This window comes from Ranitomeya imitator, chromosome 2 (genome assembly GCF_032444005.1).
Source record: "Ranitomeya imitator isolate aRanImi1 chromosome 2, aRanImi1.pri, whole genome shotgun sequence".
NCBI lineage: Eukaryota > Metazoa > Chordata > Amphibia > Anura > Dendrobatidae > Ranitomeya > Ranitomeya imitator.
In genome coordinates, this window is record NC_091283.1 from 168,620,640 (window position 1) to 168,742,088 (window position 121,449).

Below are 121,449 nucleotides of genomic sequence, written 5' to 3' on the forward strand. Positions count from 1 at the left end.
CCTACCCCCTTCTGTATAATGACTATAGCGCCTATCACAATCCCTGCCCCTTTCGTATAATGTATATAGCTCCTCCCATAATCCATGCCGTATAATGAATAGAGCTCCTCCCACAATCCCTGCCCCTTCTGTATAATGACCATAGCTCCTCCCACAATCCCTGCTGTAATGACTATAGCTCCTCCCACAATCCATGCCCTCTTGTATAATGAGCATAGCTCCTCCCGCAATCCCTACCCCCTTCTGTATAATGACTATAGCTCCTATCACAATCCCTGCCCCTTTCGTATAATGTATATAGCTCCTCCCATAATCCATGCCGTATAATGAATAGAGCTCCTCCCACAATCCCTGCCCCTTCTGTATAATGACCATAGCTCCTCCCACAATCCCTGCTGTAATGACTATAGCTCCTCCCACAATCCCTGCCGCATAACTAGCTCCTCCCACAATCCCTGCCCCTTCCGTATAACTATAGCTCCTCCCACAATCCCTGCCCTTCCAGTATCATGACTATAGCTCCTCCCACAATCCCTGCCCCTTCTGTATAATCATGACAATTTAAAGAGAACCTGTCACCCCAAAAATCGTATATTATTATTTATATAGCACCATTGATTCCATGGTGATGTACATGAGAAGGGGTTACATACAAATTACAGATATCACTTACAGTAAACAAACTAACAATGACGGACTGATACAGAGGGGCGAGGACCCTGCCCTTGCGGGCTTACATTCTACAGTATATGAGCTGTGGGCACCAGCATCAGGGGATCATCTACAGCATTCTGTAATACATTCTGTAATGCTGTAGATAAGCCCCCGATGTATCCTGAAAGATGAGAAAAACAGGTTATATTATACTCACCCAGGGGCGGTCCCGCTGCGGTCTGGTCCAATGGGCATCACGGTCCGGGGCCTCCCATCTTCTTACGATGACGTCCTCTTCCTGCCGCGGCTCTGGCGCAGACGTACTGTTTGCCCTGTTGAGGGCAGAGCAAAGTACTGCAGTGCGCAGGCGCCGGGAAAGGTCAGAGAGGCCCAGCGCCTGCGCACTGCAGTACTTTGCTCTGCCCTCAACAGGGCACATAAAGTATGCCTGCGCCGGAGCCGCGGCAGGAAGAAAAGAAGAGGACGTCATGGTATGAAGATAGGAGGCGCCGGACCTGGTCGCCCATCAGACCGGACCGCCCCTGGATGAGTATAATATAACCGCTTTTCCTCATCTTTCAGGATACATCGGGGGCTTATCTTCAGCATTACAGAATGCATTACAGAATGCTGTAGATAAGCCCCTGATGCCGGTGGCCACAGCTCATATACGATTTTGGGGGTGACAGATTCCCTTTAAGTCTTTTCCAAATTTTGACTTTTTGTGAAATTTTGTTTTACTTTGTTACCTCTTTGCTTCTTAACATGTGTTTTTTTCTCCTGCACCCGATGCCGGTGTTCTGGCAGATTCTGAGGATAGAATAAAGGTACAGATCGTCACAAGAAAAGACTGGCGAACAAGATCCCCAACAGGTGAAGGATCCTGACCGCGCACGTTTCCTTACCTCACTGCTGTGTACACTAGACCGCTCTCATTCTGGACAGGAAGGCGCAATAAATCTGGAACAGGTTTCATATTAATCTCCCTTTAAACGGGATCGATCACCGGATTTCACAATACAAACTGCATAGATTAATAAATATCTTGGACCTGCTGAGACCGGTGTACTTACAGCCATTTTTACATGTATTTTAAAGTATCCGCCATGAAAATTTTGCTGACATATTAAATTAGCTCTAGCAGAATTCAAGGAATGCTCGTATTAATATTGGGGTTATACTGCAGAGCCATCCTGACATGGATTATCAAAGTAAACACACCAGCCTCATCAGCTGTACACGCTTCACATTGCAAAATCTGGTGAAAGACTGCATTACGTGATTGACATTTCTCCATGTGACAAGTCTATGGGTAAGTTTGACTAAGCAAAATGTTGATCCATGGGTACGGCAGCCATGAGGCGGCACAAGGAAGAGAAATGCAAGAATCTATTATCCCATCTGCGCCATTTACGGATTGTTTCATTTTTGCCCCCTCTTCCACTGTTTGAGGCCCCAAGAGCCCCAGGCTGCCCTTACCTTGTACAGAGATCTCTCCGCCTTGTCCCCTGCGGGTGAAAACAGAACCAATTAATCCGAATCATCGAAATGCATCCAAACGTGTGACCACCAATCCACCACCAGAAAGACCCCTGAATCCCCAGTAAGTATTCGCCCGAGTCAGACACAGTGTGGGCACCACCACCTAGAGCAATCCTAGGAGCAGAAATCCTGCCTAATTAGTCATAGTCCCCCACATTCTCATACACAGCTGTGCAGGGGTCCTAACAGCGCAGGGGTCCTAACAGTACAGGGGGTCCTAACAGTGCAGCGTTCCTAACGGCGCAGGGGTCCTAACGGTGCAGGAGTCCTAGCGGTGCAGGTCCTAACAGTGCAGGTCCTAACAGTGCAGGGGTCCTAACAGCCCAGGGGTCCTAACAGTACAGGGGGTCCTAACAGCGCAGCGTTCCTAACGGCGCAGGGGTCCTAGCGGTGCAGGAGTCCTAGCGGTGCAGGTCCTAACAGTGCAGGGGTCCTAACAACCCAGGGGTCCTAAAAGCGCAGGGGTCCTAACAGCACGGGGTCCTAACAGCGCGGGGTCCTAACAGCGCAGGGGTCCTAACAGCGCAGGGGTCCTAACAGCGCAGGGGTCCTTACAGCACAGGGTCCTAACAGTGCAGCGGTTCTTACAGTGCAGGGGTCCTTACAGTGCAGGGGTCCTAACAGCACAGGGGTCCTAACAGCGCGGGGTCCTAACAGCGCAGGGGTCCTAACAGCGCAGGGGTCCTAACAGCACAGGGTCCTAACAGTGCAGCGGTTCTTACAGTGCAGGGGTCCTTACAGTGCAGGGGTCCTAACAGCACAGGGGTCCTAACAGCGCGGGGTCCTAACAGCGCAGGGGTCCTAACAGCACAGGGTCCTAACAGTGCAGCGGTTCTTACAGTGCAGGGGTCCTTACAGCGCAGGGGTCCTTACAGCACAGGGTCCTAACAGTGCAGCGGTTCTTACAGTGCAGGGGTCCTTACAGCGCAGGGGTCCTAACAGCACAGGGGTCCTAACAGCGCGGGGTCCTAACAGCGCGGGGTCCTAACAGAGCAGGAGTCCTAACAGCGCAGGGGTCCTAACAGCGCAGGGGTCCTAACAGTGCAGGGGTCCTAACAGTGCAGGGTCCCCTCTTTGGATGCAGCTTCCTATAATGGGTCCCCAGAGCTGATGATACGGATTGCGTTTCCCATTAGGTCTGGTCTGCCCGTGCTCGGCCACCGCGCACAACCTACCTTTTCCCTCTGGCATCTTGCCCCAGTGGCTGGGTGGTTTGTACGATGGAGTGTGAGGGTCTCTGTGCTCTGAACACGCAGGTCCTGGCACCACCCACATTTATTCCCTGAAAGCCCCCACAGTGCCGGACAGAAGGGGCAGATTCCAGAACTGGGCAGAGATTCTGCATATTCAGGGAGAGATGTGCTGACCCAGGCACAGAGAGGACCCATCCCCTGCACCCACTGTCACCCCTCTCACTGCATTAACCCCAACATGGCCAAATACGGCTACTTCCCACTGGTAGGGAGAGTTTCTGTATTGTTGTTTTTGCCTTTTTTAATCAGACTATCTTTTCAATGGCTAACACAAAAAGGGCCGATATCACATTCCAGAGATTTCTGATGCAGTTTCCATTAAACTTTAAGGCTATGTGCACATGTTGCGGATTAGGTTTAGGAATTTCTGGTGTGGATTCTGCCTCTCCTGGCAGAAAACGCAGCTGCGGATCTGTCGCTTTTTTGTGCGTTTTTGCTGCGGATTTTTTTCGGATTTACTGCGTTTTTTACCCCTGCGGATTTCTATAATGGAATGGGTACAAAAACGCTGCAGATCCGCAAAAAAGTGACATGCTACTTCTTTTAAACCGCAGCGTTTCCGCACTGGATTTTCCGCAACGTGTGCACAGCTTTTTTTTTTTCATTGATTTACATTGTACTGTAAATCAATTTCGGATCTGCAGCGTTTCTGCACCGCAAAAAAACGCTGCGGATCCGCAGAGAATCTGCAACGTGTGCACATAGCCTTAAGAATTTGATCTCGGATTGGGCAAAAAAATAATATAAAATGTTTGTACCTATAGGCCTCCAGCATAGACACAAGACTTCCCCTACCCCCGCGTCAGCTTATTACCAGATTGTGAATGTCTGCATCCTCATGATGACAACACTTCCATTCTGCGCTCTAACGCTTCTGTGTTATCAGAGGGACATGCTGGGAATTGCAATCACATGTATCAGTGCAGTTTAGACCTCAGGAAAAAGTCGCGGTCACGGCTCCGATTTGTAACAAATGGCGTTACTCGCTCAGGAGACCCAATAGCTTAATGGCTGCCCGAAACAGGAACACATCATCAGGTCTCCATGTTGCCAACATAAGACCAAAATTTGATGCCACTAAGAGGAATCACAATCTATGTTGTCATAGGGCATCAAGAGCAGAGGTGCAGATAAAGGCCTCAAATTTAAAAAAAAAAACAGGCAAACAAGTGAGCAATGACATACAGTTAGGTCCAGAAATATTTGGACAGTAACAAGTTTTGGCATTTTAGCTGTTTACCAAAACATATTCAAGATACAGTTATATAATCAATCTGGGCTTATAGGGCAGACCCTCGGCTTTAATTTCAGGGTATTCACATCATAATTGTAGCAAGGGTTTAGGAATTACAGATCCTTAATATGTAGTGTCTCTTTTTTAAGGGACCGAGAGTAATTTTCCTCACTAGTCCTTCATCAATTAAGCAGGAAACAGGTCTGGAGCCGATTCCAGGTGTAGCATTTGTATTTGGAAGCTGTTGTTGTGAACCCACAACATGCAACCAAAGGAGCACTCAATGGAAGTGAAAAACACCATTATTAGGCAGAAAAAAAAATAAGAATACGTTCATCAGAGAGATAGCGGAAATATTAGGAGTGGCCAAATCAACAGTTTGGTACATTCTGCAAAAAAAAAAAAGTGCACTGGTGAGCGCGGGAACTCAAAAAGGCCTGGACGTCAATGGAAGACAACAGTGGTAGATGATTGCAGAATCCTTTCCAATGTGAAGAAAAACTTCTTCACAACATCCACCCAAGTGCAGAACACTCTCCAGGAAGTCGCTGTTTCGGTATCTAAATTTACCATAAGGAGAAGACTTCATGAGAATAAATACAGAGGGTTCACCACAAGGTGCAAACCATTAATCATCCTTAAAAATAGAAAGGCCAGATTAGACTTTGCCAAGAAACATCTAAAGAAATCGCCCGGTTCTGGAAAAGCAAAGCTAAGATCAACTTGTATCAGAATCATGGGAAGAAGAAAATATGGAGGTTTGGAACGGCGTTTGATCCACAGCACAGCCTCTGTGACACATGGTGGAGGTGGGGTGATGGCACCGGCCTGTATGGCTTCCAATGGCACTGGGTCACTAGTGTTTATTGATGACAGAATCAGCCGGATGAATCCTGTGTGTACAGGGAGATACTTCAGATTCAAACTCATGTTCTCCTTCACCAAACCCAGACTCCTCCATCAGACGTCAGATAAAGTGCGATCCATCATTGCACAGAACACGTCTCATCCAGAGTCCAGTGGTGGCGGCTTTACACCACTCCATCCGACGCTCAGCATTGTGCTTGGTGATGTAAGGCTGAATGAAGCTTCTCGGCCACGAAGCTAATGGCGGAGGTGCAGCGTTTGTACCAGAGGAGGTCTGGACTCTGTAGTTATGGAGTCAGCAGAGCATTGGTGACTTTTCTGCCGTTGGCTCCTCAGCACTCAGTTCCCCGCTCTGTAACATTACGGGGTCTCCACTTTGTGGCGTCCACTAATGGGGGAACATTTAGGAGGAAAAAATGCCATGAACTGACTCGTTACATGGGTGGCTCCTATTACAGGACCGCGCTGGTATCAGACCTCTTTACCGTTTTTTCATAAGTTAGTACATCCAGACAGCCTGGCGGGGGCCAGAGGTTATACATGGGGGGCAGGAGGATGGGTTAGGGGGGACGGATGTTACACACTGACGGTAACTCAAATTCAGTGCCTAATCATACAGTATGCGAATATGTTCATCCATACAGTACAGATATATTTACTTACCCATCTTGGTGCTGGTGCCAGGTCTCCAGATTTCCTGGAATGATCCTATAGACACCAATAAACATAAAACGCTCCTTCCTTTGGTCTACAGTAATAACACACAGTCATAAAACCTAGCAATGGAGACTGTAGTAAACAGGGTCATGCAGAAGTCAGGCCATTCCAGGAGCCCGGCCTTAAACATGCATGTTCTGGGGTTACTTATTGACTCGTATGATCATATATATTAATCCCAATATTTCCAAAATTTCAGTGGTCCAATGTATGGGTGGAAGGACCTTGAACAGTGATAGTAGACATTTCACATTGCCCTTTTATTTGGGGACGCTCCGTGCCCAGGGCCAGGGGTGTGACTGTGACCGCATTTCAATAAGCTTTATTTATCTCTAGAGAACACTTACCGCTTTCCGCTACTGTAGAAATCATTGGACCTGCCAAATTCAAGGTAAATGGCTTTTGTAAGGGGCATCCGAGTATCATGACCTCGATTAGGAAGTCTGCATTTCAGGGTCACATGACAGTCTTTGATAATGCAGCACTATAATGATAATCAATGGAAAGGTGGGTGTGAATGACGCCGTATCCAGGTAGATGTCACCTGTGGACTTCAGTCAGTTACCTGGACGCCCGCACCAGCCCCTATTAATGATTAATGCAGAGGTTGGGAGCATCCTCAAGAGTGGAGGGAGATCGCTGGATCCGGGAAGGAGGCGGATGTCTCAGGAAATGGGGAGAGGCCGCCCAGAAAAGATGGATGGCTCAGAAGAATAACAGGAACGACGGGAGCACACCATGGTGAAGGGGGCTAACTGTTCCATGGACGGGGGGAGCTTCCCCCTATCATCTGAGTTTTTCCAAGGTAGTATGGTGCTCAGACATAAGCTACAGTACACAGGCTGATGCTGAACAGCTCACACCCCTCCTATAAGCTGCACTAGGCCTATACATTGGGCGAGCATGGTCATAGTCTGACACGTCTTGGGTAGCGATGGTTGAACATGTGGTCATTGCTGAGTGGGCAGACTTTCCTCTATTGTCATCGTCTAGCTTTAATGTGTCATCTGGTGGGACCCCTTTCCCACACTCTCAGGAGAGTGCCCCCTGTTTATTCGCCATCTACCCTTCTGTGCTTTCACCTTTATAGTGATAAAGAAGGACCTGTGGATATTCATCATTCCCGTGCTGGTCGGGTGTGTGCAGCTGGCGTTATTTCTGGAGGAGATGGGGTTCTTCCTGCGGAACGTTCGGAGCACGCGCAGAACCTGCCTATACCTATGGATTCTGGGGGTGTATCCGGTGAGAATCAAGGGCTGTGCAAAGAGTTAACATGCATATAGATATATACAGTAGGGAAAAAAGTATTTAGTCAGCCACCAATTGTGCAAGTTCTCCCACTTGCAAAGATGAGAGAGGCCTGTAATTGACATCATACACTGTGTGCAGAATTATTAGGCAAGTTGTATTTTAGAGGATTATTTTTATTATTGATCAACATCTATGTTCTAAATCAACCCAAAAGACTCATAAATATCAAAGCTTAATATTTTTGGAAGTTGGAGTGGTTTTTTTTTTTAGATTTGGCTATTTTAGGAGGATATCTGTTTGTGCAGGTAACTATTACTGTGCAGAATTATTAGGCAACTTAATAAAAACTAAATATATTCCCATCTCACTTGTTTATTTTCACCAGGTAAACCAATATCACTGCACAAAATTTAGAAAAAAACATTTCTGACATGCAAAAACAAAGCCCCAAAAAATGAGTGACCAATATAGCCACCTTTCTTTATGATGACACTGAACAGCCTTCCATCCATAGATTCTGTCAGTAGCTTGATCTGTTTACGATCAACATTGCGTGCAGCAGCCACCACAGCCTCCCAGACATTGTACCGAGAGGTGGACTGTTTTCCCTCCCTGTAGATCTCACATTTTATGAGGGACCACAGGTTCTCTATGGGGTTCAGATCAGGTGAACAAGGGGGCCATGTCATTATTTTTTCTTCTTTGAGACCTTTACTGGCCAGCCACGCTATGGAGTAGTTGGAGGCATGTGATGGAGCATTGTCCTGCATGAAAATCATGTTTTTCTTGAACGATACGGACTTCTTCCTGTATCACTGCTTGAAGAAGTCTTCCAGAAACTGGCAGTAGGTCTGGGAGTTGAGCTTCACTCCATCCTCAAACCGAAAAGTTCCCATAAGTTCATCTTTGATGATGCCAGCCCATACCAGTACCCCACCTCCACCTTACTGGCGTCTCAGTCGGAGTGGAGCTCTCTGCCCTTTACTGATCCAGCCTCTGGCCCATCCATCTGGCCCATCAAGAGTCACTCTCATTTCATCAGTCCATAAAACCTTTGAAAAGTCAGTCTTAAGATATTTCTTGGTCCAGTCTTGACATTTTATTTTACGTTTCTTGTTCAAAGGTGGTCGTTTTTCAGCCTTCCTTACCTTGGCCATGTCCCTGAGTATCGCACACCTTGTGCTTTTTGTTACTCCAGTAACGTTGCAGCTCTGAAATATGGCAAAACTGGTGGCAAAAGGCATCTTGGCAGCTTCACGCTTGATTTTCCTCAATTCATATTTTGCGCCTTTTTTGCCCAACACGCTTCTTGCGACCCTGTTGGCTATTTGCCATGAAACGCTTGATTGTTCGGTGATTGCGCTTCAATTTCAAGACTGCTGCATCCCTCTGCAAAACCTCTCACAATTTTGGCCTTTTCAGAGCCCGTCAAATCTCTCTTCTGACCCATTTTGCCAAAGGAAAAGTTGCCTAATAATTAAGCACACCTTATATGATGTCATTAGACAACACCCCTCCTCATTACAGAGATGCACATCACCTGATTTACTTAATTGGTAGTTGGCTCTCAAGCCTGAACAGCTTGGAGTAGGACAACATGTATAAAAAGTATCATGTGATCAAAATACAAATTGCCTAATAATTCTGCACACAGTGTAGGTAGACCACAACTATGAGAGTCAAAATGAGAAAACAAATCCAGAAAATCACTGTGTCTGATTTGGCAAGATTTATTCTGCAAATTATGGTGGAAAAGAAGTATTTGGTCATTAACAAAAGTCCAATATTTTGTTATATATCCTTTGTTGGCAATGATAGATGTCAAACGTTTTCTGTAAGTCTTCGCAAGGTTGGCACACACTGCTGGTGGTACGTTGGCCCATTCCTCCATGCAGATCTCCTCTAGAGCACTGATGTTTTGGGCCTGTCGTTGGGCAACATGAACTTTCAACTCCCTCCAAAGGTTTTCTATAGTTTGAGATCTGGTGACTGGCTAGGCCACTCCAGGACCTTCATATGCTTCTTACAAAGCCACTCCTTTGTTGCCCTGGTGGTGCGCTTGGGATTATTATCATGCTGAAAGACCCAACCACGTTTCATCTTCAATGCCCTTGCTGATGGAAGGAGGTTTGCATGCAAGATCTCACGATACATGGCCCCATTCATTCTTTCATGTACACGGATCAGTCGTCCTGGTCCCTTTACAGAGAAACAGCCCCAAAGCATGATGTTGCCACCCTCATGCTTCACAGTAGGTATGGTGTTCTTTGGATGCAACTCAGCATTGTCTCCTTCAAATACAAGTTTTGTTTCTACCAAACAGTTCTACTTTGGTTTCCTCAGACCATATGACATTCTCCCAATACTCTTCTGGATAATCCAAATGCTCTCTAGCACACTTCAGACGGGTCCGGACATGTACTGCCTTAAGCAGCGGTACCCGTCTGGCACTGCAGGATCTGAGTCCCTGGTAGCGTATTGTGTTACTGATGATAGCATTTGTTACGGTGGTCCCATCTCTATACAGGTCATTCGCTAGGTCCCCCCGTGTGGTTCTAGGATTTTTGCTCACCGTTCCTGTGATCATTTTGACCCCACGGGGTGAGATCTTGCTTGGAGCCCCAGATCGAGGGAGATTATCAGTGGTCTTGTATGTCTTCCATTTTCTTATTATTGCTCCCACCGTTGATTTCATCACACCAAGCTGTTTGCCTATTGCAGATTCAGTCTTCCCAGCCTGGGGCAGGGCTACAATTTTGTTTCTGGTGTCCTCCGACAGCTCTTTGGTCTTCACCACAGTGGAGTTTGGAGTGTGATTGTTTGACGTTGTGGACAGTTGTCTTTTTACTGGTAAGTTCAAACAGGTGTCATTACCACAGGTAATGAGTGGAGGACAGAGGAGCCTCTTAAAGAAGTTACAGGTCTGTGAGAGACAGAAATCTTGCATGTTTTTAGGTGACCAAATACTTATTTTCCTCCATAATTTGCAAAATAAATCTTGCCAAGTCAGACAAGGTGATTTTCTGGATTTTAATTTTAAGTGTGAGAACTTGCACACTTGGTGGCTGAATAAATACTTTTCTCCCCACTGTAGATGTGTATGCTCTGGGAGAAGAGGGGTTAATGTATCCTCATCACAACAAAATATAATCAGGCGATGCTCCCTGTAGACAATTTGCAAGACGACATTCGAAATGTCAAGTCAATTGGAGACGCTGGGGCCGTTTTGGTAAATTATGAGTTAACAGCTCCTTTATTTCTCCTTGGCCAGGTAATCTGTATCGCCTCCATTATAGGAATGTACATTCCTCGCTCATCCTCCATCTGTAACTTCGTGGCTTCCATGTAAGTTGTGATTTACTCTGAACACATCTGTCTACATTCCACAGGAGCAGCGCCCCCCAGAGGTGTCTTACAGTGGAACTAGGCTGGGTGCATATTTGGGGGCTTTGTATAATTTCCCCAGTGCCAAAGACACAGATAAATCCCACTCACACACAATGCCATTGCTCCGGCTATGGATGATCACTGCTGCGACCATCACACCCCTGCTGCCAGTCTGACTTATGGACGTGGCGTCATCACTGCTCCTGTCTGTTTGCAGATATCACTCCATAACACTCTGGAAATTCTTGGACCTGATAACAGATTTCTTTGGTGGCAAAGCAAGAATGTTAGAAGAACTAGGGGGTCAGACTGTCGCCCCCAACCCGCCCCCGTGCTGCTGTTGCTGCTGTTTCCCCAACATTGTGGTGAACAGGTGGGTACATTAGAATGATGCCCTGCGTGTGGTGTGGGCATCGGGAGAAAAAAAAACGCACGTTCATATTGTTTTGCAGCAAAACATAAATGGAGGAGGTGGGCTATAGCATCCGCAGGGAGTCAGATTAAAGGGCAAAACACAGGGTGATGTCGAGAGTCTGGTTTTGTAAAAACCATGAAAAAGCTTTTTTAGAAAAGCTTATGAAAAAAAAAAAAAATGATATAACACGTACCCATTATAGTCTATAGTTCTTTTCACACACCTGGAACATCGGTCTACAAAAAAAGAAGGCGACATGTCAGAGTTAACGCCGATTCGCCACCCATGAATGGGTCCATGACATAATTGACAGCACATAGCTCCCATCATTATAAACAAGGATGTGTGAATTAGGCCTAACTAAGGTTGATACTTCCCATGATATTAGTACACAACAGTCCAGCATGTCTTGCTCCCTGTCTCAGGAGTAACCTGCGGTGGATGAATATTGCCGTGTACCAGCTGTCAGTGGTGCGGACCCTTCTGTTCTTCATGGGCCTCATTCTCTGGACCGATGAGAAGTATGACTATGGGGATGTGAGTATGAACACATGGACGGCTTTGCTCTATTATCATTAACATAGCGCCTCTAGTGGCCACATGACTAACTGACACACACAGAACCAGTCTTATGCTCCGTCCCTCCATTCTTACACTCCGAAAAAAGGATTTCACATCTGCTTTTTATACAAAATCTATTTTATACTTACTGATTCATTCAATACGGATGACACAAGCCCTAGATCTGCATGCGACGGCTGTACTTCTAGATGGCAAAAGGCATTTCTTTAGGTCTATTCTATGACTTCCAGGTGGACTACACCAACCCCAACTCCTACATCAACATCATCATCAGCCTGTCTACGTTCCTCTCTTTCTACGGCTACCTGCTGTTCTACAAAGCCACAAAGAAAGCATTGGAGGGTTACAGTCCGAGATCCAAGTTCATCTGCATCACCCTGGTGCTGGTCTTGTGTGGGCTGCAGAACGGCATCCTAGAGACCATGTCAGCCCTGGGAGCCATTCCTTGTGTCCCGCCCTTCACGGTGGAGACGCGCTCTCAGAGTAAGTGACTTCACATGATCCATTGCCTACATAGAAGGGTACATGTTATAGCCGGACATTATGCCGTCATCAGAGATTTAATATCTACACAGAGCCATGATGTGGCCATATGGTGACATCACAGCTTGGAGAACTTTCAAAGTTAGATTGAGCAAAAGCTGCCACCAGATTTCACAATACATACATTATTAGATATCGTAGACCTGATGAGGCCAGTGTACTCATTGTGAAAATCTGTATCCGAAATGCGATATAATTCCAATATTAAAATGAGTCCAGAGTGAGAGGGTAGCCATGGTGTATTCCGCATTTGTCGATTCAACCTGACAGCTGCAGCTTGTACTGAGCAGTGTGCGATCTCAGCTACAGCAGGGAGGAGGAACACTGATGAGCTGTCAATTAAACTAAGTGGGAGTTAGATGAGTTGTAACGATCATAAAGTGTTATACAGCCATTCTGGCATGGAATATCAAAGTAAGCACACCAGCCTCATCAGATCTACAGCTTGTATTGTGAGGTCTGATTGCAGATCCCCTTGAAAGGGTGTTTCATTATTACCATTTATCACCCTTCTGGTGTTCGATAAAATCTCTCCAGATTAGGTGGTGGTGAGATAACTATCCAGTTGGAAAAATGTCTACTTGTAGGTGGAAAATCTTAAAGGGACAGTTGAAAGTGCAGACAGCGTGTTATGGAGCAGAAGGTCTGAGCAGGTGATGTAGACGTTTGTGGAAAAGGTCCACTATAGCTTGTATTTTATCCACCTAGATATCTGTTTCTACGCTCAGGGGTCCAATTTGCATCCGAATTCTGCAGCATAGTAAATCTTCCCAATTTTTCCCCTCCGCAGCAATCTACAATTATTCCGTAACAATGGAGATGTTTTTCATCAGCCTCTTTGCCCGTTATTGTTTCCGGAGGGTGGAGCCATGCTCGGACGACGACTCTATCAGCCGGCAGGAGATGCATAATAAATCCTCTCAGACCACCCTGACGGATCTGTACAGCCTCTCAGAGGAGGATTTGAGGGGCACCAACGCTGGTTACATGAGTGAGGGAGACGAGACCCTCTGCCACATCGAGCATGCGCCACTTGACAAGTACGACTTCCTGCAGAACAACGTGGTCCTACCCAGACAAACTATGGCCAAACCTCAGTCCCGAGGCATAGAAATGGGAAACATGACTCCTACAGATGCCTATGAAGCAGCAAAACCACAAGCACCAGCCAAGGGGGGACTACAAGTACAAGCACAGATAAACTATATTGGCATCAATGATGCAACAGTAGTCTGAAAGCTAATCCCATGGAAATAGATGGCACTCCAGAGAGACAAAGTTGGTTGGTGGCCAAAGCTTTAAATACGTTTGTGAAACATCCCGGAGAAGATATCTGGCTGTCACATATTGCACTCCCCTCTCCGCCCTTTATACCCACACTCCATGCAGATGGATAAAACCTTGTTTATTTGTTGCAATAAAATTGTAATAAATAAAAGTTTTTCATTAAAAAAAAAAAAAAAAAAAAAAAAAGTTTAACAAATCATCAACTTAAAACATAAGATTTTTAAATATTAGAGGGCTGCTCCGCCACGCTCAATTCTGCATCTGTAGGAGAGCGGCGCTGGTAACTGTCGACAGGTGCCTGCCAGGACATGTGCAACAGTCCTGTCCATTAAAGTCGTGTGCACCTACCCAGCAGCCCTGTACATGTCCTACCAGGCACCTGTGGACCGGATGTCATCAGAGCCATTCGCCTCCTGACACAGAAGTGGACGAGTCGCAGGCAGCAGCCGCTAAATAACCAATCAAGAGGAAATGGATAGTTTCTGGATAGCGGCCCCCTCACTAACACCTGACGCATCATCTTCACTGTTTGTCGTGGTTGAAGGGGTGGTCACGGGTGAAAGTGGCCTTTCTTTTGCTAGGAGATTGTTCTTCTTTAAAAAGCAGGCCTCCTGATAGGGCGGACGAATAGGGGGCTGGTTTGGAGGCACATAGCTGTACTCTTTACCATTTTCCAACTGTAGGAGAAAAGACCAGAAGTATTTATTTCTGAAGCCTCCATGCACAGCAAGGCCTCCTGGGGTTGAGTCACCTTACCCTGATGCCTCCACGCACAGCAAGGCCTCCTGGGGTGGAGTCACCTTACCCTGATGCCTCCACGCACAGCAAGGCCTCCTGGGGTTGAGTCACCTTACCCTGATGCCTCCATGCACAGCAAGGCCTCCTGGGGTTGAGTCACCTTACCCTGATGCCTCCACGCACAGCAAGGCCTCCTGGGGTGGAGTCACCTTACCCTGATGCCTCCACGCACAGCAAGGCCTCCTGGGGTGGAGTCACCTTACCCTGATGCCTCCACGCACAGCAAGGCCTCCTGGGGTTGAGTGGCCTTACCTGTAGAGGGTATGTCTTGTCGGAGTCGTATGCACTTAAGTCTCCACAGGCCAGAAATGGAACTATCACGCGGTTTGGACCCTCAAGCTGGTTAAAGTCCACATCTAAAAAGAGGTAAAAAGTATTAATTATTCAGTCTCATGTTCCTATATAAAGGTCCCAAAATCCAGACATCTGTGTATTTGGCACTCACTATAGCAGTGGTCCAGCAGGGGATTTGACATGTTGGGTACATATCCCACTGGCGGGCTGTATCCCTGACATACAACGAACGCCTCTGTACAGGAGAAAAATGAATTACTAACATGCAGTGAAATAACCATTCTGTCTGCTCCGTACATCTCGTAGGATATAGGTGTGTAAAGAAAAGGTGTGTAGAGAAAAGGCCTGGCACGAGGTCACCCAATATTAACTCCAGATTGCCTCTTCTATATAAAATAGGATTATCTATATTTAAAAGGGTTGTCCACTACTTCTCTATCTGAATGTTTGCCCCCGTAAAACTAAAAACACATACTCACGTCCCACACAATTCCAACGGTGTCAGCACTCGCGTTCCCGGGGTTCGTGTGCGGTTGTGATGACACATGAGCCCGGCGCCCAGTCAGCGCTGGCGTTGCTGTCCCTTCTTTTGGACGTGTTAGTTATCAAGAGGAGGTCCGGGCTGTGGCTGGCTCTCACTTACTCTATTACTTATACGCTAGAAGGCAGGGACAGTGACGCTAGTTCTGATTAGCTGCAAAGCTCACGTATCATCACAACAGCACATAAGCCCTGGGAGCGCGAGTGCCGACACCACTGGAACAGCGCAAACATGGGAGGCAAGTATAAAGGTACCGTCACATTAAGCGACGCTGCAGCAATATAGACAACGATGCCGATCACTGCAGCGTCACTGTTTGGTCGCTGGAGAGCTGTCACACCAGACAGCTCTCCAGCGACCAACGATGCCGAAGTCCCCGGGTAACCAGAGTAAATATCGGGTTACTAAGCGCAGGGCCGCGCTTAGTAACCCGATGTTTACCTGGATTACCATTGTAAATGTAAAAAAAAAAACAAAAAAAAACACTACATACTTACATTCCGGTGTCTGGTCACGTCTCTCGCCTTCAGCTTCCCGCACTGACTGTGAGCGGCGCGCCGGCCGGCCGTAAAGCAGAGCGTTGACGTCACCGCTGTGCTCTGCTTTACGGCAGGCCGGCGCTCACAGTCAGTGCAGGAAGCTGACGGCGAGGGACGTGACCAGACAACGGAATGTAAGTATGTAGTGTTTTTTTTTTTTTACATTTACAATGGTAACCAGGGTAAACATCGGGTTACTAAGCGTGGCCCTGCGCATAGTAACCCGATATTTACCCTGGTTACCAGTGAAGACATCGCTGAATCGGTGTCACACACACCGATTCAGCGATGTCAGCGGGAGATCAGCGACCAAAATAAAGTTCTGATCATTCCCCAGCGACCAACGATCTCCCAGCAGGGGCCTGATCGTTGGTCGCTGTCACGCATAACAATTTCGGTAACGATATCGTTGCTACGTCACAAAAAGCAACGATATCGTTAACGATATCGTTATGTGTGACGGTACCTTAAGTGGTTTTATTTTCATGGGGCACGCATTCAGATCGAGGAGGGGTTATCCTAGTAGCAGACAATCCCTTTAATGCTGCCATATTATGCACTGTACCCGATACAATTGATTTAGGGCAGGGATCAGCATCCTACAGCTGCTGTGAAACTGGGCTCACAAAATGTAATGACAGCGGTCTGCTAGTCTGTGTCTGGCAGAAAATGCTGGGATTTGTAGTTTGATGCCGCTGGGGTGCTGATCCTGATATTGGGAATGATATCATTGGTCAGCTCTGAGCTTCCCTGTACAGATATATTATGAAGGAGGAATTATGGCATTTGGGGGTGATCCCATTCTGAGATTCTAGGATTTCAGTACACTTGCTTCACCTATACTGGAGTTCCGGCTGCTCCGAGGCTTGGCACATGTGACTTCTCGGAAAAAGATCTTGAGCTGGGAATACAGGAGTGTGACATCTTTTCCACGAAAAATCTAAAAATAGATAATTTAAAAAAATCAGAAATGTTCTCATCTTCAGAACATATGGCCAGGAAAGGAAGAGAGGTGGCAATCAGCAGCTCACCCACCTTAGCCACAAATGTGCCCCCTGCTCTCAGCACATGAGTTGTGATGTTCAAAGCCTGCAAGGAAATTGGATACAGCATTACTACAGCTTGTGAACAGAAACCATAATCCGCCCATTATTCTGTACACCAGACGTGCCACTCAGGATTCTGGAAGAGCTGGGTGACCGTCCTTGTGGAAATTGTAATGGGACAGATGCACCATAGAATCCTTCTATCACGGTTTCTATTGCTATCGGTTTCTCCATAGGTGCAGTCCTAATATTTTTCCTACATCCATCACAGATTTTTTGCTGTTGTAGCGGTGTAGAAATGCTAGTACCCATCTTCTCTCACGAGGTATGGGGTCCAGCTTCTGGAAGGACACTCACCGCCAGGAGAAGCTGAGCCTGAATGTACTCATCAATATCGTGCAGTCCAGTAACTACAAGCCAGAGAAAAAGGCATTGCATGAAATGGCATCCTAACAAACCCAGAGAACATATGGTGCAAAGCTGGGAGAGATATCCGATATTACCATCTGGAGCCCCGTCACACACCACAAGATCCGCAGGCTGACCCTCAAAGTGTTGGATGATCTCATGAGCGGTGGAGACCTGAAAATAGGAAACCAGAACAAGTTACAATTCCTGTCCAGACGATGGTGACGATTTCTTCCAAGCACAAATCACCTTGGTAATATCTCCTTGTATCTGGATGACTCCGGGTAGAGGCGCCATCGCCTGAAGATCCACTGCTACAATCTTCACCTCTGTAGTCTCATTGCTGGACCTGAGGAGACAGGAGGGGAGACACTGATTATGTGCTGCAGCTCCCGCACCCCTCATGGGGCTTCAGATTTGGCATAGAAAACACCATTCACCTGAGCTTCCTGCTAAGAACCTGGCTCCAGCTCCCGGGGGCCGCACACAGGTCCACCGCTCTCTGTACTCCTGGGGGAGGAACACAAGAGCTGCTGTTTTATCTGTTACAGGATCTGTGCACACACTAAGTATTTGGTGCAGACATTTCTGCATCTCTTAACATGCAGAGGAAAAAATGCATGTTTTTGGTGCAGACTTTTCCCCGCTCATTGGTACAAGGGAAATCTGAAGCAAAAAAGCTGAAAGAATGGACATCCAGAAAATGTATATCTTCACCAAATCTGCAGGTCACAAATAAGCACCGTGTGCATGAGACTTCAGGATTCTCATTCACTTTGCTGGAACCAGGAAACCCTTCAGGTTTTGTGACACGCGTTTCGCGTGTGCTTCTTCCTGGGGGTCACGCGCGTCGGGGCTGTAAGGTTCAGCGTGCCATTTGGCCGAGCACTTTGGAAGTGACATGGAGCAGGTAATATGTACAGGGCTTGGGGCGTTTTGCAATTTACTCGCTTTGTGATTATAGCAACAATGTGAAGCACGGAGTGTGTGGGTTCTGATAGATCCATAGTTTAGGGGCTTGGTCAAGTCTTAACATTGCATTTATAGGATTGCATTAAATTAGATGTATCCTTCAACACCCTGACACATGCTTTTCTAATTCCTGCCTTAAAATATAGCATGTCCTGCTCTTGCTGACCTTAGTTATACTTGTTTGGATTTGAGGCACCTTTTTAAATATTATGTTTATATGTATTTTTAATATTGGTAATAAAGATACTGAGTTTTAATATTTTTTTCTGTGACACTCCTTTAATTCTTTGTAGATCGGTCCTTAGACACTCACAGAATTCTCAGAAGTGACAAGCATCTGTCCGAGAACACCGGAGTATGGATTTAGGAGTAAGACTATAGCTTTTTATTTACTCTGTACTCCACGCCTGACTCCAGCACTATGAAGACTTTTGAGTAGAGAAGACCGACATCCCCGGCTCCTCTTCTGATTAGCCAGCCTTGCCTTTCGTGCGCTACATCGCAACGCTGACGTCACTCCAGGCCGACAAATCAAAAGAGTGGGGTGTGGGGAAGGGAAGAGAGGCGTGGGGAAGGGAAGAGAGGCGTGGGGGGAGGAGGAAGGCGTCAAGGGGGGGGGGGGAAGGCATGAAGAAGGCGTGAAGGGGGGGAGGAAGGGGGGGAGGAAGGCGTCAAGGGGGGGGAGGAAGGCGTCAAGGGGGGGGAGGAAGGCGTCAAGGGGGGGGAGGAAGGCGTCAAGGGGGGAGGAAGGCGTCAAGGGGGGGAGGAAGGCGTCAAGGGGGGAGGAAGGCGTCAAGGGGGGGAGGAAGGCGTGAGGGAGGGAGGAAGGCGTGAGGGGGGGGAGGAAGGCGTGAGGGGGGGGAGGAAGGCGTGAGGGGGGGGAGGAAGGCGTCAAGGGGGGGAGGAAGGCGTCAAGGGGGGGAGGAAGGCGTCAAGGGGGGAGGAAGGCGTCAAGGGGGGGAGGAAGGCGTCAAGGGGGGGAGGAAGGCGTGAGGGGGGGATGAAGGTGTGAGGGGGGGGAGGAAGGCGTGAGGGGGGGGAGGAAGGTGTGAGGGGGGGATGAAGGTGTGGGGAGGGGGGGGATGAAGGTGTGGGGAGGGGGGAGGAAGGTGTGTGGGGGGGGGCGCTGGATACCTTGGAAGAGCCGATACTCCTCGTCCAGCTGCAGCAGCTTGAATGCACTGCGCGCTCTCCAGCCTTCCTCCTTGGCCAACCGGTAGTAGATGTCCCTCTTGTCCTTTGAGGAGCGCCCCATGATGTTCCTCCTAAAAGGGAAAACCCACTGTAAATCCCTGCACCCGGCGCCGGCCCTGCTATAGGGGCAGCTCACAGGACTCGGGGGTTGTGGGGGGAAACTACTAAACGAATGATCCGACTTCCCCCGTGATGGCACCAGACGGACGTATAATAAAGGCTCTCCTCCAGGTCAGGGGGCTCTGGGTTTACAGAGAAAGGACAATCGGACCATGAAGTTCTTCATCCTCCGAATAACGCTGAGGGGACACTTCCTCTACATCTCTGCTTGCTGTCTATGAATGGAGGAGACGAGGCCATGCCCTGTGCACACTGACGGCGGCCGCTCCGGCTCATCCCGTGCGGTACCGCACACTCACCGTTACCGGCGCCGCTCAGGGCGATCTCAGTCTCCGCAAAAATGTCCGCTCGCCAGTAAGGATTGGAAGCGGTCACATAAAAAAAGTTCTCCCAAGCTTTATTAAACTGACAGAGGCGGAACCGCTGTGTCGCAGGCCATCGAGGTGACGAAGGCGGAAGTTCAGTTGCCATGGAGACGTTCATCTAGCTTTATTTACACGGACAGAGGCGGACGTCGTCACCATGGCGGACCTAGGCCGGCAGTTACAGGAGTACGTAGCGCAGAATAAGGCCGGGAGCAGCGGCGGTTCTGCGGCCTCCTCCCCCGCGGAGCGCCAGAGCTCGGAGCCGGGATGGCGGGCCTGGTTCTCTCCTCCCAGCAGCGGCCTCTCGTGGTCATGGAGTCCTATGGACCCGGATCCTTTCCTGCCCGGGATGTCCGGGACGCAGAGGCTGATGGCGGCCGGTGTGTGCGCGGGCATGGCCGCTCTGTGCTTCGGCCTGGCCGGACTCTATGTGCCGCTGTTGCTGCTCCGGGCTCGGAAGTTCGCGATGCTCTGGTCTATGGGCTCGCTGCTGGGCCTGTGTGCCGCCGGCCTCCTGCGGGGCCCCAGCCGCATGCTCCGGGAGCCCGACCCGTGGGCCTTCTTCTACCTGGCCGCCCTGGGGGGCACGCTGTACGCCGCGCTAGGCTTCCGGAGCACCCCGCTCACATTACTGGGGGCCGCCGCGCAGATCGTCACTGGCGCCGCGCTGCTGCTGGGCATGTTACCGGGCGGCGCCGCGGGGAGGCGCTACATCAGCGGGCTGTGCGGGAGTCTGATGCGGAGAGGGGTCTCCAAAGCCCTGCCCGTGTAATGACTGTGGCCCCCGCTGTGGAGCTGAAGACCAGGGACACACAAGGCCTAATGGGAGTTGTAGTATTGGAATAACTTGAGACACCGCTTGGGAAACTACTCAGAGCTCGGTCCCGTTAGTCTGAGTGATCGGGACTGTGGCCCCTGTGATGCTGAAGGCTCCTCTATGGGTTTCTGACTGTGGCCCCTGTGATGCTGAGGGCTCCTATCAGGGCCCTGGACTGTGGCCCCTCTGAAAATGAGGGCTCCTATCTGGGTTTCTAACTGTGGCCTGTGATGCTGAGGGCTCTTATCAGGGCCCTGGATTGTGGCCCCTGTGATGCTGAGGGCTCCTATCAGGGCCCTGGACTGTGGCTTCTCCCTACAGCTTTATATGGAACAATCAGACACTTGGTGCCTGGCTGTGGCCGCTGTGACTCTGCTGCTTATATTAAGCATACCATACACTATAGGGAGGCGGACACCAGACTCTTATCTCCCCTGAGAACAAAGGATCAGACCTGATGAAATCCAACATGTCTGACCCTTTTCCTCCAGCTGCTGGCAGGACACCCATGTACATGTTAGATGGTCGGCCAATCGTACTGACATCGGTGGTTGTGTTGAACATTTATTTAAGGTGTTAGGCCTCAAGGACCAATCACAGCTTTGAGAAGGGGTGACCTTTACAGGGTTAATGCTGCTCTCCTGGAGAGATGAGGGGGCCGGTGACATCCCGTCACTCACACCTGCAGGGACACATGTGACGCACTGTACGTCCCACACAGGTGTACAGCAGATGTGATGATGCTGGCCCCTATCAGAACTGGATACAGAAGTGAGGGACCAGCACTAACCCTTTATGAGCCACGTTTTCAGGTCTGTTATCAATACTGGGGGCCGTGCCAAAAGGAAAATACGCTATATGTGCAGCTGATCTAACTTATTCAGGCATTTCCAAGTATAACGGTCTGTTGAGGATATTCACATTCCCCCTTCTTATCTTTACCAGGATTCAGATATTGCAAAACTGCACCCTCTGAATCAGCCGGAAAATAGAATATGAAGGGAACCTGGCAGCCTGTTCATGCTGCCCCATCAATGTGTAGACAAGCTCACTCATTGCAGGAAGTGACCTGGCACGGGGGGAAGAGGCGCCAGGCAGCTGCCCCAACTTCTCACCTGACTGACATTTCTCCCCTATACATACTGAGAACCCTGTTAAAGAGAAGCTATCAGCAGGATTGAGCCCTATAAAGACATGGCTATAATGGCACTGCGATGGTGATTAATCTGATACCTGATGTGAAGCGATCCACTCGGTGGCTGATGAATACTCGCCTTATGACGTTTGCAGGGAATGACGTGTGCTCTGAACTGAGACGAAATCTCGATCTGCGCCGCCTCTGGCGCTATTTCATTGCGGGACGCGAGCTCACGCTGTGTATGCACACAATGATAGCAGCGGCACGGAATTTTAAAAAGGAAGCAGGTCACTGAATCAGAAGACCCTGCATCGAAGCACACAAGACATCACTTTCTGAGAACTTCATAAGGTGAGTATTCATCAGGCGCTCAGCAGATCCCTAACACGCACCAGGTATCATATTAATCAGTATCAGTGCCATTATGGCTGTGCCTTTAGTTTATAGGCCTAAATCCTGCCGACACGTTCAAACTGAGGTGGGGAGAAGCCAGAAGGGATCTGCTCAGGACACCTCCCCGTGCCCAGGCTTCTCTCTCACCAGAGGATACATGACTTTGTGAAATGAAGGAGTCTACTAGATTTCATGTTGCCCATGTCTTGGGCAGAAGGAAACCGCTAATGGTCTTTTTGAAGGGGGTTGGTCACCTTTAGCACTTTATTTTTTTTTTTAAGCAGATTCCTGGGGGACTGGGATGGGCAGATGTTGACCCCACACTGTGATGATCCTACACCATATTGGTACTGGAGAATACAAGAAGTGGTGCTGCACCTTTATTAGTAAAACATGGAAATGAGATTGGCGAGACTGGTGGACTTTCATACGCTGGTCCTGACCAACATGTTGGAGAACTGTTCAAGGAACGTCTACTTGTGATGTTGGATCTCGCTCTTAACCCACTGCCTGCCAGTATCGTCTGTTCCTAAGGACGGAGCTTGTTCTTAATACACAACTTGCAATGCACGCGCTGGCTCTGCGGCCTTTCCTGTGCAGCTCGGCCCCATGTTGAACCTCCTTTATCTTCTCTCCGTTGTAGGGAGACATATTATTATACATAGGGGATATGTTTTCTGACACGAGGGTTTCCTAGATTAACTGATTTTTCTAATTAACTGCCGTTTTATAATTCCAGAATGTTGAGATTTTCCTACAAGATGAAATAAATGTTACACCCTGGTATCTTGTGCTTTGTGCTTAAGTTTATAATGGCGTCACAGTTTTTAGGAGCGCAATTCTGATAAATCTAGGAAATCTGTAGCCGAATAAATGGAGCAATGTGTTGCAGAACTACAGCAGAAAGATTTCCGCAAGAAACGAAAGTTGCACTGCTGGGAATATGCTGGTGCCATGGCGGCACGGAGGTCTTCACACACAGATTTTCTCTGACCACAGGGTTTCCTATTCTGACGTAACTGTACAATCGGCGGATGCATGTGTATGGAGCAGGCTCATACAGCCGCATCTGACTGTCGGCAGCAACCAAGGCTTGCTTCGCTCCTGCTGTTTTAACCCTTTAGATGCCGCTGCCAGTCTGTGGCCGCAGCATTTAGGCTATGTGCACACTTTGCAGATTCCACTGCGGATTTTTCCGCAGCGGAATTGCAAAATCCGCAGTGAAAACCCATCGCGGTTTTTACTGCGTTTTCTTCTGCGGATTTTCAACTGCAGTTTTCTATTGGAGCAGCTGAAAATCCGCAGAAAAGAAGTGACATGCTGCGGAATGTAATCCGCAGCGTTTCCGCGCGGATTTTTCTGCAGCATGTGCACAGCGTTTTTTGTTTCCCATAGGTTTACATTGAAATGTAAACTCATGGGAAACTGCTGCGGATCCGCAGCAAAATCCGCAAAGTGTGAATATAGCCTTAAAGAGCTAGATTGCTGCTGAGCGCGTACACCGACTCGCACTCGCTACCCCAACACACAAGTGGTGGGAGCCAGGGAGCTGCTGAGGGCCCCCTCACTGCCATTTGGGGCCTTATATTGGAGATGATCAATTTCTAAGAAGACTAAAAAATAATAAAAACAGAAATGTTCCCATAGATAAAAACCATAAATGTTAAAATCGCCCTCTTCCCAGTTCAGAAGTAAAAGTAAACCTATTTGGTTTTGTCCATAGAAGTCCTGAGTTATTAAAGTATACAAATTTAATTTGTACATTAAATGCCAAAAAGAAAAACTTGAGCTCCAGAATTGTTCTTTTGGGTCATTGCACCTCACCCTCTTTACCCCCTAAAAAAAAGAGGAAATGCAATTAAGAAATTATCAAAACGGTACCAATAAAAATGAGCGCTTCCCCCGCATCAAACAGGTCCTCACCAGCGCCATCCGCCTGTGAAGAAGAGTCACAGATCCTGGCGACACAAAACACATTTTTGTTATTTATTTTCAGCTCCCAATTTTTAACTGAAAGCCGTGACCTGCTGGGTTGCTATGGTAACAGCCCCCTCTTCATGTCTACCATTTGTGATACATGGCGGTGAGTCTCATCAGCGTCTGGTCATTACTCAGCCAGGACGGCTAACATGGCTGCCACTGACCATGGATACTGTCCGGGATTACAACTCAGCCCCATTTATGGGATGGGAGCTGCAATACCGGACACAACACCTGGTCAGGGGTGGCGCTATTGCTGTAAGAAAGCCACCATGTTTTTCTTAGCCTCTTTCATATCATCTTGGCTGCTACTGGGGTGGAGTTTAGGTGCAGATGTCTGTGGTTGGAGTCACCTGCGCTGCTCACTGTGAGGACTCTGCGCTACATGGACACTGGGGCAGAAAATACCTCATGAGGCGATTGCTGAGGTAAATTCAGGACAGCCTATCATGTGCCTGCTTTTATCTCCATCCTGTGCTGTATGGATGAAAGACAGCTGCTGGTTGGTTGGAGTGATCTGGTCTCCGGGCGTGTCCTCCGCATCAGCCGTTGCCGGAGATCGCAGTGCAGGAGCAGGTAGACATGTCTGACACAGGCCGAGGTCTAGAGGGCCCGATACTACACAGTGCACAGCCCAGGGTGACCAGGCAGGGCGGTCAGACGGTGTCACACAGGGTAGGATTAGGTACACGGCTCAGCACACAGGATAGGATTAGGTACACGGCTCAGCAGACAGTATCACACAGGATAGAATTAGATACACGGCTCAGCAGACAGTATCACATAGGATTAGATACACGGCTGAGCAGACAGTATCACACAGGATAGAATTAGATACACCGCTCAGCAGTCAGTATCACACAGGATAGAATTAGATACACAGCTCAGCAGTCAGTATCACACAGGATAGGATTAGATACACGGCTGAGCAGACAGTATCACACAGGATAGAATTAGATACACGGCTCAGCAGACAGTATCACACAGGATAGGATTAGATACATGGCTCAGCAGTCAGTATCACACAGGATAGGATTAGATACACGGCTCAGCAGACAGTATCACACAGGATAGGATTAGATACATGGCTCAGCAGACAGCATCACAGGATTGGATACACATCTCAGCAGACAGTATCACACAGGATAAGATTGGATACACATCTCAGCAGACAGTATCACACAGGATAGGAATTAGATACACAGCACAGCAGACAGTATCACACAGGATAAGATTGGATACACATCTCAGCAGACAGTATCACAGGATAGGATTAGATACACGGCACAGCACACAGTATCATACAGGATAGGATTAGGTACATGGCTCAGCACACAGTATCACACAGGATAAGATTAGATACACGGCTCAGCAGACAGCATCACATAGGATTGGATACACATCTCAGCAGACAGTATCACAGGATAGGATTAGATACACGGCACAGCACACAGTATCATACAGGATAGGATTAGGTACATGGCTCAGCACACAGTATACAGGATAGGATTAGGTACATGGCTCAGCAGACAGTATCACACAGGATAGGATTAGGTACACATCTCAGCAGACAGTATCACACAGGATAGGATTAGATACACGGCTCAGCACACAGTATCATACAGGATAGGATTAGATACACGGCTCAGCAGACAGTATCACACAGGATAGGATTAGATACATGGCTCAGCAGACAGTATCACACAGGATAAGATTGGATACACATCTAAGCAGACAGTATCACAGGATAGGATTAGGTACACGGCTCAGCAGACAGTATCACACAGGATAGGAATTAGATACACAGCTCAGCAGACAGTATCACACAGGATAAGATTGGATACACATCTCAGCACACAGTATCACACAGGAGAGGATTAGATACACGGCTCAGCAGACAATATCACACAGGATAGGATTAGATACATGGCTCAGCAGTCAGTATCACACAGGATAGGATTAGATACACATCTCAGCAGACAGCATCACACAGGATAGGATTAGATACATGGCTCAGTAGATCGTATCAAACAGGATACATCTTGTATTTTTAATAATAATTTTATTGCTATAGCGCCAACATCTTCAGCAGCACTTTACAATAATCGGGGTCATCACACACAATATCAGACATTACAGAGTAACACATAGCTCACCAGTTACAGAAGGAGTGAGGACCTGGAGACAGATGAGGAAGAGGAGCAGAGTCTGAGGAAAGTTTAGAAAGAGGGAACAGGTAGTGTTAGATTAGTGAGGTGATAGGCCTGTCCAAAGAGATGTGTTTTTACAGCACGCTTAAAAATGCGGGCTCTAGGTATAAGTTGGATCATCCGGGGTAGTGCATTGCAGAACACTGGGGCAGCAAGGGTGAAGTCTTAGAGACCGAGGTGCGAGGTTTGGATTATGGAGGTTGTTAGTCTTAGATCAGTTGCAAACCAGAGAGCACGGTACGATCATAGACTGAGGTGAGGGAGGAGAAGTAGGGCCGTGCGGAACTGTGGAGCACTTTGTGGATGAGAGATGTTTGTATTGTATTCTGTAGGGGATGGGTAACCAGTGTAATGACTGGCACAGGGTGGAGGCATTGGTGTAGCAGCTGGATATAAATATGACCCTGGCTGCCGCATTCAGGACAGAGTCGAAAGGAGAAAGTTTGGTTAGAAGGAGACTGATCAGTAGAGAGTTGCAGTAATCCAGACGAGAATGAATAAGAGCGACAGTAACATTGAAAACTTGATAAATTGTTGGATTCTGGAGATGGTTTTAAGATGCAGGTGACATGAGTGAGTGACTGGAAGTAGGGAATAAAGGAGAGTTATGTGTCACATATGACCCCAAGACAGCGAGCTTGATGCTGGAGAGTTATGGTAAGACCAAACAAGGCAACTACAATATTGGGCATAGGTAAGTTAGTGGCGGGAGGAAACACAAGGAGTTCAGTTTTTGACAGATTCAGGTTTAGAGGGACGACATGATGTTAGAGACAGCGGACAGACAATCCCTGGTATCTTGTAGTAATGCATGGACATTAGTGATCAGTGAATATACTCGTTACTCGAGATTTCTCGAGCACGCTCGGGGATCCTCCGAGTATTTTTTAGTTCTCGGAGATTTAGTTTTTCTTGCCGCAGCTGAATGAATCTCGAGTAACGAGTATATTCGCTCATCACTATTGGAGATGTCAGTAGACGATGTGTATAATTGGGTGTCATCGGCAGATGGTCGTGAAGACTGAATCTGTTGAGCTGTGTATTCCTGAGCTGTTCTGTTTCTCATGTAGTGACATGGAAACGCTGTTGAGCCAGACTGCAGACATGTTGGGAGAAGGTATGTACAGTATACACTGGATCTGTAGGAGGTGAGGAGCCCTTGTATATCACCTTCTTATTACACCACAGGACGGATGGACCCAAAGATGGACGAAGTCCTGAAGAAGATCACCATGGTCCAGAAAGGTAACAAGGATGATGGAGATGTCGCCCCTTCAGGGAAATGTAGTATTACAGGGCGTCCATTCTCCATGCTATTGTATTATAGTCACTAATAACAGCATTTCCAATGTGTAGTAGAGGTTGTTGTTTAGGTGATTCTCATATATCTGTAAAGTGGTCATGAAGGTGGAGTATCACATTAACATTAATTACATTACAGCAGATGACTTCTATCCATTGCCAGCTGATATGAGCTGGGACCCTTATTCTGACATTGAAATAATAATAATAATCTTTATTTTTATATAGCGCTAACATATTCTGCAGCGCTTTACATTTTGTACACATTTTCATCACTGTCCCCGATGGGGCTCACAATCTAAATTCCCTATCAGTATGTCTTTGGAATGTGGGAGGAAACCAGAGTACCCAGAGGAAACCCACACAAACACGGAGAGAACATACAAACTCTTTGCAGATGTTGTCCTTGGTGGGGTTTGAACCCAGGACTCCAGCGCTGCAAGGCTGCAGTGCTAACCACTGCGCCACCGTGCTGCCCACGAAATCACTTTTGTAAGATTTGGTTTGGACTTGTACGAACGTTTCCCTACAATTGAGTAATTCTCAATCTGTCACATCCTGAAATGTAAGACGGCATTAAAAACTGGCAGCTGATGGCGGCTCTATACCTGTGCAGATCGGGAACAAAGCGAGGCCGAGAAGCAGGAATTAGACAAGGAGATAGAAGCAGAAGAGCGGGAACTACAGAAACGTGAGCAGCTATCATTCACTGCGCTAGTCCTGTCCAGTGTATATGGCGATGTGCAATATACGGTCGTGTTTATGTTTCAGTACATGCAGAAAAAATGGCCCTGAAAGAAACACTCGTGAAAAAGCAAGGTGAGCAGGAGGTTACAAAACATTAGACTGCACTTCTAATGCAGATGTAAAGCAACAAATGTTCAGAAAAGAAACACTATGTGCGAATTATGGAATTATGTGGGCACCCTGTTAGGGTATTATCAAGCACTCAATAGTGTGATATCATTTGGGTAAATTATGGTCATAAAGTTAGGGATGCTATAGGTTGTTATTATTTGTGCACTCTTAGGTAGGAAAATTGGCCACCATATACAGTAGGTGTATAATATTTTGCCACTGTATGGTTGTATAATTGGCCATGCTGTAGGAAGATATTTTTGGGGTACCGATGGATGATATTACTTGGTACACTATGGTAGTATAATTGGGCACACTATAAGTTGATATTACTTGGTACACTATGGTAGTATAATTGGGCACATGACAGGATGATATTATGTGGTACACTATAGTAGCATAATTGGGCACACTATAGGATGATATTATTTGGTACACTATAGTAGCATAATTGGGCACACTATAGGATGATATTACTTGGTACACTATGGTGGTATAATTGGGCACTCTAGGATATTACTTGGTACACTATAGTAGCATAATTGGGCACTCTATAGGATGATATTACTTGGTACACTATGGTAGCATAATTGGACACTCTATAGGATGATATTACTTGGTACACTATGGTAGTATAATTGGGCACACTATAGGTTGGTATTATTTTGGCACGGTATGGTGGTATACTTGGGCACTCTATAGGTTGGATTATTTGGGCATGGTATTGTGGTATATAGTATGACTAGCTATTGAACCCGTTCTACGCCCGGGTGGCGAGCATTTATATTGGTATATGGTCTCCATCATGTGCTGCTGCCATCCTGCGCCCGTTCTGTCATGCGCTGCTGCCATCCTGCGCCAGTTCTGTCATGTGCTGCTGCCATCCTGCGCCCGTTCTGTCATGTGCTGCTCCCATCCTGCGCCCCCGTTCTGTCATGCGCTGCTGCCATCCTGCGCCCGTTCTGTCATGTGCTGCTCCCATCCTGCGCCCGTTATGTCATGCGCTGCTGCCATCCTGCGCCCGTTCTGTCATGCGCTGCTGCCATCCTGCGCCCGTTCTGTCATGTGCTGCTGCCATCCTGCGCCCGTTCTGTCATGCGCTGCTGCCATCCTGCGCCCGTTCTGTCATGCGCTGCTGCCATCCTGCGCCCGTTCTGTCATGCGCTGCTGCCATCCTGCGCCCGTTCTGTCATGTGCTGCTCCCATCCTGCGCCCGTTCTGTCATGTGCTGCTCCCATCCTGCGCCCCCGTTCTGTCATGCGCTGCTGCCATCCTGCGCCCGTTCTGTCATGTGCTGCTGCCATCCTGCGCCCGTTCTGTCATGCGCTGCTGCCATCCTGCGCCCGTTCTGTCATGTGCTGCTCCCATCCTGCGCCCCCGTTCTGTCATGCGCTGCTGCCATCCTGCGCCCGTTCTGTCATGTGCTGCTGCCATCCTGCGCCCGTTCTGTCATGTGCTGCTCCCATCCTGCGCCCGTTCTGTCATGTGCTGCTGCCATCCTGCGCCCGTTCTGTCATGCGCTGCTGCCATCCTGCGCCCGTTCTGTCATGTGCTGCTGCCATCCTGCGCCCGTTCTGTCATGTGCTGCTCCCATCCTGCGCCACTATTGTATTATATGCCCCCGTATGCTGCTGCCATATAAAAAAAAAAAAATACCATACTCACCTATCGTCCGGCTCCACTGCAGGTGTGTCTTCAAGAAAATGGCACCGGAAAGCGCGGACTGCGCAGGCGCCGATTCCGGCACCAGGAGGAGAAAGAGAATGGCGGCGGAAATGCCGTAAGTAACAAATGGCTGTGGCATGAAGTGCCACAGCCTCATGGCACAGCAATTTGTTACTTACGCCAGTTCCGGCGCCATTGTCTTGCTTTTCCTGGTGCCGGAATCGGCGCCTGCGCAGTACGCGCTTTCCGGCGCCATTTTATTGAAGACACTGCAGTGTGTCTTCAATAAAATGGCGCCGGAAAGCGCGTACTGCGCAGGCGCCGATTCCGGCACCAGGAGGAGAAAGAGAATGGCGGCGGAAATGCCGTGAGTAACAAATGGCTGTGGCATGAAGTGCCACAGCCTCATGGCACAGCAATTTGTTACTAACGCCAGTTCCGGCGCCATTGTCTTGCTTTTCCTGGTGCCGGAATCGGCGCCTGCGCAGTACGCGCTTTCCGGCGCCATTTTATTGAAGACACTGCAGTGTGTCTTCAATAAAATGGCGCCGGAAAGCGCGTACTGCGCAGGCGCCGAGTGTCTTCAATAAAATGGCGCCGGAAAGCGCGTACTGCGCAGGCGCCGATTCCGGCACCAGGAGGAGAAAGACAATGGCGCCGGAACTGGCGTAAGTAAAAACTTTCTGTGCCGGGCGCACATACGGCGCCCCCGTGCTCCCGACCCCCTGCTCTCGGCGGCATCTCCCCGTACTCCCGACCCCCTGCTCTCGGCGGCATCTCCCCGTGCTCTCGACCCCCTGCTCTCGGCGGCATCTATAATGTAACGCTGGGAGCGTCGCGCCTGCGCAGTCTATTAAGGCTTCGGACAGAGTGACGCTCCCAGCGTTATATTATAGATATTAGTTGGTACACTATGGTGATATAAATCGGTACACTATAGGTTGGTATTATTTGGGCATGGTAACCCTGCATGTAACCCCTTTTCTCATGTACAGCACCGTGGAATTAATGGTGCTAAATATGATAGTATAATAGGGCACACTATAGGTTGGTATTATTTGGGCACAGTATGATGGTATAATTGGGCACTCTACACTGGTATTATTTGGGTACTATATGGCGATAAGGCTGACCTTCACACTACTTTTCTTGGGGCTTCTACAAATATTATTTAGTCTTAGCTTACATTATGATCCTTTATCTCATAAAATGTAACAAAATGTCTGTATTTTCTGTTAGAAACCATCCAACTTCTAAAGCTAAAACGTGACAATCAGTTAAAGAAAGAAAAGAAGTAAGTGGACGCCATGTTAGTGTGCTCAGCAATACCTTCCAATTCACTGACAGGAAGCAGAGTGAACACTGATTATACAGTTAGGGCCAGAAATATTTGGACAGTGACACAAGTTTTGTTATTTTAGCTGTTTACAAAAACATGTTCAGAAATACAATTATATATATAATATGGGCTGAAAGTGCACACTCCCAGCTGCAATATGATAGTTTCCACATCCAAATCGGAGAAAGGGTTTAGGAATCATAGCTCTGTAATGCATAGCGTCCTCTTTTTCAAGGGACCAAAAGTAATTGGACAATGGACTCTAAGGGCTGCAATTAACTCTGAAGGCGTCTCCCTCGTTAACCTGTAATCAATGAAGTAGTTAAAAGGTCAGGGATGGATTCCAGGTGTGTGGTTTTGCATTTGGAAGCTGTTGCTGTGAGCAGACAACATGCGGTCAAAGGAACTCTCAATTGAGGTGAAGCAGAACATCCTGAGGCTGAAAAAAAAGAAAAAATCCATCAGAGAGATAGCAGACATGCTTGGAGTAGCAAAATCAACAGTTGGGTACATTCTGAGAAAAAAGGAATTGACTGGTGAGCTTGGGAACTCAAAAAGGCCTGGGCGTCCACGGATGACAACAGTGGTGGATGATCGCCGCATACTTAATTTGGTGAAGAAGAACCCGTTCACAACATCAACTGAAGTCCAGAACACTCTCAGTGAAGTAGGTGTATCTGTCTCTAAGTCAACAGTAAAGAGAAGACTCCATGACAGTAAATACAAAGGGTTCACATCTAGATGCAAACCATTCATCAATAACAAAAATAGACAGGCCAGAGTTAAATTTGCAGAAAAACACCTCAAGAAGCCAGCTCAGTTCTGGAAAAGTATTCTATGGACAGATGAGACAAAGATCAACCTGTACCAGAATGATGGGAAGAAAAAAGTTTGGAGAAGAAAGGGAACGGCACATGATCCAAGGCACACCACATCCTCTGTAAAACATGGTGGAGGCAACGTGATGGCATGGGCATGCATGGCTTTCAATGGCACTGGGTCACTTGTGTTTATTGATGACATAAGAGCACACAAGAGTAGCCGGATGAATTCTGAAGTGTACCGGGATATACTTTCAGCCCAGATTCAGCCAAATGCTGCAAAGTTGATTGGACGGCGCTTCATAGTACAGATGGACAATGACCCCAAGCATACAGCCAAAGCTACCCAGGAGTTCGAGTGCCAAAAAGTGGAACATTCTGCAATGGCCAAGTCAATCTCCAGATCTAAACCCAATTGAGCATGCATTTCACTTGCTCAAATCCAGACTTAAGACGGAAAGACCCACAAACAAGCAAGACCTGAAGGCTGCGGCTGTAAAGGCCTGGCAAAGCATTAAGAAGGAGGAAACCCAGCGTTTGGTGATGTCCATGGGTTCCAGACTTAAGGCAGTGATTGCCTCCAAAGGATTTGCAACAAAATATTGAAAATAAAAATATTTTGTTTGGGTTATGTTTATTTGTCCAATTACTTTTGACCTCCTAAAATGTGGAGTGTTTGTAAAGAAATGTGTACAATTCCTACATTTTCTATCAGATATTTTTGTTCAACCCTTCAAATTAAACGTTACAATCTGCACTTGAATTCTGTTGTAGAGGTTTCATTTCAAATCCAATGTGGTGGCATGCAGAGCCCAACTCGCGAAAATTGTGTCACTGTCCAAATATTTCTGGCCCTAACTGTATGATTGATCGTGTGATACATAGGAAGGATTGAACAGACCCTTTTAGATTTCTAACTTGTTCTGCAAAGTTGAACCTAAATTTTAAATACTTAAATTGCAATCTCCCACCTCTCTCGTGCACTCACAGGGTCCCGAGAAGCTGAGATATGAGGGGCTGTTTGTTGGGATTCTTATATTTGCCTGTGACACAGAAGTAGCATTGTGATCACAGGGGGACTTATTGACACAAAATATCAGACCTACAGTATAATACATAATGAAAGCAATCCAGCACACCTTACATTACCAGGAATATCACCATCTGGGATTATACCGGTCATGGATATGGACCACCTCCTGCAGAGAGAAGACTGAGTATGTGTCAGCACTGAAGGACTTGAGGGGGGTTACAAAAACGATACCCCATAGTTTAAACCTGGGCTAAAATATAGCACCTGTAGTGACATAAAGACTGAACTACTACTCACGGTGCTGGCACTAAACAATCCACTCCCCAGTAGAGAAGAACAGGCCTGAAGTGTGCCAGCTCCATCATCTTACTATTTGCCTTACATTGGTGCAGAATGCAAGAGCAAGCAGAGGAGAGCAAAAAGAGGATTGATGATCTGACCACCAAAATTAAAGAAGAGAAACAAAAGCAGAGAAAACAGAGGTGAGGGAATAAAGTGCTGGATTCAGCCGATGAATCACCATAGTTTTAGGATTCACATTTATACTGCTTTCCACATGGACCTCAGATCTGCATGTAAAAAAATCTTAGTATTGACTAGTCTGGCCAAATTCATGGACCAAACTGGTGCATGTAAATAGTAGGCAGCTCCTGCACCCATTCACTATGTGGACAGCCACAAGGAACTGCACACGGATGTGATCAGGCCACAAAGTTCCGCGCACTTCTGAACTTAGCCTTCTAATGATTCTTTTTCTATACTGATATAGGATTGAATTTCAGGAGCAAATGGAAGATCTAATGAAACAGCACAAGGCGCTGGCAAAGTTTTATGTAAGTAGATGACGGGGCCAAGGGAATCATGTGGCTAAAACTATGGTGCCACATTCTAATGTTATATTACAGGTCCGATAGTTTCCGAATGAAGTCCAGTATATATACATTTGCATAGTGAAATAGTGTATCGCTATATAATAATAATAATCTCTTTATTTATATAACGCCAACATATTCCACAGTGCTTTACAGTTTTTGCACACATTATCATCATAGTAGTCATAGCCATGAGAAGTCATTGTGTCTCCACACATTGGTATTCTGGATCTTAGAGAGGGATTTGTTTCTAAATATTGGCTCTTCCTACAGTCACCGATGACATACACCACCTTGTGAATCCACGACCTGCCCATTCACTGAATTATATGCGTTGTTTGTAGGATGCAAAAAGACTCGGAGCAGAGACCGATGAAATGAAACAGCAGAAAAATCAGCTTCTGCTAGAAGGTAAGAGATCGCCGACTTACCAGGGAAAAATAGAGCCCCTTATCTCAACCGGCCTCACTTCTGTACTGCTGGATATATAAGCTTTCATTTGTTATCATAGAAAAGGAGAAGTCAGCCGAGCTCAAGAAACTCGAAGAAACTGAGGTCAAACTGAGAGAGGAAGGTGTCCTGACTGCAGAAAATCTCTTCCTGCGCAGCGAGCCAGCGACGTGCGCAGTGTGAGACATGTAGCGCACCCTCAGGGGACTTCTTGCTCTAAATAACTCTATACAGTATATAAGTGTGTATTAGAGTTAGAGACAATCCGGGAGAATCAAATCTAATGTTTTGCATATTTAAAAGGACTCTGTCACCTGAATTTGGAGGGAACAATTTTCAGCCATAGGGGCGGGGTTTTCGGGTGTTTGATTCACCCTTTCCTTACCCGCTGGCTGCATGCTGGTTGCAATATTGGATTGAAGTTCATTCTCTGTCCTCCATAGTACACGGCCAGCGGGTAAGGAAAGGGTGAATCAAACACCCGAAAACCCTGCCTCTATGGCTGAAAATTGTTCCCTCCAAATTCAGATGACAGAGTCCCTTTAAATTATGGCAGAGGCCATAGCAGTGTCACTGCACATGGTGGGTTCCTAGAACTCTGAAAGCCTAAAAGAATGGCATAACTTAGCGAGCTTGTAATATCCAGCACTGTCTCTTCTTGCATCTCTTATGGCCTTACAGAAAGCTATTTGAAGAGGAAAACAACCGTGCCAAGGTCATGATAGAAGAGGAAACTGGCCGACAAACAGAAGTACTGAACAAATATAACAGGTCAGTATGAAACTCACAGAATGAGGCGATAACACATTTTTTCCAAGACAAATCTGCAAAAACAAATGTGTTATATCCTCATTGTCTCTCCTGAGCTGTTAGGTCATATTCGCACCCCCATGATTAAAAGTTGTTGAATACAGTACATCTATATTGCTATTCGACAGTCTCTTTGTGTAAATGGACTTTAATTTGTCACCAGATTATCACCAGAGGACTAGTTAACATGCTTTTAGGTAGTCTACCCATGACCCCACTGCTGATTGTCAGCTTTCTTCCTAAGCATAGAGTACACAGAACGCTGTCAATCAGTGCTATGGGCAGGGTTATACAGAGCTCAGCAGCAGGGAAAGCTGTTTTTAATCAAAACTGCAAGAAGCAGTGCAGTAAGGTAAGTGATATATTGCTGGAATCAAGGTCTCTGCCGCTACATCATGCTGCTCTTAAATGGTGTGGAAAATACCTGGAGACAGATTTCCTTTAATGCCAAATACATCTGTTAATCTTTTTTTTGCTCCAGTCACATCCAGAGCTGCATTCACAAGTTAGGGGAAGCTAATTGCAGACAGTCCATCTAATGTATTCAGTATATAATATACAGGTGCTTCTCACAAAATTAGAATATCATCAAAAACTTAATTTTTTTCAGTTCTTCAGTACAAAAAGTGAAACTCATATATTATATAGAGTTATTACAAACAGGGTGATCTATTTCAGGTGTTTATTTCTGTTAATGTTGATGATTATGGCTTACAGCCAATGAAAACCCAAAAGTCATTATCTCAGTAAATTAGAATACTGTATACCACCAGCTTGAAAAATGACTTTAACCCCTCTGTGACCTTAGACGTACTATCCCGTCGAGGTGCCCTGGGCTTATCTGACCCTGGACGGGATAGTACGTCATAGCGATCGGCAGCGCTCATGGGGGGAGCGCCGCCGATCGCGGCCGGGTGTCAGCTGCTTATCGCAGCTGACATCCGGCACTATGTGCCAGGAGCGGTCACGGACCGCCCCCGGCACATTAACCCCTGGCACACCGCGATCAAACATGATCGCGATGTGCCGGCGGTGCAGGGAAGCACCGCGCAGGGAGGGGGCTCCCTGCAGGCTTCCCTGAGCCCCCCGCAGCAACGCGGTCTTACCTCCCTCCCTGCCTGCTCGAGCCCGGATCCAAGATGGCCGCGGATCCGGGTCCTGCAGGGAGGGAGGTGGCTTCACAGAGCCTGCTCAGAGCAGGCACTGTGAAGCAGCCTGCACTGCTCTCAGATCGGTGATCTGACAGAGTGCTGTGCAAACTGTTAGATCGCCGATCTGTGATGTCCCCCCCTGGGACAAAGTAAAAAAGTTAAAAAAAATATTCCAAAATGATGAAAAAAAAAAATATATTATTCCCATAAATACATTTCTTCAGCTAAATAAAAAAAAAACCCAATAAAAGTACACATATTTAGTATCGCCGCGTCCGTAACGACCCGACCTATAAAACTGGCCCATTAGTTAACCCCTTCAGTAAACACCGTAAGAAAAAAAAAAAAAAAAAACGAGGCAAAAAACAACGCTTTATTATCATACCACCGAACAAAAAGTGGAATAACACGCGATCAAAAGGACAGATATAAATAACCATGGTACCGCTGAATACGTCATATTGTCCCGCAAAAAACGAGCCGCCATACAGCATCATCAGCAAAAAAATAAAAAAGTTATAGTCCTGAGAATAAAGCGATGCAAAAATAATTATTTTTTCTGTAAAATAGTTTTTATCGTATAAAAGCGCCAAACCATAAAAAAATGATATAAATGAGGTATCGCTGTAATCGTACTGACCCGAAGAATAAAACTGATTTATCAATTTTACCAAACGCGGAACGGTATAAACGCCTCCCCCAATAGAAATTCATGAATAGCTGGTTTTTGTTCATTCTTCCTCACAAAAATCGAAATAAAAAGCGATCAAAAAATGTCACGTGCCCGAAAATGTTTTCAATAAAAACGTCAACTCATCCCGCAAAAAACAAGACCTCACATGACTCTGTGAACCAAAATATGGAAAAATTATAGCTCTCAAAATGTGGTAATGCAAAAAATATTTTTTGCAATAAAAAGCGTCTTTCAGTGTGTGACGGCTGCCAATCATAAAAATCCGCTAAAAAACTCGCTATAAAAGTAAATCAAACCCCCCTTCATCACCCCCTTAGTTAGGGAAAAATAAAAAAAAATGTATTTATTTCCATTTTCCCATTAGGGCTAGGGTTAGGGCCAGGGTTAGGATTAGGGCTAGGGTTAGGGCTAGGGTTAGGGTTAGGGCTAGGGTTAGGGTTAGAGTTAGGGCTAGGATTAGGGTTAGGGCTAGGGTTAGGGCTAGGGTTGGGGCTACAGTTAGGGTTAGGGCTAGGGTTAGGGCTAGAGTTAGGGCTAGGATTAGGGCTAGGGTTAGGGCTAGGGTTAGGGTTAGGGTTGGGGCTACAGTTAGGGTTGGGGCTAAAGTTAGGGTTAGGGTTTAGATTACATTTACAGTTGGGAATAGGGTTGGGATTAGGGTTAGGGGTGTGTCAGGGTTAGAGGTGTGGTTAGGGTTACCGTTGGAATTAGGGTTAGGGGTGTGTTTGGATTAGGGTTTCAGTTATAATTGGGGGGTTTCCACTGTTTCGGCACATCAGGGGCTCTCCAAACACGACATGGCGTCCGATCTCAATTCCAGCCAATTCTGCGTTGAAAAAGTAAAACAGTGCTCCTTCCCTTCCGAGCTCTCCTGTGTGCCCAAACGGGTTTACCCTCACATATGGGGTATCAGCGTACTCAGGACAAATTGGACAACAACTTTTGTGGACCAATTTCTCCTGTTACCCTTGGGAAAATACAAAACTGGGGGCTAAAAAATAATTTTTGTGGGAAAACAAAAAGATTTTTTATTTTCACGGCTCTGCGTTATAAACTGTAGTGAAACACTTGGGGGTTCAAAGTTCTCACAACACATCTAGATAAGTTCATTGAGGGGTCTAGTTTCCAATATGGGGTCACTTGTGGGGGGTTTCTACTGTTTAGGTACATTAGGGGCTCTGCAAACGCAATGTGACGCCAGCAGACCAATCCATCTAAGTCTGCATTCCAAATGATGCTCCTTCCCTTCCGAGCCCTCCCATGCGCCCAAACGGTGGTTCCCCCCCACATATCGGGTATCAGCGTACTCAGGACAAATTGGACAACAACATTTAGGGTCCAATTTCTCCTGCTAACCTTGGAAAAATACAAAACTGGGGGCTAAAATATAATTTTTGTGGAAAAAAAAATATTTTTTATTTGCACGGCTCTGCGTTATAAACTGTAGTGAAATACTTGGGGGTTCAAAGCTCTCACAACACATCAAGATGAGTTCCTTAGGGGGTCTACTTTCCAAAATGGTGTCACTTGTGGGGGGTTTCTACTGTTTAGGTACATTAGGGGCTCTGCAAACGCAATGTGACGCCTGCAGACCATTCCATCTAAGTCTGCATTCCAAATGGCGCTCCTTCCCTTCCGAGCCCTCCCATGCGCCCAAACGGTGGTTCCCCCCCCCACATATGGGGTATCAGCGTACTCAGGAAAAATTGGACAACAACTTTTGGGGTCCAATTTCTCCTGTTACCCTAGGGAAAATACAAAACTGGGGGCTAAAAAATAATTTTTGTGGGAAAAAAATTTTGTTTTATTTTTACGGCTCTGCATTATAAACTTCTGTGAAGCCCTTGGTGGGTCAAAGTGCTCACCACACATCCAGATAAGTTCCTTAGGGGGTCTACTTTCCAACATGGTGTCACTTGTGGGGGGTTTCAATGTTTAGGCACATCAGTGGCTCTCCAAACGCAACATGGCGTCCCATCTCAATTCCTGTCAATTTTGCATTGAAAAGTCAAACGGCGCTCCTTCCCTTCCGAGCTCTCCCATGCGCCCAAACAGTGGTTTACTGCCACATATGGGGTATCAGCATACTCAGGACAACTTGGACAACAACTTTTGAGGTCCAATTTCTTCTCTTACCCTTGGAAAAATAAAAAATTGGGGGCAAAAATATAATTTTTGTGAAAAAATATGATTTTTTATTTTTACGGTTCTGCATTATAAACTTCTGTGAAGCACTTGGTGGGTCAAAGTGCTCACCACACCTCTAGATAAGTTCCTTAGGGGGTCTACTTTCCAAAATGGTGTCACTTGTGGGGGGCACATCAGTGGCTCTCCAAACGCAACATGGCGTCCCATCTCAATTCCTGTCAATTTTGCATTGAAAAGTCAAACGGCGCTCCTTCCCTTCCGAGCTCTCCCATGCACCCAAACAGTGGTTTACTGCCACATATGGGGTATCAGCGTACTTTTGGGGTCCATTTTCTCCTGTTACCCTTGGTAAAATAAAACAAATTGGAGCTGAAGTAAATTTTTTGTGTAAAAAAAGTTAAATGTTCATTTTTATTTAAACATTCCAAAAATTCCTATTAAACACCTGAAGGGTTAATAAACTTCTTGAATATGGTTTTGAGCACCTTGAGGGGTGCAGTTTTTAGAATGGTATCACACTTGGGTATTTTCTATCATATAGACCCCTCAAAATGACTTCAAATGAGATGTGGTCCCTAAAAAAAAATGGTGTTGTAAAAATGAGAAATTGCTGGTCAACTTTTAACTCTTATAACTCCATAACAAAAAAAAAATTTGGTTCCAAAATTATGCTGATGTAAAGGAGACATGTGGGAAATGTTACTTATTAAGTATTTTGTGTGACATATCTCTGTGATTTAATTGCATAAAAATTCAAAGTTTGAAAATTGCGAAATTTTCAAAATTTTCGCCAAATTTCCGTTTTTTTCACAAATAAACGCAGGTACTATCAAAGAAATTTTACCACTATCATGAAGTACAATATGTCACGAGAAAACAATGTCAGAATCACCAGGATCCGTTGAAGCGTTCCAGAGTTATAACCTCATAAAGGGACAGTGGTCAGAATTGTAAAAATTGGCCTGGTCATTGACGTGCAAACCACCCTTGGGGGTAAAGGGGTTAAAATCCGAAATGTTGGCCTACTGAAATGTATATTCAGTAAATGCACTCAATACTTGGTCGGGGCTCTTTTTGCATCAATTACTGCATCAACGTGGCGTGGCATGGAGGCGATCAGCCTGTGGCACTGCTGAGGTGTTATGGAAGCCCAGGTTGCTTTGATAGCAGCCTTCACCTCGTCTGCATTGTTGGGTCTGGTGTCTCATCTTCCTCTTGACAATACTCCATAGATTCTCTATGGGGTTAAGGTCAGGCGAGTTTGCTGCCAATCAAGCACAGTAATACTGTTGTTTGTAAACCAGATATTGGTACTTTTGGCAGTGTGGACAGGTGCCAAGTCCTGCTGGAGAATTACATTTCCATCTCCAAACAGCTTGTCAGCAGAGGGAAGCATGAAGTGCTCTAAAATTTCCTGGTAAACGGCTGCGCTGACTTTGGTTCTGATAAAACACAGTGGACCTACACCAGCAGATGACATGGCTCCCAAACCATCACTGATTGTGGAAACTTCACACTAGACCTCAAGCAGCTTGGATTGTGGCCTCTCCACTCTTCCTCCAGACTCTGGGACCTTGATTTCCAAATGAAATTTCAAAATTTACTTTCATCTGACAACACCTTGGACCACTGAGCAACAGTCCAGTTCTTTTTCTCCTTGGCTCAGGTAAGACGCTTCTGGCGTTGTCTATTGGTCATGAGTGGCTTGACACAAGGAATGTGACACTTGTAGACCATTGAGTGGTGGATCTTGAAGCAATGACTCCAGCAGCAGTCCACTCCTTGTGAATCTCCCCTAAATTTTTGAATGGCCTTTTCTTTACAATCCTTTCAAGGCTGCGGTTATCCCAGTGCTTGTGCACTTTTTTCTACCACACTTTTTCCTTCCACTCAACTTCCCATTAATATGCTTGGATACAGCACTCTGTGACCAACCAGCTTCTTTAGCAATGACCTTTAGTAGCTTACCCTCCTTGTGGATTGTGTCAGTGACTGCGTTCTGGACATCTGTCAAGTCAGCAGTCTTCCCCATGATTGTGGAGCTACTGAAACAGACTACAGGACCTTTTTTAAACGCTTAAAAAGCCTTTGCGGGTGTTTTTTGTTAATTATTCTAATTTACTGAGATAATGTCTTTTGGGTTTTCATTGGCTGTAAGCCATAATCATCAACATTAACGGAAATAGACACTTGAAATAGATCACTCTGTGTGTAATGACTCTATATAATATGAGTTTCACTTTTTGTATTGAAGAACTGAAATAAACTTTTTGATGATATTTTAATTTTGTGAGAAGCATCTGTATGAGAAAAAAAATGAAGTTTCTCTTTGCTTGTCTTAATCTTGTCCTGTCTGTTTTGGGGAGACAGGCTGAAATCATGGCTGGAAGATGCAGAGAGGAAGCTGCCTAAGGTGTCGCAGGCCCTGGCGGAGAAGCCCCAACCCGAGCTCAGCCATTCGGCCCCCCAGCCCAGCAGTATCCTGTTCTCATTTACCAGATAGGCTCCAGAGCACAACACGCAGGTCTCCTCTTCTTCCCAGGGGTTATTTCTGCTTTGCATAGTAATTATTCTGTAGTCTGTCCAAAGTATTATTAAATAAAGTTTTCTCCATTGTATTAATTGCCTGTATTTATTACAATCTGTGCTCACAGAGCAGTGAAATTAGTCAGATGCCAAAAGAGATACCAGGCTGTCACCTGTTTTTTTTTTTTTACCAATCGATGCCACACTTGGATCTGGTTTTTCGCACAATAATGAGGCTTTGCCACGTCCCCATCTGAAGTTGACAGTAGATCAGATGAAGCAGCCAGGGGGGATAAATAAGGGAATTTTGCTTAGTTGTCACAATTCAGGTGTACAGGGAAGTGTGTCATCTGACCCCTGTGACCAGCCTATAAAAAGAGGAAAGACGTACTGTACGTGGGATGGGTTTTCCTGCCCCAGACTGGCACTTTGGCCGCACTAGGATACAGCTGAACGCAGGAGGTCCAGTATTATAGGAGCTATTCTGAAATATTAGTCTGCATGATCACCCATAGGGAAACTATTTGGTGACAGTTCTCTTTACATTCATGCTGAAGTCGAAGCGGATGAGCAAATGACAGGCTTTTAGTAGGACACACACCCACCAACAACTCGTAAGAGGAACACGGACAAAGCATTTCCTTTCATTTTTGCTGCTGAGTTGGTTTCACTTTTATACAAAGAAGATTTCCAGGAGACCTGACGGACATGGATTACCACAAGCCAGGTAATCCTGCACATGGCTCTGTTTTCTGGGTACATCACTCATAGGACTCTGCTGGAAATTCATTGTCGACAAGGATCCAACCGCACGCATCAATGTCCACATCATGACTCCTATGTGGACGCATTGACATCATCTATAAGGCTGCTTTCACACATCAGGTTTTTTGCCGTCAGGTACAATCCGGTGAATTTAGAAAAAAAACGGATTGGGCAAAAGTTGCCGCTGGATCCCTTTTTTTTTCATAGACTTGTATTAACGACGGATGGCCGCACGTTTCATCCGTTTTTCGCCAGATCCGTCAAAAATTGGTTTTCCGGCGGACGTAGAAGAGTAGAAAACGGACATTTTTGTGTCTGTCGAAAAAAAACGGACAGCGACGGATCCGTCGTTTGCTAAAATGGAACCCTATGGCACCGGAATAGTCAAATAACGGAATCCAGCAACGGATTCCGTTTTTTTTTAACTGAGCATGCTCCGATTTTTTTGGGATCCAAATAGCTGGATCAGCTAGTCGGATCCGTCCAAGAAACGGATCCGTTGCATCAGTTTTTCACAATCTGCGACGGATACGTTTTTTTCAACATTCGACGAATTGTGACTGATGCCAAAAACTGATGTGTGAAAGCAGCCTATGACTGATGTGCCTAAGAGCAGTCCGGGCAATGGCGTCATTGGGACATTGCAGCTGGGGATTAGTTGTAAAGGCTTTCCACCTAGCGACTATGGCGCACGTACACTATTCGGGCATCATGTGGGCAAGCTGCGACTCCACTGACCATATTCTTTATTATATCCTTCCTCCTGCAGTGAGATGTGGCCCGGTGGAGGATGATGAGATGGAAGATCACAGAGAGGTCAGGAATATAGCAGAGGAACACGATGACCCCACGGAGAATATTCCCTCTATTGGGCCATTACTTTCTTGTGAACCCTTTTCCACTAAAAGTCTGCAGATTTCTATTGATCGTAATTCTACCGCAAGTCTGCAGATTTCTTGCTCTGTCCCTCCCACAGCAACGGCAGGTAAGAATAATAGTGTCCCAAAAGGGGCAATTTACAGGGATGACCCACCCTGAATATTCACCGATTTATAAATTGGGGGTGGGGTGTTAATAAAAAGTTTTTGTTATTGTCAGTTTTAATAATTCTACTTACCTCCCATTGCTATGGAATTGAATGCAATCTGTTGCTCCCTTTTATCCACCATTTCAGATTGGGCTCAACAACGTGCCCCTTGGCTGAGCGTCATCTTATAGACACATTCACAAGTTCATTTTCTTCTCAGATTGTCGCTGGTCTCCGGACGTAATTTCTACCTTTCACAAGCTTCCCGCTTTGAATGAAGACATAGTTGCCACACTTAACTCTTTGCTCAGTTTATCAATGGTAGGTGCCCCCTGTATCCTCCCGTCAGTGGCACAATGCATGCTTATATATGGCAATCAGGACAGCTTTTTTGATACTGTGTTCTTTGTAATTAATGGCATCCATCTTTTCCCAGCCATGAACATTACATACTCCCAATCCCCTAGTGTCGTCCTGCAGCTCATATTGGGGCTGTAGCCTTATGGGCTGGCAAGTAGCAGTCTGTGCTCATGGGCGCTCCCGGTCTTCTTGCATTACATACATGACATGGTGTCTCAGTGGTAAGCATTCCTTTGCTCGGCCCTGACCAGCTTGTCTTTTTACTTTTGTACACTTTCCATGTGTGCACTATGGCTGTGACTTGCTGTAGCACAACGGTTTAGTGCCGTCACTTTGAAGTCTATGGTATCTTGCAACTAAGGACAGAAAATCCAGCACATTTAGAAACATTAGCAGTATGGCACAGGGCAACAGCACAGATCATTAGATACGATATCGTGATACAGTACCAGAATCTCACGTCACCGTGTATCATCTGGCCGCTAAACTAGAAGGGCTGCTAGTACTACAGAACTTTGTGTGCCGCCACACAGTCCTGGAGCACACGCTTTAGGCCGGGGTCACACTAGTGTATGGCATCAGATGTGATATGCTAGCGACCCTCGGCTCATGTGAAAGTGATCTGATTGTCAGTGCTCCGATTGTCTCACATGAAACAATCGCAGCACAGGTGTGGAGGAGACAAAGTCATTTCCCCATCTCCACTGCTGCTGGTGTCTGCTGTAATCACACTGCACTCATATGACATCCGAGTGCAGTGTATTGATGAGTGTGATCTGATTCTTGGATGCAATCCCAGTAAGCTGAATTAGCATGAGAAAATAATCGCAGATCTGAGCTCCCACATAGTATAACACTGGGCCGAGTTCTAGGTGCTGTTTTAGCATTCGGCCGTATTATACACTTGTGTGACTCCGGCTAGGTTCACATTGCGTTAGGGCAATCCGTTAAGCGCATAGCACTAGCGGATTGCGCTAACGCAAGGTTTATTTTGGTGCCGCGTTCGCCGTCCCCGCTAGCGCAGATCCCCGATCTGCGCTAGCGAGGGACGCACCTCGGACGCTGCAAGCAGCGTCCGAGGTCCGTCACAAAAGAACGGCACATCGCTAGCGCGTGCTGAAAATGGCATGCGCTAGCGATGCGCTACAGGCAGAAATCACATTGCTGTCAATGGGTGCGCTAACGGACCCGTTGCACGGCGTTAATTGCGACATTTTCGCCGTGCACCGCAGTTAGCGTTAACCCATTAACGCAATGTGAACCTAGCCTTAGTGTTTGCATCACGCCTATAAATGCGACTCCGGGGACATAGCTCACTTTACAGAACATATTGCTGCAGTTTTCATGGCGCAGAATCAGTATCTGAGCTTATCACATTTGCCCACAGCCAAGACAACCTCTAAACGTGAAGGATTTCTTAATGGATTTTCAGGATCATCCAGATAATTACAAACAACTGCGGACACTGGCGCAAAAGCTGAAGTCTCTGGGACGAGAAGACGTGGTCAAGGCCATGCACAACGAGGGAGCCGTTCTGCGCTGGCTGGGTGAGATCTGCCACAAACAGCCCATTCTCTACAGGGGTCAATATAGCAATGTACCATTCACTGACATGTAACAATATGGCAGCCATGTCTCATTTGTAACATTGACATCCAGCTCTCATGATAAAATATCCATAGTATTGTAAGTCCACAGGGGTGCATGAGATAGGAGCTGTTTGTAGGCTCTCACACTGTAGGGAGCATTTAGCTGTCCTTGTGATGGGACCATTGTGAAAGAAAACCAGTCATACCTGAATGGTGAGATTTTCCCTGGACGCTAGATACAAATCAGCTTGATAATTGGCAGGTTGGCAAATTGTGTATGTGAAAAAAATAATGGACTATAATGTAGGCAGATCAGAAGGAATGTCATGGTCAGGTGAAGCTTATGGCACCAATTAGGCATTTTGCTCCCATTACCCTACGGTGAGCCTGGGCAGTAACAGTCCAGGAACAGCGGTGGGCTCAGCCATGTACAAATGTCTGTGCAAAGGTAATGAAAAGTGGCATGCAATTTACGTATATAAAATCCTTTATTCCAAATCATGGATTATAATGGAGGCAGATCAGGAGGAATGCGTCTGGCCACTACGTGTGCATCGGTGTACAGCTCATGTATTGTCAGTCTGCAGGTCCGCTGTTACCAGAGGAGCATCTTGTGAGAGACATCGTCCCTTCCTTGTGGGTGCCACTTACAGTAAAGCTCAGCCTCTCTCATCCGAAAGGTAAGGCTCCGACACCAGCTTCTATTCATGTGTCCTCAGGCCTCTCACATGTGGAGAGAACCGAGATCCTAGAACCTACGAGTTATCTCACAGGGCAGTCTCTTTCATGGAGACATCTTTTCATGCCTGTTTGTAACGATCAGCGCCAATCTGGAGGTATTGCTGTTCCTGTCTTTCTACACCGGTGTATGTATGTATATATATATATATATATATGTATGTAGATGGCTGGTAGAGGTGACTATAAGTTGTCAAAACACAACTGCATATCCTCCAGTAAGCTACTGCCCCACCACCAGGGAAGCCCAGGTGACACATTCCTACCCCATGTTCCCTTCAGCTCCAACCTACATCTCGGATATGGAGTCTGCAGAATACACTATCCCCACGTAATCATATGTTCCTACCACAGGATATGACTGGAAATGGCTCGCAAATCAACTGTCTATCCCTTCTCATTTTATTGACCTATGGGAGCAACAAGGTGGACTGCCAGCTGAAAACGTCCTGAAGACCTGGCAGGTACAAGATGTACATATGGTGACCATGTCTTATCCCCTCCTCAAGCTGAATAATCTGAGACTTGGGGTCCTGGAGGCGACAACTCCGATCACCCCATCAGAGGATATGGGGTCATGTGATGATGTGACCACCATCAATAAGTCTGTATTCAGATAATTTCGTGCGGGATGGGGTTGCAGTTTTTAAGCCAAAACCAAATGTGGATCCAGCAGGAAGACGTTTACATCCTTTCTTCATATTCCTATTGAATCCACTTCTGTCTCTGCCATAAAAACTGCAATACTTTCCAAAAATCAGTGTGTGAAACCACCGTAATCAGCTACGAGCTGCAGCAATACAGGGTCCTGGGCATGATACACCAGCTAATGAATCCTTAGCCTGCCCCATGGACCGCCATCACCTCCTTAATAGCACTGGTGAAACTACTACTCCCATCATCATATTGGGAGTTGGTGTCTTGTAGATCACTGGAGCGGTGCAGAATCAGCACCTTTGTGTAATGGCAGCCTTTCTTCCACAGGTGACGGTGAGTGAGGCCACGGTGGGACGACTCTTTGATCTGCTGATTGAGCACCGGGAGGATCTGGCAGCGATGCTATGATGTGCGGGGCATTGCCCTCTGTGCAGCAGAATGTCCTCTAATTATAATAAAAGAAATTATGTTAAAGTTATGGAGGAGCAGCTTTATTGAGGAACACATTGATGAGAAAAGTAGCAGAATGTGGCACACGCAGGTCCGTGGTCGGCCATCTTAGCCCTGACGAGTTTCTGTGCTTGGTTAGGTTCTACAGTCCATACTGGAGCGGGATCCTCTGGATGGTGAGGGCAGGCCGTGTGTACAGATTACACACAGATCCTCTCCAACACTACAGGCCAGTGAAGAAGCCATTCTGAGAAGGGTCAGTCCTATCTGTCCGACTTGATTTAACCCCTTTCCCAGGGACAGGGGTTGTGGAGTATTTTGGAGGGTAACGTATGAACAGACGATCTTCCTCCCTTTTGATCCAGCGGAGCAGCTTGGTTATGACATTTATTGCACCCACCTTAGTCACTAAAGAGCTGAACGCCGTGTAGAGCTCAAACTTACTGGTGACCTGCGGAGGGGACGACAAAAGGAACCCAATTATGTCCTGCATTGCATCTGGAGCACACGCATCGCCCCTGAGCACACGCATCGCCCCTGAGCACAGATACCTAGTCAGACATGGAATAAAGGCCACTGCCATACTATATAATGATGGGACATTCTTGCTGTTGATGTTTTTGGTTTTCTATCTCGAACACAGTCCAATACCTTATGGCCATAAACAGTTTTTTATCCACAGAGTTAGTCAATTTTCAGATTCTTAACCCCTTAACCACCGGGCCATTTTTCGCTCCCCTTCTTCCCAGAGCCATAACTTTTTTTATTTTTCCGTCAATATGGCCATATGAGTCCTTGTTTTTTGGGGGGACGAGTTGTACTTTTGAACGACACCATTGATTTTATCATATAGTGTACTGGAAACGGAAAAAAATTCCATGTGCGGTTAAATTACAAAAAAAAAGTACAATTCCACAATTGCTTTTTTTTTTTTTTTTACCATGTTCACTAAATGCTAAAACTAACCGTCCATTATGATTCTCCGAGTCATTACGAGTTCACAGACATGTTTGCTAATTTTTTTCTCGGTACGCCATTTACTGTTCGGATTATTTTTATATTTTGATAGATTTGGTATCTTTGCATTCAGAACCGTCCAATTTGTATTTTTTATATATTTTTTAATGTTTTATTTTGAATGGGCAAATGGAGGGCGATTTGAACTTTTATATTCTTTCATACTTTTTTTTTTTTTTACCTGCTTCAATAGTCTTCTTAGGAGACTTGAAGCTGCGATCTTCTGATGGCTAGTGCTACGCAGAGCAGAGCTTCAGCCCTGCTATGTGTAGCAAATATCATCATCCGCTATGAAGGCCGGCCACTGGAGAAGCGCTCGTAGCAGATTGGCAGTGACAACCGCAGGGGTCTCCTGCAGACCTCCTGTTGTCATGTCGACCCATCAACGCACTGCGATCATGTGACAGGGGCGCCGATGGGCGGGGTTAGTGACGCGCTTCCAGTGCGATCATGTTAAATGTCAAACTCTGACAGTGGCATTTAACAAGTTAACATCCGCGGATGAATGACAATTCCACCCACGGCTATTAGGGGCACATATCAGTTGATCAGATCAGCCGTCATGTGCTGGAAAAGATGTGGGTTCAGCGCAGGAGTGCTGAATTTCAGTAGCCAATCCATTTATTCCCAGGAAAAATAAGCCACCGCCCAAACTTTGGTCATCAGCTAGCGTATGTCCGGCTTCCGTGTGCTACTGTCATATAAGAATGCAATCAGTATGGTCTATATTACAGGAGACAGAAGAGCTACATGCCACTCAGGACAACTGTCCAATGCTTTACACAGCCTCAGGGTTGGGACAGATTATACTGTGACATCTCCAGTAACGTCTAGGAATCCCGCAGGTGCACAACCCTACATCCTAAGCACAGACATATAGTATCACCCAGGCTAGCAGCGTCTCCTTCTCTGCCACATGGTAAATGAGCCGTAAGGGTCTGGCTGAGCTGTGGATGCGGCAGTGCAGGTACCGGTACAGATCAAAGAGCCGCTGTCTTTCCTCCTCACTGGTGTACGGGCCGTCGGGTTCAGGGCTGCAGAGTGACAGATGACAGATGTTACATCATAACATGGAGTTATTCCAGTGATGATATTAAAATCAATGCTAAATCTTAGGTAAATATGAGCACATGGGTGTACATCTATGATTTCATGGCCTGCAGGGCAAAATTATGCATCTGAGCTCTGATGCGCTGTGTGCAACTTTCTATTACAGTGCGACCCTTTCCAATTGTCAGAAAGCTGCAGGACGGCAACATTTCCAAATTTTGGTTTGTCACCTTCTGATAATGCTAATCTGTATGTTGCACATAATGTTATTTTACAAATTTACATCTATATCCTTACAAAAAGTACCTGGTAAATTGTGGAAGCTGTTGGTAGGTTTCAGGGATGTCAAGGGGCTTGTACACAAAATGTAAGAGCTCTGGGACCCCTACAAGAGAGGCACTATATGAGCGGCAGCGGAGGGCCCCAGCCAATGTCTGCAGAGAGTTCTGTGCTTCCATGGCCTCCTGGATCTTTCTCTTACAGCCAGACACTGCGTAGAAAGACTCTTTATCCGTGGATAGGAGCACCAAACACACTGTGCAGTTGGGGTCCAAATATGAGATGTAAGCATAAAAATAGCCATCGGGGTTAAAGCGTGGAAGGCAAATAGGAGTCCAGATCTCACCTGCCTGAAAGGCAGAAGAGGCTCCGATAAGGTTCAGCAGCAGCTGGAGGTCTGCAGGGTCCAGACGGCAATCCTCAATCACTGCCCGCTCCTGCACCACAGTCACAAGCTGCTGCTCTGCCACTAAGATGGAGAACACTAAATTGGGAGTGATGGCTTTAGTTAGAATGGAGCTCAGGGAGTCCCGCAGCGGGCTTGGCAAGGCCACGCACCGTACTGCCCCAAGGAGGAAGCCAGGGTCAGTATCCAGCAAGTCCAATAGGCTATCCAGGATCTTTTCAGAGCCGGTGAGAAGACGCCGCAAATCGTAATTCTTCTTGCGCTCAAATATTCGAGCCACACTTGCCTGTGTGAGCATGCTGATTATCTGGTAGTAAACGTACTGCAGCTCCTTTCTCAGCTGCTCCTCTGACTGAGGGGCCCGCGACACAGACACTAACACCAAGGGGCCCTGCTGCAGGAACACCACTTTCTGCTTGTCTGTGAAAAAAAACAGAGCAACAATCAGCATTGCAGCTTCACAAATACCCTCCCAATAGCCACCATTACATAACAATAGCCATCAGACCCCAAAACCAGACATTACTTTACCAAACAAGGCAAGTCTTTGTTGTCCGACCACCACAACCCCTTTGTATACCAGACCAATGCCCAAACACCATAACCTCCCTATCCAACATCACTGAAGGAGAACTTGCTCATCTTCTCTCCAAATCACACCTCACCACTTGTGCACGTGACCCCATCCCATCCCACCTCCTTCCCAACCTCACCACCACACTAATCCCATCCCTAACCCATCTCTTCAACCTATCACTAACTTAAGATACCGTCCCCTCTGCATTCAAACATGCAACAGTCACACCTATCCTCAAAAAGCGCTCTCTTGACCCGAGCGCTATGTCTAGCTATCGCCCTATATCTTTGCTCCCAAACTCCTTGAGCAGCACGTCCATGCTGAACTTTCCTCTCACTCTGCATCTAATTCACTCAACAACCTACAATCTGGCTTCTGTCCCCACCATTCCACTGAGACTGCCCTGACCAAACTTTCTAACGACTCACAGCCAAAGCTAACTAACAATTCTCTATACTCCTCCTTCTTGACCTGTCCTCTGCCTTCGACACAGTTGACCACTGCCTCCTACTACAGATCCTCTCTTCCTTTGGTGTAAAAAATCTCACCCTATCCTGGATCTCTTCATACCTTTCCAACCGCACATTTAGCGTTTTCTACTCCCATACTACCTCTTCATCTCGCCCTCTCTCTGTTGGTGTCCCTCAAGGCTCTGTCCTTGGACCCTTACTCTTCTCAATCTATACATTTAGCCTGGGACAACTCAAAGTCCAATGGCTTCCAGTACCATCTATATGCTGATGACACTCAGATCTACCTCTCTGGTCCAAACGTCACCTCTCTCCTGTCCAGAATCCCGGAGTGTCTATCAGCCATATCCTCGTTCATCTCCTCTCGCTTCCTCAAGCTCAATGTGGGCAAATCTGAAATAATTATCTTTCCTTCATCTCACATATCTTCCCTACCTGATCTATCACAATCTATCCACCACATTTGGATCCTTCAGACGGAACCTGAAAACCCATCTCTTCAAAAAAGCTTACAACCTGTAATGACCACGCGGCCACCTCAACACCTACTGCAACCCCGACCTACTGTCTCCTTCCCCATAATCCTGTAGAATTTAAGCCCACAAGGGCAGGGTCCTCTCCCCTCTGTACCAGTCTGCCACTGTTAGTTTTGTTTACTGTGATATTTGTATTTTGATTTAACCCCATCTAGTGTACCATGGAATTAATGTGCTATATAAATAATAATAATAACAACTTTACATCATAGATCACATAAAACTGTCACGTACCAGAATGGATGGAGCGGATGGCGTTATTTCCACTCTGAACAAAACTGACCAGCGCCATCATTACTCCCATGGTGGAGGACAGGGCCTCCTCATTGCCATAGCGGGAGTAAATCGGCTTTCCTGCCTCGCTCAGGACAAACACGTGCTTCCGTTTTGTGCGCCAACTCTCTGCGGTCACGTCCTCCTCTCGCTGAACAGGGGTAGTAGGTGGAGACGCATCTGACGTCACTCCTGCCACCACTGAGGAGACACCAGGAAAATCCCCAGAGTCATCCAACACATTATCTGTTAGTCCCTTGTGCTCATCATCATGGTCACCAGCATCTGTAGATTGTCCAGGGTCGGCAACCACAAGATCACTTAGTTTGGTCTCATCCGCAGAAGCCTCTGTATTGTTATACTTGAGGCTCTTTTTGTGTGTCTGCCCAGTGTCATTGCATTCTGTTGATTCTTTGCATGACGGTTCTTCACCAATAGTTTGCAGGGCCTGTGGTGGCTGGCTGCCGTCATATACCATGCCACCATTCTCGCCTTCTACATCTTCTGCAGCCGACATACAGCCTTGCTGTAAACAGTCACGTATATCTAATCCCCCCACCTCATTTACAGTAGCAGTGTCATGGTCCACCACATTCAAGGTTTCTGGTACTTCCATTAAGCCCATGGAAACTTGTCCTGTCTCTTCTGCAGTTCCCCTGGTGCTGTCCTCCAGAGAACCCTCAGAGCATTGTGTATCGGTGACATCCATGCCCTCCTGTAAGGGACCACGGTGGGGATCGTCTCTGGGAAAATGTGACAGAACAGATGCATCATGAGGACATCCCTCATCTGAGCTCTTTGGCCGTGTGTCCAAGGGCTGGACATCGAGTGGTGACGGTAAAGTTTGAGGGTCATCGCTGGTCTCATTTTCTGTTTGATCCAGGAGATCTGTGGGAGAAAAAAAAAACTTGGTTAATTACAATTGGCCCAGACCAAACTATATGAAACCAGAAGAATACAGGCCCTTAGTAGCAGGGAGCCAGGATCTAGAGGGAAGAAGTGGGACATACATATCTGCATGCGATTTCCCATCCAGAGGAGGTTAAGACTCTGGTCATATCAGCGTAAGAGGCTCTGACCGGTAGGGTCACGTGACTTTTTCTTAGCCGAATTTAGCACAAGTCCGCTTCAAAACTGCCTGTAAAAAGCACTCAGAAACTGTTCCAAAAAATCCTATTCATTTATATGTAAAGACATCTTGCTGTTCACACGTTTCTTAGCATCCTTTAACCGGCACAGGTTTCCAAAAACGCCAAGCGGTTAAAATGATTCATCTGACCATTCTTCAGGCATCTTCCACTTGGAAGAAGCTTTATACTTTACAATTGAAAGGAATGGGAAGGCAAAAAAGAACACCCAGAAGACTCCAGGACGACTTTTGAAGTGAACTTTGAGCGTCTCCGAGAACAAAATGCTTGTGGTTTACTCACTGCCTAACAGACTACAATAATCACCTACAATCTGCCCCACAAAAAAACACTTACAAAGCTCAACAGGTAACGAAGAGAAAAAAAAATGCACAAAAAGATGCTTCAAGAAAGAAAAGAATTGTGAAAATGCCGGCGTTTCTGTATCAGCTTCCGTCTGAAAACCTTGTCTGCTTTGCTTGCCTGAAAAGAATGTCATGTGAACACAGCCTTAGAAAGCTCAGCTGCGGACTCTGATGCTTTCCATAGAGAAGATATCACTGCATGCAGCAGTACGTTCCTGTCAAGTGAAACCGAATACAATCAGGTCAACGGGGTCCTCCGTATACCGCGGGTCCGTATACCGTGGGTCCGAGATGGATCAGTTACAGTATTTCGGCTTCAGGAAACCACTATGCAGACATGAACAGCGCATAGGACAAAGTATTAGAAAGCTGCAGTCCGTCTACAGCCCAGTGGTCAGCACCAATGTCTAAACCTTCCGTCTACTAAGGAAATATTGGGAAATATTCTGTTTTAGAGAAGTTCCTCCACAGCAGTGCAAATGTGTTTGGCCTTGGAATCCTGTCCCTGCACAGAGGGTGGTGTGACCTCTGATGAGCCCTGGCCTCCAGTCCAGGCGGTGCTCTGTGTTCCCACCCTCTCCTACTTATTGGGGGTCTGCTCTGTACTCTTGGTGCCAGGCCTGCTCTCGGCGTTTTCAGTACTTTATCTATTTTCAGCCTCAAAAAAATTAAAGACTATGAAGAGTCTAACAGAATAAGGGTCTCATTCAGATGTCAGTGACATCCGCAATGCCCGGACTGGCTGTGGCTCTCCTGGACGCAGTATGACGGCTTCGTGTCTTGCTATGAGGTGGTCATGCTCAGGTTGGGAGATCGTGCAATAGTGATCCGAGCTCAGACAGATTTGCATGAATGATATTCATGAGTCTTACTCGGACGCTGCAGAGTCACAGGACTTATGTCATAATGAGGTGGCAGATGAATGGAAGCAGGGCCCCTATTATGGTTGGCAGATGCCCCTCGCCATGCGATCTTGGGGAACTGATGGGTTGTCATGGCTGTGCCTAATGAAGGCCCCTGTAAATGCCATCTTTGGCAATCAATGAAACAATGGCAGGTTCAAGTCCCTTTAAGGAGTCTAAAGAATAAAGCAAATACACTGAATACGATTTGTTAAAAATATGAGAAAATATTAAAAAAAAAAAAAATTAAATCACCCTTCCAAACATATTTGGAATTGCCATGACTGTAAAATTTTGATCAATCAAGATATAAAATTATTTTAACCATATGTTAAATGCAGAGAAATAGTTGAAACGCAAGAATGGATTTTATTCGATCACTGCACTCCCCACAAAAAAACAGCTTTAAAAAGATCAAAACGGCGCATTTACGCCAAAATGGTATTAATAAAAGTGTAAGCTCAGGTAGTAAGAAACAATTTCACACAGCTCCATTGGTGGAAAAATACAAGCCATTATGGGTTATAATTAGGGGCACCTGGATGGCTGTGACTAGCACCAGGCCACATGTTAACTGGTCAGTCAGCTGGGGGAGCTGAGCAGAGCGGATTTGTGTTGGAGCTGACGAGACAAGCCAGAATCTCGATGAGAAGAGTCTCCGCAGGCCGTGTACACCAAGCTTTGAGTATCACTGCTCACGATGGACGACAGCTGTTTTGTGTGACCAGATTGGAATTATCTCAGCCGTGTGTGAGAAGCCAGGGTCTGTAGGTTTATTTATTGTTTGGACAAGGCTAGAGTTTTTATGCTGCCAGGTCATTTTTACTGCATAATGAATGCAACAAAACCCACAAACCAATGCCAGAATTGTGCGTGTGTGAGGGGTTTGCATCATTTTACTGAACTTGGGAATTTTTGTCCTCCCTCTCATAGTACATTACTTAAGAAAGTGAAACTTCAACTTGTTCCACAAAAAAGAAGCCCTCCTACGGCTATCTTGGGGGACAGATTAAAAAAAAAGACAACTTCTGGCTTGAGAAAAAAGTTAAGAAAAAAAGTGAAAGCAGGGGGCTAATATTCTGCTGCAGGAGGTGAATCTGGTGACCCCTACAGACCTAAGACACCACTGGTTTCTGTCTATTTGGGGGGGTTCTCCTTACATTCACTCCAGTAATGTCCTACAATCCGCCCCTGAACACGGGGACACGTCCTACAATCCGCCCCTGAACACGGGGACACGTCCTACAATCCGCCCCTGAACACGGGGACACGTCCTACAATCCGCCCCTGAACACGGGGACACGTCCTACAATCCGCCCCTGAACACGGGGACACGTCCTACAATCCGCCCCTGAACACGGGGACATGTACGACATAAACACAGGATGACCTGACGAACAGTACTGTGGCAAGAAGGAGCCGACTAGATCCCGGCGGCAGCTCTGCTTAGAACGTGCACAGTTTTTACTACATTTCACCCCATCCCTCCCTGTGAGCCCAATGATGTGACCCTCTCATTACTCACCAGTCTCCAGATCCCCTTTTTCTCGTTGGGCCGTATTAGGTGCTTCTTCGGCCATCACCCCCACATCCCTGCCGGCACCTTACAATGGAGACATACAGACATAGGCTCAGTCACTGTAGAGGAACGATGCACGCACGCTTTACCACTGTCTACTACACTTCTGCTTGCCGTAGTCAGGTAAAACCACAATTGTATGCAACACAGCAGCCGTCTCCTTGTTCTGTGCAAACTGGATCAGGAAACATGGACCCCCCATTATCAGCCGATGGTCAGCCCCTGGAGTCTGGGGAATACCTCCCAATACTGGCTGCTGATGGTGGAGTTGTCTGGCCTGCAATCAGCTAGAAAGAAGGAGTAGATATAGTGGCTAGATTGTGAAAATGCACTAACATCTGCACTTTACGGCAACTGGTACAAACTGCTGTAAAATCAGCAGAGCCTGCAGTCACAGAGGGAGAGCCCTGCAGAAAAAACGGAATTCAGAAAGTTTATGACCCAAAACAAATCACTTCTCCCAATCTACTATATAATTGTCTAAGGGTCACTTTCGTCCTTCTGTCTGTCCTTCTGTCTGTCGCGGATATTCATTGGTCGCTGCCTCTGTCTGTCATGGAATCCAAGTCGCTGATTGGTCTCGCCAGCTGCCTGTCATGGCTGCCGCGACCAATCAGCGACGGCCACAGTCCGATTAGTCCCTCCCCTGCAGTCAGAGCCCGGCGCCCGCCCTATACTCCCCGCAGTCATCGCTCACACAGGGTTAATGCCAGCGATAACGGACCGCGTTATGCCGCGGGTAACTCACTCCGTTACCGCCGCTATTAACCCTGCGTGACCAAGTTTTTACTATTGATGCTGCCTATGCAGGGTCAATAGTAAAAACATCTAATGTTAAAAAAAAATAAAAAATCATTATGTACTCCCCTTTCGCGATGCTCCGGTGACCGCTCCATGCAAGCGGCAGGTTCCGGTGGCATGGACGGTATGGGAGAAGGACCTGCCATGACGTCACGGTCATGTGACCGCGACATCATCACAGGCCCTGCGCGCCAACGACCTGAGAGGACGTCACGGTCATGTGACTGCGACGTCATCACAGGTCCTGTGACCGAACTACAAGGGGCCCTCGGAAGGTGAGTATATGTTTATTTTTTAACCTGTGACATATGTGGCTGGGCAATATACTACGTGGCTGGGCAATATACTACGTGGACATGCATATTCTAGAATACCTGCTGCGTTAGAATCGGGCCACCATCTAGTACAAATATATTAGGAAAAAGACAAAGAGGTTTGTTCTTGAGTGCTGTGAAGGAAACCCGGTTCCTCCCACGTCACCAATCCGTGACGTAACTACAGAGGCACAGCTCTCCGGTGCCCCCTTTGTCTCTCAGGTCGATAAGGGAACTGCACCTAGAGCAAATGGCCGCAGGGGAGACTGCCCTGTTACCCAAGCTGGGTACTCTAAGATTCGCAATCAGAGTAAAAGGATCAGCCCAAAATTAATTTATGATTTAATTGCCTTAAGGGTGCACTAGGTAATTACAAGTAATATACAGACAAAATATATCAAGAATTACAGTCAGAGTAAAATATAACAATCATAAGACAAGGCTTAAAGGTATACAGCTGGAGGTCAATTTACCAGGTTGAAGGTCGCTTGTGGAAGCCGGGGGGCTCAGCGTTACGCAGGTCCAAGACTTAGTTGCCGGGCAGCCCCCAGAAAGCGTGTGCTTGCTCCCCTCTGGCTGGCATACCCTGTTCCTTAGTTTATCATCTTCTGTGGAGTGAGTCCTACTCTCCAAGTGTCCTCAGCTCTTAAACCTTCCATGCCCCCCTCCCCCTCCCTGTAACTGGGTGGGCTAGCAATCTCCACCCCTCAGCTTAACTGCAAAATCTGTGCCCAATATCTAATATCTATATATATAATTGTCTAAGGGTTTTTCCGTCTGTCTGTCTTTCTGTCTGTCTGTCTGTCCTGGAAATCCCGCGTCTCTGATTGGTCGAGGCCGCGAATTCTGGAATCATCATTGTCCATATACTACGGGGACATGCATAGTCTAGAATACCCGATGCGTTAGAATCGGGCCACAATCTAGTATGGAATAACTGCTCTGAGGGTGGTCGGATCAGCACACGGGCGGTACCAGTGCACAAGGTTGGTTCTGTCGGTCGCCCAGGGACCAAACCCGGACCCATTCGGTCGCTGTGGGAGGCTGATCTCCATATCTCAGGTTTGAGAACTCCCACGGACTCGGGAATTGCACTGACAGATGCACAATCTCTTTAGGGTGAGGGGGATATTTTTAATGAGCCTGTACCTCGGATGATGTGTCCATAATTCACGATTCCATGTTGGAGACGGTTCGACTGGGAGGCCACAATAGACGTATATCCTGTGGCCACTTGACATGAGTGCTTTAATTAAGCCCCCAAGCACCTCCTAGTCCGTCCCCTGCTGGTGTGGCTTCCTCATTGGCTTTGAAGTACCTTCTGCCTGCTACACTGAGCTGGACTTAATTACCATGCTAAAAGGAACTTTATTCATGAGAATAGGTGGGGGCCAGGAGCACTCATCTCTGCAGAGACAAAATGGAGTCACGCCAATCTCTGTTAGTATGCCCGTCCAAGATGGTGGCGGCTCCCTCATCACAAGCGCATCCGCTCCTCTGCTTCCATGGGCAGTGCGATTTTGATGTCTGACAGCTTGGAGCTGCCACTGCCTGATCCGTGCTCTCTCCCATGCTGTGCGCACAGACAGCTTTGCCTTGGCAGCATTGGGTTTATGACCTATAGCAAAAAGATTGCCTAAAACGGCCACCTCTGACTGACAGCCTGCAAAGGCCGACGATCAACAAGGCAGCGAGCAGTACACTATACAATTACAAATCACTCCTTTCTTGACATCGGAGAGGATTTTTCATAAGGGATATGTTGCTTGTTTTCTTTTTTGCAATTTTACCCCTTTAAAAAGATGACACTCCCTTTAATACAAACTGTAGCTGCCCTAGTGCCAACTTGTTCAGCACAGATACAGAACCATGCAGTGCCTTAGTCCTGTGACTGGGTACTTGTAACACAGAACACATGACAGCACGCACTTCTGATTTATGACGGCCGCATACAAGGGTCACATGAACCCTGGCACTTGCTCCAAGGCACAAAATCCCATCCCTGTGAGGCACCGCAGACATTTCACAGCAAACAGTCCCCAGGTTGGACCAGCTCATGACTCATGGCGGCAAATAATTATATCAGCAGCACAAACACCCAGCAAATCCCGCAAAACACAAAGATCTCAATGTCTGCACCCCGGGCCCCGGCCACCTCCTCCATGATAGTCCTGGGTGTCCTCAGCAGCTGATGCACAGCTTTCTGTACCCCGGCTATCACCGAGACCCTCAGCACTTAGGGCAGGAGGTCCCCATGTTATGCCGCGCCGGCCATTCCCCTGTGGCCGCTCTGATCAGGCAGCATGGGGGAGTCCTACTATACCAAGCCTCAGGATGGGCCCCGCACCTGGGTCTGAGTCTCCTGCAGTTCACACACGACGGCAGAATGCGTCTCTTATAACTGAATAGGATTATTTCTGCAAGCCCCAATAAAATGAAGATCACTATCAGGGGAACGTCTCAGTAAAATCTGCCGTATGTGAACAAGTCTTTAGGCTGCAGCTTTCCCCATGATGTACACTGCAGCTCTGCTAGACTGCCCTTTACTGCCACAATCCAGGAAGTCAGTGCAGATAGCTACTGATCACTACACACTGACACCAGTCTACCTCCCAAATGGCTGATAACAGAGAACAATAGATTACAGTCAAAAGCACAGTGCTCAGGCTTAAGGTACCGTCACATTTAGCGACGCTGCAGCGATATAGACAACGATCCGATCGCTGCAGCGTTGCTGTTTAGATCACTAGGTTCAGATTGCGTTAGTGCAATCCGTTTAGCGCCTAGCGCTAGTGGATTGCGCTAAGGCAATGTGTTGTAAAGGGGTCGCGTTAAACGTCCCCGCTCTCGCAGTTCTCTGATCTGCGAGAGTGGGGAACGGACCGCGGGCGCGCCTCAGACGCTGCAAGCAGCGTGCGCGGCGCGCCACAAGACAACGGCACATAGCTAGCGCGTGCCGAAAATGGCACGCGCTAGTGATGCGCGTCCCCATTGCTGTTAATGGGCGCGCTAACGGACGCGTTGCACTGCGTTAGTTTCGCCGTACAACGCTGTCCGTTAGCGCGATCCCACCCATTAACGCAATGGGAACCTAGCCAGAGACGTCAAACACGGCAACAGCTGAACGATGCAGGAGCGATCCAGTGACGTAACGGCGACTCACTTATTGTTCTCGCTGGTTGTTCGCTCCATGAAAAACCATTGCAGGCATCGTTGCTTTTGCTGTCAAACATGACGAATCACGCCGACCTGACGACCAAATAAAGTTCCGGACTTTCAGCGACGACCAGCGATGTCACAGCAGGATCCTGATCGCTGCTGCGTGTCAAACACAACGAGATCGCTATCCAGGACGCTGCAACGTCACGGATCGTTGTCGTTCTCGTTGCAAAGTTGCTTAATGTGAAGGTACCTTTAGACTAGGGCTACATGGCAGCCTGTGGCCACTGACATGCAATCACAAGGACACATTTATACAAAGATGATACTTTAGGGATTTGCATTTTGAGACCTTTTTTGGTCTTTATACAGTACAGACCAAAAGTTTGGACACGCTTTCTCATTTAAAGATTTTTCTGTATTTTCATGACTATGAAAATTGTAAATTCCCACTGAAGGCATCAAAACTATGAATGAACACATGTCGAATTATATACTTAACAAAAAAGTGTGAAACAACTGAAATTATGTCTTATATTGTAGGTTCTTTAAAGTATGTAAGTAAGGTGTGAATGTACAATTTTCATAGTCATGAAAATACAGAAAAATCTTTAAAATGAGAAGGTGTGTCCAAACTTTTGGTCTGTACTGTACATCCTGCAGATCGGTGGGGTACTGAGACCCCCCAACCTCCAGAGAAGTGAAGGAGAGTCTAGGTGACCGGGGACCACTGATCGGCAGGACATCTCATGGCCCACATTACAAGGCAGTTTTCTGTAACTTCCCATTACGATTTGTTTTGATTACATCTGTTTGCTGTCAGTGACCAGGAACATTTGTGTTTCCATCAAACACCAGATATGTTCAGAGCTGAGCATTTACTACACTGGTAATTTGTTACAATGTATCAGTGCAGGGGTGACACGTATCAGGAGAGCGAGGACTTGTGCAGCAGCTGAAGTGTCCAGAAATAAGGGTATGTTCCCATGGTCAGTAAACGCTGCTGGTTGGACGCCGAGTACATCCGCACCATCCAACCCACAGCAGACAGATGTTACAGCACAGTGGAGGGGATTTCAAGAAACCCCACCTCCACTATGAGTGTATGTGCACCAGCGGCTTCCCTGCGGAGACGGACATGCGGCGTGCCTTGCCAGACGGCAGCATGTCTATTTATCTCATGGAGAAGCTCAGTCTCCACAAGATAAATGTCCCCGTACAATGTATTGGGTGCGGTGATTCCGTACGGATCAATGAACACATATGGGATCACCTGCAATCAAAAGCCGGCAGCAGTTTGGACGGAGCGGACGTGCTCCCGATCACTGACCGTGGGAACATAGCCTAAGGGTATGTGCACATGTTGCGGATTAGCCTTAGGAATTTCTGGTGCGGACTCTGCCTCTCCTGGCAGAAAACGCACCTGCGGTTCCGCAACGTTTTTTGTGCGGTTGCGCAGAGTTTTTTGTGCGTTTTTGCTGCAGTTTTTACCACTGCGGTTTTCTATAATTTAATGGGTACAAAAACGCTGCAGATTCACAAAAAAGAAGTGACATGCTACTTCTTTTAAACCGCAGCGTTTCCGCAGCGGATCTTCCGCAAAGTGTGCACAGCATTTTTTTTTCTCATTGATTTACATTGTACTGTGAATCAATTGCGGATCTGCAGCATTTCTGCACCTCAAAAACCGCTGCGGATCCGCAGAGAATCCGTAACGTGTGCACATACCCTCAGAGCTCTGCATGTAAACATGTTACCGCTCACTGACAGCAAGCAGAATACAAAACCAATAAGGACACAAATCAGCTTCATCTCCATGGCCTGAGAGCTGTGACTGTCTATGACCTGCACACACTGCAGTGTTACACTAAATACCATCCCCCTGCACGTACACTACATGTACTGACACTATACAGGGGCTCTCCGCTCCACACTCCCCAATATACCGGCCATGGGGCTCCGCACTCCACTGTATCCCCCAATATACCGACCATGGGGGCTCCACACACTCCTGTATCTCATCAATAAACTGGCCATGGGGCTCCGTGCTCCCCTGTATCCCCCCAATATACCGACCATGGAGGCTCCGCACACCCCTGTATCTCCCCAATAAACCGGCCATGGGGCTCTGTGCTCCCCTGTATCCCCCCAATATACCGACCATTGGGCTCCGTGCTCCCCTGTATCCCCCCCCCCCAATATACCAACCATGGGGCTCCATGCTCCCCTGTATCCCCCAATATACCGGCCATGGGGCTCCATGCTCCCCTGTATCCCCCCCAATATACCAACCATGGGGCTCCATGCTCCCCTGTATCCCCCCCAATATACCAACAATGGGGCTCCGTGCTCCCCTGTATCCCCCCCCCAATATACCGGCCATGGGGCTCCGTACTCCCCTGTATCCCCCCAATATACCGGCCATGGGGCTCTGTGCTCCCCTGTATCCCCCCCAATATACCGGCCATGGGGCTCCGTGCTCCCCTGTATCCCCCAATATACCGGCCATGGGGCTCCGTGCTCCCCTGTATCCCCCCAATATACCGGCCATGGGGCTCCGTGCTCCCCTGTATCCCCCCAATATACCGGCCATGGGGCTCCGTGCTCCCCTGTATCCCCCCCCCCCAATATACCAACCATGGGGGCTCCGTGCTCCCCTGTATCCCCCCAATATACCGGCCATGGGGCTCCGTGCTCCCCTGTATCCCCCCAATATACCGGCCATGGGGCTCCGTGCTCCCCTGTATCCCCCAATATACCGGCCATGGGGCTCCGTGCTCCCCTGTATCCCCCAATATACCTACCATGGGGCTCCGTGCTCCCCTGTATCCCCCCCCAATATACCAGCCACGGGGCTCCACACACCCCTGTATCCCCCCAAATATACCAACCATGGGGCTCTGTGCTCCCCTGTATCCCCCTATATACCGGCCATGGGGGCTCCGTGCTCCCCTGTATCCCCCCCCAATATACCAGCCACGGGGCTCCACACACCCCTGTATCCCCCCAATATATCAGCCATGGGGCTCCGTGCTCCCCTTTATCCCCCTATATACCGGCCATGGGGGCTCCGTGCTCCCCTGTATCCCCCAACATACCGGCCATGGGAGCTCCGTGCTCTGCAGCTTAGGTCGAGGAAGATGTAGATCGCAGCGGAGCTGCAGGACCTTCGGTGATGTCACCACCATGTGACCAGTGACGCGTGTGGGCGGAGTCAGCCCTCCTGTGTGTTGGGCTGCAGGATGGGAGGGTAGGCTGTATCCATAGTCGCAGCCGCACTCAGGCATGAAGTACAGCTGCACTCAGTATAGTTGCACTCAGTACAGTCGCACTCGGTACATTCGCACTCAGGCAGTACAGACGCACTCAGTATAGTCGCACTCAGTATAGTCGCACTCAGTACAGCCGCACTCAGTACAGCCGCACTCAGTATAGTCGCACTCAGTACAGCCGCATTCAGTATAGTCGCACTCAGTACAGCCACACTCAGTATAGTCGCACTCAGTACAGCCACACTCAGTATAGTCGCACTCAGTACAGCCGCAGTCAGTATAGTGGCACTCAGTACAGCCGCACTTAGTATAGTCGCACTCAGGCAGTACAGCCGCACTCAGTATAGTCGCACTCAGTATAGCCGCACTCAGTATAGTCGCACTCAGTACAGCCGCAGTCAGTATAGTCGCACTCAGTACAGCCGCACTTAGTATAGTCGCACTCAGGCAGTACAGCCGCACTCAGTATAGTCGCACTCAGTACAGCCGCACTCAGTATAGTCGCACTCAGTACAGCCGCAGTCAGTATAGTCGCACTCAGTACAGCCGCAGTCAGTATAGTCGCACTCAGTACAGCCACACTCAGTATAGTCGCACTCAGTACAGCCGCACTTAGTATAGTCGCACTCAGGCAGTACAGCCGCACTCAGTACCGCCGCACTTAGTATAGTCGCACTCAGGCAGTACAGATGCACTCAGTATAGTCACACTCAATACAGTCGCACTCAGGCAGTACAGACGCACTCAGTATAGTCGCACTCAGGCAATACAGACGCACTCAGTAGAGTCGCACTCAGTACAGTCGCACTCGGTACATTCGCACTCAGGCAGTACAGACGCACTCAGTATAGTCGCACTCAGTACAGCCGCACTCAGTATAGTCGCACTCAGTACAGCCACACTCAGTATAGTCGCACTCAGTACAGCCACACTCAGTATAGTCGCACTCAGTACAGCCACACTCAGTATAGTCGCACTCAGTACAGCCGCAGTCAGTATAGTGGCACTCAGTACAGCCGCACTTAGTATAGTCGCACTCAGGCAGTACAGCCGCACTCAGTATAGTCGCACTCAGTATAGCCGCACTCAGTATAGTCGCACTCAGTACAGCCGCAGTCAGTATAGTCGCACTCAGTACAGCCGCACTTAGTATAGTCGCACTCAGGCAGTACAGCCGCACTCAGTATAGTCGCACTCAGTACAGCCGCACTCAGTATAGTCGCACTCAGTACAGCCGCAGTCAGTATAGTCGCACTCAGTACAGCCACACTCAGTATAGTCGCACTCAGTACAGCCGCACTTAGTATAGTCGCACTCAGGCAGTACAGCCGCACTCAGTACCGCCGCACTTAGTATAGTCGCACTCAGGCAGTACAGATGCACTCAGTATAGTCACACTCAATACAGTCGCACTCAGGCAGTACAGACGCACTCAGTATAGTCGCACTCAGGCAATACAGACGCACTCAGTAGAGTCGCACTCAGTACAGTCGCACTCGGTACATTCGCACTCAGGCAGTACAGACGCACTCAGTATAGTCGCACTCAGTACAGCCGCACTCAGTATAGTCGCACTCAGTATAGTCGCACTCAGTACAGCAGCACTCAGTATAGTTGCACTCAGGCAGTACAGCTGCATTCAGTATAGCCGCACTCAGGCAGTACAGCTGCACTCAGTATAGTCACACTCAGTACAGCCGCACTCAGTAAAGCCGCACTCAAGCGGTACAGCGGCACTCAGTATAGTTGCACTCAGGCAGTACAGCCGCACTCAGTGTAGCCGCACTCAGGCAGCACAGCCGCGCTCAGTATAGTTGCACTCAGGCAGTACAGCCGCACTCAGTATGGTCGCACTCAGGCAGTGCAGCTGCTCTCAGTATAGATGCACTCAGGCAGTTCAGCCGCACTCAGTGTAGTCGCATTCAGGCAATACAGCCACATTCAGTATAGCCGCACTCAGGCAGGACAGCCGCACTCAGTATAGTCGCACTCAGTACAGCCGCACTCAGTATAGCCACACTCAGGCATTAAGTAAAGCCGCACTCAGTATAGCTGCATTCAGTATAGCCGCACTCAGGCAGTACAGCTGCACTCAGTATAGCCACACTCAGGCAGTACAGCCGCACTCAGTATAGCCACACTCAGGCATTAAGTAAAGCCGCACTCAGTATAGCTGCATTCAGTATAGCCGCACTCAGGCAGTACAGCTGCACTCAGTATAGCCACACTCAGGCAGTACAGCCGCACTCAGTATAGCCACACTCAGGCATTAAGTAAAGCCGCACTCAGTATAGCTGCATTCAGTATAGCCGCACTCAGGCAGTACATCCGCACTCAGTATAGCCACACTCAGGCGGTACAGCCGCACTCAGTATAGTTGCACTCAGGCAGTACTGCCGCACTCAGTATAGCCGCACTCAGGCAGTACAGCCGCACTCAGTATAGCTGCATTCAGTATAGCCGCACTCAGGCAGTACAGCTGCACTCAGTATAGCCACACTCAGGCAGTACAGCCGCACTCAGTATAGCCACACTCAGGCATTAAGTAAAGCCGCACTCAGTATAGCTGCACTCAGTATAGCCACACTCAGGCAGTACAGCCGCACTCAGTATAGCCACACTCAGGCGGTACAGCCGCACTCAGTATAGTTGCACTCAGGCAGTACTGCCGCACTCAGTATAGCCGCACTCAGGCAGTACAGCCGCACTCAGTATAGTTGCACTCAGGCAGTACAGCCACACTCAGTATAGTCGCACTCAGGCAATACAGCCGCATTCAGTATAGCCGCACTCAGGCAATACAGCCGCACTCAGTACAGCTGCATTCAGTATAGCCGCACTCAGGCAGTACAGCCGCACTCAGTATAGTCGCACTCAGTACAGCCCCACTCAGTACAGCCGTACTCAGTATAGCTGCACTCAGTACAGCTGCATTCAGTATAGCCGCACTCAGGCAATACAGCCGCAATCAGGCAGTACAGCCGCATTCACTATAGCCGCAATCAGGCAGTACAGCCGCACTCAGTATAGTCGCACTCAGTACAGCCGCACTTAGTATAGTCGCACTCAGTACAGCCGCACTTAGTATAGTCGCACTCAAGCAGTACAGATGCACTTAGTATAGTCGCACTCAGTACAGCCGCACTTAGTATAGTCGCAGTCAGTACAGCCGCACTTAGTATAGTCGCACTCAAGCAGTACAGATGCACTTAGTATAGTTGCACTCAGTACAGACGCACTCAGTATAGTCGCACTCAGTACAGTCACACAGAGGCAGTACAGCCCCACTCAGTACAGCCGCACTCAGTATAGTCGCACTCAGCACAGCCGCACTCAGTATAGCCGCACTCAGGCATTAAGTAAAGCCGCACTCAGTATAGTCGCACTCAGTACAGCAGCACTCAGGCATACAGCAGCACTCAGTATAGTTGCACTCAGGCAGTACAGCTGCATTCATTATAGCCGCACTCAGGCAGTACAGCCGCACTCAGTATAGTCACACTCAGTACAGCCGCACTCAGTATAGCCGCACTCAGGCAGTACAGCCGCACTCAGTATAGCCGCACTCAGGCAGTACAGCCGCGCTCAGTATAGTTGCACTCAGGCAGTACAGCCGCACTCAGTATAGTCGCTCTCAGGCAGTGCAGCCTCTCTCAGTATAGATGGACTCAGGCAGTTCAGCCGCACTCAGTATAGTCACACTCAGGCAATGCAGCCGCATTCAGTATAGCCACACTCAGGCAACACAGCCGCACTCAGTATAGCTGCACTCAGTATAGCCACACTCAGGCAGTACAGCCGCACTCAGTATAGCCACACTCAGGCGGTACAGCCGCACTCAGTATAGTTGCACTCAGGCAGTACTGCCGCACTCAGTATAGCCGCACTCAGGCAGTACAGCCGCACTCAGTATAGTTGCACTCAGGCAGTACAGCCACACTCAGTATAGTCGCACTCAGGCAATACAGCCGCATTCAGTATAGCCGCACTCAGGCAATACAGCCGCACTCAGTACAGCTGCATTCAGTATAGCCGCACTCAGGCAGTACAGCCGCACTCAGTATAGTCGCACTCAGTACAGCCCCACTCAGTACAGCCGTACTCAGTATAGCTGCACTCAGGCATTAAGTACAGCCGCACTCAGTACAGCTGCATTCAGTATAGCCGCACTCAGGCAATACAGCCGCAATCAGGCAGTACAGCCGCATTCACTATAGCCGCAATCAGGCAGTACAGCCGCACTCAGTATAGTCGCACTCAGTACAGCCGCACTTAGTATAGTCGCACTCAGTACAGCCGCACTTAGTATAGTCGCACTCAAGCAGTACAGATGCACTTAGTATAGTTGCACTCAGTACAGACGCACTCAGTATAGTCGCACTCAGTACAGTCACACAGAGGCAGTACAGCCGCACTCAGTATAGTCGCACTCAGCACAGCCGCACTCAGTATAGCCGCACTCAGGCATTAAGTAAAGCCGCACTCAGTATAGTCGCACTCAGTACAGCAGCACTCAGGCATACAGCAGCACTCAGTATAGTTGCACTCAGGCAGTACAGCTGCATTCATTATAGCCGCACTCAGGCAGTACAGCCGCACTCAGTATAGTCACACTCAGTACAGCCGCACTCAGTATAGCCGCACTCAGGCAGTACAGCCGCACTCAGTATAGTTGCACTCAGGCAGTACAGCCGCACTCAGTATAGCCGCACTCAGGCAGTACAGCCGCGCTCAGTATAGTTGCACTCAGGCAGTACAGCCGCACTCAGTATAGTCGCTCTCAGGCAGTGCAGCCTCTCTCAGTATAGATGGACTCAGGCAGTTCAGCCGCACTCAGTATAGTCACACTCAGGCAATGCAGCCGCATTCAGTATAGCCACACTCAGGCAACACAGCCGCACTCAGTACAGCTGCATTCAGTATAGCCGCACTCAGGCAGTACAGCCACACGCAGTATAGTCGCACTCAGTACAGCCGCACTCAGTATAGCCACACTCAGGCATTAAGTTCAGACGCACTCAGTACAGCTGCATTCAGAATAGCCGCGTTCAGGCAGTACAGCCGCACTCAGTATAGACGCACTCTGGCAGTACAGCCACACTCAGTACAGCCGCACTCAGTATAGCCGCACTCAGGCGGTACAGCCGCACTCAGTATAGTCGCACTCAGGCAGTGCAGCTGCTCTCAGTATAGATGCACTCAGGCAGTTCAGCCGCACTCAGTATAGTCGCACTCAGGCAGTGCAGCCGCTCTCAGTATAGATGCACTCAGGCAGTTCAGCCGCACTCAGTATAGTCGCACTCAGGCAATACGGCCGCTCTCAGTATAGATGCACTCAGGCAGTTCAGCCGCACTCAGTATAGTCGCACTCAGGCAATACAGCCGCACTCAGTATAGCCGCACTCAGGCAATACAGCCACACTCAGTACAGCTGCATTCAGTATAGCCGCACTCAGGCAGTACAGTCGCACTCAGTATAGTCGCACTCAGTACAGCCGCACTCAGTACAGCCGCACTCAGTATAGCCACACTCAGGCATTAAGTACAGCCGCACTCCGTACAGCTGCATTCAGTATAGCCGCACTCAGGCAGTACAGCCACACTCAGTATAGTTGCACTCAGTACAGCAGCACTCAAGCAGTACAGCCGCACTCAGTATAGTCGCACTCAGTACAGCCGCACTCAGTATAGCTGCACTCAGGCAGTACAGCCACACTCAGTGTAGCCGCACTCAGGCAATACAGCCGCACTCAGTATAGTCGCACTCAGGCAGTACAGCCGCACTCAGGCAGTACAGCCGCACTCAGTATAGCCACACTCAGGCAGTGCAGCCGCTCTCAGTATAGATGCACTCAGGCAGTTCAGCTGCACTCAGTATAGTCGCACTCAGGCAGTGCAGCCGCTCTCAGTATAGATGCACTCAGGCAGTTCAGCCGCACTCAGTATGGTCGCACTCAGGCAATACAGCCGCACTCAGTACAGCCGCACTCAGGCAATATAGCCACACTCAGTACAGCTGCATTCAGTACAGCAGCACTCAAGCAGTACAGCCACACTCAGTATAGTTGCACTCAGTACAGCAGCACTCAAGCAGTACAGCCGCACTCAGTATAGTCGCACTCAGTACAGCCGCACTCAGTATAGCCGCACTCAGGCAGTACAGCGGCACTTTGTATAGTTGCACTCAGGCAGTACAGCTGCATTCAGTGTAGCCGCACTCAGGCAGTACAGCCGCACTCAGTATAGTCGCACTCAGGCAGTACAGCCGCACTCAGTATAGCCGCACTCAGGCAGTACAGTCGCACTCAGTATAGTCGCACTCAGTACAGCCGCACTCAGTACAGCCGCACTCAGTATAGCCACACTCAGGCATTAAGTACAGCCGCACTCCGTACAGCTGCATTCAGTATAGCCGCACTCAGGCAGTACAGCCACACTCAGTATAGTTGCACTCAGTACAGCAGCACTCAAGCAGTACAGCCGCACTCAGTATAGTCGCACTCAGTACAGCCGCACTCAGTATAGCTGCACTCAGGCAGTACAGCCACACTCAGTGTAGCCGCACTCAGGCAATACAGCCGCACTCAGTGTAGTCGCACTCAGGCAGTACAGCCGCACTCAGGCAGTACAGCCGCACTCAGTATAGCCACACTCAGGCAGTGCAGCCGCTCTCAGTATAGATGCACTCAGGCAGTTCAGCCGCACTCAGTATAGTCGCACTCAGGCAGTGCAGCCGCTCTCAGTATAGATGCACTCAGGCAGTTCAGCCGCACTCAGTATGGTCGCACTCAGGCAATTCAGCCGCACTCAGTATATTCGCATTCAGGCAATACAGCCGCACTCAGTATAGCCGCACTCAGGCAATACAGCCGCACTCAGTACAGCTGCATTCAGTATAGCCGCACTCAGGCAATACAGCCACACTCAGTATAGCCGCACTCATGCAATACAGCCGCACTCAGTACAGCTGCATACAGTATAGCCGCACTCAGGAAGTTCAGCCGCACTCAGTATAGCCGCACTCAGGCAGTACAGACGCACTCGGTATAGCCGCACTCAGTATAGTCGCACTCAAGCAGTATAGCCACACACAGTATATACATGCATTCACAAGTTGCATATTTGTTCCGTTTTTTACATAAGTGTTTATGAGCCTAAACTAGGGCTGGATCCATAGCACGAGGCAAATAAAATGGTAAGATTAGGATGGGTCTGCCAGCAAAGTGGCTTCACAGCCGCCAGATACCTGCTCACTGACAACCAGACCACTGTGCTCTGCGTGTGACGGGACTCGTCTGTCACGTCATTGGCATTTTTTGTGTGGTTATCCTACACTACAGGTGGATCGCACCGTGACAGGCGAACATGTGTAATTGGCGGAGAAAGGATGGACTTGATGGAGCTGGGTCTTTATACTGCCTGTGTAACCATGTACATATATGTGACACGGCCAAGACACTGTCACGAGACTACAGGTGCCGTCTCTCCCGGCCGGCGGCTCTGTCTCTTCTTTATATCCCTTTGGATTCTGGCTATAAAACGCTGATCAGATTTACAGTGTGTGAATGAGGCTGTACGGCGACATTGGCCGCTCTATAGCAGGGTAATGCTCGTGCATGGGGCCACAGTGACTGTACTGCAACCACACAAGAAACTCTGCTTGTGACCTGTGCTCTGGGGTCGTAATGTGGCCATGGCCACCTTCATCACACTGCCATCTAGCAGCGGCACACAGTCATCTATTATTGTCAAAGTCGCAGTGCAGCCCCAGGGTAATGCAGCTGAGCGGTGTGTGCACAGAAGTAAAATGTGCCACAGAGCTGTAGTGTCCAGCTACATGACCCATCACTATAGGAGAGGCCCCTGTGCAGAAACAATACAGGAGGCCCATGCAGGAACAATACAGGGGGCTGTGCAGGAGCAATACGGGAGCTGTGCAGGAGCAATACGGGGGCTGTGCAGGAACAATACAGCAGCCCTGTGCAGGAACAATACAGGGGCTGTGCAGGAACAATACAGGGGGCTGTGAAGGAACAACACAGGGGTCCCATGCAGGAACAATACAGAAGGCTGTGCAGGAGCAATACAGGGGGCCATGTGCAGGAGCAATACAGGGGGCTGTGCAGGAGCAATACAGGGGGCTGTGCAGGAGCAATACAGGGGGCTGTGCAGGAACAATACAGCGGCCCTGTGCAGGAACAATACATGGGCCCTGTGCAGGAACAATTCAGGGGGCTGTGCAGGAAAAATACAGGGGGCTGTGCAGGAACAATACAGGGGGCTGTGCAGGAACAATACAGCGGCCCTGTGCAGGAACAATACATGGGCCCTGTGCAGGAACAATACAGAGGGCTGTGCAGGAACAATACAGGGGGCTGTGCAGGAACAACACAGGGGTCCCATGCAGGAACAATACAGGGGGCTGTGCAGGAGCAATACAGGGGACTATGTGTAAGAGCAATACAGGGGGCTGTGCAGGAGCAATACAGGGGGCTGTGCAGGAACAATACAGCGGCCCTGTGCAGGGACAATACATGGGCCCTGCGCAGGAACAATTCAGGGGGCTGTGCAGGAACAATACAGGGGGCTGTGCAGGAGCAATACAGGGGGCCCATGCAGGGACAATACAGGGGGCCTGTGCAGGAACAATACAGGGGGCTGTGCAGGAACAATACAGGGGTTCCATGCAGGAACAATACAGGGGGCTGTGCAGGAACAATACAGGGGTCCCATTCAGGAACAACACAGGGGTCTCATGCAGTAGCAATACAGAGGGCTGTGCAGGAACAATAGAGGGGCCCTGTACAGGAATAATACAGGGGGACCATGCAGGAGCAATACAGGAGGCTGTGCAGGAACAATACAGGGGACCTGTGCAGGAACACTACAGTGGGCCCGTGCAGGAACAATACAGGGGCCCTGTGTAGGAACAATACAGGGGGCTGTGCAGCAGCAATACAGGGGCCCTGTGCAGGATCAATACATGGGGTCCTGTGCAGCAACAATACAGGGGCCCTGTGCAAGAACAATATAGGGGCCTGTGCAGGAACAATACAGGGGCCCTGTGCAGGAACAATACAGGGGTCCTGTGCAGGAACAATACAGGGGGCTCGTGCAGGAGCAATACAGGGGTCCTATGCAGGAACAATACAGGGGGGGCTATGCAGGAACAATTCCGGGCCCTGTGCAGGAACAATACAGGGAGCCCGTGCAGGAATAATATAGGGGGCCTGTGCAGGAACAATACAGGGGGCTTTGCAGGGGCAATACAGGGGCCCTGTGCAGGAACAACACAGGGGCTCTGTGCAGGAACAATACATGGGGGGGCCCTGTGCAGGAACAATGCAGGAGTCCCATGCAGGAACAATACAGGGGGCTGTGCAGGAACAATGCAGGGGTCCTTTGCAGGAACAATACAGGGGACCTGTGCAGGAGCAATACAGGGGGCTGTGCAGGAACAATACAGGGGGCCCATGCAGGAACAATACAGGGGGCCTGTGCAGGAACAATACAGCGGGCTCGTGCAGGAACAATATACAGGGGGCCTGTGCAGGAACAATACAGGGGGCTCTTGCAGGAACAATATACAGGGGGCCTGTGCAGGAACAATACAGGGGGCTGGTGCAGGAACAATATACAGGGGGCCTGTGCAGGAACAATACAGGGGGCTCGTGCAGGAACAATGTGCAGGCCAATAGCTCATCATAAATTACAATGCCACCTGTTGTGGAGGTTGTAGTGGACACTTACATACAGAGGGCTGTGCAGGAGCAATACAAGGGGCCCATGCAGGAACAATACAGGGGGCCTGTGCAGGAACAATATGGGGAATGTGCAGGAACAATACAGGGGTCCCATGCAGGAACAATACAGGGGGCTGTGCAGGAACAATGCAGGGGTCCCATGCAGGAACAATTCCGGGCCCTGTGCAGGAACAATACAGGGGGCTGTGCAGCAGCAATACAGGGGCCCTGTGCAGGATCAATACATGGGGTCCTGTGCAGCAACAATACAGGGGCCCTGTGCAAGAACAATATAGGGGCCTGTGCAGGAACAATACAGGGGCCCTGTGCAGGAACAATACAGGGGTCCTGTGCAGGAACAATACAGGGGGCTGTGCAGGAGCAATACAGGGGTCCTATGCAGGAACAATACAGGGGGGGCTATGCAGGAACAATTCCGGGCCCTGTGCAGGAACAATACAGGGAGCCCGTGCAGGAATAATATAGGGGGCCTGTGCAGGAACAATACAGGGGGCTTTGCAGGGGCAATACAGGGGCCCTGTGCAGGAACAACACAGGGGCTCTGTGCAGGAACAATACATGGGGGGCCCTGTGCAGGAACAATGCAGGAGTCCCATGCAGGAACAATACAGGGGGCTGTGCAGGAACAATGCAGGGGTCCTTTGCAGGAACAATACAGGGGACCTGTGCAGGAGCAATACAGGGGGCTGTGCAGGAACAATACAGGGGGCCCATGCAGGAACAATACAGGGGGCCCGTGCAGGAACAATACAGGGGGCCTGTGCAGGAACAATAGAGCGGGCTTGTGCAGGAACAATACAGGGGGCTCTTGCAGGAACAATATACAGGGGGCCTGTGCAGGAACAATACAGGGGGCTGGTGCAGGAACAATATACAGGGGGCCTGTGCAGGAACAATACAGGGGGCTCGTGCAGGAACAATGTGCAGGCCAATAGCTCATCATAAATTACAATGCCACCTGTTGTGGAGGTTGTAGTGGACACTTACATACAGGGGGCTGTGCAGGAGCAATACAAGGGGCCCATGCAGGAACAATACAGGGGGCCTGTGCAGGAACAATATGGGGAATGTGCAGGAACAATACAGGGGTCCCATGCAGGAACAATACAGGGGGCTGTGCAGGAACAATGCAGGGGTCCCATGCAGGAACAATTCCGGGCCCTGTGCAGGAACAATACAGGGAGCCCGTGCAGGAATAATATAGGGGGCCTGTGCAGGAACAATACAGGGGGCTTTGCAGGGGCAATACAGGGGCCCTGTGCAGGAACAACACAGGGGCTCTGTGCAGGAACAATACAGGAGTCCCATGCAGGAACAATACAGGGGGCTGTGCAGGAACAATGCAGGGGTCCTTTGCAGGAACAATACAGGGGACCTGTGCAGGAGCAATACAGGGGGCTGTGCAGGAACAATACAGGGGGCCCATGCAGGAACAATACAGGGGGCCTGTGCAGGAACAATACAGCGGGCTCGTGCAGGAACAATATACAGGGGGCCTGTGCAGGAACAATACAGGGGGCTCTTGCAGGAACAATATACAGGGGGCCTGTGCAGGAACAATACAGGGGGCTGGTGCAGGAACAATATACAGGGGGCCTGTGCAGGAACAATACAGGGGGCTCGTGCAAGAACAATGTGCAGGCCAATAGCTCATAATAAATTACAATGCCACCTGTTGTGGAGGTTGTAGTGGACACTTACATACAGGGGGCTGTGCAGGAACAACACTAGGGTCCCGTGCAGGAACAATACAGGGGGCTGTGCAGGAGCAATACAAGGGGCCCATGCAGGAACAATACAGGGGGCCTGTGCAGGAACAATATGGGGAATGTGCAGGAACAATACAGGGGTCCCATGCAGGAAGAATACAGGGGGCTGTGCAGGAACAATGCAGGGGTCCCATTCAGGAACAACATCGGGGTCCCATGCAGGAACAATACAGGGGGCTGTGCAGGAGCAAGACAAGGGACTGTGCAGGAACAATATACAGGGGGCCTGTGCAGGAACAATACAGGGAGCCCGTGCAGGAATAATATAGGGGGCCTGTGCAGGAACAATACAGGGGGCTTTGCAGGGGCAATACAGGGGCCCTGTGCAGGAACAACACAGGGGCTCTGTGCAGGAACAATACATGGGGGGCCCTGTGCAGGAACAATGCAGGAGTCCCATGCAGGAACAATACAGGGGGCTGTGCAGGAACAATGCAGGGGTCCTTTGCAGGAACAATACAGGGGACCTGTGCAGGAGCAATACAGGGGGCTGTGCAGGAACAATACAGGGGGCCCATGCAGGAACAATACAGGGGGCCTGTGCAGGAACAATAGAGCGGGCTTGTGCAGGAACAATACAGGGGGCTCTTGCAGGAACAATATACAGGGGGCCTGTGCAGGAACAATACAGGGGGCTGGTGCAGGAACAATATACAGGGGGCCTGTGCAGGAACAATACAGGGGGCTCGTGCAGGAACAATGTGCAGGCCAATAGCTCATCATAAATTACAATGCCACCTGTTGTGGAGGTTGTAGTGGACACTTACATACAGGGGGCTGTGCAGGAGCAATACAAGGGGCCCATGCAGGAACAATACAGGGGGCCTGTGCAGGAACAATATGGGGAATGTGCAGGAACAATACAGGGGTCCCATGCAGGAACAATACAGGGGGCTGTGCAGGAACAATGCAGGGGTCCCATGCAGGAACAATTCCGGGCCCTGTGCAGGAACAATACAGGGAGCCCGTGCAGGAATAATATAGGGGGCCTGTGCAGGAACAATACAGGGGGCTTTGCAGGGGCAATACAGGGGCCCTGTGCAGGAACAACACAGGGGCTCTGTGCAGGAACAATACAGGAGTCCCATGCAGGAACAATACAGGGGGCTGTGCAGGAACAATGCAGGGGTCCTTTGCAGGAACAATACAGGGGACCTGTGCAGGAGCAATACAGGGGGCTGTGCAGGAACAATACAGGGGGCCCATGCAGGAACAATACAGGGGGCCTGTGCAGGAACAATACAGCGGGCTCGTGCAGGAACAATATACAGGGGGCCTGTGCAGGAACAATACAGGGGGCTCTTGCAGGAACAATATACAGGGGGCCTGTGCAGGAACAATACAGGGGGCTGGTGCAGGAACAATATACAGGGGGCCTGTGCAGGAACAATACAGGGGGCTCGTGCAAGAACAATGTGCAGGCCAATAGCTCATAATAAATTACAATGCCACCTGTTGTGGAGGTTGTAGTGGACACTTACATACAGGGGGCTGTGCAGGAACAACACTAGGGTCCCGTGCAGGAACAATACAGGGGGCTGTGCAGGAGCAATACAAGGGGCCCATGCAGGAACAATACAGGGGGCCTGTGCAGGAACAATATGGGGAATGTGCAGCAACAATACAGGGGTCCCATGCAGGAAGAATACAGGGGGCTGTGCAGGAACAATGCAGGGGTCCCATTCAGGAACAACATCGGGGTCCCATGCAGGAACAATACAGGGGGCTGTGCAGGAGCAAGACAAGGGACTGTGCAGGAACAATATACAGGGGGCCTGTGCAGGAACAATACAGGGGGCTCGTGCAGGAACAATGTGCAGGCCAATAGCTCATCATAAATCACAAAGCCACCTGTTGTGGAGGTTGTAGTGGACACTTACATACAGGGGGCTGTGCAGGAACAACACAGGGGTCCCATGCAGGAACAATACAGGGGGCTGTGCAGGAGCAATACAGGGGGCTCATGCAGGAACAATACAGGGGGCCTGTGCAGGAACAATACGGGGGATGTGCAGGAACAATACAGGGGTCCCATGCAGGAACAATACAGGGGACTGTGCAGGAACAATACAGGGGTCCCATTCAGGAACAACACAGGGGTCCCATGCAGGAACAATTCAGGGGGCTGTGCATGACCCTGGTATTGTCGAAGGAGTAGACTTTGCCGTTACGACACCCCCACCCATTTTATCCCCACCCGTGGCCCCCCAACTATCATTCTAAACCCAATAAAAACACAACCACTGTAATTCTTTTGGAATGATCTAGGCCACAGTAGCCTTTTTTATTAAAACATATAACAATAATACATTAATAACAATAAATAAAATTTTAAAGGCTAGAAGGAGTCCTTGGAGCCCCAAGAATCTGGTGACTGACAAGCCATACCGTGAACATACATAACACCAACTTTACCCCCAGCCGTTCAAAACCCTGGCTCGGGAGCCCAAAAACCCAAATGAGGGTTCACTGTTCACGGTAAAAAATCCCAGGAGATCCAGCCACCCCTGCCGGAACTCCCCAACCACCATTCACCAGATTCAAATTATACCAAAACTGAAACAGAGGAGCCATATGCCAAAATGGATCCCCAAATCCAATTTTTACCAACTCCCAGGACTCCCCCCAGCCGCCACGGCCACAATGACCCAAAAGAAACAACAACCCTCCCATTTAACGAGCAACTTAATAAAACCCTCTCCCTCCACTTTTTTTTTTTTTTTTTAAATGAAAATAACAATAGGGCGGGAGGGCGGGACTGCTCACGATCCTCCGAGAGCGGGAAGTGACTGCCCCCACCCCAAAACTCCCATAAACCCCCGAGCTAGCTCCGCCCCCTCCTGATTCAAATTATCTACCCCTCTCCCCCCCATTGTCATGCAGGCCTTCACCTACGCTGTGGGGGGGGGGGAGGGGCACGGCTCGCTTCGGCCTTTCCTTGACCCTGGTATTGTCGAAGGAGTAGACTTTGCCGTTACGACACCCCCACCCATTTTATCCCCACCCGTGGCCCCCCAACTATCATTCTAAACCCAATAAAAACACAACCACTGTAATTCTTTTGGAATGATCTAGGCCACAGTAGCCTTTTTTTTTATTAAAACATATAACAATAATACATTAATAACAATAAATAACATTTTAAAGGCTAGAAGAAGTCCTAGGAGCCCCAAGAATCTGGTGATTGACAAGCCATACCGTGAACTGTTATGAAAGGCAATTCAGTACTACAATGGACATAGCGGTCAGAGCACATACAGTGATCTGACAATAACCCAAAATCATAGAACGAGCTCTGAGACGTGGAAACTCTGGAGACCGCAATCCCTAATCCTCTCCAAACAACACTAGAGGCAGCCGTGGATTGCGCCTAACTCTGCCTATGCAACTCGGCACAGCCTGAGAAACTAACTAGCCTGAAGATAGAAAATAAGCCTACCTTGCCTCAGAGAAATACCCCAAAGGAAAAGGCAGCCCCCCACATATAATGACTGTGAGTTAAGATGAAAAGACAAACGTAGAGATGAAATAGATTCAGCAAAGTGAGGCCTGACTTTCTTAACAGATCGAGGATAGAAAAGGTAACTTTGCGGTCTACACAAAACCCTAAAGAAAACCACGCAAAGGGGGCAAAAAGACCCTCCGTACCGAACTAACGGCACGGAGGTACACCATTTGCGTTCCAGAGCTTCCAGCAACAAATTAGACAAGCTGGACAGAAAAAATAGCAAACAAATAGCAAAGAAGAACTTAGCTATGCAGAGCAGCAGGCCACAGGAATGATCCAGGGAAAAGCAAGTCCAACACTGGAACATTGACAGGAAGCCAGGATCAAAGCATTAGGTGGAGTTAAGTAGAGAAGCACCTAACGACCTCACCAGATCACCTGAGGGAGGAAACTCAGAAGCCGCAATACCACTTCCCTCCACCAACAGAAGCTCACAGAGAGAATCAGCCGAAGTACCACTTGTGACCACAGGAGGGAGCTCTGCCACAGAATTCACAACAGTACCCCCCCCTTGAGGAGGGGTCACCGAACCCTCACCAGAGCCCCCAGGCCGACCAGGATGAGCCACATGAAAGGCACGAACAAGATCGGGAGCATGGACATCAGAGGCAAAAACCCAGGAATTTTCTTCCTGAGCATAACCCTTCCATTTAACCAGATACTGGAGTCTCCGTCTAGAAACACGAGAATCCAAAATCTTCTCCACAATATACTCCAATTCCCCCTCCACCAAAACCAGGGCAGGAGGATCAACAGATGGAACCATAGGTGCCACATATCTGCGCAACAATGACCTGTGGAATACGTTATGTATGGAAAAAGAATCTGGAAGGGTCAGACGAAAAGACACAGGATTAAGAACCTCAGAAATCCTATACGGACCAATGAAACGAGGTTTAAACTTAGGAGAGGAAACCTTCATAGGAATATGACGAGAAGATAACCAAACCAGATCCCCAACACGAAGTCGGCGACCCACACGGCGTCTGCGATTAGCAAAACGTTGAGCCTTCTCCTGGGACAAGGTCAAATTGTCCACTACATGAGTCCAAATCTGCTGCAACCTGTCCACCACAGTATCCACACCAGGACAGTCCGAAGACTCAACCTGTCCTGAAGAGAAACGAGGATGGAACCCAGAATTGCAGAAAAATGGCGAAACCAAGGTAGCCGAGCTGGCCCGATTATTAAGGGCGAACTCAGCCAAAGGCAAAAAGGACACCCAGTCATCCTGATCGGCAGAAACAAAGCATCTCAGATATGTTTCCAAGGTCTGATTGGTTCGTTCGGTCTGGCCATTAGTCTGAGGATGGAAAGCCGAGGAAAAAGACAAGTCAATGCCCATCCTACCACAAAAGGCTCGCCAAAACCTCGAAACAAACTGGGAACCTCTGTCAGAAACGATATTCTCTGGAATGCCATGTAAACGAACCACATGCTGGAAGAGCAATAGCACCAAATCAGAGGAGGAAGGCAATTTAGACAAGGGTACCAGATGGACCATCGTAGAAAAGCGATCACAGACCACCCAAATGACTGACATCTTTTGAGAAACAGGAAGATCAGAAACAAAATCCATAGAGATATGTGTCCAAGGCCTCTTCGGGACCGGCAAGGGCAAAAGCAACCCACTGGCACGAGAACAGCAGGGCTTAGCCCGAGCACAAATCCCACAGGACTGCACAAAAACACGCACATCCCGCGACAGAGACGGCCACCAAAAGGATCTAGCCACCAACTCTCTGGTACCAAAGATTCCAGGATGACCAGCCAACACCGAACAATGAACCTCAGAGATAACTTTATTGGTCCACCTATCAGGGACAAACAGTCTCTCCGCTGGACAACGATCAGGTTTATTAGCCTGAAATTTTTGCAGCACCCGCCGCAAATCAGGGGAGATGGCAGACACAATTACTCCTTCCTTGAGGATACCCGCCGGCTCAGACAAACCCGGAGAGTCGGGCACAAAACTCCTAGACAGAGCATCCGCCTTCACATTTTTAGAGCCCGGAAGGTACGAAATCACAAAGTCAAAACGGGCAAAAAACAGCGACCAACGAGCCTGTCTAGGATTCAACCGCTTAGCAGACTCAAGATAAGTCAAGTTCTTATGATCAGTCAATACCACCACGCGATGCTTAGCTCCTTCAAGCCAATGACGCCACTCCTCGAATGCCCACTTCATGGCCAGCAACTCTCGATTGCCCACATCATAATTTCGCTCAGCAGGCGAAAACTTCCTGGAAAAAAAAGCGCATGGTTTCATCACTGAGCAATCAGAACCTCTCTGCGACAAAACAGCCCCTGCTCCAATCTCAGAAGCATCAACCTCGACCTGGAACGGAAGAGAAACATCTGGTTGACACAACACAGGGGCAGAAGAAAAACGACGCTTCAAGTCTTGAAAAGCTTGCACAGCAGCAGAAGACCAATTGACCAAATCAGCACCCTTCTTGGTCAAATCGGTCAATGGTTTGGCAATACTAGAAAAATTGCAGATGAAGCGACGATAAAAATTAGCAAAGCCCAGGAACTTTTGCAGACTTTTCAGAGATGTCAGCTGAGTCCAATCATGGATGGCTTGGACCTTAACAGGATCCATCTCGATAGTAGAAGGGGAAAAGATGAACCCCAAAAATGAAACCTTCTGCACACCAAAGAGACACTTTGATCCCTTCACAAACAAAGAATTAGCACGCAGGACCTGAAAAACTGTTCTGACCTGCTTCACATGAGACTCCCAATCATCCGAGAAGATCAAAATGTCATCCAAGTACACAATCAGGAATTTATCCAGGTACTCTCGGAAGATGTCATGCATAAAGGACTGAAACACTGATGGAGCATTGGCAAGTCCGAATGGCATCACTAGATACTCAAAATGACCCTCGGGCGTCTTAAATGCAGTTTTCCATTCATCTCCTCGCCTGATTCGCACCAGATTATACGCACCACGAAGATCTATCTTGGTGAACCAACTAGCCCCCTAAATCCGAGCAAACAAATCAGATAACAATGGCAAGGGGTACTGAAATTTAACCGTGATCTTATTTAGAAGGCGGTAATCTATACAAGGTCTCAGCGAACCATCCTTCTTGGCTACAAAAAAGAACCCTGCTCCTAATGGTGACGATGACGGGCGAATATGACCCTTCTCCAAAGACTCCTTCACATAACTGCGCATAGCGGCGTGCTCAGGCACGGATAAATTAAACAGTCGACCTTTTGGGAATTTACTACCAGGAATCAAATTGATAGCACAATCACAATCCCTATGCGGAGGTAGGGCATTGGACTTGGGCTCATCAAATACATCCCGGTAATCAGACAAGAACTCTGGAACCTCAGAAGGGGTGGATGACGAAATTGACAGAAATGGAACATCACCATGTACCCCCTGACAACCCCAGCTGGAGACCGACATGGATTTCCAATCTAATACTGGATTATGGGCTTGTAGCCATGGCAACCCCAACACGACCACATCATGCAGATTATGCAACACCAGAAAGCGAATAACCTCCTGATGTGCAGGAGCCATGCACATGGTCAGCTGGGTCCAGTATTGAGGCTTATTCTTGGCCAAAGGCGTGGCATCAATTCCTCTCAATGGAATAGGACACTGCAAGGGCTCTAAGAGAAACCCACAACGCTTAGCATACTCCAAGTCCATCAAATTCAGGGCAGCGCCTGAATCCACAAATGCCATGACAGAATACGATGACAAAGAGCAGATCAAGGTAACGGGCAGAAGAAATTTTGACTGTACCGTACCAATGGTGGCAGACCTAGCGAACCGCTTAGTGCGCTTAGGACAATCAGAGATAGCATGAGTGGAATCACCACAGTAGAAACACAGCCCATTCAGACGTCTGTGTTCTTGCCGTTTAACTCTGGTCAAAGTCCTATCGCACTGCATAGGCTCAGGTTTAAGCTCAGGTAATACCGCCAAATGGTGCACAGACTTACGCTCACGCAAGCGTCGACCGATCTGAATGGCCAAAGACATAGACTCATTCAAACCAGCAGGCATAGGAAATCCCACCATGACATCCTTAAGGGCTTCAGAGAGACCCTTTCTGAACATAGCTGCCAGCGCAGATTCATTCCATTGAGTGAGCACGGACCACTTTCTAAATTTCTGACAATATACCTCTATCTCATCCTGACCCTGACAAAGAGCCAGCAAATTTTTCTCTGCCTGATCCACTGAATTAGGTTCATCGTACAGCAATCCGAGCGCCAGGAAAAACGCATCGATATTACTCAATGCAGGATCTCCTGGCGCAAGAGAAAATGCCCAGTCCTGAGGGTCGCTGCGTAAAAAAGAAATAACAATCAAAACCTGTTGAACTGGATCACCAGAGGAGAGAGGTTTCAAGGCCAGAAATAATTTACAATTATTTTTGAAACTCAGAAACTTAGTTCTATCTCCAAAAAACAAATCAGGAATAGGAATTCTTGGTTCCAACATAGCTTTCTGATCAATAGTGTCTTGAATCTTTTGTACTCTTGCCGAGAGCTGATCCACAAATGAAGACAGACTTCTAATGTCCATCGCTACACCTGTGTACTGAACCACCCAAATGTCTAGGGGAAAAAAAAGGCAAAACACAGTGCAAAGAAAAAAAAAATGGTCTCAGAACTTCTTTTTTCCCTCTATTGAGAATCATTAGTACTTTTGGCTTCCTGTACTGTTATGAAAGGCAATTCAGTACTACAATGGACATAGCGGTCAGAGCACATACAGTGATCTGACAATAACCCAAAATCATAGAACGAGCTCTGAGACGTGGGAACTCTGCAGACCGCAATCCCTAATCCTCTCCAAACAACACTAGAGGCAGCCGTGGATTGCGCCTAACTCTGCCTATGCAACTCGGCACAGCCTGAGAAACTAACTAGCCTGAAGATAGAAAATAAGCCTACCTTGCCTCAGAGAAATACCCCAAAGGAAAAGGCAGCCCCCCACATATAATGACTGTGAGTTAAGATGAAAAGACAAACGTAGAGATGAAATAGATTCAGCAAAGTGAGGCCCGACTTTCTTAACAGATCGAGGATAGAAAAGGTAACTTTGCGGTCTACACAAAACCCTAAAGAAAACCACACAAAGGGGGCAAAAAGACCCTCCGTACCGAACTAACGGCACGGAGGTACACCCTTTGCGTCCCAGAGCTTCCAGCAACAAATTAGACAAGCTGGACAGAAAAAATAGCAAACAAATAGCAAAGAAGAACTTAGCTATGCAGAGCAGCAGGCCACAGGAATGATCCAGGGAAAAGCAAGTCCAACACTGGAACATTGACAGGAAGCCAGGATCAAAGCATTAGGTGGAGTTAAGTAGAGAAGCACCTAACGACCTCACCAGATCACCTGAGGGAGGAAACTCAGAAGCCGCAGTACCACTTCCCTCCACCAACAGAAGCTCACAGAGAGAATCAGCCGAAGTACCACTTGTGACCACAGGAGGGAGCTCTGCCACAGAATTCACAACAGTGAACATACATAACACCAACTTTACCCCCAGCCGTTCAAATCCCTGGCTCGGGAGCACCAAAAACCCAAACGAGGGTTCACTGTTCACGGTAAAAAATCCCAGGAGATCCAGCCACCCCTGCCGGAACTCCCCAACCACCATTCACCAGATTCAAAATATACCAACACTAAAACAGAGGAGCCATATGCCAAAATGGATCCCCAAATCCAATTTTTACCAACTCCCAGGGCTCCCCCCAGCCGCCACAACGAAAGGCCCTTTGAACCCCTCAAAGGCCCGAGACCCCACCACTCCGAAAAAATATGGCCCGTTCAATGCCCTCCTGAATAGCGAGGGCCCAAAACTCCATTCCTACCGCATTCAAATGGACATCCGCCAACCAAAAGGCCCCTTCCCCTTTCTCCAGCTCAAAATGCCGCACCGCCACGCCTCCGTTCCTGGCCACGAAACTGGACACCGCCCGATTAACTTTTATCCGGGCTTTATTCAACTTGTCCAGTGACCTCATATTCCTCCACCGTTTCCTCGGCACGATTTCAGACCAAACAATGGTCAAACCAGGATACAGGACCCACAAACGCAGACAATCCTGCTTAATGTCTTTAATCAATTCCTTAAATGGACGGGCCCCCAAGTCATTCCCCCCGACGTGCAACACTAAAATATCCGGAGCCCTGTCCAACCGGGCACCGTCATTAATTTCCTTTAGAACTCTACGCCATACCAACCCCCGAAAACCCAACCACCGGATTACCGCCTTCTCCCGATCGAAACCCAATTGTCTCCCCTCGCGCCGCACGTCGGCGCACTGCGCTCCCCAATAAACGTAAGAATGGCCGAATATCCACACCAACAAAGGCGAGGGACCTGAAAAAACACAAAGCAGAAACTCAAGATCAACACATAAACCAACAGCCAAACCGTCCCCGCCTCCCAAAGAGCCCCTCAATTTTTACGGGCGCACATAGCTCCGATATCTATCCGAACGCCACCTCCCAATGCGCTGGATTTCCGGAGCCCCCAGGCCTCCCAACGCTGCTTCCGTCGCTGCCCCAATCCTAAAAGAGTGGGGCGCGAAACCACCCACATCCAAACCCAGCAACCCGATTGCATTTCTAAAAATCACCGTAAACTGATACCGGGACAACAAGGAACCATCCATATGGCATAATAACGACCGGTCACGACAAGGCCCCAAATCCCAAAAATTTTTCAAACAGGTAACCGGGCACATAACTGACCCTGGCACCGAACCCAACAGGATCCTGCTCCCCTTACCTTCCTGATCCGCCTTGGACCGCCGCAGCCACAACTCGACTCTGCCCGCCAATAAAAGCACGTCCCGAGCCAACAAACCTCCCACAACCTTCTTGCTAGGCGAAACCAACTCGCCCACCCGTAACGCCCCGAAAAAGGCTAAAGAAAACGCTAGGCGAAATAAGCGCACTTGAAAACCCGACACGCAGACCGACTCCAAGACCCCACCCAGTCTTTCCAACAAACCGAAAGACACTGGACGCCTGGTATCCATGCGCCGCGGCCCCCGCCGGAAACCCTTAACCACTTGCTTCACCAGAAAAATTTTTGTTAAATCCAATTGACCACGCAATTTAAAACCGAAAGCCAAAGCTGACATAAACCGTGACACTTTAGCCGGAGACCAACCCGCAGCAGCTCCCCGACTCAACCAAGACAACAACACTCCCGCTTGCTCCTGCTCACCCGACCCACACCCAGCAGCCCCCAACACTTCCATCCACTCCACCCAAATAGCCTGGTAAGCCTCCCACGTTCTGGGAGCCAACGACGACTTGATCAACGCCTCCGCGTCTCGGACGCCACAAGCCAAAGCTCCGCTGGGCATTCCAACCCAACGACCTCCGCCTCCGGAGCCAGCGACCGAAAACGTTCGAACTGTGAACGAGAAAGAGCGTCAGCAATGGAATTATGAGCACCAGGAACATGCGTCGCAGTCACCTGTGCGTTCAAACTCAAACATGACAAGACCAGCTGTCTCAACACCCGCACAACAGGAGGCGATGAAGCCGACAGATTGTTTATCGCACAAACCACTCCCATGTTGTCGCAGTAAAAACGAACACGCCTGTTCTGAAAAGCCTGCTGCCACAAATGTACCGCCACCAAGATAGGAAAAATTTCCAAAAGTGCGATATTCCGAACCAAGCCAGAAGAAATCCAAGATGGCGGCCATGTTGCCGCACACCATTGTCCCTTAAAATACGCCCCGAAGTCTGACCCCCCGACTGCGTCCATAAACAACTCCAACGACTCGTTATCAAAGACTCCCTCCTGTAACAACGAACGGCCGTTGTAACTCTGCAAAAACTCGCTCCACACCGCCAAATCCTCTTTATGGTCAGCTGACAACCGCACAAAATGATGAGGAGCCCTCACTCCTGCCATAGCCATGGCCAATCGCCTCAAAAAAACCCTGCCTGTTGTGAATTCTGTGGCCAAGCTCCCTCCTGTGGTCGTGAGTGGTACTTCGGCTGGTTCTGTCTATGAGCTTCCTTTGGTGGATGAGAGTGGTACTGCGGCTTCTGAGTTTCCTTCCTCAGGTGATGAGGTTAAGTCGTTAGGTGCTGCTCTATTTAACTCCACCTGGTGCTTTGATCCTGGCCTCCAGTCAATGTTCTAGTATTGGTCTTGCTTCCTCCTGGATCGTTCCTGTGGCCTGTCTATCCTGCATAAGCTAAGTTCTGCTTGTGTTACTTTTGTTTGCTATATTTTCTGTCCAGCTTGCTATATTTGTTTTTCTTGCTTGCTGGAAGCTCTGAGACGCAGAGGGAGCACCTCTGTACCGTTAGTCTGTGTGGAGGGTCTTTTTGCCCCTCTGCGTGGTTGTTTGTAGGTTTTTGTGTTGACCGCAAAGCTATCTTTCCTATCCTCGGTCTATTCAGTAAGTCGGGCCTCACTTTGCTAAATCTATTTCATCTCTGTGTTTGTATTTTCATCTTTACTCACAGTCATTATATGTGGGGGGCTGCCTTTTCCTTTGGGGAATTTCTCTGAGGCAAGGTAGGCTTATTTTTCTATCTTCAGGGCTAGTTAGTTTCTCAGGCTGTGCCGAGTTGCATAGGGAGCGTTAGGCGCAATCCACGGCTACCTCTAGTGTGGTGTGATAGGATTAGGGATTGCGGTCAGCAGAGTTTCCACGTCTCAGAGCTCGTCCTATGTTTTTGGTAAATGTCAGGTCACTTTGTGTGCTCTGAACTTCAAGGTCCATTGTGGTTCTGAATTACCTGTTCATAACAGTACTGGAGGCCCAAAGTACTAATGCTTCTCAATAGAGGGAAAAGAGAAGTTCTGAGACCATTTTTTTTTCTTTGCACTGTGTTCTGTCTTTCTTTTCCCCTTTACATCAGGGTGGTTCAGAACACAGGTGTGGACATGAACATTCAGGGTCTGTCCTTTTTGATGGATAATCTCACTATAAGAGTACAGAACATTCAAGATTTAGTGGTTCAGAATCCTATGTTAGAACCTAAAATTCCTATTCCTGAGTTATTTTCTGGAGATAGAGCTAAGTTTTTGAATTTTAAAAATAATTGTAAACTATTTCTGGCTTTGAAACCCCGCTCCTCTGGTGACCCAGTTCAACAAGTTAAGATCATTATATCTTTATTACGTGGGGACCCTCAAGACTGGGCATTTTCCCTTGCGCCAGGAGATCCTGCATTATGTAATATTGATGCGTTTTTTCTGGCGCTCGGATTGCTGTACGACGAACCTAATTCAGTGGATCAGGCAGAGAAAAATTTGCTGGCTCTGAGTCAGGGTCAGGATGAGATAGAGATTTATTGTCAGAAGTTTAGAAAGTGGTCCGTGCTCACTCAATGGAATGAATGTGCGCTGGCAGCTATTTTCAGAAAGAGTCTCTCTGAAGCCCTTAAGGATGTCATGGTGGGATTTCCCATGCCTGCTGGTCTGAATGAGTCTATGTCTTTGGCCATTCAGATCGGTCGATGCTTGCGTGAGCGTAAATCTGTGCACCATTTGGCGGTATTATCTGAGCATAAACCTGAGCCTATGCAGTGCGATAGGACTTTGACCAGAGTTGAAAGGCAGGAACACAGACGTCAGAATGGGCTGTGTTTCTACTGTGGTGATTCCACTCATGCTATCTCCGATTGTCCTAAGCGCACTAAGCGGTTCACTAGGTCCGCCACCATTGGTACGGTACAGTCGAAATTTCTTTTGTCCGTTACTTTGATCTGCTCTTTGTCTTCCTATTCTGTCATGGCATTTGTGGATTCAGGCGCTGCCCTGAATTTGATGGACTTGGAGTTTGCTAGGCGCTGTGGGTTTGTCTTGGAGCCCTTGCAGTGTCTTATTCCATTGAGAGGAATTGATGCTACGCCTTTGGCCAAGAATAAGCCTCAGTATTGGACCCACCTGACCATGTGCATGGCTCCTGCGCACCAGGAGGATATTCGCTTTCTGGTGTTGCATAATCTGCATGATGTGGTCGTGTTGGGGTTGCCATGGCTACAAGTCCATAACCCAGTATTAGATTGGAAATCAATGTCTGTGTCCAGCTGGGATTGTCAGGGGGTACATGGTGATGTTCCATTTCTGTCTATCTCATCATCCACCCCTTCTGAGGTCCCAGAGTTCTTGTCTGATTACCGGGATGTATTCGATGAGCCCAAGTCCAATGCCCTACCTCCGCATAGGGATTGTGATTGTGCTATCGATTTGATTCCTGGTAGTAAGTTTCCTAAGGGTCGACTGTTTAATTTATCTGTACCTGAGCACGCCGCTATGCGGAGTTACGTGAAGGAGTCTTTGGAGAAGGGTCATATTCGCCCGTCGTCGTCGCCATTGGGAGCGGGGTTCTTTTTTGTGGCCAAGAAGGATGGTTCGCTGATACCTTGTATTGATTACCGCCTTCTAAATAAAATTACGGTCAAATTTCAGTACCCCTTGCCGCTGCTGTCTGATTTGTTTGCTCGGATTAAGGGGGCTAGTTGGTTCACCAAGATAGATCTTCGTGGTGCGTATAATCTTGTGCGTATTAAACGGGGCGATGAATGCAAAACAGCATTTAATACGCCCGAAGGTCATTTTGAGTACCTGGTTATGCCATTCGGGCTTTCTAATGCTCCATCAGTGTTTCAGTCCTTTATGCATGACATCTTCCGAGAGTACCTGGATAAATTCCTGATTGTATACTTGGATGATATTTTGGTCTTCTCGGATGATTGGGAGTCTCATGTGAAGCAGGTCAGAATGGTGTTCCAGGTCCTGCGTGCTAATTCTTTGTTTGTGAAGGGGTCAAAGTGTCTCTTTGGTGTTCAGAAGGTTTCATTTTTGTGGTTCATTTTTTCTCCTTCTACTATCGAGATGGACCCTGTTAAAGTTCAGGCCATTTATGATTGGACTCAGCCAACATCCCGGAGGAGTCTGTAGAAGTTCCTGGGCTTTGCTAATTTTTATCGTCGCTTCATCAATAATTTTTCTAGTATTGCTAAACTGTTGACTGATTTAACCAAGAAGGATGCTGATGTGGTCAATTCGTCTTCTGCTGCTGTGGAAACTTTTCAGGAGTTGAAGCGTTGTTTTTCTTCTGCCCCTGTGTTGTGCCAACCAGATGTTTCGCTTCCGTTCCAGGTCGAGGTTGATGCTTCTGAAATTGGAGCAGGGGCTGTTTTGTCGCAGAGAAGTTCTGATTGCTCGGTGATGAAACCATGCGCCTTCTTTTCCAGGAAATTTTCGCCTGCTGAGCGAAATTATGATGTTGGCAATCGAGAGTTGCTAGCCATGAAGTGGGCATTCGAGGAGTGGCGTCATTGGCTTGAAGGAGCTAAGCATCGCGTGGTGGTCTTGACTGATCACAAAAACTTGACTTATTTCGAGTCTGCCAAACGGTTGAATCCTAGACAGGCTCGTTGGTCGCTGTTTTTCTCCCGTTTTGACTTTGTGGTTTCGTACCTTCCGGGCTCTAAAAATGTGAAGGCGGATGCCCTGTCTAGGAGTTGTGTGCCCGATTCTCCGGGTTTGCCTGAGCCGGCAGGTATTCTCAAAGAGGGGGTAATTTTGTCTGCCATCTCCCCTGATTTGCGGCGGGTGCTGCAAAAATTTCAGGCTAATAGACCTGACCGTTGCCCAGCGGAGAAACTGTTTGTCCCTGATAGGTGGACAAATAAAGTTATCTCTGAGGTTCATTGTTCGGTGTTGGCTGGTCATCCTGGAATCTTTGGTACCAGAGATTTGGTGGCTAGATCCTTTTGGTGGCCGTCTCTGTCGCGGGATGTGCGTTCTTTTGTGCAGTCCTGTGGGATTTGTGCTCGGGCTAAGCCCTGCTGTTCTCGTGCCAGTGGGTTGCTTTTGCCCTTGCCGGTCCCGAAGAGGCCTTGGACACATATCTCTATGGATTTTATTTCGGATCTCCCCGTCTCTCAAAGAATGTCGGTCATTTGGGTGGTTTGTGATCGCTTCTCTAAGATGGTCCATTTGGTGCCCTTGTCTAAATTGCCTTCCTCCTCTGATTTGGTGCCATTGTTTTTCCAGCATGTGGTTCGTTTACATGGCATTCCAGAGAACATCGTTTCTGACAGAGGTTCTCAGTTTGTTTCGAGGTTTTGGCAAGCCTTTTGTGCTAGGATGGGCATTGATTTGTCTTTTTCCTCGGCTTTCTATCCTCAGACAAATGGCCAGACTGAACGAACCAATCAGACCTTGGAAACATATCTGAGATGTTTTGTTTCTGCTGATCAGGATGATTGGGTGTCCTTTTTGCCTTTGGCCGAGTTCGCCCTTAATAATCGGGCCAGCTCGGCTACTTTGGTTTCGCCGTTTTTCTGCAATTCTGGGTTCCACCCTCGTTTCTCTTCAGGGCAGGTTGAGTCTTCGGACTGTCCTGGTGTGGATACTGTGGTGGATAGGTTGCAGCAGATTTGGACTCATGTAGTGGACAATTTGACTTTGTCCCAGGAGAAGGCTCAACGTTTCGCTAACCGCAGGCGCTGTGTGGGTCCCCGACTTCGTGTTGGGGATTTGATTTGGTTGTCATATCGTTATATTCATATGAAGGTTTCCTCTCCTAAATTTAAGCCTCGTTTCATTGGTCCATATAGGATTTCTGAGGTTCTTAATCCTGTGTCTTTTCGTTTGACTCTTCCGGCTTCTTTTTCCATCCATAACGTGTTCCATAGGTCATTGTTGCGGAGATACGTGACACCTGTGGTTCCATCTATTGATCCTCATGCTCCGGTTTTGGTTGAAGAGGAATTGGAGTATATAGTGGAGAAGATTTTGGATTCTCGTGTTTCGAGACGGAAACTCCAGTATCTGGTTAAGTGGAAAGGTTATGGTCAGGAAGATAATTCCTGGGTCTTTGCCTCTGATGTCCATGCTGCCGATCTGATTCGTGCCTTTCATGTGGCTCATCCTGGTCGGCCTGGGGGCTCTGGTGAGGGTTCGGTGACCCCTCCTCAAGGGGGGGTACTGTTGTGAATTCTGTGGCCAAGCTCCCTCCTGTGGTCGTGAGTGGTACTTCGGCTGGTTCTGTCTATGAGCTTCCTTTGGTGGATGAGAGTGGTACTGCAGCTTCTGAGTTTCCTTCCTCAGGTGATGAGGTTAAGTCGTTAGGTGCTGCTCTATTTAACTCCACCTGGTGCTTTGATCCTGGCCTCCAGTCAATGTTCTAGTATTGGTCTTGCTTCCTCCTGGATCGTTCCTGTGGCCTGTCTATCCTGCATAAGCTAAGTTCTGCTTGTGTTACTTTTGTTTGCTATATTTTCTGTCCAGCTTGCTATATTTGTTTTTCTTGCTTGCTGGAAGCTCTGAGACGCAGAGGGAGCACCTCTGTACCGTTAGTCGGTGCGGAGGGTCTTTTTGCCCCTCTGCGTGGTTGTTTGTAAGTTTTTGTGTTGACAGCAAAGCTATCTTTCCTATCCTCGGTCTATTCAGTAAGTCGGGCCTCACTTTGCTAAATCTATTTCATCTCTGTGTTTGTATTTTCATCTTTACTCACAGTCATTATATGTGGGGGGCTGCCTTTTCCTTTGGGGAATTTCTCTGAGGCAAGGTAGGCTTATTTTTCTATCTTCAGGGCTAGTTAGTTTCTCAGGCTGTGCCGAGTTGCATAGGGAGCATTAGGCGCAATCCACGGCTACCTCTAGTGTGGTGTGATAGGATTAGGGATTGCGGTCAGCAGAGTTTCCACGTCTCAGAGCTCGTCCTATGTTTTTGGTAAATGTCAGGTCACTTTGTGTGCTCTGAACTTCAAGGTCCATTGTGGTTCTGAATTACCTGTTCATAACACCTGCCCATAGGCATAACTCGACAAGCGAAATTAAGCTTTCCGAGGAGCGATTGCAAATCCCTTAACGTTAACTTCCGCAAACGACAAGCCCGCAACACCTCCTCGCGCAAACTCTCAACTTTATCGATGGGCAACCTGAACTCCCACTGAATAGTATCGATCACGATACCCAGAAACGACAAGCACGTGCTCGGGCCCTCCGTTTTGCCCTGAGCCAACGGAACTCCGAAGCGACGCGCCACCAATTCAATTGCTCTCAAAAGCGTCTTACAACGGTCAGACCCCGCCGGGCCGACGCACAAAAAGTCATCCAGATAATGAATGACAGAATCACACCCCGAAACATCACGAACCACCCACTCCAAAAAGGAACTAAAAGCCTCGAATAACGCGCAAGATAGCGAACACCCCATAGGCAAACACCTGTCAACAAAAAAGCGATCCTCCCAAAAACAACCCAGCAGCCGAACGCTATCTGGATGAACAGGCAACAACCGAAAAGCGGATTCTATATCTGTCTTAGCTAACAAGGCCCCTTTTCCGGATTTCTGAACCCATTCTACCGCCGTGTCAAATGACGCGTAAACAACGGAGCACAACCCCTGGTCAATCCCATCATTAACTGACATACCCCTGGGATAAGACAGATGCTGAATCAAACGAAATTTCCCTGCCTCTTTCTTAGGCACGACCCCCAACGGGGAAACCACCAAATCTACAAAGGGCGGTGACTCGAACGGGCCCGCCATCCGACCCAACGCAACCTCCTTCCGCAACTTCTCGGAAACCACTTCGGCATGCAATAAAGCCGACCGCAAGGAATAACATAAGAAGGGGCCGGGATTACAAAACCCTCCCGAAAACCTGCCAACAATAACTCCGCTTTTTCCCAATCTGGATATCTACTTAGATAAGCGACCATCTTTTCCCACATCACCGGTGTCACCCCCTTGGGTATTACCGCTTCCTGACTTACCTCTACCCTTTTTGAAACATTTTGCGGCGCCATGTGTGGAGCCGCTACAGTGTGAACACAAGTGTTTAAACTTGCAGTTAGCCCCGAATCTACACTGGCCTTCGTTAAACTGCCAACAGACCCCCAATTTTTGACCCCCTGTTTGACTTCCTGAACTAGAGGCGCTCGCGGTACTGGACTGAAAACCCTGGCCGGAACCTCCGGCCCCCCCCGTGAAAGGGGTTGCCGAACTTGTACTGCGCCATAACCCGCAACCATAACCCAATATCTTTTTGATCCCAGCGAATTGCTGGCCGAACTGCCTTCCTCTGTCTGAACTGCTCATCATACCTGAGCCACGCCTGACCACCATAAACCCGATGAGCCTCGCTTATGGAATCCAAATAACAGAACAGACCCGAGCAATTCTCAGGCGCCTTTTCTCCAATCACACTAGCCAGAATGACAAAAGCCTGCAGCCAATTACCGAACGTCTGAGGAATCAGGCGCCATCGCCGCTTTTCCTCGTCCTCCTTCTTACCCTCCTCCTTTTTCTTTTTATCCAAATTAAATTTCTCTAGCGGAAGTAATGAGAATATCTCCACATATTCGTCTTTCGCAATCTTTTCTCTAACTTCCTTTTTTAGATGCGCCCCCAACGGGCCCTCAAAACACACATAAACTTCACCATGGGCCCTGTCATCTAAATGCACCCTACACTCTTTTTCCTTCTCCGTCTGCACTGAAACCGATATCGGCGCCGGAGCCGCTACTGGCGCCACCACCGCCCCAAAAGCCCCCACCTGCGGGCTCAACCAAGCCCCTAAATGCCGCTGCGCGGACATACCTTGCTCCAACCTAGATAACAAATCCTGCACGCTACCCAAAAGCTCACGCACCCCAGCTGAATTTGCATCACCGGCAACTCTCTCAACACCACCAACCCCCTGACTACCCAAAAAAGCAGGCGACGCCAAATTAGGTAAACACAGACCTGACACAGACGCATACTCACCGGGCTGCAAGGGATCTGTGGGCCCCCCAGCCGGAGTGCTGGCATCCAGACGTCCCCGACTCGCTGTGTCCGCGAAGGATCCACCTGAATCCGCCCGGCCCTGACTTCCAGTAAGGTCCGCTTGCGTGCCCTGTCCCGGTACAGGCACGGCAGCTAATGGATCCAGGCTCTGGCTTCCCGGGGAAAAAGGTGCCTGCGTGGACGAGCTGGCAGCGCACCAGCTCCCATCTGTCCCAACACCGACCGCAGCAGCCATGAAGCTGTCTTGTCGCCCCGAAGCAGGAGAGGACCCTGCCGCTGAAGGTGGGGCCAGCCCAGATACGTCCAGCTGCGGGCCACCCGCCCCAACGTTGCTTGCCGGAACCGCCGTCCATCCAGATGCGGCCGAGGCAGGCCGCGCGGCAGGAGCCACACCGCTTCGGCCTCCCGCTCCAACAGGCCCCAGTCGTTGCCGTGCGCGTCGAGGCCCTGCCCCCACTGCACTGCGAGGTGCAGGCCTTGAAACCGCCGATGAGCCCCGACCTGCAGGTGGATTCCTCCCAGGCCGGGGCCGCGCAGCCGCTGATCTTACCGGCGCCCGGCCTGGAGGGTCCCGGGAGGGGCTCCTGCGCCTTCGGGGGGCTCGAGGACCGGAGTCCGGGGAAAGACGCTCGGGGGGCCGCGTCCTCCGAGAATGCCGCTCCAGCGGCGCCGCAGCGCCAGCCGACCCTGCGGCGCTCGACGATCCTGCAGCGCCGGACGGCCCTGCCACCGACATAATGTGGGCCACCTGCTCCTGCAGCCACCCGGGGGGATGAAGCGCTGCCGCCGCCCTGAGGCCCTCGAGGATCGCGTCGATGCCAGACATGTCAGGTATGTCTGCTCACGATCCTCCGAGAGCGGGAAGTGACTGCCCCCACCCCAAAACTCCCATAAACCCCCGAGCTAGCTCCGCCCCCTCCTGATACAAATTATCTACCCCTCTCCCCCCCATCGTCATGCAGGCCTTCGCCTACACCGTGGGGGGGGAGGGGCACGGCTCGCTTCGGCCTTTCCTGGAGCAAGACAGGGGGCTGTGCAGGAACAATACAGGGGGCTGTGCAGGAACATTAGAGGGGCCCTGTGCAGGAATAATACAGGGGGCCAATGCAGGAGCAATACAGGGGCCCCGTGCAGGAGCAATACAGGGGCCCTGTGCTGGAACAATACAGGAGGCCCATGCATGAGCAATACAGGGGTCCCATGCAGGAATAATACAGGGGGCTGTGCAGGAACAATACATGGGTCCCATTCGGGAACAACACAAGGGTCCCATGCAGGAACAATACAGGGGCCCGTGCAGGAGCAATACAGGGGGCTGTGCAGGAACAATACAGGGGGCTGTGCAGGAACAATACAGGGGCCCGTGCAGGAGCAATACAGGGGGCTGTGCAGGAACAATACAGGGGCCCGTGCAGGAGCAATACAGGGGGCTGTGCAGGAACAATACAGGGGCCTGTGCAGGAACAATACATGGGGCCCATGCAGGAACAATACAGGGGGCCTGTGCAGGAACAATACAGGGGGCCTGTGCAGGAACAATGTGCAGGCCAATAGCTCATCATAAATCACAATGCCACCTGTTGTGGAGGTTGTCGTGGACACTTACAACATGGGACTCTGCGCGGCCGCACAGGTCTGTCCGCACCTGACCCATATTCTACCTACGGCAGTTTGTGCTTAGTATGGATACACATAGCTGCGTGTACATTAGGGATGTAGTAGAGCTGTGTGTGCAGTAGGGATATAGTAGAGCTGTGTGTGCAGTAGGGATGCAGTAGAGCTGTGTGTGCAGTAGGGATATAATAGAGATGTGTATGTAGTATGAATATAGTAGAGCTGTGTGTGCAGTAGGGATATAGTAGAGCTGTGTGTGCAGTAGGAATATAGTAGAGCTGTGTGTGCAGTATGGATGCAGTAGAGCTGTGTGTGCAGTATGAATATAATAGAGCTGTGTGTACAGTAGGGATATAGTAGAGCTGTGTGTGCAGTAGGGATACAATAGAGCTGTGTGTGCAGTAGAGATATAGTAGAGCTGTGTGTGCAGTAGGGATATAGTAGAGCTGTGTGTGCAGTAGGGATATAGTAGAGCTGTGTGTGCAGTAGGGATATAGTAGAGCTGTGTGTGCAGTAGGAATATAGTAGAGCTGTGTGTGCAGTAGGGATACAATAGAGCTGTGTGTGCAGTAGAGATTGTTATAACCTGGTGGTCAGGACAATAATGGACCTGGTGGTTAAGAGCATGACGGAATGACCTGATAGTTACTGATAATAAGGACGAGCTCTGGGACGTGGGAACTCTGCTGACGGCAATCCCTAAACCTATCAAACACACTAGAAATAGCCGTGGATTGCGCCTAACGCTCCCTATGCAACTCGGCACAGCCTAAGAAACTAGCTAGCCCTGAAGAAAGAAAAATAAAGCCTACCTTGCCTCAGAGAAATTCCCCAAAGGAAAAGGCAGCCCCCCACATATAATGATTGTGAGTAAAGATGAAAATACAAACACAGAGATGAAATAGATTTAGCAAAGTGAGGCCCGACTTACTGAACAGACCGAGGATAGGAAAGGTTACTTTGCGGTCAGCACAAAAACCTACAAAAAGACCAAGCAGAGGGCGCAAAAAGACCCTCCGCACTGACTCACGGTGCGGAGGTGCTCCCTCTGCGTCCCAGAGCTTCCAGCAAGCAAGACAACAAATTAAATAGCAAGCTGGACAGAAAAATAGAAAACCAAAGAAATACAAGCTGAAACTTAGCTTCTGATGGGAAGACAGGTCACAAGAACGATCCAGGAGTGAACTAGACCAATACTGGAACATTGACAGGTGGCGTAGAGCAAAGATCTAAGTGGAGTTAAATAGAGCAGCAGCTAACGAATTAACCTAGTCACCTGTGAAACTCAGAAACACCCACCAGAGGAAGTCCATGGACAGAACCAGCCGAAGTACCATTCATGACCACAGGAGGGAGCCCGACAACAGAATTCACAACAGTACCCCCCCCTTGAGGAGGGGTCACCGAACCCTCACCAGAGCCCCCAGGCCGACCAGGATGAGCCAAATGAAAGGCACGAACCAGATCGGCAGCATGAACATCAGAGGCAAAAACCCAGGAATTATCTTCCTGACCATAACCCTTCCACTTGACCAGGTACTGGAGTTTCCGTCTCGAAACACGAGAATCCAAAATCTTCTCCACCACATACTCCAACTCCCCCTCAACTAACACCGGGGCAGGAGGATCAACGGATGGAACCACAGGCGCCACGTATCTCCGCAATAACGACCTATGGAACACAATATGGATGGCAAAAGAAGCAGGAAGGGCCAAACGAAATGACACAGGATTGATAACCTCAGAAATCTTATACGGCCAATGAAACGAGGCTTAAACTTAGGAGAGGAAACCTTCATAGGAACATAACAAGACGACAACCAAACCAAATCCATAACACGAAGTCGGGGACCCACACAGCGCCGGCGGTTAGCGAAACGTTGAGCCTTCTCCTGGGACAATGTCAAATTGTCCACCACATGAGTCCAAATCTGCTGCAACCTATCCACCACAGTATCTACACCAGGACAGTCTGAAGACTCAACCTGCCCTGTAGAGAAACGAGGATGGAAACCAGAATTGCAGAAAAACGGCGAAACCAAAGTAGCCGAGCTGGCCCGATTATTAAGGGCGAACTCAGCCAACGGCAAAAAGGACACCCAATCATCCTGATCAGCAGAAACAAAGCATCTCAGATATGTTTCCAAAGTTTGATTAGTTCGTTCGGTTTGGCCATTTGTCTGAGGATGGAAAGCCGAGGAAAAAGACAAATCAATGCCCATCCTAGCACAAAAGGATCGCCAAAACCTTGAAACAAACTGGGAACCTCTGTCAGAAACGATGTTCTCCGGGATACCATGTAAACGAACCACATGCTGGAAAAATAATGGCACCAAATCAGAGGAAGAAGGCAATTTAGACAAAGGTACCAAATGGACCATCTTAGAAAAGCGATCACAAACCACCCAAATGACCGACATCTTTTGAGAGACGGGGAGATCCGAAATAAAATCCATAGAAATATGCGTCCAGGGCCTCTTCGGGACAAGGGCAAAAGCAACCCACTGGCACTAGAACAGCAGGGCTTAGCCCGAGCACAAGTCCCCCAGGACTGCACAAAAGAACACACATCCCGCGACAAAGACGGCCACCAGAAGGATCTAGCCACCAAATCTCTGGTACCAAAGATTCCAGGATGCCCAGCCAACACTGAACAATGAATCTCAGAGATAACTCTACTAGTCCATCTATCAGGGACAAACAGTTTCTCCGCTGGGCAACGGTCAGGTCTATCAGCCTGAAATTTTTGCAGCACCCGCCGCAAATAAGGGGAGATGGCAGACAAAATTACCCCCTCTTTGAGAATACCCGCCGGCTCAGGAACACCCGGAGAGTCAGGCACAAAACTCCTTGACAGGGCATCAGCCTTCACATTCTTAGAGCCCGGAAGGTACGAAACCACAAAATTAAAACGGGAGAAAAATAACGACCATCGAGCCTGTCTCGGATTCAACCGTTTGGCAGACTCAAGATAAGTCAAATTCTTGTGATCTGTCAAGACCACCACGCGATGCTTGGCTCCTTCCAGCCAATGACGCCACTCCTCGAATGCCCACTTCATGGCCAACAATTCACGATTACCAACATCATAGTTACGCTCAGCAGGCGAAAACTTTCTAGAAAAGAAAGCACATGGCTTCATCACCGAGCCATCAGAACTTCTTTGCGACAAAACAGCCCCTGCTCCAATCTCAGAAGCATCAACCTCAACCTGAAACGGAAGCGAAACATCTGGCTGGCACAACACAGGGGCAGAAGAAAAATGACGCTTCAACTCCTGAAAAGCCTCTACAGCCGCAGAAGACCAATTGACCACATCAGCACCCTTCTTGGTCAAATCAGTCAACGGTTTAGCAACAGTAGAAAAATTAGCGATGAAGCGCCGATAAAAATTAGCAAAGCCCAGGAACTTTTGCAGGCTCTTCACAGATGTCGGCTGAGTCCAATCGTAAATGGCCTGGACTTTAACAGGGTCCATCTCGATAGTAGAAGGGGAAAAAATGAACCCCAAAAATGAAACCTTCTGAACTCCAAAGAGACACTTTGACCCCTTCACAAACAAGGAATTCGCACGAAGGACCTGCAACACCATTCTGACCTGCTTCACATGAGACTCCCAATCATCCGAAAAGACCAAAATATCATCCAAATACACAATCAGGAATTTATCCAGGTACTCTCGGAAGATGTCATGCATAAAGGACTGAAATACTGATGGAGCATTGGAAAGCCCGAATAGCATGACCAGGTACTCAAAATGGCCCTCGGGCGTATTAAATGCAGTTTTCCATTCATCGCCTTGTTTAATACGCACAAGATTATACGCCCCTCGAAGATCTATCTTGGTGAACCAACTAGCCCCCTTAATCCGAGCAAACAAATCAGACAGCAGCGGCAAAGGATACTGAAATTTGACTGTAATTTTATTAAGAAGGCGGTAATCAATACAAGGTCTCAAAGAACCATCCTTCTTGGCCACAAAAAAGAACCCTGCTCCTAACGGTGATGACGACGGGCGAATATGGCCTTTCTCCAAGGATTCCTTTATATAACTCCGCATAGCGGCGTGTTCTGGCACAGATAAATTGAACAATCATCCCTTAGGAAACTTACTACCAGGAATCAAATTAATTGCACAATCGCAATCCCTATGAGGAGGTAGGGCACTGGCTTTGGGCTCATCAAATACATCCCGATAATCCGACAAAAACTCTGGAACTTCAGAAGGAGTGGAAGACGAAATAGACAAAAATGGAACATCACCATGTACCCCCTGGCAACCCCAGCTGGACACAGACATAGATTTCCAGTCCAATACTGGATTATGAACCTGTAGCCATGGCAACCCCAAAACGACCACATCATGCAGATTATGCAACACCAGAAAGCGGATATCCTCCTGATGTGCAGGAGCCATGCACATGGTCAATTGGGTTGAATACTGAAGCTTATTCTTGGCCAAAGGCGTAGCATCAATTCCTCTCAATGGAATAGGATACTGCAAGGGCTCCAAGAAAAAACCACAGCGCCTAGCAAACTCCAAGTCCATCAAATTCAGGGCAGCGCCTGAATCCACAAATGCCATAACAGAATAGGATGGCAAAGAGCAAATCAGAGTAACAGACAATAGAAATTTAGACTGTACCGTAACAATGGTGGCAGACCTAGCGAACCGCTTAGTGCGCTTAGGACAATCGGAGATAGCATGAGTGGAATCACCACAGTAAAAACATTCCGACGTCTGTGTTCTTGCCGTTCAGCTCTGGTCAAAGTCCTATCACATTGCATAGGCTCAGGCCCATGCTCAGATAGTACCGCCAAATGGTGCACAGCTTTACGCTCACGCAAGCGTCGATCGATCTGAATGGCCAAGGACATAGACTCATTCAGACCAGCAGGCATGGGAAACCCCACCATGACATCCTTAAGGGCTTCAGAGAGACCCTTTCTGAAGATTGCTGCCAGGGCACATTCATTCCACTGAGTGAGCACAGACCACTTTCTAAACTTCTGACAATATATCTCCGCTTCATCCTGACCCTGACACAGAGCCAGCAAGATTTTCTCTGCCTGATCCACTGAATTAGGTTCGTCATAAAGCAATCCAAGCGCCAGGAAAAACGCATCAACATCACACAATGCCGGATCTCCTGGCGCAAGGGAAAATGCCCAGTCTTGAGGGTCACCACGTAACAAAGAAATAATGATCTTTACTTGTTGAACAGGGTCACCTGAGGAGCGAGGTTTCAAGGCAAGAAACAATTTACAATTATTTTTGAAATTCAAGAACTTAGATCTATCATCAAAAAACAAATCAGGAATTGGAATCCTAGGCTCTGACATCGGATTCTGAACCACAAAATCTTGAATGTTTTGTATCCTTGTAGTGAGATTATCCATCCAAGAGGACAGACCTTGAATGTCCATGTTTACACCAGTGTCCTGAACCACCCAGAGGTAAAGGGGAAAATAGAGACAAAACACACTGCAAAGAAAAAAAAAATGGTCTCAGAACTTCTCTTATCCCCCTATTGAGATGCATTAGTACTTTGGGCCACCTGTACTGTTATGACCTGGTGGTCAGGACAATAATGGACCTGGTGGTTAAGAGCACACGGAATGACCTGATAGTTACTGATAATAAGGACGAGCTCTGGGACGTGGGAACTCTGCTGACCGCAATCCCTAAACCTATCAAACACACTAGAAATAGCCGTGGATTGTGCCTAACGCTCCCTATGCAACTCGGCACAGCCTAAGAAACTAGCTAGCCCTGAAGAAAGAAAAATAAAGCCTACCTTGCCTCAGAGAAATTCCCCAAAGGAAAAGACAGCCCCCCACATATAATGACTGTGAGTAAAGATGAAAATACAAACACAGAGATGAAATAGATTTAGCAAAGTGAGGCCCGACTTACTGAACAGACTGAGGATAGGAAAGGTTACTTTGCGGTCAGCACAAAAACCTACAAAAAGACCACGCAGAGGGCGCAAAAAGACCCTCCGCACCGACTCACGGTGCGGAGGAGCTCCCTCTGCGTCCCAGAGCTTCCAGCAAGCAAGACAGCAAATTAAATAGCAAGCTGGACAGAAAAATAGAAAACCAAAGAAATACAAGCTGAAACTTAGCTTCTGATGGGAAAACAGGTCACAAGAACGATCCAGGAGTGAACTAGACCAATACTGGAACATTGACAGGTGGCGTAGAGCAAAGATCTAAGTGGAGTTAAATAGAGCAGCAGCTAACGAATTAACCTAGTCACCTGTGAAACTCAGAAACACCCACCAGAGGAAGTCCATGGACAGAACCAGCCGAAGTACCATTCATGACCACAGGAGGGAGCCCGACAACAGAATTCACAACAAGAGATATAGTAGAGCTGTGTGTGCAGTAGGGATATAGTAGAGCTGTGTGTGCAGTAGGGATATAATAGAGATGTGTATGTATTAGGAATATAGTAGAGCTGTGTGTGCAGTAGGGATATAGTAGAGCTGTGTGTGCAGTATGGATATAGTAGAGCTGTGTATGCAGTAGGGATATAGTAGAGCTGTGTGTGCAGTATGGATATAGTAGAGCTGTGTGTGCAGTATGGATATAGTAGAGCTGTGTATGCAGTAGGGATATAGTGGAGCTGTGTGTGCAGTAGGGATATAGTGGAGCTGTGTGTGCAGTAGAGATATAGTAGAGCTGTGTGTGCAGTAGGGATACAGTAGAGCTGTGTGTGCAGTAGGGATATAGTAGAGCTGTGTGTGCAGAAGGGATACAGTAGAGCTGTGTGTGCAGTAGGGATATAGTAGAGCTGTGTGTGCAATAGGGATATAGTAGAGCTGTGTGTGCAGTAGGGATATAGTGGAGCTGTGTGTGCAGTAGAGATATAGTAGAGCTGTGTGTGCAGTAGGGATACAGTAGAGCTGTGTGTGCAGTAGGGGTATAGTAGAGCTGTGTGTGCAGTAGGGATACAGTAGAGCTGTGTGTGCAGTAGGGATATAGTAGAGCTGTGTGTGCAGTAGGGATATAGTAGAGCTGTGTGTGCAGTAGGGATATAGTAGAGCTGTGTGTGTAGTAGGGATACAGTAGAGCTGTGTGTGCAGTAGGGGTATAGTAGAGCTGTGTGTGCAGTAGGGGTATAGTAGAGCTGTGTGTGTATTAATATACAGAATAATGCACAACTCTAACAGTATTGCATGGACGGGTTGATTGGTTATTCAGTCAGTAATATTTGTGGCAATATATTCGAAGTGTTAGAGAAGACAGTGAGGATTAAAAAAAATATGAGAAACCCAAGTAGAAGTTGGATAAAATGCCGAGCTAATCCGCCATGTTTTTGCAGGTCGGTAACCGCAGTGAGGGTATTCTGATGGAATTATAGCACCAGGGTGATGTGACCAGTGTCTCTCTACTGCTCTCATGGTTGTAATTTATTGTGTGAAATCAGAATATTTCTCACAAATGATACAATCAGATCTGGTGACTGAAAAGCTAACATTTGACGAAAAATTAACTGTAGTGATATCCGCAGTATAAATTGTCAGACAGGTGCCTCCAAATCTACAGCGTCAGATTCTGCTACAGATTTTCTCTGTAAAAGCCATGATGAATTCCGTTTGCCATGTACAGCCCGATCTATGGAAATGCTGTAAAGACACTGGGCAGTGGTCTGGTGTGTACAACAGGATTATATTCATTAATGAGTAGAGATTTCCTCACTTAAAACAAGATGTTTCTGACAATACACGACCTTTATTAGTCTAATCAAAGAAATTAAAAAGAATATACAACAATCAAAGGAAACAAAGGATCACCATATATATCACCATATACCATATACGGGTGCTTGTCACAAAATTAGAATATCATCAAAAGGTTAATTCATTTCAGTTCTTCAATACAAAAAGTGAAACTCATATACACTGCTCAGATAAATAAAGGGAACACTACAATCCCACATCCTAGATATCACTGAATGAAATATTCCAGTTGTAAATTTTTATTCATTACATAGTGGAATGTGTTGAGAACAATAAAACCTAAAAATTATCAACATAAATCACAACTAATATCCCACGGAGGTCTGGATTTGGAATGATGCTCAAAATCAAAGTGGAAAATTAAGTTACAGGCTGATCCAACTTCAGTGGAAATGCCTCAAGACAAGGAAATGATGCTCAGTAGTGTGTGTGGCTTCTACATGCCTGTATGACCTCCCTACAACACCTGAGCATGCTCCTGATGAGGCAGCGGATGGTCTCCTGAGGGATCTCCTCCCAGACCTGGACTAAAGCATCCGCCAACTCCTGGACAGTCTGTGGTGCAATGTGACGCTGGTAGATGGTGCGAGACATGATGTCCCAGATGTGTTCAATCGGATTCAGGTCTGGGGAACGGATGGGCTAGTCTGTAATAGTATGCAGGTACTGAGTATGTCACTACGGAACAGACAGACCAACAGTTGAGGGGTTTAATAACAGGAATCAGGTTCTCCTCGCAGGGAGGGAGCAATGGAATATAACTAGCAATAAAACAGTGCAAAAATATGGGAGTCAAACAGTGTAACAGAAGTAAGCAAGATTTCTTGAGAAAAGATGAGGACTTGCTTGAAGGGTCGTCTTCTCCAACGTAGGCGCCGAGAAACAGCGGCACTTGTCGTCCCTCTGTTGTCTGTGGGCTGAATAGTCTCTAGGAGCCCGCTGCCTGGGGTTTCGGGAGTTAATGTGATATGCACAGGCTCTGAGTCTTTAGCTTTTACAGCACAGCCTATCCCGGGAAAACGATGGTCAATCTATTATTAAGTCTCTCACCAGGAATAAGGGGCTCTGCACTGATACCATGGGTACCAGGGGTCACAGTCTCTGTACTGATACCGCGGGTACCAGGGGGTCGCAGTCTCTGCACGGGCCAATGTCTCTACACGGGTCTCAAAGCGCCCCTCTCCAGTCACAGCAGAGTCCACTTTCATGTACTCACAAGATGCAGTCTTTCTGGGCAATCTCCCTGTATTTGTCCTCTGACCGGGAGCTCTTTCTCTCTCCTGGAGCGCAGCTGCACCCTGCTCTGACCGCTGCTCACGCTGCTCTGTTCCTTGCGCACATGCCTTTCCCACTCTCTGCCAGGCTTCCTTCCTGTCCCAGTCTCTAAGTCTGCCCCTGGGGAACCTGTAGCACAGCTCAATGGTTCCAGGCACAGAGCCGAGGAGGTGACTGCCCCCGGACTCTACTTGTGCTTCACCTCCTTACAAGTCCATAGCTTCAATGCCTTCATCATGCAGGAACTGCTGACACACTCCAGCCACATGAGGTCTGGCATTGTTCTGCATTAGAATAAACCCAGGGCCAACAGCACCAGCATATGGTCTCCCATGGGGTCTGAGGATCTCATCTCGGTACCTAAAGGCAGTCAGGCTACCTCTGCCTAGCACATGGGGGACTGTGCAGCCCTCCAAAGAAATGCCACCCAACACCATTACTGACCCACTGCCAATCCGGTCATGCTGAAGGATGTTGCAGACAGCAGATCGCTCTCTATGGCATCTCCAGTCACGTCTGTCACATCTGTCACATGTGCTCAGTGTTAACCTGCTTTCATCTGTGAAGAGCACAGGGTGCCAGTGGCGAATTGCCAATCCTGGTGTTCTGTGACAAATGCCAAGCGTCCTGCACGGTGTTGGGCTGTGAGCACAACCCCCATCTGTGGACGTCGGGCACTCAGACCATCCTCATGGAGTCGGTTTCTAACCATTTGTGCAGACACATGCACATTTGTGGCCTGCTGGAGGTCATTTTGCAGGGCTCTGACAGTGCTCCTCCTTTTCCTCCTTGCATAAAGGCTGAGGTAGTGGTCCTGCTGGGTTGCTGCCCTCCTATGGCCCCCTCTACGTCTCCTAGTGTACTGTCCCATCTCCTGGTAGCGCCACCAGCCTCTGGACACTATGCTGACAGACACAGCAAACCTTCTTGCCACAGCTCGCATTGACGTGCCATCCTGGATGAGCTGCACTACCTGAGCCACTTGTGTGGGTTGTAGAGTCCGTCTCATGCTATCACGAGTGTGAAAGCACAACCAACATTCAAAAGTGACCAAAACATCAGCCAGAAAGCATCGGTACTGAGATGTGGTCTGTGGTCCCCACCTGCAGAACCACTCCTTTATTGAGTGTGTCTTGATAATTGCCAATAATTTCCATCTTTTGTCTATTCCATTTGCACAACAGCATGTGAAATTGATTGTCAAAGAGTGTTGCTTCCTAAGTGGACAGTTTGATTTCACAGAAGTTTGATTTACTTGGAGTTATATTCTGTTGTTTAAGTGTTCCCTTTATTTTTTGAGCAGTGTATTAGATAGAGTCATTACACACAGAGTGATCTATTTCAAGTGTTTATTTTTGTTAATGTTGATGATTATGGCTTACACGCAATGAAAACCCAAAAGTCATTAATTCAGTAAATTAGAATACTTAATAACAACAGCTTGAAAAATGACTTTAAAATCCGAAATGTTGGCCTACTGAAATGTATGTTCAGTAAATGCACTCAGTATTTGGTCGGGGCTCCTTTTGCATCAATTACTTAATCAATGCAGAGTGGCATGAAGGCGACAGACTGTGGCACTGCTGAGGGGTTATGGAAGCCCAGGTTGCTTTGATAGCAGCCTTCAGCTCGTCTGCATTGTTGGGTCTGGTGTTTCTCATGTTCCTCTTGACAATACCCCATAGATTCTCTATGGGGTTAAGGTCAGGCGAGTTTGCTGGCCGATCAAGCGTAGTGATGCTGTTGTTTTTAAACCAGGTATTGGTACTTTTGGAAGTGTGGACAGGTGCCAAGTCCTGCTGGAGAATGAAACAGAAATAAACACTTGAAATAGATCACTCTGTGTGTAATAACTATATGTAATATATGAGTTTCACTTTTTGTATTGAAGAACTGAAATAAATTAACTTTTTGATGATATTCAAATTTGTTGAGATGCACCTGTATGTCCGGATGGTATATGCGTCTCATATGTCTTGTTTATTTCATTTTTCCTTTATGACATGAACGTGGCTCTTATACCTCCTCTAAGGGTGCAGGTCTACTCAGTTTCCCGGTTGTAACCATAAAAGTGTACGGTGTGATAACTATCTGCAGTTATTTGGCCTCACATATTCAGTTTTTCCATGCTCTACATATTGCATTATAATTACTACACCCATACGTTGTAATATGACTGTACCATGCACCCTTTCACCTCCTCCTCCTATTATTACTCTCTAGTTCTAATCTTGTGGTTTATTTGCTAATTTTGCCGTTTTATTTTTTTTTTGCCTTTCTAATTCCTTTCTTGTCTGGAGGAACTAATCACAGATAATATCACTACTACTAGACTGGATATGCCTCTTATTCATGAGTACTTGTGTTTTTATCTGATTTTTCTATATTCTAATTCATAACATATGGATATATATATGGTGTTCCTTTGCCAAGTGTCTTTGCAGCATAACTTACGGATTTGGATCCTACTTGTGCACCAGTTTGTCCAGAAGTGCCTTGTTTCTTCTCACATCGATCTATGGAGTTATCCATCATGGCAGGGTGAAGAGCACTTTCATTATATACTGTTATTGCCAAAAGTGTTGGCACCCTTGAAATTGTTCAAGAGAATGAAGTATTTCTCCAAGAAAATTACGGCAATTACACATGTTTTGTTAGGCACATATTTGTTTCCTTTGTGTGTATTGAAAGAACACAAAAAAAAAAAACCTGAGAAAAATAGGTGAGTTGGCCATAATTTTGCACAAAACCCCAGAAATAGGCCAGACAAAATTGTTGGCACCTTTCCACAATTGTGGATAAACAACTTTATTTCAAGCATGTGATGGTCGTTCAAACTTATAACTCAAGGATACAAGTCCACCTCCAGAGATCTTGATGTTCCTTTATCCACGGTACGCAACATAATCAAGAAGTTTACAACCCATGGCACTGTAGCTAACCTTCCTGGACGTGGACGGCAGAGAACAATTGATGAAAGGTTGTAACCGAAGATAGACCAGATGGTGAATAAGCAGCCCCAATCAACTTCCAAAGAAATGCACTCTGTCCTGCAGGTTCAGGCTGCATCAGTGTCAGCACAAACTATACGTCAACATTTTAACCCCTTTCCCACATTGGGCATAATAATACGCCCATGTCGGACTCCTTCTCTTTGATGTGGGCTCCGGCGGTGAACCCACATCTTTCCTGGAACATTTCAGCTGTTTTGAACAGCTGACATGTGCCTCCAACAGCCGCGTGTGGAATCACAATCCACCCGCGGCTATTAAACCGTTAAATGCCGCTGTCAAACGCTGACTGCCGCATTTAACATGCATTTCCGGCAATCACACTGGAAATCCGCCCATCGGTGACCACTATCATGCGATCGCGGGTCACTGATGGGTTGGCATGACAACCAGAGGTCTCCTGGAGACCTCTATGGTTGTCACTGCCAGATTGCTATGAGCGCCACCCAGTGGTCAGCGCTCATAGCAAGTGAGATATTCTGCTACATGCAGGCCATCCGATCATCGCATGAATGTAGCAGAGCCAATTCTTGTCTCCCAAGGAGACTATTGAAGCATGGCAAAAGTAAAAAAAAGTTTTTAAAAATTTAATAAAATATAAAAATTAAAATCACCCCGCCTTACGCCCCATTCAAAATAAAACAATAAAAAAATACATGTATTTGGTATCGCCGCATTCAGAATCGCCCGATCTATCAATAAAAAAAGGATTACCCGTATATACTCGAGTATAAGCCGACCCGAGTATAAGCCGACCCCCCTAATTTTGCCACAAAAAACTGGGAAAACTTAATGACTCGAATATAAGCCTAGGGTGGAAAATGCAGCAGCTACCGGTAAATGTCAAAAGTAAAAATAGATGCCAATAAAAGTAAAATTAATTGAGACATCAGTAAGTTAAGTGTTTTTGAATATCCATATTGAATTAGGAGCCCCATATAATGTTCCATAAAGTTTATGATGACCCCATAAGATGCTCCATATTAAAATATGCCCCATATAATGCTGCATAAAGGTTAGTAATGGCCCCATAAGATGCTCCATAGACATATTTGCCCAATATGATGCTGCACAAATGTTGATTATGGCCCCATAAGATGCTCCATAAAGATCTTTGCCCCATATAGTGCTGCACAAACGTTATGGCCCATACAGACACTTGCCCCATATAGTGTTGCACAAACGTTATGGCCCCATATAGACACTTGCCCCATATAGTGCTGCACAAACTTTATGCTCCCATACAGACACTTGCCCCATATAGTGCTGCACAAACGTTATGGCCCCATACAGACACTTGCCCCATATAGTGCTGCACAAACGTTACGGCCCCATATAGTGCTGCACAAACGTTATGCTCCCATACAGACACTTGCCCCATATAGTGCTGCACAAACGTTATGGCCCCATACAGACACTTGCCCCATATAGTGCTGCACAAACGTTACGGCCCCATATAGTGCTGCACAAACGTTATGCTCCCATACAGACACTTGCCCCATAAAGTGCTGCACAAACGTTATGGCCCCATATAGACACTAGCCCCATAAAGTGCTGCACATGGCCCCATAAGATGCTCCATACAGACACTTGCTCCATTTGCGGTTGCTGTGATAAAAATAAAAAATCACATACTCACCTGAGTATGTGATTTTTTTTTTTATCGCAACAACAGCAAATGGGGCAAGTGTCTGTATGGAGCATCTTATGGGGCAATAACGTTTGTGCAGCACTATATGGGGCAAATATCTTTATGGAGCATCTTATGGGGCCATTATTAACCTTTATGCAGGATTATATGGGTCATATTTTAATATGGAGCATCTTATGGGGCCCATCATGAACTGTATGGAGCATTATATGGGGCTCCTGAATCAATATGGATACTCAAAAACACTTAACCTACTGATGTCTCAATTAATTTTACTTTTATTGGTATCTATTTTTACTTTTGACATTTACCGGTAGCTGCTGCATTTCCCACCCTAGGCTTATACTCGAGTCATTAGGTTTCCCCAGTTTTTTGTGGCAAAATTAGGGGGGTCAGCTTATACTCGGGTCGGCTTATACTCAAGTATATATGGTAGATAAAAAAGAACCACGACATGTGTGGTGTCTATGAACTCGTAATGACCTGGAGAATCATAATGGCAGGTCAGTTTTGACATTTAGTGAACCTAGTAAAAAAGGAAAACAAAAAAAACAACTTTTTTTTGCAATTTCACCGCACTTGAAATTTTTTTCCCGTTTTCCAGGACACAATATGTTAAAACCAATGTTGTCGTTCAAAAGTGCAACTCGTCCCGCAGAAAAACAAGCCCTCACATGGCCATATTGACGGAAAAATAAAAAAGATTTGGCTCTGGAAAGAAGGGTAGCAAAAAAACAAAAACGCAAAACCAAAAACACCTCCGGCCATGAAGGGTTTAATGAAGTTAAACACTATGGCAGGAGACCCAGGAGAATTCCACTGCTGACACAGATACATAAAGCTAGCCTGCAGTTTTCCAAAATGTACATGAGTAAGCCAAAATCATTCTGAGAAAGCATCTTATAGACCAAGATAGAGCTTTTTGGTGAAGCACATAATTGTACTCTTTCCCAAAAATGGAAAGAGGTCTACAAAGGAAAGAACACAGTACCTACAGTCAAATTTGGTGGTGGTTCAAAGACGTTTTGAAGTTGTTTCGCTTCCTGTGGCACTGGGTGCCTTGACTGTGTGCAAGGCATCATGAAATCTGAAGATTACCAAAGGATTTTGGGTCACAATATAGTGCACAGTCTCAGAAAGCTGGGTTTGCGTTCTAGGTCATGGGTCTTCCAGCAGGACAATGACCCCAAACATACTTCAAGAAGCACCCAGAAATGGATGGATACAAAGTGCTGGAAAGTTCTGAAGTGGCAGCAATGAGTTCAGATCTAAATCCCATTGAACACCTGTTGAGAGATCTTAAAATTGCTGTTGGGAGAAGACACCTTCACATATGAGAGACCTGGAGCAGTTTGTAAGAAGAGTGCTCCAAAATTCCAGTTGAGAGATGGGAGAAGCTTGTTGACTTGGAGCAGTTTCTAAAAGAAGAGTGGTACAAAATTACAGGTGAAAGGTGTAAGAAGCTGACAACGAACTAGTGGGTAAAAAAATAACTACAAAAGGAGGGAAAAAAAAGAGGAAAAAACCTCCACTATTCTAAAGAAAACACAAAAAAAAGACAAAGATGCTTACCTGTCTAGGCCTCAAATCATATGCACTATCATGGTGCAGATGGCGCAAGTAAAGATGGCGACTACACACATGCGGTAATACCAAATGAGACAGCCAGCCTACAATCAGGGATTGGCCGTTTGGCATACCAGTGCAAAAAGATAATGTGCATGCGGCCAGGGCCGTACTGGCCATTTGGCAATTCTGGCAAATGCCAGAAGGGCCTGTCTGGTCATGGGCTGCCTTGTCTGCTACGTGGTTAACAGAATCAGTGTTCTCAAGTTACCCATACTGTTAAGAGTTGCGACGAAGCATAAAGTTGCTGACTCCGTCACTTACCCCAGCAGGCCACGGGTATCATTAGATATATTGGTCTTGTAGTAAATCTTGCTTTCCTCCATCCGGGGTAATATTAGTAATATATCCCATCTGGTGCTTGGTGACAGTGACAACATGGGCCTGTGCAATTTCAAATGCCAGGGCTGAATTTCAGTCCCAGTCCGTACCTGCATATGGCAGTGTTCACACAGAGAATGCAGAGCACCTGGATCACAGCCTATTAATAATCGCCCTGTGGCGGGCTGCCCAGTGCTAACTGTACTGCGTTGTGTGTGAACAGAAGCCACAATTTACAAAGCCATGTGGGCCCAACTGCACCTCAAAAAGTAAAAATAAATAAAGTGCACAAGAACATATCAAAATATGTAAGGTATTGGTAGAGAGAGATGGTGGAGAAATCTTATAATTGCTGTTGGGAGAAGGCGCCTTCACATATAAGAGATCTGGAGCAGTTTCTAAAAGAAGAGTGGTACAAAATTACAGTTGAAAGGTGAAAGAAGCTGACAACGAACTAGTGAGTAAAAAACTAGGCACTGAAGTTGTCCTGGCACCTCACTAAAGGGGAGGGTGCCTTAAAGACATAATGTCTCCCAGCTATAGGCTGGGAACATTTCCTGAGTGCACACGCTGCCCCTTTAAGAAGTGGGGAGCGCGTATGCCCTAAGCACATTGCAGTGTGTCTTGAGCGACATGCATGAACCCAGGAAGTTGGGGGTCGGAGCATGAGATGCCGCTGAGCGGCAGTGGCGGTGAGTATGTTGGTGTCTTTGCTGGGAAGAGGGATACTAACCATGCAGAGATGCCGGTGTTACAATATTGCTTTCCTATCTGAGGATTCATTACAGTTGTATCCAGACCAGACAATCCTCTGTGTACTGAATGTATCAGCGGCACAAGTCTGTTTCCTCTTCTGATTTTGTTACAATGTATTAGTACATAAATTGTGGCTGGTATGCAGTGGAGACCCACATTGATAAAACAAAGAGAGTGTGCAGATCTGGACTTATGACCCACTTGTATTTTTGTTACCACATAGTGGGGCCAAAGAATGATTCATTATCCTGAATTAATTCCTAATAAATATCACTAAGGCCTGATTCACACTTACTGTACTTGGTTTCTGAACCTAAAATGGGACAGGCCCCATATATCCCACATTAATTTGAACACATGGCCGGGCTTGTGCAGCACGATTTATTGCATACCTTCAGGAGACTTGTCAGGATAAGTCGTCCTATGTGTGCATGAGAGGAATAACACTATTTCTGGCCATTATGACTTGTAGCCGCCATTATTTAGCAGTTTTACCCTCTGCCAGCTCTACTCATTATTCTCATTCATCGATTTAATTGTACTTACCATGTTTGAAGCATTATCATTTACAATAGCAAGAACCTGTTCTTTGTTTTAGTTCATAATCTTGCAAAGCTTTTTCCACTACGGTTTGGAGAAACTGGCTGGTGTGATGAGCTTTAGTATCTTTTACTGCCAGTGTCTTGATAGCAATTTTCTTGTTGTCACAAACAAATCAAACATTGATAGCAAAATAGTTCACTCTGTGACGTGTGCAGGCATCCATTTTAAGAAATATAAAGTGTTTCTTGAGAGTCTTTTTAAGATCCTCCTTAGGTTAAGGGCTTCTTCAATCACTAGTTTTCTAATACTTTCTCTTTACGGAGAAATCAAGTTTGTGGGCCATTTCTCTATTAAGAGCTGTAAAAGATGATAGTGCAAATAATGATAATGGTACAGTCTTTCATAACAAACTTGATGAGCTGTCTTTAAACATTTCAGTTGTCACTGTTAGGGTACCGTTACACTATACGATTTACCAACGATCACGACCAGCGATACGACCTGGCCGTGATCGTTGGTAAGTCGTTGTGTGGTCGCTGGAGAGCTGTCACACAGACAGCTCTCCAGCGACCAACGATGCCGAGGTCCCCGGGTAACCAGGGTAAACATCGGGTTACTAAGCGCAGGGCCGCGCTTAGTAACCCGATGTTTACCCTGGTTACCAGCGTAAAAAAAACCAAACACTACATACTTACATTCCGGTGTCTGTCCCTTGCCGTCTGCTTCCCGCACTGACTGACTGACGGCCGTAAAGTGAAAGCACAGCACAGCGGTGACGTCACCACTGTGCTCTGCTTTCACTTTACGGCCGGCAGTCAGTCAGTGCAGGAAGCAGACGGCAAGGGACCTGACGGACACCGGAATGTAAGTATGTACTGTTTGTTTTTTTTTACATTTACGATGGTAACCAGGATAAACATCGGGTTACTAAGCGCGGCCCTGCGCTTAGTAACCCGATGTTTACCCTGGTTACAAGCGAACGCATCGCTGGATCGGTGTCACACACACCGATCCAGCGATGACAGCGGGAGATCCAGCGACGAAAGAAAGTTCCAAACGATCTGCTAGGACGTACGATTCTCAGCAGGGTCCCTGATCGCTGCTGCGTGTCAGACACAGCGATATCGTATGGATATCGCTGGAACGTCACGGATCGTACCGTCGTAGCGACAAAAGTGCCACTGTGAGACGGTACCTTTACAGTAACTTTGTCACTTACAAAATATCTTGTACTGACTGATGTTAAAGATGCTGTTTCCTCTTCCTTTGAATGGCGGGAAGTGCTGGGCACTAGTTTCTCAGTGTTGCTGTGATCTTAGAAATAAAGCAAACTTTATATATCAATAATATAGATGATGACAAAAAGTTTGTAATATACAGTATGCAGGTGCGGACTGGGGATGAAATTCAGCCCTGGCATTTGAAATCGCACAGGCCCATGGTGTCCCCGTCCCCAATAACTAGATGGGATATATTACTAATATTGCCCTGGATAGAGGAAAGGAAGAATTACTACAAGACCAATATTTCTAATTGTACCCACGGCATGCTGAGGAAAGTGACGGAGTGACCGGCTTTGTGCTCCGTTACAACTGTTAACAGTATGGGTGTCTTGAGAACATTGATTCTGTTAACAAAGTAGCACACAAGGCAGCCCACAACCAGACCGGCCCTTCTGGCATTTGCCATAAATGCCAAATGGCCAGTCCGGCCCTGACAGTATGTTATTAGAATTTTCATTCTCAGGCATTTCTCAGGGTATAGCTCAGTAAATGTTTCACATCATGATGCTTCACAGTCTATGAAGAGGGGAGGAGGGAGCAAGTTTGTGCTGAATCGTACTCCAGAAAGAAACTGAAACTGCTAGCAGAGCTAATAACATGAAGAGCGTCAGATCAACTAACCTCTCCAAACATGAACTCAGAGGAAAAGCAAACTAAAACATGATGCATTCAGAGAAAACATGCACTGGACTATTGATTTATGCACAGTTTATTGAAAGTTTAGATATGTTTTAAGAAGCTCTTGCCTTAATCATGTTTTCCTGTTCACAATAGCAGTTCTTCAGAAGAGTGCAGGGCTGCAGGCATTCCGTATCAGTTCCTTTTTGCTCTGATCTATAGAGGAAGATCTTTACTACTGAACATGTACATAAAGTGCAGCACAGATTCATCTTAACTAAAAGCAGAGATCCTTAGTTCAGGAACAGAACAGACAGTTATAGGGCATTTCATAACTTTCCCAAATTCTTATGAAAATATTTAGAGCACATCCTGCATTGTACTACTGTTCCCAATTTATTATCTACTATATAGTTGTCTAAGGGTCACTTCCGTCTGTCTGTCACGGATATTCATTGGTCGCAGCCTCTGTCTGTCATGGAAATCCAAGTCACTGATTGGTCGTGGCAAAACGCCCATGACCAATCAGCGACGGGCATAGTCCAGCGGCAAAATGGCCACTCTTTCCTCCCCGCAGTCAGTCAACGTTCCATACTCCCCTCCAGTCAGCCCTCACACAGGGTTAATGCCAGCGTTACCGAAGCATGGTGTAACGCACTCCGGTAATGCAGCTATTAACCCTGTGTGACCAACTTTTTACTATTGATGATGTGTATGCAGCATCAATAATAAAAAGATCTAATGTTACAAATAATAATAATATGAAAAAAAGGTTATTCTCACCCTCCGACGTAGCGCTGTCCTCGGCAGTGCAAGCGGCAGGTTCCGGTGCCAAGGATGCTATGCGAGAAGGACCTTCCATGATGTCACGGTCATGTGACTGCAATGTCATCACAGGTCCTGCGCTCATACCGACCATGTGACCGGAAGCTGCCGCGTGCACCGCACACAGTTGCTAGGACTTCAATTGGCCTTCGGTAGGTGAGTATATGTTTATTTTTTATTTTAAGTCTTTTTAACCACGCATATAGTGCCCACATTACTATATACTATGTGGGCTGTGTTACTGCGTGGGCTGCGTTATATACTACATGGCTGCTATGTAGTACGTGGGCAGTGTTATATACTATGTGGGCAATGTTATATACTGCGTGGGCTGCTTTATATACTACATGGCTGCTATATACTATGTGGGCAGTGTTATATACTGTGTGGGCTGCGTTATATACTACATGACTGCTATATACTGCGTGAGCAGTGTTATATACTATGTGGGCAGTGTTATATACTGTGTGGGCTGCGTTATACACTGCATGGCTGCTATATACTACATGGCCAGTGTTATATACTATGTGGGCAATGTTATATACTGCATGGGCTGTGTTATATACTGTTTGGCCTGTGTTATATACTGTGTGGCCACTGTTATATACTGCGTGGCCACTGTTATATACTGCGTGGCCTGTACTAACGCATCGGGTATTCAAGAATATGTCGTGGCCTGTGCTATAAACTATGTGGCTGCTATATACATACATATTCTAGAATACCCGATGCGTTAGAATCGGGCCACCATCTAGTATATTATAGGTGTCTGAGTCAGTCCATGTTATACCGATTCCACCAAAATGGATACTGACTGTGACTCCACAACTCTGACTCCACAGCCATGGTTTTAATATGGAAATGCGCATGTCCAATATTTTGAGCATTTTTAGGTGGGTTTCATAGTGGATCAGCCTGTAAACGATAACATGTACACATACCTTTACTGTGTCTAGTAGGGCAGATCCTAAATGTGCAACTCTCTGTCCTCCTTATGCCTATATAACCACAGATTTGACTATGCGACAACCTTTGTAAAAACTACCACCAGGCTTGGACTGGCCCACTGGAAAACAGGAGAATCCTCCGGTGGGCCCCTGTGCAAGAGTTGTCCAGAACTCTGCTATATGAGCAGTACTTAGCACTAAATACTTAAATCACTATGTACAGACAAAGGCGGCATCTTATTCATTTATCAATCTACCCCGTTCAGTGTTATATAAATTTACGATTGAGGATAATGTCACATTTGCATGTAGCTGAAAAAGGGGGCCCTGGAGTTGGTTACTGGTGGGCCCTTGGCACCCTAGTCCGACACTGACTACCGCCACCTAAAATACTTTAGTAACTTTTACTTGTTTCTTACCGTCCATTGAAAACTGGAGGATGGATCATAATGGAGAATCGGAGAACAAAGTGAGTGTGAAATATTTTGCTGCGTGTTACAGGCATTTTGTGAGGTACGACTGATTTAGTGTTTTCTTTCGGACATTTTCTCTATGTGGATTTTGCTCAGAAAGCAGCAAGTATTTTTTTCTGGTGTCTCCACCACAGTATTACATTGGGGTTTCACATGGTTCCTTGTTACATCCTGTGCAGCAACCAAGAGGCTTGGGTGATATACTGCCGTGTAGTGACATAACCGGCTCGCGTAATAGTTCAGCTGATATACTGAACAGAGAACTTTATCCTGTAGAAAACATTGCAGCAGTCAGTCCCTCGGATTAATGTCTCTATATGTCTCCAGTGTGACTGGACAATTACAAGGCTCCTCCGACATCAAGGTGAAGTGATTGTGGTATATCATGAGAGCTTTTATTTATTTGGGGCAATCTCTTTGGAGGTTCTCTATCTTTATAGGTAAGTTTTATGTACTGTAACAACCTTTAAAAAATTCTCCACCAAGAATTAACAGGATGAAGCCGCTTAAAAGACTAAGTACAAAACCGAAAAGGAGGTGATGTTCCCCCATCAATGGGAATATTATTATATATAGGTGATACCTTGTCATCCATTGTGGGACAGTTTATATTATTATTATTATTCATCTATACATATTTTCATTTATTTGGGGAGCATCCTTTGGGGTATGCGCCATCTCTTGTTATCCGGATTCTATTCATCCTATTTTGGATCACTTTCCATCATTATACTGATAGTTTGTCTTTTAGCAGACCTTTTCCATTTATATGTAATGTCTTTGTGATTATTTAATAGACTGCATATTAATGTATTACTGTGAGATAAGGGAAAGTGATATCTAATTGGTATAATTTTGATATCTGATGGAATTCTCTCTTTTTTTAATTAGCTGGAGCAAATAGGCCTTTGAACCTCTCCCGGGGAGGGGGGAGCATGGACCCTGTGTTCCCAGCAATTATCACAGGGGTGTGAACTCTTGTGCAGCTATGAGCCAACTGGCTTCCTTTGTTTGACTCAGGCTGATATGTGGCACCACAGATTCCAGGCTAAACCAGCACACGGCTCTGAAATATTGAATCTGGAAAATTACCTATAATAAAAGAATGCAATACCTCTGTGCCTAGTCGAGCACATAATCGGAATCGGGAATTGCTTCCCCCATACGCCTGTACCCTGCAGCCACCTGTAGGACTCTGCATTATTGAGTTATAAAGCATAGCTACCAGGAATATAGGCATATTTGGTCTCCCCGCACAGATAAAATCCAGCAGAACCCAGTAGCGCCGCCACCATCTTAGTTAGACGCTCGGGTGGAAAGTTATGAGCCTCCACGGTTCTGTACAGAAAACCATAGTCTCAGATATGGGAAGGGAGAGGCTGTACAAGCCCAGGGGTGGGTGCAGCGTGTGGGAGGGGGCAGCCTAGGGGATAATAAGCAGCTCCTCATTTTGAACTCACTCTTTCTACTAGCAGGAGGATCGTTAGCTGACGCGGCCAGAGAATCACGTAACAAAGATATGGACCTGTAATCCATTAGCGCCTCCCTGTGGTCACATGCTAAATAACACGGTAATTGCAATCTATCTGCCCTACCCTTGTACTTCACTCCTGACGGCATACCTGTATATTTGCATTTGTACAGTCATGGCCAAAAGTATTGACACCCCTGCAATTATGTCAGCTAATACTCATTTTCTTCCTGAAAATGATTGCAAACATAAAATCTTTGGTACTATTATCTTTATTTAATTTGTCTTAAATGAAAAAAACACAAAAAGAATTGTCCTAAAGCCAAATTGGATATAATTTCACACCAAACATAAAAAGGGGGTGGACAAAAGTATTGGCACTGTTCGAAAATTCATGTGATGCTTCTCTAATTTGTGTAATTATCACCACCTGTAACTTACCTGTGGCACCTAACAGGTGTTGGCAATAACTAAATCACACTTGCAGCCAGTTGACATGGATTAAAGTTGACTCAACCTCTGTCCTGTGTCCTTGTGTGTACCACATTGAGCATGGAGAAAATAAAGAAGACCAAATAACTGTCTGAGGACTTGAGAAACCAAATTGTGAGGAAGCATGAGCAATCTCAAGGCTACAAGTCCATCTCCAAACACCTGAATGTTCCTGTGTCTACCGTGCGCAGTGTCATCAAGAAGTTTAAAGCCCATGGCACTGTGGCTAACCTCCCTAGATGTGGACGAAAAGAAAAATTGACAAGAGATTTCAACGCAAGATTGTGCGGATGTTGGATAAAGAACCTCGACTAACATCCAAACAAGTTCAAGCTGCCCTGCAGTCCGAGGGTACAACAGTGTCAACTCGTACTATCTGTCGGCGTCTGAATGAAAAGGGACTGTATGGTAGGAGACCCAGGCAAACCCAACTTCTTACCCCGAGACATACAAAAGCCAGGCTGAAGTTTGCCAAAACTTACCTGAAAAAGCCTAGAACGTTTTGGAAGAATGTTCTCTGGTCAGATGAGACAAAAGTAGAGCTTTTTGGGCAAAGGCATCAACATAGAGTTTACAGGAGAAAAAAAGAGGCATTCAAAGAAAAGAACACGGTCCCTACAGTCAAACATGGCGGAGGTTCCCTGATGTTTTGGGGTTGCTTTGCTGCCTCTGGCACTGGACTGCTTGACCGTGTGCATGGCTTTATGAAGTCTGAAGACTGCCAACAAATTTTGCAGCATAATGTAGGGCCCAGTGTGAGAAAGCTGAGTCTCCCTCAGAGGTCATGGGTCTTCCAGCAGGACAATGACCCAAAACACACTTCAAAAAGCACTAGAAAATGGTTTGAGAGAAAGCACTGGAGACTTCTAAGGTGGCCAGCAATGAGTCCAGACCTGAATCCCATAGAACACCTGTGGAGAGATCTAAAAATGGCCGTTTGGAGAAGGCACCCTTCAAATATCAGGGACCTGGAGCAGTTTGCCAAACAAGAATGGTCTAAAATTCCAGCAGAGCATTGTAAGAAACTCATTGATGGTTACCGGAAGCGGTTGGTCGCAGTTATTTTGGCTAAAGGTTGTGCAACCAAGTATTGGGCTGAGGGTGCCAATACTTTTGTCTGGCCCATTTTTGGAGTTTTGTGTGAAATTATCAATGTTTTGCTTTTTGCTTCATTCTCTTTTGTGTTTTTTAATTTAAGACAAATTAAATGAAGATAATAATACCAAAGAATTGCAATCATTTTCAGGAAGAAACTGAGTATTATCTGACAGAATTGTACACGCAAATATAGATATATATCTTTTGAGTGCACCTTTCGGCAATTAAATATAATATTAATTTTGGGCTTCTCTTTTAACTTGATTCACGAATCCCCACGTCCGCTCGCTCAGTTGGTTATTATATGACACCCAGGTGGGTTTCTGACCCGATATAAGCCTATTGTCAAATGGGGCTTATATCGAACGAGGAACTGGTGGCAGCATACCCTACTGTGTTAGTGAGGAGCCCTGACATTGATGGCCGGGATGTTTATATATATATCCCCAACCTGGACTGGTGATGTATATATCACACACTGGGAGCGCCTCAACAACTTGTACCTATAAGGGAAGCCTTTCCCGCGACTATTTGCCCTCAGCTCAGTTCCCTGACTGACCTGGGGCAAGTGGTGGTGCCAGAGAGCCGATCCCTGCTAGGTCCTTTTCTCCCCACCCCAGCGGTGAGTTAAGTCAATAAACCCCTTCCCCTGTATGATCCGTCACAATTACAATATTGATTGCCTCTTTATGTCTCTGTGTATGGGATTTATTATTTGTTTTTGTTATTTCTTCCATTAGAGAGACATTTTTTTAGCTTTATTTACTATACTGTGATTTATGACCTGTAGATAGTAGAGGATAGCCGCCATAATTATATTATCTGTGTGAGCTATATCATCCCGATGTATTTGCATGCGTATTACAACATACTGTATGCCCATGCAATCTATAGCACCCCAATGATTTATATATGACATCTCTCTGCATTGATCATCGAGGAT

General features: G+C 47.6%; 6 protein-coding genes across 11 annotated transcripts; 4 read left to right on the forward strand and 2 right to left on the reverse strand.

Moving 5' to 3' along the window:
• Nucleotides 1–6,894: 6,894 nt before the first annotated feature.
• On the forward strand, nt 6,895–13,918 carry LOC138662363 (organic solute transporter subunit alpha-like). 2 transcript variants are annotated; one of them, XM_069747896.1, is made up of 7 exons: nt 6,895–7,072; nt 7,358–7,509; nt 10,790–10,863; nt 11,123–11,278; nt 11,746–11,857; nt 12,133–12,385; nt 13,236–13,918. In XM_069747896.1, the coding sequence occupies exons 1-7, from the start codon at nt 7,006–7,008 to the stop codon at nt 13,679–13,681; spliced, it is 1,260 nt and encodes a 419-aa protein (XP_069603997.1). In that variant the 5' UTR covers nt 6,895–7,005; the 3' UTR covers nt 13,682–13,918. The 2 variants fall into 2 exon arrangements, with proteins under 2 accessions (XP_069603997.1, XP_069603998.1); XM_069747897.1 differs by lacking the exons at nt 6,895–7,072; nt 7,358–7,509 and adding an exon at nt 10,110–10,368.
• Nucleotides 13,834–20,084, reverse strand: FTSJ1 (FtsJ RNA 2'-O-methyltransferase 1). Its single transcript, XM_069747898.1, has 11 exons — nt 19,944–20,084; nt 19,465–19,595; nt 17,799–17,868; nt 17,608–17,707; nt 17,454–17,532; nt 17,308–17,360; nt 16,940–16,993; nt 16,742–16,844; nt 14,976–15,059; nt 14,783–14,886; nt 13,834–14,409 (listed from the first exon to the last, which is right to left on the reverse strand). The coding sequence occupies exons 2-11, from the start codon at nt 19,583–19,585 to the stop codon at nt 14,194–14,196; spliced, it is 984 nt and encodes a 327-aa protein (XP_069603999.1). The 5' UTR covers nt 19,586–19,595; nt 19,944–20,084; the 3' UTR covers nt 13,834–14,193.
• Nucleotides 20,085–20,116: 32 nt separating this feature from the next.
• On the forward strand, nt 20,117–23,143 carry SFT2D3 (SFT2 domain containing 3). The gene has a single exon (XM_069747899.1). It carries the CDS (start codon nt 20,167–20,169, stop codon nt 20,779–20,781), a length of 615 nt encoding a protein of 204 aa, XP_069604000.1. The 5' UTR covers nt 20,117–20,166; the 3' UTR covers nt 20,782–23,143.
• A 1,756-nt stretch (nt 23,144–24,899) lies between these two features.
• Nucleotides 24,900–42,372, forward strand: LOC138667274 (synaptonemal complex central element protein 1-like). Its single transcript, XM_069755528.1, has 12 exons — nt 24,900–24,913; nt 27,618–27,664; nt 27,736–27,792; nt 28,466–28,540; nt 28,621–28,668; nt 31,612–31,666; nt 33,958–34,047; nt 34,335–34,398; nt 34,782–34,848; nt 34,949–35,066; nt 35,569–35,658; nt 42,061–42,372. Exons 2-12 carry the CDS (start codon nt 27,622–27,624, stop codon nt 42,191–42,193), a joined length of 840 nt encoding a protein of 279 aa, XP_069611629.1. The 5' UTR covers nt 24,900–24,913; nt 27,618–27,621; the 3' UTR covers nt 42,194–42,372.
• A 247-nt stretch (nt 42,373–42,619) lies between these two features.
• LOC138662368 (uncharacterized) lies at nt 42,620–47,830 on the forward strand. Of its 3 annotated transcripts, none has more exons than XM_069747904.1 (7): nt 42,620–42,943; nt 43,751–43,966; nt 44,229–44,329; nt 45,801–45,915; nt 46,545–46,637; nt 47,050–47,159; nt 47,680–47,830. In XM_069747904.1, the coding sequence occupies exons 1-7, from the start codon at nt 42,925–42,927 to the stop codon at nt 47,758–47,760; spliced, it is 735 nt and encodes a 244-aa protein (XP_069604005.1). In that variant the 5' UTR covers nt 42,620–42,924; the 3' UTR covers nt 47,761–47,830. The 3 variants fall into 3 exon arrangements, 2 of the variants coding, with proteins under 2 accessions (XP_069604005.1, XP_069604004.1); XR_011318023.1 differs by having other exon boundaries at nt 42,621–42,943; nt 45,756–45,915; nt 46,478–46,637; nt 47,680–47,707; XM_069747903.1 differs by having other exon boundaries at nt 42,622–42,943; nt 45,756–45,915.
• On the reverse strand, nt 47,817–63,854 carry LOC138662366 (vacuolar fusion protein MON1 homolog B-like). Of its 3 annotated transcripts, none has more exons than XM_069747900.1 (6): nt 63,756–63,854; nt 56,330–56,407; nt 52,372–53,298; nt 50,176–50,974; nt 49,706–49,853; nt 47,817–48,253 (listed from the first exon to the last, which is right to left on the reverse strand). In XM_069747900.1, exons 1-6 carry the CDS (start codon nt 63,760–63,762, stop codon nt 48,026–48,028), a joined length of 2,187 nt encoding a protein of 728 aa, XP_069604001.1. In that variant the 5' UTR covers nt 63,763–63,854; the 3' UTR covers nt 47,817–48,025. The 3 variants fall into 3 exon arrangements, with proteins under 3 accessions (XP_069604001.1, XP_069604002.1, XP_069604003.1); XM_069747901.1 differs by lacking the exon at nt 63,756–63,854 and adding an exon at nt 57,972–58,096; XM_069747902.1 differs by lacking the exon at nt 56,330–56,407 and having other exon boundaries at nt 63,756–63,852.
• Nucleotides 63,855–121,449: the final 57,595 nt, after the last annotated feature.

Coding starts and splice junctions, on each gene's coding strand:
- FTSJ1 (XM_069747898.1), bottom strand. CDS start 19,585: ATGGGGCGCTCCTCAAAGGACAAGAGGGACATCTACTACCGGTTGGCC. Junction 17,708..17,798: donor GTTCTTAGCAGGAAGCTCAG/GTGAATGGTGTT, acceptor CTGTCTCCTCAG/GTCCAGCAATGAGACTACAG. Junction 14,410..14,782: donor ACAAGACATACCCTCTACAG/GTAAGGCCACTC, acceptor TTTCTCCTACAG/TTGGAAAATGGTAAAGAGTA.
- SFT2D3 (XM_069747899.1), top strand. CDS start 20,167: ATGGCGGACCTAGGCCGGCAGTTACAGGAGTACGTAGCGCAGAATAAG.
- LOC138662366 (XM_069747900.1), bottom strand. Junction 49,854..50,175: donor CAGCTTCCACAATTTACCAG/GTACTTTTTGTA, acceptor GTCACTCTGCAG/CCCTGAACCCGACGGCCCGT. Junction 48,254..49,705: donor AGGAGACGCTGCTAGCCTGG/GTGATACTATAT, acceptor TCCCCTCCGCAG/GTCACCAGTAAGTTTGAGCT.
- LOC138667274 (XM_069755528.1), top strand. CDS start 27,622: ATGGAAACGCTGTTGAGCCAGACTGCAGACATGTTGGGAGAAG. Junction 27,793..28,465: donor GATCACCATGGTCCAGAAAG/GTAACAAGGATG, acceptor ATACCTGTGCAG/ATCGGGAACAAAGCGAGGCC. Junction 34,399..34,781: donor AGGCGCTGGCAAAGTTTTAT/GTAAGTAGATGA, acceptor CGTTGTTTGTAG/GATGCAAAAAGACTCGGAGC.
- LOC138662368 (XM_069747903.1), top strand. Junction 45,916..46,544: donor AGCCGTTCTGCGCTGGCTGG/GTGAGATCTGCC, acceptor GTCAGTCTGCAG/GTCCGCTGTTACCAGAGGAG. Junction 47,160..47,679: donor ACGTCCTGAAGACCTGGCAG/GTACAAGATGTA, acceptor TTTCTTCCACAG/GTGACGGTGAGTGAGGCCAC.
- LOC138662363 (XM_069747896.1), top strand. CDS start 7,006: ATGGTGAAGGGGGCTAACTGTTCCATGGACGGGGGGAGCTTCCCCCTA. Junction 7,510..10,789: donor GGATTCTGGGGGTGTATCCG/GTGAGAATCAAG, acceptor CTCCTTGGCCAG/GTAATCTGTATCGCCTCCAT. Junction 10,864..11,122: donor TGTAACTTCGTGGCTTCCAT/GTAAGTTGTGAT, acceptor GTCTGTTTGCAG/ATATCACTCCATAACACTCT.